At 28.4% G+C, this 123410-nt stretch overlaps 8 protein-coding genes across 12 annotated transcripts; 5 read left to right on the forward strand and 3 right to left on the reverse strand.

Annotated features, from left to right (window-relative positions):
* The first annotated feature begins 16025 nt into the window (after window positions 1-16025).
* Window positions 16026-23945, forward strand: LOC126900737 (estradiol 17-beta-dehydrogenase 11-like). 2 transcript variants are annotated; one of them, XM_050676668.1, is made up of 7 exons: window positions 16026-16191; window positions 20685-20897; window positions 20961-21296; window positions 22217-22346; window positions 22613-22733; window positions 22841-22954; window positions 23660-23945. In XM_050676668.1, exons 2-7 carry the CDS (start codon window positions 20700-20702, stop codon window positions 23787-23789), a joined length of 1029 nt encoding a protein of 342 aa, XP_050532625.1. In that variant the 5' UTR covers window positions 16026-16191; window positions 20685-20699; the 3' UTR covers window positions 23790-23945. The 2 variants fall into 2 exon arrangements, with proteins under 2 accessions (XP_050532625.1, XP_050532618.1); XM_050676661.1 differs by lacking the exon at window positions 16026-16191 and adding an exon at window positions 17186-17315.
* Window positions 23946-27554: 3609 nt separating this feature from the next.
* LOC126900767 (short-chain dehydrogenase/reductase family 16C member 6-like) lies at window positions 27555-31337 on the forward strand. The gene is made up of 6 exons (XM_050676701.1): window positions 27555-27828; window positions 28973-29305; window positions 30365-30494; window positions 30591-30708; window positions 30777-30890; window positions 30956-31337. Exons 1-6 carry the CDS (start codon window positions 27679-27681, stop codon window positions 31062-31064), a joined length of 954 nt encoding a protein of 317 aa, XP_050532658.1. The 5' UTR covers window positions 27555-27678; the 3' UTR covers window positions 31065-31337.
* A 5659-nt stretch (window positions 31338-36996) lies between these two features.
* Window positions 36997-80531, forward strand: LOC126900591 (roundabout homolog 2-like). The gene is made up of 18 exons (XM_050676415.1): window positions 36997-37413; window positions 62177-62482; window positions 72495-72648; window positions 72718-72848; window positions 72929-73088; window positions 73529-73695; window positions 75530-75735; window positions 75797-76097; window positions 76197-76447; window positions 76523-76834; window positions 76898-77129; window positions 77210-77519; window positions 77595-77761; window positions 78002-78167; window positions 78233-78410; window positions 78484-78610; window positions 79641-79789; window positions 79864-80531. The coding sequence occupies exons 1-18, from the start codon at window positions 37347-37349 to the stop codon at window positions 80029-80031; spliced, it is 3552 nt and encodes a 1183-aa protein (XP_050532372.1). The 5' UTR covers window positions 36997-37346; the 3' UTR covers window positions 80032-80531.
* Window positions 80532-81362: 831 nt separating this feature from the next.
* Window positions 81363-91294, reverse strand: LOC126900751 (DNA-directed RNA polymerases I and III subunit RPAC1). Its single transcript, XM_050676676.1, has 9 exons — window positions 91154-91294; window positions 90357-90404; window positions 90192-90299; window positions 89142-89271; window positions 87804-87911; window positions 87549-87731; window positions 83575-83694; window positions 82888-83004; window positions 81363-81589 (listed from the first exon to the last, which is right to left on the reverse strand). The coding sequence occupies exons 1-9, from the start codon at window positions 91193-91195 to the stop codon at window positions 81471-81473; spliced, it is 975 nt and encodes a 324-aa protein (XP_050532633.1). The 5' UTR covers window positions 91196-91294; the 3' UTR covers window positions 81363-81470.
* A 474-nt stretch (window positions 91295-91768) lies between these two features.
* Window positions 91769-94144, reverse strand: LOC126900673 (probable splicing factor, arginine/serine-rich 7). The gene has a single exon (XM_050676565.1). It carries the CDS (start codon window positions 93928-93930, stop codon window positions 91948-91950), a length of 1983 nt encoding a protein of 660 aa, XP_050532522.1. The 5' UTR covers window positions 93931-94144; the 3' UTR covers window positions 91769-91947.
* Window positions 94145-94433: 289 nt separating this feature from the next.
* Window positions 94434-102421, forward strand: LOC126900714 (calnexin-like). The gene is made up of 10 exons (XM_050676629.1): window positions 94434-94595; window positions 94674-94751; window positions 94818-94977; window positions 95293-95756; window positions 95816-96081; window positions 99308-99539; window positions 99637-99777; window positions 101698-101820; window positions 101894-102022; window positions 102081-102421. The coding sequence occupies exons 2-10, from the start codon at window positions 94686-94688 to the stop codon at window positions 102156-102158; spliced, it is 1659 nt and encodes a 552-aa protein (XP_050532586.1). The 5' UTR covers window positions 94434-94595; window positions 94674-94685; the 3' UTR covers window positions 102159-102421.
* A 3297-nt stretch (window positions 102422-105718) lies between these two features.
* Window positions 105719-107780, reverse strand: LOC126900818 (macrophage migration inhibitory factor homolog). Its single transcript, XM_050676788.1, has 4 exons — window positions 107643-107780; window positions 107417-107575; window positions 106004-106176; window positions 105719-105921 (listed from the first exon to the last, which is right to left on the reverse strand). The coding sequence occupies exons 2-4, from the start codon at window positions 107522-107524 to the stop codon at window positions 105843-105845; spliced, it is 360 nt and encodes a 119-aa protein (XP_050532745.1). The 5' UTR covers window positions 107525-107575; window positions 107643-107780; the 3' UTR covers window positions 105719-105842.
* Window positions 107781-111087: 3307 nt separating this feature from the next.
* On the forward strand, window positions 111088-121664 carry LOC126900596 (centrosomal protein of 135 kDa-like). 4 transcript variants are annotated; one of them, XM_050676445.1, is made up of 17 exons: window positions 111088-111714; window positions 112144-112314; window positions 112588-112766; window positions 112837-112939; window positions 114028-114143; window positions 114961-115120; window positions 115595-115690; window positions 116659-116816; window positions 116883-117041; window positions 117105-117313; window positions 117401-117611; window positions 117715-117830; window positions 118037-118162; window positions 118223-118571; window positions 118633-119012; window positions 119529-119657; window positions 121453-121664. In XM_050676445.1, the coding sequence occupies exons 1-17, from the start codon at window positions 111429-111431 to the stop codon at window positions 121475-121477; spliced, it is 2973 nt and encodes a 990-aa protein (XP_050532402.1). In that variant the 5' UTR covers window positions 111088-111428; the 3' UTR covers window positions 121478-121664. The 4 variants fall into 4 exon arrangements, with proteins under 4 accessions (XP_050532402.1, XP_050532411.1, XP_050532393.1 ...); XM_050676454.1 differs by having other exon boundaries at window positions 112144-112278; window positions 118220-118571; XM_050676436.1 differs by having other exon boundaries at window positions 111089-111714; window positions 114031-114143; window positions 118220-118571.
* Window positions 121665-123410: the final 1746 nt, after the last annotated feature.

Below are 123410 nucleotides of genomic sequence, written 5' to 3' on the forward strand. Positions count from 1 at the left end.
TTTTTGTATTCATTTAAATATTTAACCATCTATATTGCAATAAGACAAATACTTCTAAAGTTTATGGCATAAAATGTATACTATAAAATAATCAACAGAAAATTATATTAACTACTTTAAAATTCAATAATTAGTAAAATTACAATTAATGTTGTTTGCCTACAGAAAATAGAAGAAAACTTCTGTAGTTGTACGTTTTTTAATTAAAAGTAATCTACAAACAAATATCACGATGCGATATGAAAATCCAATCAGATGTCCACTGGTGCAATGTCAAAGTGCCAGTTTCACGAATTGAACGTCAATGTTACAGATTACAATTAAATTGATAAAATTGCATACACAGTACTTCAACGTTATCGTTGCAATAGAATGCCGCTAGTTATTATTAAATTTAACGAACTCTACAGACTTATTGCACGTATATCGTTAGTTTTAACCATCGTGTATGTCGTTATATTATAGTCTCACATGTAATACGACAGAATCTCGTTAAACAAGGTCTCGTTGCCGTGTTAAAAGTATTAGATGGCCAACGATGGAGAGGTCGTAATAATGATTTTTACCTTAATGGTGTACAGACTCTCTGTCGAATACCAGATTAACATGTGCATCATTATAGAGTAATTGTTGTTATTTGTTTTAGTTTCAGAGGATAACTAATCCGGTTGCCCGGCATGACACGTACATTTTATCGTTTTGTTAATAACATCACTTAACTATTGAAACGAAAAACATTAATTATAGGAATTTTACAACAATAGACAAAAATACTTTGATAAATGGACTGTTTTCAACGCAATTGAATGTTGACAACGATTGAACATTAAGCGATAAGTGTCGGACCGTCCAATTCAAGTGTCCTTTAAACAAAACCTATAAAAGTTTGTAAAATATTTTCTACATTTTACCAAGTTCCATTTAACAGTAGAAAATTTTAATCTGATGAAAGACAGCACACCAAATCTACTGATGAAATGATTTTCAAATTATTGACTAACATATTTGAAAATATATGTGTTATTTTTACATACTAAAAAATGTATTTACAACAAATGTATTATTAAATTATATAAATAAAAATTAAAACCGGTTAATTTATATAAGATTGTGAAACAACGCAAATCCAACGCGCCTTGAGTTTGCATATCCTATGCGCCGTACCATCTCTGCGTTGTCGAAACACATCGTGTACACAGTTCATTTCCATATTATAAATTAAGACTATGTAGACAGGTGATTTAGCAATTCTCCGAAAGGTTTTTCTCTTTTATATGAACGCATATATTCATTTGTATAATAATTATTTATATGATTCAAGAACCAAAAGGATTAAATTACATTTTGTAAACTTAATTAAGTTTTAAAAAATGCTAACTTAACTTTTAATTTACCTAGTTAAATTTATAAATTGTTAAGTTATCGACATTGTTCCTACATAAGTTAACTTAACTTGAGTCAATTATTTCCATCAACTTCCCCATCTTTGTATGTGTATTAATAGAATAGAATATATCACACAGTTTTTGACAAGAGTTAACTACTACGTGACAGAATTATTTGTAAAATTTAACAATCAAAATACATAACATCAATTCAAATACATTTCAATTCGTATAACGATTTTTCCTGTGGACTTATGACTTCATTTAATAAAAACAGATAAATAAAAGTATTGAAAAATATTTACAGCTTGGATCATCCGGTTTATATTTTTTCGTTGAACTCTACTTCACCTACGTGAGTATGTCTACTGTGGCCGTTTTACTTTTCTACAATAAAGTTCTATGTATTATTTACTCAGTACACGTACAAATATAAATCATTCTTATGCAAGAAGAATAGTATTGTCCAAAATGAAATTGATCGGTGATTCGAAAAACAAATACAGCATTTTACATAAAAAAAAAAAAAAAAGTAAAAAAATACATTTAATTTTTTTTAGTGAATAAAAAATGTAAAAAGAAAGAAAAATGTTTTAGAGTTAGGTAAAATAGTTTATGCCACTTATGGAAAACCTTTTTTCTCGCAAAAGGGTGAAATTCATGGAACTGTAGGCGGATACAAATTTGCACAAATAGCTGCAAATGTTCATGACACGGCGCACCATAAATTATAACCGACCAAATAATAATTTATCATTTTTGGTTACAATTAGATTATATGTCGACTGTAATTTCTCCGACAAAGACACTTTTAGAGTTTACACTGACTCCCAAAAGAAAAAATAACCAAGTAAAACTAATATATCTTCACGTTTAATAAAAAATCGTACAAATAACTTACTAATTCTATTTTCACGCTAAAGTTATTGTGATGTTTTATGTTACCATAATGGTTAATTTAGAAATAAAAGTTTTGGATAAATTAGTATCATTTGTTTTTCAATAAGATAAAACTTACTTTTTGTGCAATGTTGAATTGTTTTAATCTTCAGTAGTTTATTAAGAGATAAAACTTATTTCAAATATTTTTATTTTATTTTATTGAAACGACCATTATCTAATTAAAATTAATGTCTTCATGTAGATAATTTATTACTTAAGAGTAAAAAAACAGCAGACGCACTTCACTAAGTATTCATAATTTCTTTTTGAAATGCGGTGAAATAGAAGTCAGGATATCTTTGAAACGTTTATAATATTATTTTATGCTGTACGTTTGGCACGCGGTCGTCTTCGGGTGACACCAAAATAGCCCTCGAAAAATTACCCACATTAGCCTTTACCCCTCTTGAACATTTTGAGTCGGGTAAAGTGTTATGTGCGAAATAAAATGCATTGAATTTATTAAACTGAGAACGGTTTTTTACTTTGATTTCTTTTTTTTTTTTTTGATACTTATACGTGTAAAAAATGTAACGCATACGTAATAAAAATCAAATATAAGATAAACACAGCTCACACAAGATGCTAATTTTTCCTAATAGGGTCTCTCTTCGTTCTTCTTTTAGTTCATTAGTGTCACTGTAAACACCTGCGAACATCGAATGGGAATTTTCTATTTGTATTAAGTGTTGCTACAGAACACATAAATTGTCTCTGATTCTGATTGAATTCAATTTCGTGGCCTCGGCGATTGTGCAGCACATCGAAGTTTGCTTTTCGATACGAGAATACACAAGTCAACCCCAAGATTCATGTGGTAACAAGGGTAGTAAGGGCGTAGGTTCCTTGGACCGTGACTACCGTCGGACCTGGCAACGATAAGACTGAAGAAAAGATGCCGACGGACAATACGCCAGAAAAATAAAAAAAATAATCTTCTTATCCGTTTGCTAGACGATTGATTTCTATTTCCCCTTTTATTATTCTTATTTACTTTTATAGATTGGAATACTATAAATAAAACTGATCTTCTAGTCTTTCGTGATGTAAACCCAAACGCACTAACTTATATAGCTTTCACTTCAAGTTATTGTTAAATAAATGTTGATAATAATAATTTATGAACTTAGTTTTACTGCAAAATTAATAAGCTTTTAGTACAATTTAAGAACATATTTATAATTGTAAAAAGTATTAATTGTAACTTTTCGATAATAAATACGATTTTTAACATCCAGATCAGCTGAATAATAAAACTAATAAAGTCAATGAAGATTGAAATATATTTTGTTTTTCTACATTAAACTATTTGAGTTTTAAGTTCAAAACTAAAAAAATTAGTGTTAAAGCTGCTCAATTTCGGTATCTCAAAATAATATTATAGACAGATACAAATAGGAACAATACAAAGTTTAAATGACAAATGGATTTAACTAAACGGAATGAAGTTACATCACGTCACGTTATATAAGTCTCCAGGGAAGTATTTTCGTAGTAACCAATGTTTTGAATGTGCAATGGGAATACACACGTATTTCCGCGAATGAGCCAACTTGGTTTGATTATGTCTTGTGATACGCGTTAACAACAAAGGCGCATAATAGTTACAATACTATGAGATTGCCAACTAGCATTATGTAGCTAAATCAACTATTAATCATAATAGTTACAGTACAACTAATCATAATATAGTTTTACAAATGAGTCTTCAGAGTTCAAATCGAAGAAGTCATTACTTTCCAGATTAATTTTTGAACGGAATATTAAATCTATTATATTTAACACAAGTCCCTTATCTGATATACTATTAAATCGATACTCTCTAAATGATTCACGCTCTACGAGTACAGATCCATTACTTTAGCGACGCTTAAATTTATAGTCCTTTAATTACTGTAAAACGGCAGTTAATTTAATAAAACAATAAATTACCAACCAAGTCGATAAAAGCGCAAAGACGGTTACGACTGAGTTGCTACAGAGTTCTCTTCACCAGCATCTTCGATAAACGAGTTTCAATACTTTCTTCTAGTTTGCGAAACCCCGAAAGAGCCAAACTTAATTAATTTAACCGGAGAGTAATCTAGACAGTAGAAGAACCGTTTTTTGCATCGTCCGGCTTAAAGTAGCAAATAAAACACGAGAAAGGTACACACGTAAAACGTTCACAAAATGTAGTTTTACAGAAAATCGACGGATAAAAACGTGATAGGGGAGGGTACGATATCGAAAGCAGAGGAGAAGGAGTTAACCGATGCGCAGGGGGCTAAATTTTCCAGAATCCTGCGGGGAAATCGTCGTTTTAAAATTCTGTGACCGTACCACCGCTGATCCGTCTAACACGCAATTGTTGTATCGGGACGTGACGACCGGCGGTGTGTGCACAGTGCAATGGCCAGTCAGGCGGTTCGTCCTTCCCCTCTTGCCTTTGATCATAGCACCCACTTCCCCTATAGTCGAAAATAACATACATATATAGCGGACGTATTCGGCGATTTATATTATACGCGTTCGGGGAGAGCTCCCGTCCCGCTAACATTGTACGGGCTGTTCGACGGGAAAAGGAGGGGGTGTACTCGTTTGTTATATTTTTATTCTCATCGTACACATACAAACACGTGATAGCCGTGGTGAGACCATACGGTATTCGTAAATATAATATACGGTGCATTTTTTATTCCTTATTGTTGTTTGTCCGTTGTTTTTTACCGAATGTATATTCAAAGTGCGATCACGGTTATGTCCGACCATATAGTTATATACCCCAATAACGGTGGTAAATGCGAAATGTTATAAAAATAAAAGCTCCTGGGTGAGACCACTGTCAAATTTGGCAAATACCGTGAGAAAGAAAATAGGGAACGCTCGCCTTGAGCGTACAATAAGTTTTTTAAATCGTGAATTATGAATATAGGTTAAGTTTTGCTGTCATCCGATGTAACAAAGCATAAAGTAGTCAAAATAAAAAAATGTAAATATTTTTAGATTTCTTTACAAGAATAAAATGTTCGTAGAAAGTATATTTACGTTCTTAAAATCATTTTTAACTCAGAAATTTGAATAATATAAATGCTATACTATTAAAAAAAATGGTTATACTCAAATGGCAATTGTGCAAACAATTGTAAACATAACAATTAAATATATTTTTGAATAGTGTAGGTTAAGAAATTATTACTTTAGCATTTCATTTTTCAAATAAGAGTTGTACATATGAATAATTTAGTCAAAAATTATAAGTGTTTCTGTAATAAGCGAAGTTACAAAAATTTAGCATAAATAGTCTTATCCATATCGTTAAAGATTTTAAAACAATGAATTGTATGTTTATTTTATGGACGTTGGGTTGAATAAATTGTTATGTTTACTTTAACTTAAAATAAAAGTCTAACGTTTAATAATACTTTTTTTTCAGATGCTCCCTCAGTAATTCCGTTGTTTTAATTTTTCTTTTTAATAGTAAGTAAATAAATGTGCACGCGTATACTCCTCTTGGTTCATTTCATTAAAACTGCTATTAGGGTGAGCTTATATTATATAACTTTTCCAATATAAAAATTCTGCCCAATAGAGCTTGAACAGCGAATAACGTGGTTCTAATACTAGTAAAACTCATAAGAAAGTTTCTTTATAGATATTCAATACGTTGCACATCGTAAAATGCTTTTGAGTTCATATACCATCTTTCCTTAATCCAAATTTAAATTAAAATTATCTTTTTTGTGATAGATAAAACCTAAAGAACTTACTAGATTTAAAGTATATTTAAAATTGTTTTCGAAAAAAAAGTTAACCAATAATAATATTCTTTTATGTACAAGGGTCATAAAAATTTTAAAATTATAAACAACAACTAAAGACAGAATAACTAAGAATACTTTAAACATTTTATACCTAAACGGGAGGAAAGATGCGGCCGAGAAATGTCTAATTATGATTATTGTTATATTCGCACCTCAACCGCAATCTATATTTAAAAATTCTAATAAATTACAAAATAACAGGGCAAAAGTTGTTATCGACCAGTCGTTTTCTTAATTAGATCATTTTTATTTTATAAGCTATTTAAATATGTATGCTGCTATTAAAAAAAAATTAAAGTTGACACCCTGATAAGGTATAAGGAATGAATGAAAAAAGTAATTAATAAATAATAAATCAAGAAATATATGACGCTAAAAATACCAAAAATAATTTTCTTAACATAATTATTATTTTAAAAGAGATTGAGAAGTGGCTAGCTTTTAAATAATCGCCTGTAGTTCTGCTAATTTTAATAAATTTTAATTCAAATTATTTTTAATGTCTACACTTTAAAAGGAAATTTGTCTATATAACTAATTGCCATATGATTAAGTTTAGAGAAATACTAATGATAGTTAAAATTACGACTAAAATAATTAAATGTGCTAATATATAACTACTTACAACAAAGTACATATGTTAATGACTCTTTTCCAAAATGTATACATAAATATATTATATGACATAAAAATCTTATTGCTTTGTTTTATAGTCTGATTGTATTTACAAAAAATGTCTATTCATATTTAAGCAGAAATATAAGCACATATTTTTCTACTTCACTTTGTTTGTACACTTAAATTATTATTCCTGATTGTCTCTCTTGTTCTTTCAAAAATAATGACCGTTGCTATAATCTATGGGGACACATACAAATTTGCACACATCCAATGTCACATGGGTAGACCCAAAAGAAAAAGTTATCCTATTAAGGTCGCATTGTTTTTGTGTCGTGTCATTGGGGCGTATTAAATATCCAACTGCTCTGTAAACTTATAGTGTTACAATGTGTCGAAACAACGCACGGACGAACAACACTATGTTATTGAGATTTTCCTTAGTGGCGTTTGAATATGAATCAAAAAATTTAATATTTACATGCATGTGTTTCGTTTGCTGATTGCAAAAACGTAAAACCACTGACTGGCTATAAACTTAAAACACAAAGAAAACCCAACCGCCCCTACAACACCAACGATTGAGTGTTTACAAAAAAACAAAGTCTCCCAAGTAAACAAAGTTCTTCATTTAACATTTACTCGATGTGTCATTCAAATCTGAGTCACATAAAATATTATAAAAACTTTCTAGTCGTATGCTAATTCTAAACTTTAACTTAATATCACAACTTGAGTATGTTGAAACGCGTCCACTGCCTAATACTCTACCAGCGTTTGTTTTTGCGCCCAAAAAATATTAACTTATTTCAGTTTAGGAACCGTCACGTGCTCTGACTGATGAACTTACAATGACCAGACATGTTTTGGTACATGGATTACAAAGGTGACAATGACAAATGACCGTTGTCGTATCCGCAATTATTTACTAGCCTTAATTGTTAGTTATTACTTAATACTTCTTTGATGGGCAATTTTAGTTATAGTAATTAATTCATTTAAAATGGTTAATTATTTTGTACTTTGTACAGCTGTAAAACGCTAACAATCTATTATATTTTGTCATGATTTATCGCAAATTATCGAATGTTAACTATTTTAACAATTTAATGAATTATACATTTAATTATTAGAAAAAAAATCAAATACATTGACTATAAAAAATATAATAATAAAAATATATTTATTTATATATATTGTACAAAAATTGGGACACCACTAAATACAATTTAAAAATTGGAAGCTATTATTTGTGAATTTATGTATACATAAATTTAAATGAAAGAATTTAACAGTGGAATGAGAAATATGTCATCCTATAAAACACTTTTTATATTACTCACTTAATTAAACCTATGGGGACATCTTCCATATACAAGTGTTCAACAAACCGTAGCCATGTGATATTCGCGTATGACTTAATAGAATTTCAAATATTCGGAGTAGTATAAATCATTAAGTTAAATTCGATAACAACCATCTTAGTTATTAAAGTGAATACTTAGCAGATAGTTACTTTCACGGGAATATACAGTAAATATACATTGTGACCCAAATTATATGATATACGTAAAAATTATATGATTATCACATGAGCCATTTTAGTAATTTTTTTTTTTGTGCATTATACAGTAGATTTATTTGTTGAGCTTTTAAATATAACTTAAAAGTTTATTTATAATAAAATTTTTGTTGTTGTAATGGATTACATATTTATCGAAAACTCACTTATATTGTTTCATTTAAAATTTCCTGATACTTTGCTACACCATGTATATGTTTATTGATGTGGCTAATATTAATTAGTGGGTCCAAAGAGTACTACCATTGAGTAGGTACTCTGTGATATAACTTATGGCTGACCACAGGTGAATACTATTTATTCGATTAATGGTGAGCAAGTGGGTTACGCGGGAATTAAATGCTTGAAGCCATTATTTCAATATTACATATATTATTTTGGGTGTATAATCACTAACTCGACAAAGCATGAAATATTATTCATTTTAAAGAGATAATTACATAAATGACTTCAGACATGATGAACTTTGTTTATTTGCCAAACTAATAGAATAGCTTGTAATACCATTTCAAATAATGGTACATTTCAAAATAATGAAAAAATGTAGGAAGTATAAAACAACAAATTAAATTACTACAATAAAAAAAAAAATACAGTAAACCTTTTGATGTTCATATGAAACTAGTTATCGAGATCGTATTATACATCGTTTGTTCTACAAACGATCTATAGTTATTCAACAGAAAGGAAATCATAAAAATCAAAACTAACCAAATAGGGTAGTTCCGGACTTTTTGAGGTTATACCCTTTGAGGGTTGTGGTTCAGAGTTGTTATAAAACACCCTATTACAAACGGATGGTTTTTATTGTCACTTAAATCATTTAATGTTAATTTTATGATTAATATATCACTAGTTTTACATCATTTTGTAATCATAAAAAAATACTGTTTAGATTTACCTAGTAGACACTAGTATAAAATAAAATCTTACAGCGATTAACATAACTTGTTAACAATTTTTTTTATTGTCTATAAAAAATGTAAAAGATAGAATTTTAATTACAATTATAATAAATTTTATATGCGTGTAATTGACAAGGATTTTAAACAATTTTAAATAACATATTTCTGAAATAAAATTAACCAAAAATTAACTCAAATCTAATTTTGCTATATATGTAATAAATAGTTACCATAAAATTAATTAAAATATACTTAAAAAAAATACTTAGTTTTACTTCGAAATGAGATCTTATATAATATGTAAATTGTTTAATAAATACAATATATATTAGGGTGACCCAAAAAAATTCTATCTCCGAAATGTTTATGAGATACCTCATAAATGTATTATATACATTAAAATAAACATTTTATGAAAATTGGAGATTAAAAAAAAAAATTTTTACAGTCGCTCAACGNTGAAAATTTGAGATTAAAAAAAAAATTTTTACAGGTCGCTCAACGCGTTTTAAGAAAATTGACCAAAAATACTCAAAAAAACATAAAATGTCATTATTTATTCAATTTTTGTTCAAATTTCTTACTTAGTACATCTAAATTGTTCGTTTTTTAATACCGAATAATAATAATTAGAAAAAAAAATTGTAAGTCCAAAATTGATTGCGTGAAGTCCATAAAAAGCTCAAAAATATGGTTAAGTTCAACGAACACTTAAGTAAACCAAAAAAAATTTTTTTTTTAATTTGATTAATATTTGTGTGTATTTTAAGAGGAAAAAATGTTTTCCACGAATGTTTAAAATTACTACCTTTTTTTTTAGATTAGAACGTATGCTAGAATATACGATGTACATAAAAATTAATGAAAATATCGTCAAATTTTACAGCTTCCTTTTTACATTTTTTTATTTTAAAATTCGGCATTAGCTATATATACATACATATATATTTATAATTATAAAAATAAAAATTATTTTTATTTTTTTGTCATCAATATTGATTTTTTACAACTGGGGCACTCTTTCTAGACAGAATAAACGTATCTAACCGAAAAGCCACATATATTTTGGCGTCTGCTTTAACTTAATGTGATAAAAATATTAATGATTATTCGATAAGTAAAGATTCAATTCAAAGAGCTAGTAATTTTAATAGAAAAATTATAAATAATGAAATAATAAAATATTTCAAACCAAACACTGCTTTAATGGTTCACTGGGACAGAAAACTCGACATCTGGTGAAAATGGTCATGATAAAAAAACAATGTAAAACATTGAATAAGGTGATTCTGACGTTGAAAATTATTCTGGAGCATCTATGATTATTAAACATAGTCAAGAAAATAAGACAAACGATTTATATGTTTGTTTGAGAAGAGACTTGAATGATTATGTAGATTACGATGGTTTCTATGGCAAAACAAAACATAATCTAGTATCAATCACAGAAACAGTAATAACTAAAAACTTGGCGACAGTTAAGAACATCTTGAAAATGTCGAACAAAATGTGAAAGAATATTTTTATGTTGGTATAAGGTCAAATTTTAATGGTTATTTAAGATACGATGGCTTCTCTAGAGAACAATAGTTTACTCTAATGGTGATTTTGGAAATAATTTTTTTTTACCTCAGTCAAGAACTTTTATAACAATAAATTACAAGTTTAACACAATCGCGTCTATAATAGTTTTAAAAAAATATAAATATAAATATATGATTTTTTTATTTTTATACAATTGTTATCATTTAATAAATCTAGTTGAGATGTTAAAGTAATGCCGCAAACCCTTTAAAACATATTATTACTAAACTTATTAACAGCTCATGATTCTATTTATAAACATTTTTCACTAATCATTTTTTTCTCAATTTATTTCATTAAGATACAAATTTTATGTAGTAAAAATTGCATTAATGATTTTCTAAAAATATACGAACACAAGAAAATTCTATTATGGTCCGAAATTATTTTTCAACTCTCATGTTTAGAATTATTACTTTTAGTATTTCTATTTATGGTCGTAATATTAACCATACGCAAGATAACTCGTTTAATTGGAAAGAATTACGAAAATAATTGACTATATTTATTATGATCAATTATTTTTGTTTTACATTTTTTTTACAATTATGTATATACGAATGTATTCATCTCGTAATTCATATTCTTCAAAATAGTTTATTACTATTAATAAACGAACTATTGCTACTTATGTGGAAAAAAAAATACAAAAGTAAACTGTCAAATACATGTAAATATCTATAAAGCTTCTTCGTTTCGAACTCGATACTCACTTTTAAGATTCCAAATCGGTTTTTGATTTTACATCTCAATTGGCACCCTATTTACAGGACTTGAATAAATTCTCCACTATATGCTAACAGAAATATTTTTCGACTCCGTGGAGATTAATCGAATATGGTTAAAAATATTCACAAAACTTAGTGAGTAACCTATTTTTTTACTTAAATTAGTTACACAAAATACATTGACTCTCTTAAAAAACTACTTTAGAAAAAAAAAAATTTTAATTACTTTCTATATTTTCATAGGATTTACAAAAGTCAAAAGTTATAGAAATAAAATACTCACGTTGGTAATGAAAAGTAAAATGCATAAAATTACTTAAAAATTAAACTAATTTTTTAAATATATTTGTGTATAATATTATTTGTTTCAATGAAGACAGATATTGAATTATAATAACATCAAAATATTATATAATAATTTCATATTGAACATATTAATAAGTTGTATAAATAGCTATCTTGTGTACGAGATACATTATTAGTTTGAGCATTCTTATTGAAAAAGAAATTTGCAATGGATACTGTAAAAAATATAAACTCATACTTTCATTTGCATAAATTTATTATGTCATTGTGTTTTTTACAAGTAATTTTTTCTGTCTTTAAATATCAGCGGAATAATTATATAGAATTGAACTTATTTATACTACTGTCGTTTTATCCGTTAAAATGATCAAATTTAAATAAAATAACGTGAGATGTAAAAATGACTGAAATATTAAATCATTATGATTGTCAAAAACAGTATGAAACTTATCTTACATGTGTATAATAGAAACACCTTCGATGCTAAAATTCAACGACAGTGTGTTGGGATTATTTAAGAGAGTGTACAAAATCATAAAATCTAAGTACAGTAAATAGGTATTAATTCTTAAAGGTAGCAGAATGGCCGTTATCGAATTGTTTGCTAGCCATTTCAGTCCTTCCTCAATCTTATTAATGACAATTTATGTACAATTTAATTCGCTTGTAAACAATCGCAGTTACACGCGATCTCATTTTAGATAACCTGGTCCCGTTCTAAGACATTTTGAGGGTCGCGACAATACAATTAATTTACAGCCCGCGGTTTATCTTCTTTGCGCTGAACCGCAGCCCTCCACTGCGTTGCGCATAGTTTAACTACCATACGCCATAACATAGAGATATAATTACAATAACTAAGTTAAAATTAAATTGGTAAATTCCGTTTACGAATAATGGGTGTAACGACTTTAAATAGGAGTTATTGATCGCACAGCGTACATGGACCACATGGACTCGCTATGTAAAATATGGCCGGTATTAATTCCATTAAAATACATACGAGTCCGTGTACTATAAGGTCCCTGCATGACAGCGACCATTGAATCCTTTTCTCTTTGATGTAAAATTATAAATGTTAAACAAAACTTACCGTCCAAACGTGGTTTGTATATTTTACGGTATGGAACAAGAAATTGAGAACGCTAACTTTTATACAAAATATAAATATCGTTTCTTTAGGTTTGTGTGTACAAACATGATAGCAGAGTAAACTTATTTAGGAATTATTATGGCTATTATATTACATATGTTATTATCGTCGGCTATACGGACCCGTTTTATTAACTACATACAGATTGAACCTATAGGTAAATTGATTATGATACTTGGACCGTACTTAATTCAGATGGTTTAAAAGATTTTCGTTTATGTGCAATAGATATCATTTTAATTTAAAATATTGTTAAACTGATAAATATAGTTAATACAGAAAGCGAGGCGAAGGTACAACGTTAATTGCTTCAGTTATCTCTTATAATTTATATTTTACATACAAAAAACTAAATAACGTTTGCAAATAAAAATTGTTAAACGATCTAAAATTCTTAACGACAGTAAAACCGCTAAATGTTTTTATTTAATATTTTCTTTAAAGCAATACACTATTTTTCTTACCAAGTTCATAGTGTTGTAAAAAACATTTCAAATATTTAATCCGTATACACTTTCTTAGATATATCATTTATAGTTTTATTCAGTCAATAAACTGCCACTTATGTATATTTTATTAAAAATTGGTACATTTTATTTACTCAATTATGAATAAATCTGCCCCTAAAAACATTTATTACTTATAAAATATGTTGAAAATCAAGTATTTAAAATTTAAAAGTTATATGAAGTTACATTATTTTCTAACCGGTGGTTGAACGTTTAATTTAAAATTGAAAAGGAAATTAAACACAAATAAAGACCCTTTGTGGTGATATAAAAATTATACGGCTCATTTAGCAAGTTAGGATAGTCGATTTACGAACAAAAGCATTTTGGAAATCAAACGCAAACAACGATGACAACAATTACCCTTCCGTTGTATATATAATAAGTCTCTGGAGTATGAGAATTATGGTAATAATAAAATTATTATACACTATCGAGAGGACGACCGTTGAACTTTCCATTTACTGATTTTTTTATTTAAATAGGCCGTATGCATTTGTTTAAATTACAAAAGAGGTAATTATTACTGCCAGATTAATTTTCCTTTAAACAGATTGAGTAGGCAAAACTACGAGCGAACACTGTACTCCTCTTGATCTGTCCAATTGTTTTGCCATTTCGTTCTCCTTCTCACCCACCTTACTCGCCCACTACGTTATCACTATACCACTCCACCGCCAAACCATTCCGCCGATATGAAATTAAGCCATATTAATAATAACCAGCTGGCGCAGTGGCTTTTGGACGGCTTTTGTCTTATTTACCGACGTCTGTCGGTCGGATTTAATGTCATTACGATGATACGGCTAACAATGCTAAAATAGGGGGGCACAATGTTGCCAGGGCAACACATAAGGCGTCTTCGCCTCTTTGTATTAACCCCGCACTACTGTGCTATACCCAATAGCCAAAATTTATGTCCTCAACTTCATAATCAAAATCAAAAAAAGCAAAAAATATGTGATGTTTGTGTGCATTTAATTGATTGCTATTCACATAGGTTTAACAGTATAGATTTATTTAAAAGTTGTACAGTAAATTTTAAACAAAACGATTATTTTAAATAAATTTGTTCCATCACTTATGAGTCACCAAAAAAATAAATAGTAATTTTACTGTACACATTATTATTAAATTGTAATAGATAATTTTAAATCAATGCACAAATATGAAAAAGTGCAAACTTTTTCATAGTGTATTCATAATAAAATAACGTATTGAATAATCTTTGCGCTTTTTGAGTAATTTATGTGAAAATTATAAGTTTAAAGAAACTTTTAAGATAACTAGATGATACAGTTTTATAATAAGGAACTCGGAAATAATCAATAGTACACACAATTACTTTACTTATTGTTTTGTATGATTGATTATCATAATAACATGATATGTAATTCGTGACCATATTTTTCTATAAAATTTTACAGCACCGTAAAACATGAGTAATGCCTCGCAGTTATCATAAAACCGTCTGGACATAGTCCTAATGGAAACATAAAATATAGACAAACGGGACTCATTTTGGACCATCCTCAAAAAACTGTACAACCATAAAAAACAAAAGAATTTATTATAAAATACTGTATTGTACAAACCATAAGAAAACTACTAATGGATAAGTTCACCAAACAAACATAGACCATGTTGCCCAATAAAAATACCAGAAAATACATCGTGATATCTTTGGTGGTATTTCTATAGATCTAAATATATATCACAGCACACGTAAATTAACAAAAATATAACTTGAAAGCATGTTATCTTAACTTAAAATTGACAATAAATACTTAATGGTAAAAAAACTGGTCTGCAAAATAATTTTTAAATAGCCTCAATTTTTCATTTAATCAGAAAAAGTATTAAAAACAATTACTTTTAATCATTCTTACCTAACTAAACGTGTTCGTGTTTTTTCTAGAAAATTAAAAAAAACGTATTAATTATCATTTTGTTATAATTCATATAAATGCGATGAAAAAAATATTTTTACAATAATAGCGAGGTTGTTAAAAAACTTGTCTTTTTTTTTAATAACTGTTTAAAATCGAAGTAAACTTTTTAAAACGTCCCATATAAATATTGAAAAATTTGGTGCTTTATGTTTGAATCAATGTTTTAAAAAATGAGTGTTAAAAATGCAACAACCCTAATTAAAAGTAATCTATTGAGTTTTAAAGGGTTTACAAGTGTATAAGGCGTATATCCTAAAATACATAAGTGTATACTATGTAAAAAAATCACTCCAATGTCTATAGCGTATATTTTATATATATATATCATGAAAAGATTACAATGTACAATGTGTACAACAAAAAACCAAGTTAATTTTGAAGTAAAATTCCGTTATTCATTTAGGCCAGATTCTTAAATATTATTTTCTTCAAACAGCTAATTTATATTTTAGTTGGTCGTCTAAAATTCAATTATACGTATTATCTATGTTGTCGCTTACCATGCACTCAATTAACAATTGGAAATCCAAACAATGAACTATATTTAATTTTGTGATAAGTACAATTCAATTCTCGTGCAATATTTGACTACATTTCATTGCTTGCATTATTGTTAGAAGAAAGTTCCTACAGTCAACAGCTATTAAAAACCGTCAAACGTTAATATTTCATAAAGCGTATTTTAAATTATTGAACAACTCACATTTTATTGAATTGAAATTATGTAAGTATTATATCACTAATTTAATTATTATGTTTATTTTAACAATGCTGGGTCGATTATTGAAGGTGATTTTTCGTTGTAGTATTACGTTAATAATTTTGTTAGATTATAATTATTCAATCTAATTATTGACTAGAAAAATATTAAGAATAATTTTCTAAAGGAAATATAGTTAGAGTATATATTCTTTCTATATATTGATAAAATTTGCCAATGAATAAAAAAAATATTATGCTGTTATAATATAATATGATATATTATATCATCTATTAACTAAATGATAAAAAAAATTCAATTTTAATTGAAGTAGATGGCTTTAGATAATGATATATGGTTTTATAATTATATAAATATGTATATTGTAAAAATTAATTTATATAAATTATTTATATTTCCAAAAATAACAATATAATAATGTGACCTTGGTTGGGTAAATTTAGATAATAAACTAATTAATATTTAATAAATGTGATCATACTATATATGAATTTATGAAAATTATTTCTTCACGACCCTATATTGACTTTAGCCTAATTATGAATTTTATGTGCTGTAAATAAATTCAAATATTGAACAAGAAATAATTAAATATTTGAATAATAATCTTAATTGGTTTTAAATTTTTACCAAATAAACAAAATTTTTTTAAACATTTTCATAAAATTCTGCATAATATAAAATTATAACCGTTTAATAAAGAAAAAAATTTAACAATTTTTTTGTTTAAAACATTCTATTTGAAACAAATTCTTAAATAAACTAGATTATTCATTTAATGACTCAGACGATAAAGTACTACTATTAATGAACTTTGATTAACATTCATTTTACAGAAAATCTGAATAATTATACTTGGTTGAATTGGTTTAATTAAAAAGATTAATAAATTATAAACACAAATTATATCTAAGGATGATAAAAAATATTACTGGTGTTCCATTCGTGTTAAATTTTAAGAGATCAGTGTGTTTAATATACTTCGCGTTGAGTATTTCGTTATTTTTTACAATATAATACCAGTTCATATGCCTGAAGAAAACGGGCAGAGAGATTCAAAACGATATGGGAATGGTGGTAGGAAGAGAACAAGCAAAAATAGACGGTTAAAAAATGAATCGCCCATAGTATGTTTATTTGTTGAATCTAATTACAAGTATGCCAGTAAATTAATATTTATACACAAATATTATTATGTTGGATTTTTTTTTTATAATATTTAATTTTTTTTTTCATTTAAAGTATTATTTATCACTAATAAGTAAAAAATAAAAATTTTATTCCTATTTTTGAAATAGTCACTTTTTGCCCTTCTTCCTATAAAAATTTTTGATTGTTCGATTATAGGAAAAGTATTTTAATATAATCAGTGAGTATGAAACGCGGGCGTAGTATAAGTACACCAGTGCAGGTTGAACCAGTCGCGTTACGTCCACATACTATGTATTAACATACTTGTAATTCAATGAATAGATCAAAAATTGTTACCATACAAATGGTGAGCAATACATAGGCTAAAAAATGTCAAAAGTTTAAAAAATAAATAAAATAAAAATGTTTTCTCATTAGTGATAAATAATAACAAATATGATTTAATCAAAGTGCAAGAAGACAATAATTATTAAAAACAAAAATTTCAACGAAATTTTCAAAAAATCGTGAAGGAAAATTCAAAACCTGTATACATATATATGTTTATATGTATATATTTTTAATTATTAAACACTCTTTTATTTACACATATTTTTATGAATATAATTAAGAGTTTTAACATTTTTTAACCGTATCTATATATTTATTTATTTATTGAGTAATAATATTATATGAATGTTTTAATGGAAATATTTTTAAATCATTTAAAAAAAAAATCAAATATTGCTTTTGAAAAATTGTAATACATCATTCTTTTTTTCGTAAATTCTTGATTTTTCCTGTGTTTTAAAAAATCCTAATTGCGTTAGATCAATTTTTTTGATATTATGGTGTAACTATAACATTACTATTCATTTGTACATTAGACTAAATTTAATTTAAATAACATAATATAATTTGCTTATGTTTATCTCTTTTCAAAAAATATTTTTATTAAAAAATTTTCGACGTAATGTTTAAAAATTAAGCTATGTAATAACTAACTCCCACAGGAAATTGTTACTATTGTCTGTATTTCTATGGCAGTTCAAAAGGCCTTAACCTTTCAAAAAATATGTGTTTGATATAAAAAATGTACTCAGCACTGTCACTTATGTCCGGTCACCAGCTGTAAAGCAGAGATGACGAAGAAAACTTGAATAAACAAAATATAGTCTTTTGAAAAAAAAAAATTAACCTCCCCGTTCATTTGACATATGCTACAACGATGTGTTATTGTTCTCTATTATTTCCAACATTGTACATACAAATTAGACTCCCTTGAAGTACCGCTTATCGTTTTTCAACAATAAGTATAATATCAGATTGCTGTTGCCCTTCAATGTGCTTAATAGTAGTGTACTTGAATTGGTTAGGATCGGCCAGACATATTTTATTGTTTGTATACAATATTTCACAATATGTTTTTTTTAAACTTTGACATTTCTTAATTAAATAGACTTAGAGATCTGTAAATAATTGAAATTAAATAAATTCTTTTATTTGTCAGATAATTTGAAAAAATTTATCTAAAACTAACTGGCAAGTTTTTTCATAGTTTTATTAAAACTCCCGCACTTTCATTTCTAATCGTAGCCGATTTTTTAAAATAATTACTCAGCTCAGATAGGAATTCATTGTGTATAAAATTTTTAATTTTTTTAAAGAAGTTAGTATTTTTGTTAAGTAACGTAATAAATGTATTACTAATAAAAAAAAAGTGAAATTAAGTTTCAAGTGTATGTAGCGAATAAATAAATAGTATAAATAACACTGACAAAAGCCAAAATAAATCTTGAAAATAAAGAAAACGTTTTTTAAACAGAAATATTTTGCGTCGTAAATCAAATTTTCTGGACATACAAACATTTTTAGGGTGCCAAAATATGAATGAAAGGAAACAGCATTGTTAAAAATGTAATTGTAAAATAGCTCTAAGTAATAATAAACTGAATAATCTATACAAACAAGTACATTATTTGACAAAATAATATCTTGTAACTATAGTGTCTTCACAATAATATTATTATTATTAATGTTCATATAACGTCATTCATGGTAAAAAAATGAATATCGTTTATGATCATGAAATAAGAATAACTATTCGTCCCTGAAAGGTGCACCTAACCGATAATCTTTTTTCACTTTTATTAATTCTAAAAAATACATGCCCATTGTTCACTTTTTAAATGCGTTCAAGTTTTTATTGTTATTCACATTGGTTATCTACATTTATTGTAGCCTTAATTCGATTCCTAACAAGATATAGTTTTCTACTATCTACTAGTTATCCGCAAATCGTTATAATTGATCGTAACTTTTACACTCTAGATTTTCCAATAAGACACCACCCGACTGCAGCAGGGGTATTAATGTAGAGAAATGAGTGCACTGGAAACTGTGGGTGGGAGCAGATGAAAAGCCGTAATTCTTTCTTTTCGCTTTTATTCCATTTTCTCCCTAATATACATTGCAACCTCTTTCGAATTTATCCTCCTCGATTCTAGTTGCCCGTAGTTTTTCATCCTTATTGTATCTGTATAGGTCTTTATTTATATATATATAAATAGACGTGAACATCTTTTCAATCTGCGTCCTATTGTGCTTGTGGACACGTGCTTTTCGGACCCGTACAGAGTCGTTAGCACTTCAGCAACGTTCGGTGCCGCCCAAGAAGTCAGCAGTTTTCTAGTTTAACGCGCAGCGGTAGCTGTGGCCGTTTTCAGGTTTAATTAAAAAACACCGCTACATACAGCAGGCAACGCTACAACCGCCAATATAATTTTCTCTAATACAGCGCTTGTGTTTTGTTTCTATAGTTATATTCCTATGATTTAAAAAAATAGATTTCTCAAAAAACAAATAAATATCAACTTGAATACACACGTAGAATTTACCACTGAGAATATGTTGAGTTTCAAATTTTGGTTGTGACTTATTTTTGTATAGAATTTGACGTATAATATTGTTGAAAATAAAAAATTGACGTAATTACATTAAAAAGTAATTTGGAAAAAAAACACACGACAAGACATTTGTCTTGAACATTCTCCTAAAATTGAATTAAATTGTAAAGTTTCTTATATTTTTAAATTACCATTGTACTTGTAGTCAGTTTTGATCTTGTAAATATCTGATTTATAACGTTGTCGCATTTTAACTGAATAATAATTCAGTTAACAATTTTTTCATATTAAATACAATAAACATCTTTACGGGTCGACATTTTAATACTTAAAAATAATTATATCAATATTTTTGTAAATATTAAATATTTATTCACATTTGAATCGTGTCATAATTTAAATAAATCAGTGATGTAGAATAAAGATTTGTTTTAATTAATTTTATTTTTGTATAAATAGAACTCTTCCCAAAATATGGCTCAATCACAGGACAAAAATGAACCACAACCTTTAGCTCCTCCATCAAAAATAAGTTGGAGTATCAAAAATCCAATATCTCTTATATTCGAAGTTGTTCTTATTTACTATATGTATTGGATTACATTGTACTTTAAAATGTTAAGAGTGTTTTTACCTAAATCAAAGAAATCAGTTAAAAATAATGTTGTGTTGGTAAGTTTTTTTCAAATTTCCCAAATCTATTCTTTTAGATTAAATATAGCTTTTCTTTTTTAGATTACAGGAACTGGTAGAGGTCTTGGCCGCGAGTTAGCACTTGAGTTTGCTAAATTGGGTGCCAAAGTAGCATGTGTTGATATCGATAGTGCAAGCAACGAAGAGACAGCTCATATTATCAACAAAGAAGTTCACGGAGCAGTAGTGAAGACTTACACGGTAAATGTAGGAATACGACACGAAGTTACAAATTTGGCCGTAAAAGTTGAACTCGACTTGGGACCAGTTGACATTTTGATTAACAATGCTGCTGTTATTATCGGGCACACGTTCCTAGGCGCTAAGGACGATACAATTGAAAATATCATCAACATTAACCTGCTTGGTCACTTTTGGGTCAGTACTATTATGAATTAATAGAACAACATTTTCTTAGTTTTTGTGTGAATAATATACAGCATTAATATGTAATAAAAAATATGTAAATATTCTGTCACGATTTTTTTTTACTGTTTTAAAAATACTTCATATTTATACTTTGATTTTAAACATTATATAATAATGAAAAAAAAAACAAATTTCAATTATAATTTTGGGACGGACTTGTGGTGGTGTAAAATAGTATAGGGCGTATTAATCCAATGATGTAGCCTACACAAATTCAAGTGCAAGTTTTATATGAATAATTACTAAGTCAATTAAACCGGTTTTCATTTATGATTTAGATTTTATTAAAGTAGACAGTTCATAATTGACAGTGTAAATTTAATAGTTTATGCAAAAATTCGATTATTGATAATGATCTAATTGTAGTCTTACGTGAAAAATAGTATTATCGTAGATCTATAAATTGCACAATAGTAAAAACCAGAGGACCTTAGCGTGTCACTCTCGGCGTCGGAAGGAGATTACTTGTCGTATAGCGATAGATAGTCGTCCATTCGCAATTAAATGGACTTAATATCAACGATTATACACAGTGATACTCAATCAAAACAACCGGTTGTCACATAGATATAATAACGTTTTTCATGAGATAACGCGGAAGGGTATTCCATGTATTACAATACACAGGATCATGTCAATTACTAAGTTAATTTAACCGGTTTTCATTTATGATTTAGATTTTATTAACCTTTTAAAGATTTATAGAAATAATCGTTTAAAAAACAAAGGAAATAATTTAAATTAAAAAAAAATTGATTGAATCCTTAATTACGAGTGTTAATTGATATTTGTAATATTTTAATATGAAATAATTATTATTTAAAAGTAACTTAAAATATAATTAAAACATTAATTATCTATTTTTAAAGATGATACGTACTTTCCTACCAAGCATGATTAAGAGGAACAGCGGACACATTGTTGCCATATCGTCTACTGCATCACTCTGTGGATTGGCTAAACTTTCAGCGTACTCAGCTACTAAATCTGGAGTTAATGGTAATGATTAGTATTTTACATTAAGCTAAATATTTAGTAGTATGTAATTTATATTTTCGGTATTTTTTTATTATTTTATTTATTTTATTGATTAAATAACGAGATAATTATCCAAGTAGAACTTTTTAATTCAAACAATTATTGTAAATTTAGAAAAATTATAGTTTTTTCATTTTTTACATTTGTTGAAATATATATTTGTATATCTATTTGGTTCTCTAGAAATAAAAATAATAAAAGTTTATATATTTGATATTAATTTATAGGTATGATGGATAGTCTTAGAGAAGAACTCCGAAATAATCCTAACAACAATGTTCAAACTACATTAGTTGAACCTGATTTGATGAATACTAGTGCTGATTACATGAAATACATCAATACAAGGTAAAGCATCTAGTTTTTAAATATTTCATTTAATACTTAATCAATAATTTACATTGTAAATAACCAAAATAAATATATTATAACTTTTTTTATTTTTAAATTTATAGATTACCAGTATTATCGGTCACAAAAGTAGCAAAAGCAACTGTTAAGGGAATTTTAACAAATGAGGTTGAATTTTCTGTTCCTTCAACTGCGTACTATACCAACACTTTCCGAAAGTAAGTTACAATATTTTTATATGGTATTACTTAAATGTATTACTAAAATAATAATTTTAATTATGGAACTATTATTTTAAGTACGGAGACATAGTATGTTGCAGTAGAAACTTTAGAGCCGTCAAGTTCTTAAGTTAAGCTTTACTTGCCATTGTTAATTGTCGAATGTGTTATCACACGCCAGCTTAAATGGTCGCAAATACTATGGCTCCCAATATAAAATACAAGCAGATACTATGCTTAATATTTTCCCAGGATTTATAAATTATGTTTTCAGAATTTCCTATTATTAACCAATCTAACGGTTAAAAAAAAAAAATTATTGCATTTATTAATTTTAAGTAATTATGATGATATATTTTTTAAACTATTGNAAAAAAAAAAAATTATTGCATTTATTAATATTGGTTACCACAGAACTTAAACACCAATAATTGTTATTTACGATACTATTAACTATTAATTATCAAATAATTAATTTTAATAGAAGCTTATTAAAAAAAATGTTTCGCCGAATCAAAAATATTTATGTGATCTTGGTAGTTTCTGGACCTACTATTTGCAATCACTAATGCAATATTATTTATTTATTTTAATGAGTGCTGGTCTTAGATCAGACTTTTTAGAATTTAATGATTTGCCGGATGTTTTCTGATGTATATACTCTTTGTCATTTGAAATTTAATTTAAAATCTTTTTTTTTAGAATATTGCCTGTCAATATATCGGATTCTTTAAAAAATATATTCTATGTGAGGGTCTTATTGCCAACACATGAAAATCAAGATAACCAATCAAATATGAGGATAATTCATCAAACACAAGCTGTTAAATAAAATTCTACTTGTTAATTTATTTTATAAATGTTTTATTCTTTATTATTATTTTTTAATATTTTATTGTTTGAATTATTTTAACTTGATTTTTACTATAAATGGAATATATTTGTTACTCTGTGAAACGATTTTTAAATAAATTAAATTAGAACAAACTTTAGTGTAAAATTATTTTTTTTTAATTTTCGCATAATTTAACGATTCAATTTTTGTATTTTTTCATTTCATAAATGGCTTAAAATATTTGTTCAGTGTAGCTGAACAAAAAATAGATTTTAAGAGTACATGTTTTTATATCCATGTTGAGTATACTAAATTTAAATACTCTATTATTTAAAAAAAACACTTGTATTACCCAGTGACGTACACAGAAATGAAATTGGGGGGGGGGGTTGAAGTTTAAAGAAAATTAAATGTCGCACTTCCCATATTATTCGCTCACAAAAATTCCTGTTTTCCTTGGTATTACTTAGTAATTAGTGTAATAAAGTATGCACTAAATATTTATGATTTTTTTTTTGATTAATAAATTTAATTAATTAAAAAATATATATATATTTACTATATTATGTAATAAAACAAGGACAATTTTGGCAACACTGGAAAAATTACTTAAGAAACTCAGAATTTCATTTATTTTTGTTTTGTGAAATAGCCGCATTACTCTAAGAAAATTATTCGTGAAGTATAGAAAAATTTTTTAGGACTTTGCAAGTATTTAAAAATATCAGTTTTTTTTTAGAAAAACGCATACTGTTGACATCTAATGTTGACTAAAATCTGCAATTTTCACCAAACTTACCCTAAAAATTTTGTTGAAATCTGTTAGTTTTATATCGAGTTAAAGCTTTTTTTCGTTCTACGGGCATAGTTTTCATATCTAAAAGTATGAGTTTGCATAGCTTATTTTATATTTGGAAATGTAAATAACGAAATTGAAAACATTGATTTTCGAAAATCACTATCGTTACTTTCGTGTTACAGATTCCTAATTAAAGCTCTTTTTTCAAAAAAAAAAAAATTTAACATACAGTTAGATACATATTTTCAACCAAGGTAGTATGGAGTATTTTGACAGTGCATTAAAAATAATCAGTTCATCTATAATAAACACAAAAATTACTTGATTTATATTGTAATTATAATTGATTCCTATCACACAAAATTCAATCGTTAAAAATAAAATAATTTTTCAAAAAAATTGTAAAACTATTATAACATTAAGTTATATTTGTAAATAAAATTAAAACAATTATAATACGTATAATTTCCTGTTAGATATCATTAAATAAGACATTTTTTTAAATTATAACGTGTTTATTCATCTTATAGGAATCAGTTAATTTTTTTAAATCCTTTTATTTTATTATTCTTATCGGGATGACGTTTGTTTTCGTTTTTTGACATTAAGAAATCCTTTGAAAATATAAAAAAGTTTATGAAATCAGCAGTGTCACCTTTTTTGCTTTACCACTAAGGCACAATGGACTTTCTTTATTAACACCTTTAACCAACTGCGGGCGGTCTATAAATTTAAATGTAATCTGATCTGGCTGATCTAACAAAAAAAGAGAGAACCCTTTAGGGTCCCAAAATGTAAAGAAAATCATTTTCTAAAGTTTCACAGCTGCAGCTGCAGAATAAACAATCCCTTAAATTATATATATATATATGCAAAGAGACCTATTTTTATTTTCTATCACCCTATTTCAGAAAGTCGAAGCATAAAGTATACATAACTAAAGATTACTATCAGTTTTCCGTTATTGAATGATTTCCCCCTATTTTTTATTGCCAACTAAATTATGTGTTCCTTGATAAGCTGTGTGTTTCTAGTAAGATTTATCATACTAGATATTCGTCTTTCATTTTTAATGAACCCCCTTAACCTGATTTATCATTTATTTAAGTACAAAATTAAAATTTAAAAATTAAATTATAAATCGTAATTTATGAAATATTTATTAAACATTTTAAAGTCAATAAAGAAATAGTTGAAATAAGGGATTTAAGATAAGTATCAAAATTTGTTACCAAAAGGATCCATGTACAGTTTCATTTTTGAAAACCCTTTTTTAACCTAAATATGCAACTGACAAGCCCAATTTTTTTAAAAAAATAATTTTTTATAAGATTTTAATAATTTTTTTTTCGTACTTTGGTATAAAAATAGTTTTTAAATTCTAAATATTTGCTAAGATATTTAATATAGAAAAAAATTTTACTATTTTTATTAAAACATTTTTAGTTAATTGCTTCTCTTAAATAATTTCTAAAATTGAATTTACCAAATTGTTGCACTGAATCCTTTAATTGAATGGATTAGGAAAATTATTTTTATGATATTAATGTATGTACATAAATTATTTTTGTTTTCAACAAAAATTTAAATTTTAGAAAATTTAAATAATATGAATCAACACATTTATTTGACAATGACAATGGGGTTAATAATAGTTTTAGCTAGTTGTAGAAGTCTTAATATTTGTTTAATCATATTTCTGTGTTATTATATATTTATTTGTATTTCTTAATATAACATTAATTAACTTTTTGACACTATCCCGCGACGCTTCGTGATACACAATGGCCCGCGACTTGTGCCAACTTCATCAGCTGTCGCCCTACTATGTGTATTTGACTGGCCAACACCGCGTGCCGTACGTCACGATACAAAGTCCAGCAAATACTACCTAATACGACAGTAAATACTTTTAAAATATTAGAAATTAATAATTTTAATTGTGTTGGACAACATGGGATAAGTAATCAATGGTAATTGATAAATTACCATACGATAATAATAATAATAAATGATAAATTAAAATATTTTTTCAATGTTTGAAATATCTTCAACTACATACGAATTGTAATCATTTGACGTATCGTTGAAAGGTAAAGAGCTGAGAAAATAAATGATAGTCACAAAAAAAACTACATAGTAAAATAATTTTAATATTAATAAGAAATTTTTCTCACGAGGGGAAACTACAGTGATGGGGTGCTTAATATTTAATGAAGTTATTGTATTTAAGTTAATCAAAAGTTAATGTTTTATGGAAAAGTTGCCATTTTTAAATCCCCCGTGTGGTCAGGTAAAGGGTCGTATTTTTAAAAAAATATACCAAATGATTGGTAAATACCTATCATTGTAAATACACGCCATAGTAAAATAATACCTTCTCAGCTTCGCATCCAAGCTAAAATAAAGTAACCCACATTTAAAATATTTTAAGCGGTTTTGTCTTGAATTTATGTTTATCCACAAATAAAAATAAAATTCCGTTTCCAACTCTTAAAATTAAAAAAATTTTGATAAATAGAACCGGTTATTTTAGGTTCTATACTTGCCTCTTATCGGGACATAAAATAGAACCTATTAAGTAATTTATTATCTTTTCATTGATTAATTGAGATTGAAACACTTATTTTTTTTTGGCACAAAATCACTATAAATATTATGGAACCATTTCAAAATAGTAATAATTATTCGACTCTTTTTGACACTTATGTTTTGATCTTTGAATACCGACGCTATTCAAATATTTTTTAACTGCATGTGTGTATCTTGGTATCTAGTTATTCAAGCATCAATTAAGTTATAATTCAAGTTCTTCAAACGGGTTTGACTATTCATTTAAGGTTTAAGTAGATATTTTTGAATTAGCAAAATATATTATCAAGGAAAACAAAGTAACAAGTAGTTTTCATTTTTTCAAAACATTCACATGAACTCTAGTTTCAAGGTAATAATAACTTACATTATAAACGTTATTATATAGCAAACAGACAGAATACGATTCCGTCTCGATAGTGTTGTGCTTTAGTAAAACATACATAGATTACTCCGTGTTTTAAATTCAATTAATTATAAACTTATAAAAACATTATGTCAAAATACCTAAGAACGTCACAACCAATAAGTCTTATTTTTGAACTATTATTGTTTTCTATTTTAATAGTTCCATCAATTATTTTTGCTGGCATTAAAAATCTTTTACCGGCAAAACGAAAAGATGTAAAAGGACAAGTAATTCTAGTAAGTAAATCATATTGTTTATTATTGTTTTACTTTGAACTGAACTCATCAACTTAAAAATTTAGTGTCTATTTTTTTGATAGGTTTTATTGTAACCACTTTTTTAAGAAACGACACAAGACCAAAATATTAACACTAATAATAATACTTAAAAAAACGGTTTTTAAACTGTGACCGCAGGAATAAAAACGGGAACAGAAAATAGTTTATTCACTATTCTGGTGAAACTCCAAACTTAATCTAAAAAAACTAAATTTTAGCTCAAGTACCAACTATTTATCTAACTCATGTAAGTTTCAATAATAGCAATTATAATAGTGATGCTAATGTCAATAGTTCTGATGACGATGTTAACAATAACAGAATTAATATTATTTATAATAGATATAATACTTGTTTTGATAATTTAGACACATGTCAGGTTTTTATAAAACATACGTGGTTTAAAGTCTAAGCTTTCATTTATTACTTTAAATATGCTCAGTTTACTTCATTATAATTGCTTTATTCTCACCCATAAAAAGGTTAACCGATGATATAATGATTCTGAACTCAAATTAATCGATTATAACATTTCTAGACTAGCAATTCTAGTAATAACTATCATGTCAGAGGAGGTGATATTGAAATTGAAATACATAAACGATTTTCTTCCAATTTACTTGCTTTTTACAATTATAAGTTGCCAATAGTTATCAGTAATGGTTATTTACGTAAACAAATAAATATTACTGTACTCTTGTTATAAGTAAACCTCCTCCTAATTGTAATAAAGACTTTTTAGAATACTATAATTCCATTATAACTATTATTAATTAACTTAATTTTAAGTTATATATAATCAATCCATTTGTTTTAGTGACACTAAAAACATATTTTACCTTGGTTTTTAATTATTTACTTGGATTATTTTATTAGTAATTTTAATGAAATTAAATTACACATGATGTGACAACACAAAATTTTCCCCCATTTAAAATTTATAAACATTTCAAATAGTTACAGAACGAGGCAATTATGAAAAAAAAATAGGTTTTTTTTTTATAGATAAATCCACAACCAACTGCAAAGAAAGCATATTTAAAAAGAAATTATTACTATAAAAAAACATCGCGTATTATATATAAACTTTTTTTACTTTTAGATAACAGGTGCAGCAAGAGGCCTTGGGCGTCAACTAGCTTTGGATTTTCATAAATTGGGCGCAAAAATAGTTTGTGTCGATGTAAACAAACTAGGAAACGACGAGACAGCACAAATAATAAACGAAGATGGTGGGATCGCTAAAAGTTACACGGTGGATGTTTCTAATAAAGAACAGATCAAACAATTACACGAACATGTTAAAAAAGACCTAGGTCCCGTAGACATATTAATAAACAACGCTGGTATTGTTTGGGGCCATTCTTATATAAATCCAGAAAAAGATGAATTTATAGAAAATATTATGAAAGTTAATCTTTTAAGCCATTTTTGGGTATGTATAATTTAATATTAAATAATAATTAAAATAACTGTTTTAATTTTTAACTCGTGTGTATTCATAAATGAATGATGACTACGAAAATATTAATTTAGTTACTCATTTGATAAAATTGACAAAAGCAGAAGAGCATTTAATAATTTAAATATATTGTAATGTATCTTGTTTTTATTATATTAAATTAATAATGATGCTATAAGTGATTAGTAAACAATTAAATTTAACAATATTTATATTTAAGTAAATACAATATTTTATTAACTTTCTTATTCAATTAAAAAAAAATAATGTTTAACTTGTATGTGCTTATACGATACACCGACAACACTTTTTACTATCAACAATATCAAATGTAGGCATTAGTTTGTATGGTAGGCCAGATGGTTAAAAATATTTTTTCAAAGATCAGTGTAGTCAATAAATTTCTGAAAATTAAAAATAATAATCATATAAATTTAATATTATTTAATCTCAATGTATAAAAAGATGTACTTTAATAAAATAAAAAGACACCGTTTGTTCTGGGCCAGCTTATTGAATTTCGGTACTCTCTGATATCCGATAAGTGAATTAAGTATCAATTACACTTGAACAATCATCAAGTTTCTCTAGATATATATTGGGTGTCACACCGTGATTTACTAATTTTAATATTAGTTTATACAGTCGAATTAGTGAATCACGGTGGGACACTCTGTAGAGACAATAATGAAAATAAAACTGTTTAAAATCTTTGGTGTTAAACATTATTGGTGGGCCAATTTTACCCTATGAGGGCCAGATTTGAACCGCGAACCAACTATTTCCGATTTCTGAACTATTTACACAAGGTCAACTAGCCGCGACGGCTGTCACGTCGCCTGTCTTAAAAAAGTCGACGTTGTCCAATGATCTAGAAGAAATAGAGGAATGGTGTGTAGGCAAATGAACGCGACATTTTTTTAATTTTGTACGATCATGCTAACAAAATTATTATTTCAAAATAATTTTATCGGAATTTTTTATTAATAAATTTTTAGTTGCAATTAAATTCAATAATATACATTATTTTAGATGAATAGAGAAATATTACCCTCAATGTTAACGAGAAACAAAGGTCATATAGTAGCAATATCATCTATGTCTTCTATGACTGGAGTAGCTGGGATTTCATCATACACAGCTTCCAAGTGGGCTGTCAACGGTATAGAGTATTTAATTTTAGAACATATAGTTTAACTATTATTTTATTATTCCTGTTAGAAATATTTTTTGATAATAATGTTAACTGCGTGATTAGGGAGTATGGAGTGTATGGATAATGAACTAAGATTAATAAATTCGTCAATTGTCACCACAACAGTACTTCCTTATTTTGTACAGACTAACAAAGAAGTTACAAAATGTTTAAATCTCAGGTTTGTAATAGATCATAAACACTTGTATGCTGTTCCAGTTTTTTTTATTAACACGATAAATTATTTAGACAACCAGAATTACCAACAACAGTAGCATGTAAATTAATTGTAAGAGGTATCCTCGAAAATCGTAGAATATTTTCTGTTCCGGGAAAGCAATATATGGCTATGAGTATAATTCGGTAAGAAAAACAATATAATTAGCTGTAACTGCACAATCAAGTTGTTAATTTTTTTAATGTTTTAGGTTACTTCCCGATAATTTACAAAGAATGTTTTCAAATATATTTTACGTGAAAATTATCCCAGATACAAAAGATAAGGAAATTATGGACAAATATTATCGAACTAGTTAAATATATGATTATATGATTCCATTCTTGTTATAATTATATAATTTTTTTATAGTAATTATTTAAAAATATATTTTTTGAAATAATCTTTACTGACATTAAAAATTATAAATGAATTCAATACCCCCATACAGTTAAGTTCCAATTACACTAAATATACTTATCAAATATTTACTATAAGTATAACATTATAATTATATTATTATTATCATTTGATAAATAATTATTTATCAAATGATTACTTTTGTTAAATATAATTTTATAAATTATAAATTATTTCAGTTGTATTCCTATTTTATTTAGCTTAGCAAAAAATTAAATAGTCTTGGCACTTTGGACAATTTTAAAGCTCACAATAAAATTTATGTATGCATTTTACTACAATTCGTTGGTTTTCTAGTGATAATATGATAAAAATATTATTTAAAGTATTCCTACATCAATTCAACAAACTTAAATATTATTAATTATACACATAAAGTAAAACATTTCAATGTATATATTACAATTAAAACAAATTTAAAAATTTTATTTTTACAAAAATTAGTATCTAGAATTTTAAAATATTAAAATTTGTGTGTATATTTCAAGTTTATACAATTTTGAAAGTATGTTAATTTATCAAAATTATACGTTTTTGTATACACAAGCGTAATTTTAAATAAAATTTAAAGGAGAGAGTCAAATTTATTTTTCTATTTATTAAAAAGTATTTGTATAGCGTTACATATAACTTTTGTGTTATTGAGTATTGGTGGAAATATATGAGGACTTGGTAGTGTAGCCCTCCAAAAATGTTGAAAATGTTGCTTGATACGATGTAAAAATATACTTCAGTGCGGTAAAATATAAAAATATTTCATTAACTCCTGACAAATCTTTAACATAATTTACACCGATGAAGAATAGGTCACCTCCATCACAGTCATTCTAGGTTACACTAATGTAAGGGCATTGTTTAAGTATTGTGATAATTTCTTATAGGCATTATGGTAATTTCTGTCACACGCCTATTTCGATTTTTTAAATTTCATAAGTCAATTTTAGTGATTTTAAAAAGAGTAACAACTAGGCACGGATTAAGGGGACCCAAAGAGGATTATGACCCTGGTCCCACGATAAATTGAGGCCTACAAAGAAATAATCTTAATCTTGTATTTCGTCTAATTGGTAAAATAACTTTAAAAATTAGAAGTTATATATTACAGATTTTTTTATCAGCTGTTGTTTTCATTAATGTTGTAATAAAAAAACATTGTTTTATAAAAATATCATTTTTATAAAAAACTTTTCTTGGAGCCCATTAAAAAATCTGGCCTTAGGGCCCCAATTAGGTATTATCCAGATCTGGTAAAAACAAATTTGAAATTAAATTGGTATCTTATGTGAAGCTACATTTTCTATGATAATAAAAAGATACCTTTCCATTAAAACCGACTTCATTTTCTTGTACTTAATGTAAAACATGATTATATAAATACCATTAAAAAATTTTCAAAAACTCATTTTAGTGACATATCAGATTGAAGAAAAGTCACAGATAATATTCTAAATCAGTTTTTATTCTAGTATTTTATTATTCTTAAATTAAACTTTCTATAAACTATATTTTTCAACGAAATCTCATTGAAATATGCAGAAACACTTTTTTAAATGCCGTATTCTCTGTATTCGGTACCTGGTTTACCACTTAAGCTCCATAAGTCTGCAATACTTTTAAAAAGCACTTAATATTTCACAAGTTCTTTCAAGTGTCATAATAACGCGTATGAACTTCGACGTACAGATCATTTTTATCTGTTTGGCATCGAAGATTGATATCATGTCAATATAAATTTATACATAAATAGAAAACATAAATAATATACTACACTACATTTTTAATCATGTTATATAAATAATTATACGAATTTTATTAAAGGATTTTTGTAATTTAATAGTTTAATTTATAATGTTGTCAAATATCTTCAGTAACTACTAAAAACTCTTTTTTATAGAGGCCAAATCGTAGACTAAATTGTATAATTTTTTTTTCATACAAGTGATTTCGTTTAATTAAGTTATTAAATTAAATATCTCAAATATCGATTTAATTCATCGTCCCTTTTTTAACATTTCAACATACGTAGTATGTCCACACATGTCGTATATCGACAACGTTAAAATCGAGTGTGTTAAAAAATATTGACTTATTTTGTTTACAAAATATAATGTTAATTTTATTGTACTCATCCTATTCAAACGCACATTGCTACTCGAGAAGAAATGAATAATATTTGAAGTGTATAACTTCAATATGTTCGAAAATGTTTTCTCTTTCTTTTTCAATCCGCTTGTCCATCGCAAATCTAGTTAGTTCCAGACACGTTTAGGTTTATAAGCATTTTTTATGGTGGGAACCGTGGCAGTACCTCAACAATCGCGTACATTTACTCTATTTGTGTACTTACAAGATATCAACGCGGAGCAAACACGGTTTTTGGTTGCTAATCTTTTGATNCGCGGAGCAAACACAGTTTTTGGTTGCTAATCTTTTGATTATACATAAGCGGCTATTGTGTACAGACAGTCACCCCCAAAATGGTGAAAACTTACTATATACTGGCAGTACGGTATAACATTTATAGAATACTGCAGAAATGGTGTTTTTGTACTCGTGTGATGGCTATTTTTTCAACCTTCTTTTTCAATCTTGTTCATAGAATGCTTCGCTATTACCATTGATCGCGGCCTGAAAATCCAAATTTATTCACACTCGGACGATCACTTACACGCGTNATCCAAATTTATTCACACTCGGACGATCACTTACACGCGTCCGCGTTTTTGTGAATAGATACAAAAAAAAAATTAACCTCTCCTCCACAGCACATCCCTTTTCCATCGTCTACGCGATGCCGTGTTACAATTGTTACCGCGACACAACAAAAAAATCTTCTGTCCCACAGCTAAGAGCATACAAGGGCCGAGTCGAATCCGCAGCTGCCACATCAGGACCGTTGAGCCGAATACCCGTTTCTTTTTTTCTCGGCATTTTTTTCACACAAACAAGTCCTTAACACTGTTTGTACACGATGGCACACAGTACGTAGATATTTTGTTGACGTTATACGTGATTAATTTTTGGAGAGATCCTTTAAACTAAACAAAGTACGAACATGTCTGGTACATTCTTTGTTATAAAGTTGACACGCGTCAATTATAAACGTGCAAATTTAAAATATAAAAAATATATTTCAAGTAATTCATATTCCAGGTCACCATGAGTAGTGTTTTGATGAAATAATTTTGATGTAAGTTAAATTTATAATTATTTTGGTTGTTCAAAATATTAAACAACGATCTATAAAACTTTAAAAACTGAAATTAATTGTTAAACTAACTACCATATACTTAAAAAAATACAACATCTAAACAAAAAGGTATAAAAATTAGATAAAGTGTTCTGGCCGTACATTTCATGGCTACTTTTATTTGTATTCAGTAAACTATGTTTAGTATATTATTTAAAAAAATTTAATTAGTTGTACAATTACATTTAATAATTTATAAAACAAAAATTAAGACACATTCTCTTAATAATAAAAGAGTACTTATTTAAAAAGAATAGATCTGCGGGTGTGTTTTTTTTTATGAAAAATTAATAGTATAATGTAATTAAATAATAATTGTGCCACAATTGATCAAACAAAAACAACAAATTTAATTTACGAATGCAGATTCATCAAATAATTAGTAGGAAAATTATTAATATTATTAACAATAATAAACAGGGCTGTAAATTATATGCATTTATAAATTTTGTTTTAGCCACATTGAAAATTGACAAGTTTGTGGTGCAACTCAATTGTAAGATTATATAGTAAGACAGGAAATTTTTCGTGTTTACCTCTCTAATCACTATCAAAACTAACATTGAAATAGGCTCATTACTAAATACTCAATTAATAAAAAATTGTACTGGCTAATTGTGTGTTTAGATTATCTTAACAGAGTTTATAAATACATATAATTAACAGCCCTGGTAATAAATAATCTACTTATACACACATTGTGTGGTGTTGAACTATTATTTGTAATAATGTGAAAAATTCCCATAGCTATGAAATGCATTTTACAAATAATAATGTATTCATATAATAATAAAATCATATGGTGGTTAAAACACACGTTTTTAAACGTCTTAATAGTAAGGCTTTGATGTAAGGGTCATCTAAAACAAAAGGTTAAACTAGTTTATAAAGGTCATCGAAGGACACCATTACTCTAGTTGTAAATAGGGTTAGTTTTTAAAATATATTCAACACTTTGTATCCTTTTTATAAGATCTCTCGGAGCTCATTATAGAGTGAAAATAACGTCAACAAAATCTTAGCTTTTATAAGGTAACCAAAATTACTAACCATTCGATTTACTTTTAAAATATTAACTTTTATCGCTTTACCTTCTTATACGTATTATGTACTTGTATTTTATTTTCCTTTTACTTTACTTTACTAAAAGACACTGAGATTAAAATTATAAAACAAGTTAAAACTAGAAAACTTTTTTCCAAAAATAAGTTTTCTCGTTTGGATTAAACAAAAATACATAACACCTCTGACATTTCGTGAAACTACATAATTAATGTAAAAATTAAAACCTCAAATTTTTTAATGTTATAAAACCGGTTTTTGAATGTAATGACATCCAATTGAATACTCCATTAACTTATGTTATTGTTATCACTTCCAAGTTAAATCTTCTGTAAACATTTTTGAATTATTGTTGAAACATTTGAATGAATAAGTTGATTTCAACCCTTGTTTAAATTTGATTAAGGGTGATAAATATAAAATTGGGGTGTCCTTGCCTAGTTTTTTACCTCTATAATTCAGTTTGATACAATAATCATCACCTATTGTTGGTTTATGTATTACAACAGTTATATTATATTATAAATTATATATTTTACTTATGAGTTTAAATTAATTTTGTATCTTGAGAGTTCTTTGACAAACAACTCGTATAGTGTATCCTATCGCACTATTCGATAAACATTGATTGTTCAACAAAATATATCTCAGGTACCTTTTGCTTGGTAGTTTTATCATTTAAAGTATACTTGACAGTTATTACGGATGTTCAATTATCCCTAACTAACAATTTAGCATACATTTTACGAATGTCTTACTAATGTGCTTAGATTTTATCGATCATCAAATTTTTTTTACTGTACTACAAATATAAAAAAAGTGAATAACCTATTTTATATAATTTTTTTAACACTCACGCAGTCACATGTAAATATCCAGAGATATTTCAGTTAAATTGTTTGTTAAAAAGATTTTATAATCAATAAATTTACGTTATATCTATCATGATATATAACAATTTTGGGTGCAAAATTTTGACAATAAAAAATAATTAAGATTTCATAATAATTTATGTGCTATCATGATGCATTTTAGAACGTTTCATCAATTAAGCTGTTGGCATTAAAAGTGCTCTTAAAACTGGTGATGTTTTACCAGCCTCTCCCTTCACCACTTCGTGAACACTACAGTATAAAAGCGTCCACTTTTTTTAACGTCGACGTTAACAATCCCTATTGTTTTTTACCGATCTCTACATGAATGGAAAAGACACGGGAAAACCGCGTCGGAGTACATTCTATATCAGACTTGTAACCGACGGCGTGGAGGAGACTGTGACGCTAGAGATGCGCACTTGAAATGAGTGCGCGGTGAGGAGTGGGGGTGAAGGATAGTTTTCCCCTATGCACGTCCGTATAAGACGCGTACATACAGCGACGGTGATAATAATAATGTGTGTGGGGGAGACGAGCGCGAAAACTCGTTCCGCTTGGGGCGCTCGATTTCGCCTTCACCTCCGACGACACGAGGGACGGTGTCCTCCGCTGCGCGAAAGGGATCGTTGATGTGCCGCCGCCATCGCCGTCAACTATCACAGCCGTACGCAGTCAATACAAGACCGGTCGTCGTGCCGCATAGACGTCGCACCACGCGCCACATTCGTTCGTTCGCGATCTGCGGTCGTTATCTCCAAACTATTATCACCGATAAAAGTAATTTTCGAGTAACGATTTTTTTATTATAACAATTCCATTGACAAGTTCAAAAAAAAAACAGTGTATTCGATTTACGTGTTAACATGTTAAAACATCATTACCGCAGGTGTCTGGCATGCCGGCAAATCGCCAGTCAGAAGATCCGCAGTGATATTTAATTGATCGAACTACTGCAAAAACTATAGAGGATTACATTTTAAACGAAAATTAAACAAATGGGAATCGTGATGTTCAACTCACTATTGACTTTTTCAGTCATCTGGAGTCTGATGACATTTACCGGTAAGGAGAAAATATTTTTTTTTATGTATACTATTAATAAGATAACAGCGATTATTCTATAGAATACAACACTTGCTGATTTACTTTTTATTAGCTGTTAGTCAGCGACGGCCAGATAAGTAAATAAGTAACAATAATTTTGTTAAAAAATGTAAAAGTTTGCCGCGACTTAATGAATACTTCAATAATATTTTCTCTTTGATTTTATTTTTTTTTTCTCCGACCTTAATTATCTTGTTTATTTTTTCAAATACTCAAAAAAGAAATGCTCTGTTTTTATTACTAAAAACACCACTACATTTTTATTCTTGTTGCTTTCATTATTATTTATTCAAAAGTTACAAATTAACACGGGTTAAGCTTTACAGTTTTTTTAATAATCTTTACTGCGAATATAAACAAAATATTATTCCATAGAACTTTTCGTTTTTAAGTCATTCGTCTGTGTTTTTATACTTATGCGGAAACACAAAATTTTAATTACAAAAACGGATATTAAATACATAACTCTCATCCCTCTCCTGTTGACGACTATCGGTGTCAGCGCGAGAGTAGTCGCTTCAATAATTAATTATGTTTGTTTCTGTATATCCACTGTTTTTAATAATACTGTAAGTGAGCATTTGCTAATGACTAGTGCAATTAGCAAAATTCATTCGGTTTCGATACCGGAAAAAAAGTGGGTAGAGGTAAATCGGACGGAAAATTTTGAGAAATTTGGCATTAGTGTAGAAAATCTTAATATATATTGTCAAATTACTGAAAATGTAAAGATATATTTTTAATTGCCAACTTTTGCATCCTTTTCTCCATTAATTTTTATCTCGGCCAATAATCTAAAAATATAAGCCAAAAATCACTGTACTTAATAATTTTAATTCATTGTATTTTCGAAATAAAAGCTCATTCTCTAAGCTCGTATATCTTTTCATATAACGAACAGGACCGCTGTACTTAGGTATACCACCCGAAGCTTAAGTCCCCTACTTCACTCTACTCCACAGGCTTATAAGTATCCTCTTCTTATTATTATTCGATCCGCCGCCCTCTGACTTTTCACCGTCGTAATATTCAGCAGGTTGTTCATCATCATACCGCTTTTTATTCCAATACTTTGTCTTCTCGCTTACAATCGAATTACCATATACAATATTAATAATAATGTAATATAATAAAGCTATATAAACACAGAGAAGCTTTGAATTTAATACACCGTGCCACTGGGATTCAAAATATACGTTTACTTTGTCGAAACGATGACAATTGTCATTGACGATGCTTACAAATTTCACACGAGAATCGATCTTTCATCGAATGTATTTAATTATGAATTTGATTTAATTAATTTTCGTATAAATATGAAAAACTCGAGGTATTAATTATCATAGTTATTTAGTGTAATTAAGGCGATAGGATACACGGGCACTCAAATATATTCTAAATCGTTTTTTAGTAGTAAAGTAATATACAAGAGACGACGTTTTTTAGGGATACACGGTATAAAAAACAATATATCTCAATTAGTCGGTGTTCATTTTGCACGTCTATACTACGTTCCTTAAAATCGCGTGTTTAGAGAGCATCAATAACTCAACAGCGTATGATACCTACTGGTTCGTGATGTTTTTATTAGACTGACCCATCCCCGCACCCTCCATTTCGTAAATAACAATATGATGTTCACGAGATATTATTCACCTTGCGACAAACAACGAGGGTCGTTCGACTTACACGGTTTACCGCGAAGAATATAACACTATTGAATTATTTTTGTTACCCATCAATGTTTACACTAAAAACTTTTATTAATACACAAAAACAAAATGGGAATTATAATACATTAAGCTTAAATACAAACACAAAATGCGCCAAAACATTTTAAAACAAATCCAACGAATGTGATAAAGTTGCTGCAAGTTCGGGTTAAGCGGCATATGTTTGTTGCGTTTTTAATGTTTATTGTCAAATCCCTGCGCCGCCCGTTAATCTTCCACACGGGCTGTGTTTGCGCTCATTAAAATCGACCGCGCGCTTACATACATGACTGAAGAGGGTGAGGACTGCCGTTGGCGGTGGTTATGTTTCCTTCCGAATCGTCAGGTGTACAAATATCGAAGATTTCGCACGGTTAAGCAAAACACAGAGCAGGGAACAAATTAAGAAGGTTTGTCAGGTAAAATAATAATAACACATACGATAATCTCGTTGTCAAACGTGTGTCTGATATTAATTACCGTAGACATTTAAACTCGTTGTTAATTACTGTATCAATCACATCAATTATTGTTGTCTTATTTGTCGTTGAAAACGGTGATCGCTGGTTTTTCTGTATGACACTAAGGGGTCCCATTAATCCGGACTCAAGTTTATAGCTACAATATTATTGCTTTTCAATCAGCTGTCGGATTTTCCTTTGAACCTGTGCCCGAGAAACCTTCAAAAAACGTCACGATTTATCTCCCTACGCCGGAAAATAATATGGATAACGATAAGCTTTTGCGATAGTTTACAAGTTTTCTTTTTGAACTGAATTCAGTTTAGGGGTACAAAGAATATATTACAGTTATCGGGCAAACAATTCTAAAATCAAAATATCTGATATGGAAGAAAAACTATTTTTTTACAAAAGGAAGAAGCACAAATGAAAAACGTTAGGATAAACCTATATATTTTTAAAGTTTATTTTCGGTTCGTTAATAGACTGTAAGACAAATTATTTAAAGTCGAACTGTTGGAAACGTCACAACGTGGCATAGACGGTTGCCACTAGTCTCCGGGGACTTTCCCATTAACTTGTTCGCTTTAAGTTTTGGGTACATTTCCATTTATATTCTATTACGTATATATATATACACATAATAACATATATATGTTTCTAAAGTGATCTGGATGTTTTTCCGGGTATATGTCTCCTCAAACCATAATGAACTATCCGTTAAACTCTTGTTTTAACTTTATCTCTACTGATGCAGTCAAAACAATTTGAAACTGGAAGCTTTCTATCGTCGATTTTTTTTTCAGTGAGCTTCATAATCGAAAACATTAAAATTCAAAAGCAACTAAATAAGTGTGTAAAAAATAAATGACATAAAAAAAAGTAAAAACACTCAGCTTTAAGGTTTTTTGCTTATTTCATTTTCTGACGTTACGCTTTATCGCGATTGTACTTGTCTTTTATACACAAAATAATAGCATACTATAACATATCGCCGTCAATGTAAAAACTCACAATGAGGTCATTATAATGCATTAAACAGAAAACGTATACAAAGTTGCCAAAGTTACCGTGAGGGTGTGAGAAGACTCATAGATATTGGACTATCGTTTATTAAAAGTCCCGCAACTTTCAAAAACTTCAGCAATAAACGCCCTCTCCCCGGCGTAACATTATGCAGACCTTAGCTTCAGAACGAGTAATTTATTTTATTTTATATCTTTTATTTCCCATCTTCGAGAGATTTTTCCATCTAAAACTTAAGGAAAATTAAATTTTGAAACCCGTTTAATGTGTCTCAGCAAATTGCAAAATATTCCAATGCAATCATTCATAACATAAGTTTCAAATAGCAACAGTTATATTTTTTAATATGCACATAACTTATCAAATAAAAATGTTTAAGATTTAACCAAAGTTTATAAAATTAAATAATAATTAATAATTATTAAAAAACGGCTTTATATAGATTTATTAATTTTGTTGGAATCTTTTTAAATGGGCCAAAGTTTTCGCAACAGTTGTATGTATATATAATATCACAGTAATATTTTTCATTATACGCGAAATAAACCCCTCTAATACCCCAAAATTTTAATCCAATTATAGTACAATATTATGTTTTTAAGCCAATTAATAAATTTTGTACTATTTAAAAATATGTTCGGAATAACAACAAAATTTATAAATTCGTATAAATCCCTTCTTTAATAATTCTAAATTTAAGGTTATAATCTTACGTTTACATTTACATTTACTAGTCAATGATGTATTAGATAAAAACTTTTTCGTTGAAGTTGCTTATTAATTTTGATTTTTAAAGATATTTAAATAATAAACAACTCTTATTTAATATCGCTACTATCAAATAAAAAAACACAATGACTAAATTATCAAGAAAAATATACACATGTAATATTCTGTACAGTATATTGTTTTTTTTAATTGTGAGTGCAATCGTTCATTTAGTAGTATTTGTTTTAACTAAATTAAATTTAAAGTTCTTGCCGATTCAAAGCCTTTTTTTTGATAGATCTTGTGTAAATTGACCTGTCAGTATCGTTTTTGAAGTGTTCGACAATCATGAATAATGAATTCGCCAGAGTAATACTTTTCTTTTAATTAATTAAAGCTTAAACGTTTAAAGAGGGGCTTCTATCATTACGGGAATTATATCCTATAACGTTAAAAACTAGTCCCTTTTTTAACACGAAGCCGCCGGGTTAAAAAAAAAGTATGGTCAAATTATATTTTCGTTTGTATTTACTATTGGACAGCACATAAACAAATACGAATATTGAAACATGAAAATAATAGTGTATACATGTATATAAGTAAACAAGTAAATAATTGCACAGGGGTACATATATATATTCAGTCCCGAGGCTTAAAATATTATAAACCGTAAAGCAAAACTTTTACCTCACTTTAATTATAAACCTTCATCGCCGCTCACTAGTATAATGCTCTATCATTTTTCTGAATAAATATTGCGGTTTCAATCTATGGTGAAACTATCTCTGATGATAAGATCGTATGCATGGCACAGACTGCCCCCGTGGGATAACCCTGAGCTTTCAAACACCCCTTCCAAGGCGTTTTGTTAGCTAATAGAACGTGGCTGCCATTAACGTGTCACCTAAAATCCAGTGACAGATAAGTAAATTGTATTTCTCTTAACCTACATGAGATCCCCGAGAGAGGATAAGATGTATAGAGCTATATACATATATAAAGCGAAGTATTAGAAGTCCTAACCTGTTAAGAAGCAGACCTTTAAAAGAGAAGGAAAGCTATGATAAATCTCCCTCGGACAGTTCAACCCTAAACATCCAAGTTTGTTTCTATGTATATATACAATATAGTATAGAATAGAATAAGGAAGAGCCTTGAGATTAATTCTTGATGTTACCGGGGTTAAGAAGGAATTACACAACTTTTGTAGTGCAGTACTGCTGTTGGTTCATTTTCTTGAATTCATCAAAACTATTTTAGAATAAACTAATTTTTAATATGTTTACAGAGAATCGGAGTCACAAAAAACAATATTTACATTTAAATTAGAGAAATTCCGACTAGTTATTTGATTTTATGTTTTGCGTTAAATCCATATGCTCAATAAGGCGATACTTTTTTTAAACAATGACTCATTTCGGTCATGCTGATCTTCAATGCACCTGGTTAGTCAACACTGTAACTACAAACCGGAATTTATCTGTAAAATGTGTCTAATTCGAAAGCGATTAATGTGCAGAGTTACCGTCGTGGTGAGTCATAATTTTGCCATAGTACAAATTTGGATGTTAAACGGTATACATAATAATAAAACGTCTGATTATCACACGTCACTTGTATAACCTGCCCACGACAACGCACGTTTGTGGGATATCAAATCGTCGATTTTGCAACATATTTATCATTGTTTTATTCGATGATCTAATACCTTATACATTTTGGTGGATCACTGAATTAAAAAAAAAAAAAATTTTAAGGTCATAAGTTGTATCTAAGCGACATTTATTCGGCAATATTGTGTTTTTCCACCTTCACGGATCCTCGAGACTTAATCGAAAAACTATAGAAAACCAAAGGTGTCGGACAGTAGGCGATAAATTACCATTGAACAAACCCGAAACGTACGACACTTGTCTGATACCCAAGTTCGCAAACCCTCAGTTGCAACATACGGGACCTATTAATAAATAAAGGTTTGCCACTTAAGTCTAACCGGACATCAATTTCCTGTGGACGTGGCGGGCGCGTGAGACAGTCGTACGCAGAAATCTCTATGCTCATCCCCGAATGGCCATTACTGAAATTGTAATGACGACCATACGACGAGGGATAACCTACTGAATAAGAAGGGAAGGGAACGAGTGAGGAGAAAAAACCACCATTGCGGTGGTGGGTAGAACTTTTGCGACGCGTATCGGCCACAAAACTGTCCAGCTAAACTTTTATACGGTTCACGGATTTCACCTTTTACATGTACAAGATACGTTTGTGTGTAATAATATAGATAAAAGTTTATTTTCGATCGGAGATGAAAGTGTCTGAAAAGAGAGATTTATTTAGGAGGGGGTATAAAGTTTGTGTGATGCAGGTGCTCTGTCACGTCGAATTGTATGAATTGTTTTCTTTTTCTTTTTCTTTTGTCTTGTTTTTTCTACTCCGTCATTTTGTTTGTCTTTTACCGATTGGGTTTCTCGGTCGTCCAAGAATACACACACCGCACAAAGCTCGGAAGATACGTACGGAGCGAACGGGTGCAAGCCATGTACATTCGGTATTATTAAATCGAAACGCACTCAGGCCACGGGATTGTTGTCACGGTTACATAAACAGTAACGGCAGTAGGTATAAAAATTCCTACTGTTCCTACGTTGTGAATTAATTTGAAAAAATAAAACATATGCCAGCAGCACTTGGTTCGCGAGTACATATCACACGGCATTTAATATCATATGTACTTAAGCGGAGCGCCGCTTATTCATGAATTTACCTGTAGTACATAATGCACAATGCGCTTTAAATGCGTCGATATTCAATTACAATTATATTTAACGAGTAAAATATTATAATTAACGTTTATTGTGACGATTTTTACAGAATTATTTTTTTATGATCTACATTACATGAAAATAAACTACGAACACTTTTAATTTATTGTTTTTTACGTATAATATTAGTTGTGTTTTTTATTTTATTTGAACTGTGATATAATAGGGAAAACAAAACAATTATTATTAACATAGATTTATAGATCTACAAATTAAATAATTGAAGACAATCCCATTATAAAATGTCCCTCGGTATTCTTTATTGTATTTGTTATTTAATTGACCCACCAACCGTTTGGGCATTAGAGTTCATAGATCTCACTTCTCCCTTTTTTGTTAGGTACCTACAGAAGACGTGCTGAAAACTTGACACGGCTTTTGGTGTTATTAGGACTGAGCGTCAGTACGTTGAATCGACGAGGGAGGAAAGATTTAAAACATCCTCTATACTAGGGTCGTGACGGATTATCTTTTGGAAAGGTACGAAAGGGGGATTTCTGAAAATTACATGGAAAAGCAAAAGAACCGTCCGGGGAATTTTCGGGTATTCCTGATGAAAGAACGATAGGTACACAAGTGAAGAGGGTGTCCTGAATTGCAGAGAACATTACCGAAATCCTCTTGTTTTTCGTCATCCCCTCATTTTTCTGACATTCTCCCCTGAATGGCTCATACCCTCTCACCAAAATCTTACCGTGTTATTATTGCCTATTTAATTTAATAAAGGCACGCGATTATGTTCAACTGCTTGTAATTCTTTTACCGTCATGTTTGCACGAATTAACAATTAAATTCATTAGTAAAAAAGAACAGCTACAATTTAACTATACTATGTTTCAATTACTTTAGTATATGAGAAAACGGATAAGTTTACAAGAGTTGATGAAGTAATACTGAAAACGTGCCGAGTAAATAATACTGAATATAATGTAGTCGCGTAGGCGAGTTTTTGTCAAGTAAAATGCCGAGCTTTTCAACTGTCACTGCACAGTTTTTTACCACTCAGTTATGTTTGGCGGATCCTGAGGGATTTGCTTTGTTTTCGACGTGTGCACCGCAATTGCCTATTCGCCCATATAAAATTTGCATTTATAAAAAATGACCCTGCAATATCAAACTTTCCGAATTGGTACAATAAATCGCATTTTCCGGAAAAGCTATTTCATTGAATCCTTAATGCAACGCAACAGTATGTAGAAATGTATTTCAGTTTACCAAGTCATAAATCAAACACTAGCAACAAACATAGTACAAATGTGACTGTCGATTAATTGAACATGATGTTAATTTAATAAATTTTTATTTTATTCTCAAGTACGATTATTTCATTAACTATGATATTTGACTTCACATTTTCATCATGCGTACAACAATCAGATATGAAATGTGTCCGAGAACATGTGAAACGATCACTCTTGTTTCCCAATGATAATCTATAATGGACAGGTCTTTTAATGTATACGCGTTCGCAGACACCGTCAATATAATATGAATTCTTTTTTGCTTTAATTAGCTGATTTATGACATCGTGTCGGCAAAGTATAACGATGAGAATGGCATAAACCGGTGCCAAAAAGGAAATACATACCGATGGAACAAAAAATAACCGAACCTGTATACAGAAAATATCTTACCAAACAATAGCATATGTTGTTATAATTTTTTCATATAAATTTTTCCGTTCTTGTATTAAAAAAAAAACAACTATTGCCATCGGAAGTTAAATTTTTTTGGTCAGATCATGTTTTATAACACAATGCACGACGGCAACGGCTAATGGCAAGACTCGTGTCTATAATGATGCGGTCATGACAACAAGTGTTGTGCGTTCTTTCGCTTATTTACACCGGCACATCTGCGAGCCCGGTCAGTATTCGAACCGTTGTACTGAAAAAGTATTAGTGTTTTTTTTTTAACTTTTTGCACGCTTTAAATATTCCAGACATCGTCGCGATAAGATCGACATAAAATACCAACCAATATAATGTTGACGATCGTTATAACATAATATGATCATTGATCGTTTTATTCCGGAATTCGAAGCGGCTTTGGGACCAAAGCTACAAAAATGATAACAAAAAGTACCGCGATATTAAACGAGAACATTGCGTACAACAAAACAGATTGAGTTATTTGTTTTTATACTTATTAGGATCAATTATGATTTTTTTAACGTCCACCTTTTTGCGCCCTCGATGTATTTAATGACGAAAATTGCTCGTTGAAAGTCTACTGGAAACGTTTATTTACTCTTACGTAACATTGCAGGCAAAATAGCACGAGGGGTTGCAAAAATCTCTAAGGTTATGTAATTATAATGTAATAGATTTGCAACGGAAAACGAAAAACTCTCCATGTGTGAACGAAACCCCGTGCGTAGGCCCAATAAACAAGACTGGGCGAAAAAAGTCGATAACGTTTTATATTTGAGTGTCAGATTTTATAAAGAACAATTCGTTCGCATATTCATTTGCATAAACGACACTTCTTTGGAAATAAATTTGTTTATTTTAACGTAATGCGTTATTGAAATATTAAGAGAAAACCCGTTTCTCGCTTGTATTCAATTAATTTCATTTAATTTAAACGCAATAAAGATAGTCGAAATTTCAACTATTAATCGTCTGATAAAACCTGAATATTGGATTGAGTTGATATTGCAAATAAAAAAAATGTAAATTCGTACTTTCCAGATTACATTAGGTAAAAGTTTCTCGATCGGTTAGATGTAACTTAATTTCAATAGAAAACGAATAAAAATAAAATAAATGGAAATTTACAACTTTCCTACGACTCGGCTATTTTAAAAAACTTGATTAAAGTTTCTGAAGAAAATTGTTCAGACACTACAGGTAATAAACCTTGTACACCTAGAAAATGATTCATCGAAGTGAACAATAACCATTATTAGTAAATATTTCATTAATTATTCACCACTGTCAGTTAACAAACGTACAAAATACAATAACAGTTATATAAGTTTGGCTTACAACCCACATGGCTTTCATGTACAATACATAAACTGAAATTGAACAATGAATTACCAGTCGTCCTTTATGTTATAATTTTAGATACCTTGCTGTCAAATGCTAAATTTTCCTCTTGTAATTGTTATGTACCACGTAATGAAATTCGATAAAAAAAATTATATTCATAAAAAAACTTTGGGGTAAAATGTTTTATTTTGTCTCAATTTACTATGCGAGCTAATTTAATCAACCTTATGAATTGCTTTATAACGCAATCGGTTCTTTTAAGTCGATTACTATAATTAATATACATCACGTTTCTGTAATCAACTTATGACAATTTTTATTGAATTTTAATGTTATTAATGGAACTAATAAAAAAGCTTTTTTATGTTATTTAGTTTACTGACAAAGTTCGTTATTTTTCCATTAAGTTTGTATTTGACGAAACACAGATTTTATAATTGCCATTTTGAAACACGAATACCTTATTTATGTTTCATTTAATGAAAAATTTATTCAATAAAAGATTTTAATTATTTTACGTTCGTTTTTAGATTAATTATTTTAAATTTAAAATATTACTTTTTACTAATTTTTTTTTATTAATTTTAAATCCGTATTATAATCTAATAACTGTACATAAAATTTACAGTCTAATAAATTAAATTGTAACCAATACCAGTAGTATAGTTGTATACAATAGCAATCATTATGTGGAATGAGCATTTTAAAAACCATTTTTATGGGACCCACATCCAATGTGTGCATCGTTGTTTTATAACAATTGAAAACTATAATTTTTTAGGGGATCGAATCATGACTATAACCGATTCGTCAAACGGAACACTTATTTGTTTCTTGTTTTTAAACGAATTTGTTTTTTTATGTTAAAATTGATCCAACGGTCTTTAATTAGGAAGAGTTCGGCTTTTAAATTACGAATACCTATTACACAAAATGCGTTTGAATAAATAGTACACGATTCGTCATTAAAATACTCCTGAAAAATGGTACTCGATAAAAAATCGTAATCGGTGTATTCTTCAGGTATTCGTGTATAAATTAAATTTTATTACATTAACTGGAACGGAGTCCGCGGTCTTACAAGTCGGCGTGCGGCGGGTGAAACCAACCAGGCAAGTAGTAAGAGGTGGCCTTTCGGTCCTCGTTGTTTTATTGATAAACACTCACACAAGCCGGAACACTCGAGTACGAAGTTCATTAAAATGTATATAAACCTGAACGAATAATGCATTCGTTATGAACTCTTCACACATGCAGCGTCACCGGTAGCTAAACAACACTGTGCATCTTCACAGCAGGTATCGGTTGGGGCAGCGGGGGTGCAGCTGACTGCATCTACTACGCCGTTGATCAGCACCTGAGAGTCGGTGTTCGTTTTGGTTTTTCAATAGAAACTCGTACAGCGTAAGAAACACGGCCTGTTAAATGAGCTCTTCATTCTTACCGTATTTTTTATTTTATGCATTGTCACACGGTTGAAACCGTTTGTGTGCGAGTGCCCCTTACCCATAGGTGCGTCTTGACACGGCCACGGAGAGTCAAAAGGTTGAACGAAGCGTAACTCGGGTAAAACATCTGCTGTCCGGTGGGCGCGTGATTTACTCGCTGGGACATTATTAAAACTGGTGATAAACAGCGGGCCTTTTTGTGTCCTCCGCTATCATATACACTCGGATGGCGAGAGGTGCACTGGAGGGCATTCCTAGCGGCTTTTGTCAACGACGACGACGACGAACACTCTCCTCCCGTCGAAAATATTAATCGTAACCCCGACGTCTCCCCGTGCCCAATAAATCATAAGCCAACATTATATTGGTTTTTTGAATGCACGCGACAATACAATAAAGTATACTATAGCACAACGTAATCGTATTTGAGGACCGACTCGTTGCGTTATACGGCAAAAAACAGCCAATGTTTCTTTTGTACGCTCTGCGTTCGACGTGAATAAACAGTATCGTCAATCACTTATCTTACGTTGATGATCTCCGATGCACTAAATGAAATGTATGAAGGTACAAAAGAGACGGACGCTATTATTATGGTAACTTTGAATTACATAAGCGCATATATTTTACCCGCTATAAGTGTAATGTCATACCGAATAATTTTCTGCAATGGTTTTAGTATAATAAGCACATACACTTGAAGAATATTGTTATTTCGCCTCTTAAAAGGATTTTATTCGTTACTCGACTCCATAAACAGGATTCCTTAACTCATTAGGGCCGGCATACGTGTATCGTGTGTACAACCCAAGATTTAATTCCAAAGTTTTTCACTTCTTAGACTAAATTATAAAAGCAGCAGTTTAGTGCCGCCGACGAGAAAAGGGTAGTCGGATTTCATAAGTATTTGTTTTATTTCGCGGAATGTTAATATTATGTTAATATGATACGTATGTTTTATGTTGAAACATTGTTTTAATAAGTTAAAACGTCCCATTAGAATACTTAACGAGTTAGCACATTATTCATGAGCTTTATAAGTTTGCTGCTAATTATTACTCTTACGTTTTAACGTAAAATATTATTACTTCGATTTAATCTCCTCGGCGTATACCTAAAATAATACTTTTATTTCTTTTAAGTTTCGACTATAATAACGAAAAATTTGCTAATTAGTAAATATTTTGTTTTTAAGAATAATAAATGTCTGCTGCATAAAATCGCCAACATCTAATTACATTAATTTCTTAAACATTTATTTATCTCTAAGATTTTTTTATCTGAACTTACTTTTATTATTACAAATTACCGAGTTATTTCTCTCCTTGAGGTGTAATGAAGCTCCAAGATATCGATTGAGTTTTATATTTGCTTTAATTATCAACGCACTAAATACTTATAATTTGAGTTATTTGTAATTACGATCAAAAATTAAAAATCTGTTGTTATTATTTATTTGATTTAAAATGAATAAAGTTGAATATATATATATATATACTTATACCTGCGTTTTGTTTTCAAGTAACATCGTTTTGTGTGACCTAAAATATAGCTGTTACTTTGATATAACGAATGGTTTTAGTTTTAAAACAGTAGTGATACTTCACCAGATAAGTATGTGATGTATTTCACTTAGGAAAAATAATTGCGACCGTAGAAATACGTTCGTTGTGTGAAATGACGGGTTTTCACGTTTGATCGGTCAAAGATAACGCAATGTAGGTACCATCAAGAAATACTTGAGGGAATTGCTAAATGCCTACCGATCAAAATCGCATGTAAAAAAAAGGATATGTGTAATATATCAGCGTTGGATTCATTCAAATTCCTGTGTGGCTAAATATTGTTTATTTGTTACTGATAAAAAATTGTAATTTTAACGGAAAATCGCGTTATTGTATCTCTTGTTGAAATATGTCCAACAACATCAAAATTAAATTTAATGTCGAATCAAATTATGATACATTTATTTTAGTTTTATTTATTGATTTTTATTCAATTCGTTAGTTATTAACATTAAAAACGTTTTCATGCAAATATTTCTCAAGTCTAATTGATAAAGTCACAGTATATTCGTTATTCTATGGAGTTCAAATATTACTTAAGTGACATATAATATTGATAACAATTATCAATTCTGGATCTAACTCCCTTTTAACCCGATCAAATAGACGTACCGCCATCTTAGAAGACATTGACAGTAGTATTGCTAAAGCTCCTAGGGTTCAACATCCGGTTTGCCTCTCGTCTGATTATACATTTAACACAATGTTACGAAGGCAGTAGTTAATATTCAAGTAGTTTGTTAAGATGGTCGTTAAAAGCATCTTGTACAAAACACATACACTTATTTACACAAAGAATATGAAAATTTGAACTTTTCATTGCGTCTTATACGTTTATAACGCAAATAACTCGATTAGATATCTCAGTATGATTGTTGTCACATCGCTCTGCTAAATGGTGCCGTTCGAGTCTTGGTATTATTTATCAGGTATAAACTTACCTGTAACACCACCAAAGTCATTTGCTCGTAGTAATCGATTTATGATAATTTTCAGACATTCAGAACCACCACTAAGGTCGCGTTATCGCGAAAATTTGCCCCGGAGCACTTTTAACTTTACCGGAAACGTTCCCAGTTTACTGTTTATAACGACAACATCACAAACATCTGGTCGCGTTTAACAAAGTTACTTATATAATGGCTTGATGTTTTCAAGCTACGCGCACTGCTCTCCAACGACTTGAACCGGTGTACGAGTAATTTGCGGGTCGAGAATGATACAAGCCGTAAATTATAATAACGGCTGAAAGCTGATGTTTATACCCCAAGAAAATAATATTATCTTCAATATAACAAATGCCATGCAGTAGCGTTTTGACGGAAATCGCCCATTGTGTTCCTTACAACATTCCGTTTAGAAAACAATATAGAACCTTTGCGAGAGACATCTTAATATTATTAATTTTTTCCCTGGTCTAATACATAAAAGAAAAACTGCGACGTTATAAATTGTCTGGACGGTCTCGTACAGATTAACTCTTTTATAATACTAACAATAATTGCAATTGGTGTGTAATGAAACGTCGACTATTCATTTTTTTATGTCATTCGTTAGCCGACGGTACGACCAAATCGTATGTAATTATCATCTGTTTTTTACGAGCCGACGTTGATGCGATTGACTGCGACCGCATAAACGATTATGTTTATTGGTTTGCGGTCCAGTAACGTTTGAATCAGTAGCATGTGATGCTGATCCACCTGACGAACGACGAAGAGAATAAACACGCGGTACTGATTTCGTTTTCGTTTAAACTTTAACACTGAGCATTTTTTGCGCTCTCTAATCATTCAATCTCTGGTGGTAAATTTTTAACGACCTGCGGCTGAAGTCCATTGCAATCTTCATTTTGCTATTCAACAGCGACAGAGGTTGACATCGAAGTTCTCCAACTGCGTGAACTGACTAACTACGTCATTATTCACCAGCATTAAATTTTGCACGCCGGATCGAACGACGACCGCTTCTAAATAGTGCTGACCGTTTTATTAAATTATTATTCAAAATGTTTTTAATAAACGCAAATACACCGTTGAAATGCAAATTAATTTCGAGGGTTAAATTTATCGCGATGGTCCATTTATAAAAACCAACTAAATACGCATATATCGAGTGCAAATACAGTGCAATAGCTAATAACTGCAAATTTTATGCTAGGAAAACTGTCCTCATTAAAAAAATGTTATGTTTTACATAAATTTACAACTTGTAGGTACACAGTAATCATACCTGTGTCGTTCTCTACGGTGGTCATTCATGTGTATAATTATGTAGTTATACCGGGTTTAATACTTAATCATTCCAATGTGCACCTTGTTTTTTTGTAAAAAAGTTTATAATTAAATCAATGTCACTAATAAGGTTTCATAATGTCAAACGATTTCTTAAAGCGAACAATTTTCAATATTAAAAGATACGACCAAAACTCTTTCTAGACGTTTTACGTTTGAAGAAAACTCTCGTTCACAGAAGCCTTACAAACTCTTAAGTTAATAATTTTCACAATAAAGGGATTTTCTTGCCGAATGTTTAGATTGTTCGAACACAATCACAATGCGTTTGTGTTTTCCCGACAATAACCTGTTCTGTAATGCATGTGTACGAAAGCAACTGAACAGAAAATCAACTCTACTTAAATAGTATTACATCAACCGGGTTTGGCTTAAACGCTTTTTAATTCGCTCGTCCAAAAAAGCGTAGACCGACCGAATATGATTTACGACCTCGCCAGCAACAATGTTTTTGTTATTACCGCGGTTGAAGAAACCTTAATTCTTCGGTACAACGTTATCCAATCACAATCTCGGAGCTCGCACCGAGGAAAACTCACAACATTATGTTCTATTAAAAACTCATCATATTTTCCGATAATGCCGGCGGCCTTGGTATGTTGTGTTCGAATGCCAAAATTTACTTTTCGTATTATTACTTTAGTTCACGTCAAAAAAAAAAAAAAAAATGACAATGTATCATAATTATGAACGCGTTGTAATATAGAAACGTCTCGTTTCCTACATAATAATTTTATGTATTCATTCTAACGACCTTCTGTATGACATAAAATTACAAAAAAAAAGGTAATCACGCGGCCTTCGCTATTCGATTAAAATTCATTAACAACATGAAAACAAATTATTTTTCTGTTAACAACAATTTTCATGTTATGGAAATGTGTTTTCCGACAAATGATTTTCCCTGAATATTTCGTCTTCCGACTCGTTGAGCTCAAATTTTTTAAACGGATTTATTAAAAAATACCGCTCTTTATTACAATAAAAAAAATTATTTAGATTATATTAAATAGAAGGCTATAATAACGAAGGGTGAAATTCCTGTGTAGACGTCGGTTTTACATCAACGTTGCGTTGTACCCTGCAGCGGTTGATACACTCTGTAAATACCACTGCGATGAGTTTATTAATATGAAATTCCATCACTCGTTGTCAAAACACAACATATTGAAGTTATTTGAAACCTTTTCGACACAAAACATAGGGATCAAAAAAGTCAAGCGCATAAAAAAACTCCAATAGGTTCCTGAAATGGGATCAGGTGGTAATATTTTATGCTACACTTGTGTTCTTTTTCTGTTATTATGGTTTTTTATCTTCATATTGCATCACTGACACAACAAGGTAATCTCGCAAAAATGTTAAAAAAAGAAACTAGTTTTAAATTTTAAATGTACATAGGTATTGCTTTGATCAAGTTTTCAGTTTAATAGTTATATTCTCAATTAAATCGACTTGTTTCATGGCAAGTAACCATGAAATATTTTACTGTGTGCAACTTAAGCTCTATAAATCAAAAACAATTATACATTAGATTTGTTTTACATCACAATCTTAAACTATGAGTATTTTGGTTTAGTATATATTTTTTTAAAGCTAAATTTAAAGACTCTAAAAGCGCATTAAGTTAAACAAAAACTTCGATTCAAAATTGTCAAAGTTTCAGTTTATTTAGTAAAAAGAAAAATTATCTTAATTTGTGAAAGTTTTATTTAAGAATTTAATTCAGAAAACCTGATTCCCTTTGAAGTTGGTTCTTTTAGGGATTCATTGAAAAAAATACACTGACTTATCTAGGGTACTTTTGTAATAATACAAAATTACAATATTATTAAGAAATCTTAAGTTTTATTTTAATATCAATCAGATGAATATTAGAATTTTATTAACACATTTAAAATGTTATTTCGTGATTGGCGTTGTTGCAATAGAGAGACCAGGAAGGTAATGAAATTAACAAATTTATATTACTTACAGTTCGCATTCAACAAGTTACGAGATTTGATTAGTTACCTATTGGTTAATTCAAACTTCAGGTTGAAAAAGAAAACATAAACATAGAGTTTTCAATGAGTTATCTTTAAGTTAAAAGTGATTTCCATTCAACTCCTTGTCGCTACCTTATAATTTAAATGACACACTCGAGTTTAAAATTATTAAAATCTTAAAAACCTATTTAACAACTAGTCCTGACAACGTTGCGAATTTCGCAATTGCCAACATTAATTAAAAACCATTTAAAAGTTCAACATCAATAGCGACACGGAAAAAAGTATTTTTTTATTTATCGACATGCAAATCGTGGTTATAAAGAAAAATAACCCTTCATTTAATAAAAAAAAAAATACACATTTTCTGAAACGAACTAAAAAATTGTTGAACTTATTACGTAATAAACATAATTCAGCTGATGACTTTATAAAATAAATACCAATATGTTTTTACAGGAAAAAACGTAGAGCACAGAAACGTTTTAAGACTCAGTTTAGTTCTTATCTAATATTTATTTCCGTAGTAAATTTCGCTTGGATTTTACTATAAACATAAAAAACAGCATACACGTTTAGAAGACGTAAAACGCTTCCCTTTATAAAGTGCCCGGAGCGTGGGCCAAACAAGAGGCTGATATTACACCCTTTCCCTTGTTTTTTCGAAACGCCCAAGCGTAATGAACGCATTTGCATAATTTTATATCGAAATAGTCCGAACTGTAGCCAGTGTTCGGCCAAGTACGCCGATAAACTATAGAAACCGTAATCAATATATGGAGCGCCCTATCGTTTCCTCACAACCAACCAATTTTGTCAAACTATTCGAGGCCATAATTTAAGCCCCTTAGTTTACTGCGTTTTCTCCGAGTGTCTGAGAAGTATTCAGAGGACCATAAATTTGTAATTTATGGAACTATATATTTTTTACTCTTTTACTTATCTTGAAACTTTAAGTCAATGCATTGCTGACTTTCGGATTACGGCAAATACGGTAAATGCTGATTCAATGCTAAACGTGTGTGCGACAATTTAATGTAGAAAAATGAACACTTATCAGCACACTTTATCCAGTCCTTGTTCTCCTGTAAACACACACTCTCCCGCGTAAGGATTTCGAGCTTATCTTTGCGTGTGCCGGTGTGCGACGACCGCATGCACGTATTCAGTGCACCAGATTACGATGGAGCTGTCCGTAATTTATGCGGCTGTTCACATTAGAAACAACGACAAACCCACCGCGACGACTATTAAAAACTCGTGTAAATGATAAAAAGGACCGGCAGCCAAAACTAAATCCTTTGGGCTCGATACCCGACTTTGCCCCGCACGCGAATGTACACCATATACGCGTTGCCGCATCTGTCGCGTCATAGAGACCGTGTTTTTTGCCGCCTCCCCCTAACTTCCTCCGTAAAACGGCTCCTTCATTTTGCTAACGTCACGTGCGCCGCAATTATTGATGATTAAATCGGGATATCCACCCCCTTCCTGCCATCATCCGTGTCATATACACCGCGACTCTTTGCCCCGCCATTATAATGTTTGATGATATGGGGTGACGGCCGGGACTGATCGACAGACTATTAATTTTTTTATCCTGCCACCGTGTGCTGGAGGGCTGAAAATGGCCGTGGTAAAAAATATATATAAGGCAGTCTTTAATCTTGCCGCGGTGTAAAACGAAGCGTTTTCGATTCGACGTCACGTTATTCGGGAAACCCATTTTTCCCGTCATGCACTTGCGAGACACCTTATTATTCTAAATTACATTATTTCCTTCTTTGTCGATCCTCCCTTCTTCCGATCCACTATTATAATGGTAGGACAGAGGAAGTCACCCGCCAACTGCAGGCGTGTACACACTCGTCGACGCTCGATCGGATGTCGCGTGTTTTGCGAAAGCAAACTGAAAGGGTTGGCGACGCTGTTTTTTTTTAATTGCCCTCTAGGCGTAAAGTGATTTTCAAGATGTGTCTTATCGCAACAAGCGACGTCGTCACCCGATCGTTAATCATAATTATTACTCTAATTGTTACTACGTTGATAACACGTGCGACGAGCTCTGTGTGTCGCAAATGACTGATCGGTATACACTTACGAAAATAAAATATTGTAACATTATATCGCACAGACGATAAAATAATGAGTTATGTCTTGTCGTGTGCATATCCGTATGCTAATCGCATTATGATAATTAACGTACAGGCAAAATTATCATAGAGCATATCAGTAAATTAATTTCCTAAGATTTAATCAGAGCTTTTCGCTTTTACATCTAAGCCATCCGTTTTTGATCTAATGGCATCGGATGGGAATTATGTTTAAGGTTAATACTTGCGATGTAGTTGCGCTAAAATATCCAATTTTGTTATATAACAACATGTAAACTCGAAATTTCGTGCAATAAGCTTCTTAGTATTACTTAGGCAATACTAAAACTTTAACGAACACGCGACTGTTTAAGACTGAAAAAAAACAAATCAACCAATTGAGTACTGGGACGTTCATTTTTTATTTAATACTGTTTTTGGTCTAAGAATTATCAACGAAACCAACGAGTACCAATCTGACATATTATTCTATTAAACACTAAAATCGGCTAATAATTCATCATAACTACAATAATAAACAGTAAAACGTCGAACTAATAAAAAATTTACTCCTATACAAAAATTCAATTCGAACGCACTTAAAAACCTTCAAAATGAAACAAAGTAGATTTTTTTCAACTTACCAAATGCATTATCGTAATGAAAGTCAGTATAATGTGAGATTAAAAAAAAATAAAAGTACAACTTTAATAATTTCAATGTAGTTTAGTCTACGTTATTTACTGCATTTCATTTTATTGGATATAATACACCAACAATGTAATAATTTTAGTGAAAAAAGTCTCCATCTCATATTATGTGACGTATTGTCACAACGCCCATCCAAAGCAAATATTTTTAAGCCTGTGAATTTAATTAATTGTTTAGACACCATATAAACGCATAAATGTAGACTGTATTGTTCAAAGTAAACGATCCTAAAAAAACAATGATAATGTACAGAAAAAACATTCCGTCATAAGCCTATATAATTATTTTAAAAATAACTAATAAAGGTGCTCAATTAAATGACAAAATAAAAATGAGTGATTTTCCAGCAATTATAAATGTTACACTTTGTTTAGTGTTTTAAAACTCTGTAATCATCGTATATTTGAAATGGAACTTTCTGTCTTTTTACACAAATATAATGAATATAATAATGTAGTCGAATACATAACAGTTGAGTCTGTTACATTATAAATGATTATTTTTCGTGTTGTTATTATTTAAAATACTGCTCATTGATTTGAACTCGTGCAAATGCATTTACTTTTTGGCATTGATCGATCTCGATTTCGAAGGTGTTTGGTCACATTTTTATCTCATCGATCATTTCAAATCCATCACGTCTACATACACGGAAACACAAAATCCCACTGATCACCTAGATAACGATACACAAGTATACGTTAAACCTTGTCCCCTTGTCGTACTTTTTTGCAATCAATTACTATTCATCAGCCACCGTAAAAAATATATTCGTTTTGTTTCTTTGCTCGTATGTACCGAGTTCAACCAATGGACAATCATAACGATTCGATTATTGTAGCTTAATAGTAGTTCGACTAGCCCGAGATAAAATCGTTTAAATTCACTAGAGAAACCTTTACGGCACACGAATCACCCCAGGAGGCAAAAATTATTATTTCCAGTTGCCTCCCCATGGGATTGACATATACACATACTCGAAAAGGAGTATAGAGTTGCACGTTCAGCGAATAGGCCATTATTATTGATCTCAGCGTGACGGGCGCAACTATACGCCACAGCCGGACTTAGTATACACTCGATGACAACAACAACCGCAAAGACCCGATGCGGATTATCACCACCGATACAATAACATTATTTTCACACACACTCAATATAACGATGAAGAGTACATGATCGCGGCATCCGCAGCCCATTCAACAGGATATGTGCGCATTTTCGCCATAAATACACCGCCCCATCTTCTATTGTTCGACGACTGTAAAATTTTGGGGGATGAAAAAATAAGAGAATTCCTCGATTTTGGTCGGCGCCCTGACAAAGGACCCCCGAGTTTTGCGGTATATTCGCAATTAAGTAAAGTAGTTTGGTTCTGCTACAACTTGGGGGAGAATCCCTTATGATACTATCCCACACAGACACACACATGGCATAATTAGTATGTAAAAGGCGATCTCTGTCGAACAACCTCCGGACAACGGAAAAACAAAGACCCAAACTTTTCCGACGTTTACGTCCTGCACTGTCGGTCCGAAATTTTACCTTAACGTTGTTATCTCTAACGGCAGACCGCGTTCAGGATGGTGATTAATAGCGCACTATTGATGGACCCGAACTATAATACAAACAAGTATAGTCGTTTTGAACAAGCCTCGAGGAAAAAACAACTGCAGGGTATAAACTTTAGCGTTTCGGGACGAGCAATAAGTAAAAAAAAACCAACTATAATAATACAAACGCCAGGCACGTATTGTGATTACGTTTTTTCCTTCATAGGAATTTCGTTCGAAAACTTCATAATGGAATTATAAAACAAAATATAGGTATACGATTCACATGTGCACAAACCCGTTTTAACTAGTTATTTATTGCAGTTTTTTTTTTGTGTTACAACAATTTGAGATTATTTTTATTTTTTCTAACTTTCATCGCAATAATTCTTCAAAAGCAATTTTTATACACAATTCGATGTGAGTCCCTCGCCCGTTATATTTTATAGATTTTATTTCGTGAAATACGCCAATGGGTAATAAAACTTCCACTTTTTACAAATTAATTCTTATCGAAAAAATAATCTTGACTTAAGAACGCATAAATAAATTAAACCTTGTCGTTCGCCCACATGGATTGATTGACAAGTATAGCCACACTGCAATATTACCGCAAGAAGTTCAATTTCAATGAATGAAATCCACCGTCTACTTGTTCATAATGGTTTATTGGCGTGTTGAACTTCCAACTTTAAGATAACGAAACGATTCTTTTGCCCTTCCGTGGCAAAGAGCCAAGTAAATTGTTCGGCAAGGGTTTATTTTATTTTTTCACTATTACCTAGCTCAAAACGCGGAAGAAGCTTAATCATTTCAACACAATCAACCGTGCAAATTTGGGTATGGACGACGAGCTTTATACTATCAAAAATAAATAAAATAGCCAATTTGCTACACAAGTAATATTAGCATAGCGTGTCCACCGAAAATAAGGAATATATTAGCAAAAGAAAATAGTCAATCATTTGTACAGCTAATACAACCACGTTTGTGTTACATTACACGAAGGTCTTTCAAGTATACAGTCAAGTAGTGTAATCAATTTTCATGGTAGACAACATGTAATAACAATAATAATTAGAATAGCTCCTTTGGACTTTTCCTCGTAGTATACTTCCATTCCACTGTTTATTACCGTCAAGCATCACTTCAGAGCGTATTAAATTTATTAATCTAAAAAGAACACTAGGGGTAAATAAGACAAGCCTCGGGGAGGTGGTTCGTTCTTTTCCAGAAGACGACTACCAATTTTGACGCTAAAAAGGCATTTTTTAAAAACTATGAGACTGTGAAATATTTAATCGGTTAAAAGCCACCGATGGCTGTCAACCACTTGGAATATACGACGACAAGTACATAATTAATATACATATTTCTTCTTTCTTTTGCCTTGTCGTTTTTTGTGAACAGGAAAGGGTCAACCGTGATCCGAGAACAAAGTGCACTCTCGACATTACTCACTTCCCATCACTACTAAAAACTGAGCTTTTTACATGGGTTTTTGTTAAAACAGACAAGCTGTGCGTTCAATAAAAATAAAAAAGCTTTGTTTCACTTTTCTTCTTCTGTTTTTTTTTAAGAATACGTTGTACATACAAAACATACTTTATACACAGCAATTTTTTAACATCAGTTTAAAGCGCACCACTCTCTTCTAAGTACAATTCCTCGCCCTTTTTATTGTAAGTTTTTATTTAATATGAATTTTTCAACGTTAAAATTCCAAAATTATGGCGACGTGTTTACTTGACATGGAAAAATTAATAAAGAGAAATAATCAGTAAAATATATTTCACTAATATTTTTTTTATTTTTAATGAATTGTGGTTTTAGATGATAATTTTATTTGTGTTTTGTGAACTTCAAACGAATATTCCTATATATATTTTGACTCTTCACTGTTCATCTGCGTAAATTCCTTAAGAATGCTTATGATTTTTTCTGTAAAACTTCTAAACTTAACTGACTACGATTGACAGCAATAATTTTTCAAAAATGTAAGATAATCGCTTAGTTTAACTAGATGACTATCATCAAAGTTATATTGGACTTAAATGATAAGTTTTAAGTTTCTCATATCACCCTTTTTCTTTCATAATATATTTTTATTCATTTATTAAAAACTCTTAATAAACATTTAATTAGTTAAATGACATTAATATAATATTGTATATTGTACTCAAAATGGTAAAGTTTAATCAATTTGAAAAACTACACAAATAAATTACAATTTGTTGTACCTAATAAAATGTATATTATTTTATTAGGTACAACAAACTTCCTTGGCTGCTTTCATTAAATAGATTGTTTGTGAGTGTTCTTTTCGTTTAACACTCCAGCAAATGACTTGAAAATTGCGCCATCGTCGACGGTGTTGTTTTATAATTTTATATCTACGTATTGTACTTGCAATTGAGAATTCATGCGTCTCAAACATGGAACTTTTCGAGTCACAATTTCCTACCCTACAAATGTTTTCATAAAAACAGCTCTTTCTCCATCGCTCTCTCCCAAATTACCTTTTACGGCAAAAGACATGCCTCAGACTAGTGTGTTGTATTCACTACAATATACACCGGAACTTTGTATTGAATATAATAACATCAACAATGAATTCGCCATTGGATAAACATAAGGAGAATGAAATGTTAATTTGAAACTCAGCTAGTCAACTCAAGCTAGTAGAACTTTTTATATTACCGACACACTCATTTCGTACATCCAACATGACAGCACTTGACCGGCAAAGCAAAGTATCTCCCTTGTGTACACATTCATTTGCTACATTTGTTTTTGGATAAAAAAAAAAATTAAAAACGGAGTTTTTCTAAATTTTTTGTCATCATTAAATTTGAGTAGATACATTGCTTTTGCAAACACTTGTCATAGTGTGAATTCATTAAGTTTGTTGTAGTCACATTACACTCACGTTTATTCTTTGAATTTAATCACATCATTATTTTAAATATATTTAACCATTAAAAATATATCTATTAAATTAAATATCTAGGATATATCGCTCACAACAGCCATCCGAGAATGTATAAACTGTTTGAGAATACAAAGTCGGTTAAAGGCTTCATCATGTATTAGCATTCACGACATTAAACCCGCGCCTAGAGTTTCCCTCATTGACTATATAGCTTTCCACTACTGTTTTCCATAGACCTCTCTTGAATAATATCCGGTAGCTACACAATATTTAAAGTGAAGTTAAACTTAACCAATATATAATATTGTAAGCACAAATTGACACTTACTAAAGCACATGAGTGTCCTAATACAATATTAAAGCTATTACTGTACTAAGGAAACTAAAATCTATATTTAATTATTTTTAGACGTAAATTGTGGTCGCCCACCTCGGATTATTGAGCATCCAGCCGACATGACTGTAGCATTACATGAACCCGCTACGTTAAACTGCAAATCAGACGGACAGCCGAAACCTGAGACTAAGTGGTACAAGGATGGTCGACCAGTAGATACTGCCAGAGACAGTCGTAAAGCTTTGCTGCCGGATGGATCTCTTTTGTTCTTAGAAGCAGCACACGGAAAACGAGATTCGGACTCCGGTACATACTGGTGTATTGCTTTCAACTCCTTAGGTGAAGCCGTTAGTAAAAAAGCCAATCTAGTAGTTACATGTAAGTTAATAATAATTTTTTTACAAAATTATTTTTAATGAAATAAAAAAATCCAATTAATATTGATGTGTTAAAATTAATTAGTCAACATTTTTTTACTAAAGGTTATAAAATATTTATTCTATTAAATTCATTATTAATAATCTAAATCTACGTGACTGACTATTGTAATATATAGAATGTTTTTTTGGCAGACCTTTACTGTTATAAAAGAAAATGCATTTTTTGCTAAAAATAGTATTAATAGAAATATTACGAAAAGCAAATAAAACATGTTTGAAACGTTTGTATACTAAGATTTTATGTCAAAAGCAGCTGATAATAGTCAAGTGATTGGTCATCCAAAAGCTTCTGTATCGGCGCATGTAACATCATTTTAGAGTTCACCCCGCATTCAATGTCTCGCAAAGATCATTAATCAAGAAGAAATGTCTCGAGCAAAAAAAAAAACACTTGCAGTTGGAAACTTTAACGATTTAATCGATTCAACGTCGTTTCGAAATTTACTTGAGTACTCTGAAAACTTTCCAAGTTTTTCCCTCTCCGACAAATTTATTTACGGGATTGTTGAAGTTTCTCATTTCGCTAACCGTGAAAGACCTTTAGAGTATTTGAGAAATTAAACAAGGCATTTCAAAGTATTTCTTACAAATGCCGGATGTTAATCATATCTAATTAAACATTTTATTGTTTCCTGCAGTATATGCCATCGTATCATTTGTGGTTTACAATGGATACACATGCCTTTTTTCTTAGGACCATAAATATAAATTTTGGTGGCATTGTAATTCCTTTTAACGACATTATACGTCAATACAAGCATTAAAACGCATTACAAGAGTGCTGTCATTATATACGGCACTCTTCCGGACAACTTAATTCGACTATGTACGTATCATAATTCTTTTGCACGGCTGTCTCATGGTTGTGAAATTTCATCGGCATACGCCGTTGCACTGCAGTGATTGACCTTTATTTTTCATTAATTACATTTGTTCCGGCACATAAAACGGTATATGCAGCGTGACAACAACTGCGCCGATCAGTGTTTCCGATGCCCCTTCAGCCGAATAAAATATATAATACTTCAAAGAAGGACGTAGACTTCCCTGTATGGCCAACAACAAATGTATGATATAATACACATAGTGCTTCTAATCCGACTTAGATATCACGATACCATCTCGACCAAACAAAAAATAAATGATTTTCTAAAAATACATTAAACTATAATAAAATACATGGCATTATATAAAGTAGTTCACTAAGTACATAGTATATATAGTACTATGTAGTTAGTATAACTACTAATACCATTGAACAAACACTCAATGCCTCCCTCGTTTCGGGAGACGGCCGTCATCGATAATTTAATCTGGCATAGGTTCTTTAATTCGCATGCGTGTTTGACTTGTCGAAAACGGTGCTGAGAGAGTTCGGTCAACACACGCGTAGGAGGGTGCAGATGGTTATTGAAGCGCAAAACAAACGACCGGAAGCCGTTTTCTTTGGACACGGGAATTGAGTGAAAACAACGAATGTGCGTACAGCAGACCAAAGGTCGAAACAAACGATAGGGTGAGAGGAAGAGATGGCGAAGACAAACATTGCCGGAAAAATGGTCTTGTTTGATGTTCCCTAGGGAGACGTTTGAAGAGAGCAAAGGAACCACCGCGCGGCTGGTTTTCTCGACATTTTTAATACATACGTTCAAAGCAGTCAGTCATACACTAATTAATGGATATAAAAGATTGCAATAAGAATTGGAAAAAAACTAAGATCAAATAAAAGTAATTGAATTGACTATCCCGATAATGTATTATCAACAAGCAGATGATGAACTCATTTCATGCACAAAGTCTTTTTAAATGACAAACACTCTTGAATTATTTAAAAAAGTGCTGTTCCAAAAATGCATACCATACATTATTTCGTAAGTTTTTCAGTTAATTTATAATTTTTGAAGTGACATTAAGTGGCGCAATAACAGAAAATTAAATTAGAGAAAGAAAAAATCGCATGACGTGGAAAGAATATTGTGACGGGAATACCAATGGCAATACAAAACAAAGCGTTCACATCGTGATTATGTACTACAGTGTCGGGACTGCAAACAAATTCAATCCATTATCGTGCGGATTGCATTCCGTTGTCATTTCCCATTTGACAGCCGATTTTTCCCGTCTCAATAGTGAATTTTCTATATTTTTTCTGTCTCTCTTAGATTTGTCGTTGATCTTTAGATTTGTCGTCGAAAGAATTGATTATAAATGTTTTTTTTCCAATACGTACCTATTACGATATATTTATTTAGTTTTTAACGATGACTTGTGTCGTAAAATTCCAATCAAGAGAATTACACAATGCTGTGTTTAAAAACAAAATGCATCGAATCTCATTACTCTTTATGTGGCGGTCTGCACAAGTAAGTCATTAAAGGGGGGCTGATGTTTTTGGCACCGGTCAAATTGTTTGGCTGACATTTAACGGAATCGATTGTCGACATATTTTTAGTCCTGTCTAGAGTAGGGCTAAATAAATATTACTCAGCACTCTACAAGAATTCAATCTTGACACTAGGCCGCCATTTTTACACTCGTTGTAGCAAAAATAAATAGCTTATTTTATATGTTTCTAATGAACGGTCTGACCGTCAATTAATTTATCGACCCCATAAAAGAAATATAAAATGTTATTCTACCGTAAAATCGATATTTTAATTTATAGTTGCTAGTAAAAATGCAATAAAATCATATTGGTACGACGTTTAAAAATATATACATATAAAACGGCAAATTATACACATAATAATATTATGCCAGAGATGCATCAATAAATTATTTTTCACGTTTTTCTGTGAAATCAATTCCGTTGATTGATACCTGAGATTTAATATGAAATTTATAGAATCATTCTGCTGTCATAATCAATGTATTTTTTTCTAACTTTAAATGCGAAACATAAATTACATTTTGTATCGATGTGATGTAATCGAAATAAATTACAATTTTAACAAAAAATAAACTCAATACATTTGGATACGCTTGAATGACTCGACCTACCATATCCCGCGAAAAACAGTTTATAGAAATGAGTAATTACTTCAAGTTCAATTAAGATATCAACTAGAAGTTTAAAACATTAACTAGCCTTTTTTTGGGTTCGGTATCACGCGAGTCGTAAACGCTTTTTCGGTTGTTTTGTCGATATACTAAAAAATATTTTAGTGCACAACTTATACACGTAGTAATAACTTAATAAATCAAATAGTTTGTTGATTGGCTACTGTATGAACAAGCGGAAGCTCACGTTTACTTTTTAAACCCTTATCGTAGTTCAAATACAATATAACACACAAGGTACAAAACAATTGTAAATAACAAGTTAAAAAACATAAAGCTATAAATTTTAAATATGGATTGCCGTTATTTTGTCATTTATTTGTCAAAATATTAAAAAGGGAACATTGCTTTGTAATCACATAGCAAACAAAGGTTGAAAATAATAGACGTGATTTAATTGAATTTTTATAGCTGAGTTTAAATACATAATTACAGCAAAACAGTAATAAATCGTTTTAAATTATATCGACTAAAATGTTTAAGCAGGTAGTAGTTACTTTAACCACGAGATTCGTTTAAAAAAGCTTAGGCCATTAAACATTTTTGCAACAAATAATATCGCTACGCGGCAAACGACGTGAAAAATCGATAACTTATTATAAGTACAGTTACTAATAACGTTGGCTCGCTGTTTTGAGTGGTCGAAATTGCCAATGTCTGTGATTATTATTGTTATTGTTACATAGGCGACTATAATAATAATAGTTATAACAATAAAATATTATATACAGCGTTATAATGAATACTATATGCTAAACAACATTGACACCACGATGGTTTGTTCGTTTTGGCCGAGAACAGAGGCGTGCAACAATGAGAATACCAAAATAACCGCAACAACGCATTGTTGTTGTCTATGCGAAAAATCGGGAAACCTCCCCAAAGACGAGCAGATGGTCTCGCAATCAGGATGTAAATTACATGGCCTATATTGTGCCATAATTTTGACAAGTATGCAAAATTTTGGCCGATTTTATAACTAATTTTTATTATCGTTCCCGTTAAAACGATCACTTCCTACCCTCATTTGACCGCCTTTTAACATAAACACAAATTTTACTTCGCTTGAATCTATTTTCTGCGTAAAAAAAATGGTATTCTAACATAGTCGCAGATATTTGGCAGATGGAACACGTTTAGAAAACACGCCGATGAAGAGAAACCGTCGAAGCGATAAATTACATTTTTAAGTGATGTGCGATGCAAAAGCTTAAAGAGATTCGAGATTTAATCGATTCTTTCTTTCAGCCATTACAACATCTAATATAAGAATAGCGTAGCTTTTAATTATTCACACACGAATTACTCATTCAAAAACAAATTATGATTGTGCATTTCAGAGTTGGTTTTCTTTTCAAAACTCGAAACTTTTGTTTGAAACCCAATACAATTGGAGTGGATTACACAACTGGCGAAAATTTGAGAAGCCATGTCGAATTACCAAACTTATTCGTCTGACTGAAAGTACATAATAGGTCTTATTAACTCGAATGGTTACATCGATATGAATTCATCATCTTCTCATTATGGCTATCATAACCGTAGTTGATTATTCAAAATGATTTGTACAAGCGATGTAGTATTTAAGTACCAAATGCCCAAAATAATATTTCAAAACGTGTATATAGGAATCGATTCTCTTGGGTAGTAAACGCCGCCGGGTAGGTATTATTTAAAGTTCATTTATCAAACAGACAAACGTAAAGTGAATTCTATAGACCTATTTCATACTTGATCAAACACAATTCATGTACTTTAAAAAGCAAACGCACTAGAACACTTGATAATAAAAACTTTTGCGGTCGACTGTCCTTTTCACTTTGTCCATCATTGGACTTTCGATAATTAAAATCGTACAATATTCGTATCAAGCAAATACATTTTAATCAGCAAATAGACAAATATATATATATATATATATTGATTGTCTAGAAAATAAATAAGTTGTCAGGATTGTAAAACGAGGCGAATGAATTGCGTTACTGGTACGGGTAACTTGTCATAATAATACCGCATTATTTCAAACAATTATTGATAGCGTTTTGAACGATGAGTTTAATCAAATATAAAAAATATATTTTTAAATGCATTACCTATCGATAAACCTCCGCAATCGCTGTCAGTCAAAACGTAGTCACAAAGGAAACTCGGTGGTTATTGTCGCTTTGACGTGCTAAATGTCAGTATATCATTTTTGTTTAAAAATACAAAAATTCAAATAATCATTTTATACTGTCAAAAATGAATTGATGTTTTTAAAAATGTGCCAAATATTCGAGTGAGCACTCGTCTCTCGACGACTGAATAATAAATGAAAGTCGAACTCGATTAGTCAAAATGTTTACACGAAAACCGTTTTAGTTTACCTAATTGAATTTCGCCGAGGCATAGTCCCACTTGTTGACACTATTATCATACGTTTCCCGAAAATTAAAGACCATGTTAGATTACTCGATAAATAAATAATTAAAAACACGGTATGGCAATGGCTCTGTGCAGTTAAATTAAATCCAACATAGGTACGCTCGACTTTGATAATTAAAACACGTGCTACATCTCTCGGGCCTTGTATTTAATAGTTTCCGCCGTAAAAGGAAATTTACAAGTCCCTGTTACTAGGCGACTCGCGTTTATTAGCCACTGGAGTTTATATTATTATAGTATAGCTTGGCAAAGTACAGAAAATGGGTACATCGCATTATAACGAAATTTCTAGTAGTAGCTAACGGAATTTTGGCCATATAAACGCTTATTAGCTAGCAATTTAAATGTATACGTGTGCCAACCTTTCTCTTTCCAACCTTTCCGAATCCTCCCCCATATCTCTTTGAACGTTCGCATCCTATGTCGTTACCTATTTTGTTTTTGTCTTCTGAACGGTCGCAAAGCTGTGTTACGTGAATATCGGTGGTATAATTACTTTTATCTGTGTACCTACTACACTCCGGTATACCGAGGGCGCCTCACGAGCCTTTGACAAAGCTTCAACGTCCTCAATGCAATTACTCGTAATTTAATTTTACACTGCGGGTTTATTTACAGTACCGACGAGAAAAAACACTGGAAAGTTTGTCATGTAGCTGATGATAAATAAGCTTAGGTATATACAGTGTATTTTATAGGTATCGTTGACCTTTTCTTGAAACGGAATCGTTTTTGCTAAAAGTACGACAGAAAGTAATTTCCAAACGACAGTAGCTGTCGTTAAATTTATTACTAAACCAAACATGATTATTATTATTTCTATTTCGAGGCAACGTTTACCGACTACTAAAAGTGACATTATTGACTATCAATTTAGGCGGAGGGATACTTGACACTACTATTTTATCAGATCTAACCAAATGCGTGGAAGATAAATTGTGTTAACGCCTTCAAGGGTAAACAAAGCACGAAATATAATGTATCGATTTTATTTCTCGGGAGATCATAAACCCTTCACATTTGTCAAACGGTATAAAAACATGAAGTCTGTCGAGGATCAAACAAACAAACGATGTCACATTGAATTATTTTTATACACAAAACATAAATATTTGAATGGTTTTTCTATGAAAAAAATATTTTATGAATCAAAAAGAAGAAAAATCTTGCATCTTACTTTTGGCTTTATCAGAAAACTAATACCAATTTATGAACTGTTATAGTAAATGCAATGCTTAATTGGATATTTACAATACAAAAGTTTTTTTTTTATTCTCCTTACAAGTTTTGATTTGTGGAAGTAATTCACAAGCCTTTAGAAATAAATGTTTCAGTAAAAAATAGTAACTTTAATTATTAGACCGTTAATTTCTTTAAAGTTAAAATTATATTTTTTACTCTCACAGTACATGACAGAAAAACGTGACAAAACTTTCAGAACAAAATCGAGCCAAAAATACATGACATGGCGTTTACTCGAAAACAGGCCAATGTTTTTGAACATGTTTTCATTCAACAAATATCTAATGTTGAGTGTCTTGAATATAATGTATCAATAGTTTTTGTGAAAATACTCCTGTCATATGCACTCTATGTATTATATAAATAATAAAGTAATTTATTTACTGGTGTTATAAACTACTAAAACTTCTAATATACGTGCTTATATTTAATAAAGCTTTCGAAAAATCAATGCATAAACGCATAACACTAGACTATAAACCATAGCAAATAACAAATGCGATAAAGTAAGTGACAAAGAGTCTTCTTTGACAAACAACAGTTAATATTAACTAAAATCTGGTAAGACTTCCGGTTAGTTCTATAACTTTCATAGCGTCGATAAATACAAGAGTTGTCACTCAAGGGATGCATTGAATAATAATTATAACTTGTGTGCGAGTAATGACTAAAATTGAATGAGCCCTAAGCTGCGCAATCGAGTTGTCCCGTTCGTTATATTATAATTACCGTGTATGCCTTGTGAGACTGCTCCCGCGGTATTGTATTTGTTTAGCCGCACTTGTGGTAATAACAATAATTTGAAATTGTTTTGTAATTACTCAAAGACGAGTGCACGGAAAAAGAATAGAGCCGTACGGCGTTTCATACTCGACGAACGGGTAATGTGAAAACTTTTCAAATTAACCCGCAGGGGAACCAGATACGTTTATTAAGCGCAGTGCATATCATCGCACGTCATTTGTCACGAACATAAACTAACACGTGATATAATACACACTTAGGTGGCGCGTCATCTGTCGACCGACGGTTGTTTGTTTTTAAGCAAAAATCGATTAGCCATCCATCTCTTTTTGCGCGCGGACGTACGACAGTCGGTTGCAAATGTAACATGATACGGACTGAATCGTAGCAGAGAACAAGCGGTAAAGCCTAACATCCATCAATTAGTCGTGTCCGGACTCCAGTAAAATCCCGTGTATTATCATCATGCTTACACATCACGAGGGATACGCCGGCAGTTTTAACGAATCAACTACAGCCTCTACAGATCGGTCTTACTTTGTCAAAATTGAAAAACTGCTAACGCAGAGCATCCCACGACGGTATTTGTACGGCAAATCTTACTAAAGTACAAGTATATAATACTATCGTGATACCAGTCTAATTAAATTCAACCAGATCAAAACGATTTATAGTCACGATCCAATTAGACTATATAAGAGCTTAAGCATTACACATTTAGTTTACTCTATAACCCTTAATCTATGAACGTATAAAATGAAAAGTAATTCAGTCACGCTGATACTTTAAACCGATTTTACAGGTAAAATATTGGAAAGTCGATGAAATCTTGATATATATAAAATATGATCAGTAGATGTTCAGTAGAAATGTGGTAAAACATTCACAACTATAGTCATTTAAAGTCGAGCATATATTTTTACAATTTCGCAATTACGTGTATGACGATGAGCAAGTTATGTTTCTTGTTTTTAAAAATATATTAACATTAACGTTTTAAAATTTACAGCATATCATTAAACACTTAGTAACGATAAAAAATGAGGTATAGTACATTTTATGTTGTAGCTTAAGTACTGCATGAGGATTAAAATATAAAGCATCTATTTACATTTACAATTTATGACCTAAAAAATCATAAAATTTTATGTTTATTAATTTGCAACGACACTTTTAAAGTGACAAAAAAATAATCAAACAACATGTTTCATACATGATCATCCATTTTATGCTAAAAATGAATCATTAAAAGCTATTATTACTGACATGTTTTTAGTTATTTCGAATAATTTTACATTAACTTGTGAGGAATTCACTTTCCAACTTGTTACTAATACCCATAAACTAAAATGTACTCGGCATTGTTAAATCATTATTTTGCGTCAACAGCGTTTAGATCTAAACTTAATTTTTGATATATTTATTTTAAAGCTCAATTAAACTAAATTAGTTAGCAATAAAGTATCCTAATCAATTTTATATGAATTCTAATGCAATGTAACAGTATCATTCTAAAAATAAGTAAATAAAGTAAATGAACACATTAATCCTTCTAATAAAATATGTTGCGTATTCTATGGACACTGAAGAATTGGCAAAGTACCTTTTTTATGAGACTATCATAAAACGAGCAAGCCTATTTTACTATAATATTATATACACCATAGTGAAGTCTCAACCGCAGTCGGAAGTGAGCACGATCGCACGTAGATCGCCACAGTACACCATTGATAATTTGACATTTGCATGCATTGAGGTTGTAAACGCTGAGTGGCGATAACCATAACTTATAGATATTCAAAGTGGGCTGTATTCGAGGGTTGATATTGTTGTGCGCGTTATCCGTACACTTCATTATCGTTAAGGCAAAGCCCTCTGCATAACGTGTTGTGTCTTAGTCTTTTGCTTCTACCAATTGGTCGTCCCGTCTTGGCGTCGTGTACCGACAAATACCGAGTTACGGTAACATGTATTAAAGCGGGGAAGATATCATAGGGAAATGGCAACCACGCCTTACTGAGACAAGGCAAAAAAGCATCATCCTGTATCGGTGAGGATAGAATAAGGGATGCACGAAAAAAAAATGATCATTTTGGATTTCAACGATATTTCAACAGACCTGCGGAGGCTAAGAGGAAGACGTTGTTTTATTAGGCACTTGGCGAAACCCCCTCATCTCATTTGCATCAGAAACTCCCTCTCGCCTGCAGAAACAAAGCGGCACTAAACTTTTATGGCTCCTAAGACAACGGCGACGGCGGAGGGGTCGCAAGTTACCCACTTGAGTATTAACGTTTGCACCTGTTTTTTGTGCATTAAGCAAGCACGTACAGAGACGTTGTTTTTCTTATTACTATTATTTTTTTTTTATGCATGCATATACAGTTTATTCTCCTGACATAATCTCTTTAGCCAAGCAAAGTTTTTGACTAGTAAAGATCATTCAGCATTCTTAAAGTGTATACCTTCGGCTATTTCAGATTTGAGACAAGACTTTCGCGTACAACCTAAAGACGCAAATCCGGCATCCGGGGACACAGTCGTTTTGGAATGCGAATCTCCCAAAGGTCATCCCGAACCGTCCGTTACTTGGCATAAGAACGGAGAGCCTATGCCAGAAGACGATAAAAACAGGTATGTTCTAGTCTTGGGAATTTTTTTTATAAACATAATAAATGTAATTAATAATTATGTTTTATTTAGATGGATAGTCGAAGGAAATGGTAATTTGATTATACGAGACGTCAGATCAGAAGACGACGGATCTTATACTTGCGTTGCCAGTAATGCGGCCGGAATTCGAAAGTCTAAACCAGTCTTATTAGCTGCTCAAAGTTAGTAAACAAATTCTGTTGAAATCTAAGTTGAAATTTACTATATAAAATATAAATGTAACTTCTTATTTGGTATCTAGTGCGACCGTATGTGATTCAAGCACCCAAAGATACAATTGCCATGGCTGGTTCTAGTGTACAACTACAATGCAAAATAGGAGGACAGCCTCAGCCTGAAATCTTGTGGAAGAAAATTTCTGCCAATGGAGTAACACAGCACATACGCCCAAATCATTTTAGGTAATATTACAATGATTAAATTTGTAAGAAACTTTATTATAAAAATGTTACATTAGTATTTAATAATAATTGAACATTTCATTATCAAGTAATCTAATATAATATAAATTAATAATTATTCCTACAATTAGAAGGCAGATGAGATAAGAGCGTTATTTTGATATAATAATCTTCATATTCATATCTTCTCAAGTCTTCATAATAATTGCAGGCATTTTTACTTTTCTCTTAATATTTGTACAATAAGAAAATGAAACGACATCGATAAATAAAATATTTTTGTTACATGCAATATTCTTAAAAAAACGATTTATATCCATTGTGTTTTGATTGCATTCAGTTATACTTTAATATTAACATTTCCAAAATACCATACCGGTCTATGATGTTTGTTTAATATATTGCATAACCGATAAAAATGATGGATGTTTCGGTTTTAGGAACGAAAAGCTTTCTGGAGACAGGGATACATTCGAGCACGTTTACATAACGCAAGACGGCAGTTTGAGATTAGACAACGTGAGTCCGGAAGATGAAGGCAAGTACGTGTGCCATGCAGAAAACCATCAGGGAAAAGTAAATGCCGCATCCACGCTGACTGTTCATTGTAAGTAGAAAGATGTATTTTGATATTATATTAAAAATCGTTTAAAGCTAAAATTAAAAACAGTGATTTCATTTTAAAAAAATGTTATTTTAAATTTTAAAAAAGCGGCAATATTTGTTTATTTTTCAATTTGTGTAATAAAATGAACGGTTGACGCAACATATTATGTCTAGTTGTATACTTATTCACATTTAGCACTTAACTTTGAAAAATCTGTATACTACCTAAATAACAAAACTAAATTTGTAATTAACTATATAAAATATGTAAACGACTTTTTCTTTTGTAACCCACGTGACGACTGAAAGTTTCAAAGAAATAGTTGAGTTAAATTCGATGGTTAATGTTCTGTACAACCGAGACACTAAATGTCACGCGTTAAACTACTCTTTCCGTCACGGACGTTTTAGATGACATTTGGTATTAACAAAAAATTTGTAATAAAAGTTCTTTCGATTGCAAAGACAAAATACAATACTGTGCGTGTCAATCAATGTGATTAAAGTCTAATTATTTTACATTTAAAGAGTTATATCGAGGTATAACAAAAATTAAACACTCATAGTTTTAACATTTTTTTGAACTAAAAAAGATAACAATTTTAAAATAACTACACGTATAAGTCAATCTAACAGTATCAGACTAACCTAAATCTGGTTATTGTAGTGAAAAACTCATGCTAACTAATTGAACTGTTGAAAAGCCCTGATAATATATTTAAGTTTAAATATAAACATTTTTTATGATAAATAAAAACTTTTAGGAGCCTTAGATTATATTTTACATATGCAACACATGTATGTGTTAGTTATTTAAACACTTTCCTATTTCTTCGCCTCAATAGTACGTGCTATTTTTATGAAGATTTAAGCCCTTAATTATTTTACTTGGCCGAAATTTCAATGTTTTTTATACAGAAGCATATTCTGTACCACCTTAGTTTCAACTGTTCTCGACAAGACAACAATGTGTACAATATACATACATAAAATAGGACTCGAGGATGCTTTTTAAACCACACCTTCCTCGTGTATTGATGATGAAAACTTGTGCGCAAAGCGATATAAACAATTCGGCAACTTCTATTCTTAGCTTCCCTTGCTAACCACCCAACTTTACATATTCTCCCCTTTATCTCTGTGGCTTTTGTTTTGTCCCGTGTCTCTTACATTAATCAAATGACTTTACTATTACTAATCTTAGATGGCCTATTGTTGCTAAACATGTATACTGTGTTGGTCGATGTCATCATGAAATCTTCACTGACATTTCTTGATCTTCCCATTGGTGCATTAATAAACTTCATATCCACTGACAGACTATTGTTGAGCTGTTAACGCGGATTTAATCCGTTGACGTCATAAATTAATTTCATGATTTTAAGTGAAGATAAAACAGAAAACAAACAAACTATTTGATTTGTTTTCTTCTATAACTATTACATCACAATAATTTATTCGCTCTGATTCATTTTCATTGGAAAAATTTAAATAAAGACTGCATTAGTAAATGGCTTTTTAATTTATTAATAGAAATTATAAATATTTGAATACTAATTAATTCCTTCAAGTTTTTTTAGCTTCAAAGTCTAGGTATTTTAGTTTTAAATTTATTTTTCTTGAACTATTTTAATTATTTTTAAATATGTTCATTATATGTGAATTTCACATAAATTGAAAGCACTCGTCGGACAATAATGTTGTATTAAAAAGTTGTTTAAGTGTCGAGACGTATAATAAAATTAAAAATAAATAAAAACTTGAAAAAACTTAAATAATAATTAATTTAAATGTGAAAATAACTGAATTTTAATAACTTAATATTTCTATTACAGCTGTACCATTCATTGCACAACGACCAGCAGATACGCATGTATCGGCAGGTAGCAACGCTATATTTGAATGTGGTATTAGAGGTAATCCCAAGCCAACATTGTTTTGGTCTCTACAAGATAATGATTCAGTTATATTCCCTAATGAAAGCTGGAACGAATTCCACGCAGAAGTCACAAAGGACTCTGTGTCAACCCTTATTATTCATGTAAGTGGAAGAAGTTAGTGATTGACATATGCTAAGCAGTAAATAACTTTTCGTTTTCTAGAATGTAAACAAAGAACATCATAATCATTTGGTTGTTATGTGTTCGGCTATAAATGAAGCTGGATCAGACGAATGGCGAGCTACTTTAACAGTGACCACAGCTTCTCATGAAGATACTTTACCTCCTATTATAGAATATGGTCCAGCTAATCAAACATTACCATACAATTCAATCGGAAACTTAGTATGCAAATCAATTGGCAATCCACAGCCAGTAATAACGTGGTACAAAGATGACTCACCTCTATCTCCAGAAACGCCTAGAATTAATATTACAGAAACTGGTACTTTACAAATTATGAGTAAGTTCAAAATTGATTATTATCTATAGTTTTGTAATCATCAATTAAATATAATTAAGTAAATTGATACATAAAAGTTAATAATACTTGTTAATTTAGATTTACAGAAGAGTGATAACGGAATTTACACATGTGTTGCTTCTTCTATGAATGGTAAAGCTTCTTGGAGTGCTGAATTAAAAATGGAATCGCCAAAAAATCCGAACGTCGGTTTCTTCAGATCTCCAGATCCATCGACATTTCCTGGAGCTCCTAGTTCACTAACTGTCATCAACCACACTGATACAACAGTAACATTATCATGGAGTCGTAACGGAAAAGTTGGATCGTCTCCATTGCTTGGATATCAGGTATACACTCACTATGATACAATAGTTAGATTTATGAATTTTGGAACAATTTTAAACATAATTTATTGATAACAGGTGGAAATGTTTACATATGGTGAAAACGTCGGCTGGGTCACATTAACTCGCAGGCTATTATCAACACATTTTACTCAACATTTTTTAAAACCTGGCCAATCATATTTATTTTTAATTCGCGCTGAAAATTCCCACGGTCTTTCTCCTCCTAGTCATCTTTCAAATCGCGTTACACTGCCAACTGAATATCGCCATAATGAATACTACACACATGATATGTCTATTGCGAAATCAACGTTATATGGTGGTCACATAGTAGATCTCATAGATATCAAAACCGTAAATTCGACATCTATCAAACTTTTTTGGGAGGTATATTACCTTTTAAGATATTCAATTTTATTAAAATATATTACCTATATATTTCAATTTTAGGTACTTAATGGAGAATTTTTAGAAGGTTTCTATTTATACTATCGCGGTAAAAATTCGATCGGACACGAATCTACTCTGATGAAAATATTATCAAATACAACTGAACTCTCTGGTGCTTATGTAATAAATCAATTACACCCTTCGGTAACTTACATATTTTTTTTGGTACCATTCTACAAACATATCAAAGGACGACCATCAAACTCCAGAATTGCTAAAACACTAGAAGACTGTAAGCATTATTTATTAACAAAAATAAAATTAAGTCAAAACTCAAATATATATATTTATATACATTAATGTATTTTTCAGACCCTTCACTACCACCTCAACGAGTCGTATCAACAGTATACAATTCTAGCTCAGTATACCTGAAATGGGATCCTCCCCCAGATGACTCACATAATGGAATCATCACTAATTACCAAATAATCATTCAAGGAGGTATTAATTGGGACGTGTTAAGTAACGTAACAGTCAGTGCTAATACACCTACACTTTTGTTGACAAATCTTACATCTGGGGTAAGATACAAAGTAATGATTTCTGCTGCTACTAAAATTGGATTTGGTCCTTACACTGACCCTATACCATTACCAACAGATATAATAAATAAAATAAGGTTAGTAAAACTTTATTGATTAAATATAAACAAAAATTTTAATTATAACCTTGTTTTTTGTTTTTCTAAATATAGTAATTTCAACGATGTTATTAATGATCATGAAGAAATTAAAGAGTTCGTAGCCGAGCCTTGGTTTATTGTGTTAATGGCAGGTGTTATTACTCTAATGATTTTATTATTTGCGGCTATACTATATGTAAGATATCGTCAATTAGATGCAAAAAAGGCACATTTAGGAGGTAAATGTTACAATTTTACTTTAAAATGCTAATGAGCCAGTGGCGTATTTAGAAATTTTGTATAAGGGATCTCAAATGGCTTTTATAACAAAGAATAGTGAGGAGATTCATCCCTCCACTACGCCGCTACTGTGATTTTAAGTCCGTGGGGAGGTTCGGACCCCCACCGTGGGGGGTAAAAAAATACGCTACTATAATTAGCTATTTCTACAAGTATTACATCATGTTTATAATTATTAGATTCATTAAATCCAGTCAATAAGTTATCATATTCATCCAGTTTCAAAACAACATTAGATGCAGCACATCGTGGACAAGTGTCAGCATTTTTACAATCCGAACATAGCGTATCAAACAGCCAGAGATGTCTTTTTATAGACTCTAATTCATACCATAAGCATAACTGGTAAATGACCAAAATATTTTAAAAAAATTTGAAGATAGATTTTAATTAAATGTATTTTATATAAGGACTCATCATGATATTGAAAACAACGAAAAAGATTCAATTCAGAAATTATTACCGGAAATCGCAGACTATGCAGAAGTTAATCCAAATACAATGAGTACATTTGTAAAAGATAGAGATTTATCATCTCCAGCACCCTATGCCACTACAACATTAGTATCAAATTCAAATTCTAGAAATGTAAAAATCTACTTTGTTTTCTATATGAATGATAATAATTTTTTAATAAATAATTGATAATTTGAATTGTTAGCTCCAAATCAGGAGGAATTCTGATGACGCCGCTTATGCATCCGCAAATATTTATCGAGGTCAACACGTTTACTCAGAAAGCGCATATAGTTGTTGTTCTAGTAATAATGATTGCCAAAATTGCTCAGGTAATTTAAGTAACACATAAAAATTGATTGTAAAAAAATGTTGAGTAGTACCATAATTTTCTAATAGTTAAAAATAAATTCTAAAAAAATTAAACACTGAAAGGGAATTACCCTAATATATGAACGTAGGTAATTTTATTACTCTAATATAGTAATGGAAAAACAATTTATATTGTTCATATTATGATCAATATAATAATATCACTAGAATTTACAATTTTTAAAAACTGTGAACTTTACATAAATTAAAAATAAAAATCTAGAGTATATACATTTTAATAATAAAATTAAAGTCATAATATAGTACAAATTTACTAACCTTATAAAAAATATTCATTCACAAAAACTGAAATTTTGTAACAACTAGAAAAACTGTTTTTGAAGTAGTTGTTCAACTGTTACCGACTATTACTGTAGGTAATTTCTTAAAAATATATTTTTATTTCCAATGCACATATTAAGGTACTTTTTTCTATAATATTATTAAAAAATCTATAAAATCTAGTTCCTAACAGTTGAAAATTCAGTTACCAAGACATTACTGAGATATAAAGATTCATTTCTTATTTAACTCATCTATTGCTGTTATACACTAATTGTATATTATGTGTATGTTTTAGCACTGATAATGATAACATTGTTCCCGAAATACATATATATGTATATTTTAAATTATATATTTTAGATATTTTGTAGTTTTAAATAAATATTTTAAATGCATTTTTAATTTTAAATAATATTAACCACGAGTGATAAATTATCAATTATATATACCACATAAACTCAATTTAAATAACATGAGTTGCTTTCATATTTACATTCTATTCACTAAGCTTTAAGTCTCGTGTAAACTAAAATGAGAGTTAAAATCCATATTGAAAATAACGTTTGTAAAAAATTTGTATTTCACAAATATTATTAAGCTCTTTTATGAAATTTCAACTGATCATTCTATTAAAATAATTTTCACATTTTAAAAACTTGGCAATTAGGTTATTGCAATATTACTTATTGAACGATAAATTTATAGACGATTGTGGAAACATGCACGGTGTTCCCGTATCAGTCATACTAAGTGGTTGTGGTCGAAAAACGTTTAATGAAGTCGCCCACCAAAAAATGAGTGGTTCGCAAAGATTCAACAACTACCCTCAGTACTCTTCACGACAGCGAGCAATGGTTAGTATATTAATTACATTTGTGTTACTCAGGTACGCTTAAAGAAGCAATTTTAATTTATATATTGCTCTTAGGTACGCACGACATGCTCATCAAACGGTTACCATTACGTCGAGCCATCCACTATGCCTAATTTTACAACTAACTACAACAGCGATTGCAATATGCCGCCAGATTTAGTCACTCAAAACAGTTTGCAACGGTCGCAAAATGACATTGCAGATTCTAATATGATATTGTAAAATTTTAAATAGTGTCTATATCTTTTATTGTTAAATTTAATAGACTGAACCTCTACGAATTAGAAGACTGGACAATATAACAGCGTTTCACTACAATGGAAAACGTTGGTACGAACAAACCGTTTTTTGTTAGGTCAATTGATGACCATTTTAAAGACTTCCAGTCCTTAGATGTAGTTAAAAAAAGTCTCTATTAAGGGTTCATTATCCGACCTCTACTAGTTGCAACAGTAATGAGCGTCGAGTATGAATAAGAATGCTTTAGTCGTTTTTGTACAAGATGAAAATGTTTATTGAAACCAAAATTGTTCTAAAACATCTTTCCAGCACCTATTTTAATACGTAAAATACTCGAAAATATGTGTTCAAGTTATTGGCCGTTTTTTACTTATAAAATCTATGTATATAACCATATACTAAATTGTAATTTACAATGTAAAGTGCCAATGTAAATTTTTGTATTCTATAAATTTTTATTAAACTCATCATTTATTGTTTAATATATTGTTTTCATTTATCATTCATTTACACTCCCAACATGATTTCATTTGGTTCCATAGCACCAATACATTCAATTGTAACTAAAAAAATGTATAAAACAAAACTAGGATTTAAAGCTATTTTTGCTCATAAACTAAATTGCTCAAGTTAGATTTAGTAACACACAATTTATTACCCGGGGCGATTCTATATAGGGTGTTCAGTAAGAAAACGGATTTTAATTGTTCTCATTGTTTGTAACAACTGACCTATTTCTTTACATACTAAATACTCTATATATGATTTTTATGAGGATGTGGAGTAAATTTTGTTAACTAAATTACCATAAAGAGTAAAAATTCCATAATATGTAACATAAATCTAAATAACAAGTAAATGCTGATCAGTACTCAATCAACCCAAGATCCCATAACAGTAGCATAACCAGGATACCCCTACCACCCCCTTATTGATAACACTATTCATTTTTAAAATAAAATGATAAACAAAAAAAATTCAAAATTTGAAACTTTGTAGATTTTTTAATATGCCCATCCTATTATGAAATTATAGCTATGCCACTGGAAAAAAAATAAATTAAAATATGAAAAAAAAAACTACTATAAAATGGTTAATCATTACTGTAATTTTTTTTATATATTTAAAAATACTTCAGTAATAAGAATGTACTCAAAAATCATACAAATTTCAGTACACAGTCAGAAATATGTATAATATTTCTTACTCTAGTTTAAAGTAAGAACTGGAGCTGTATTTTTATGGAACTAATATCCTAAAATATTCTTGATCTTAAAAATATGAAATTATCATAATAATATAACTAGAATAAATAAACAAAAAAATTACATTATATAATTCAATTGAAATATTTATATATTAAACATTTATCTTTAAGTTTGTTTCATACATAGTCAAAACAGAATAAGTAAAAAATAACATTATATTTCACTTTGATTTAATGCAGATTCAAGGGCATTGTTTAGTTTCTGAATAATAATATTAATTGCTTCCAACATGATTTCATTTGGTTCCATAGCACCAATTGATTCAATTGTAACTAAAAAAATGTATAAAACATAAGTAGGATTTAAATCTATTTTTTTATGCCACTTAAAAAATTCATTAACTATATAATAGAGACTACTAAGTTGTCTTTAATTATCTTTACAAACTGATAAATAAATACATATAAAACCTTTAATTAATTTTTAACCATAATATTGAAATCCACCATAAATATTCTATTATATAGAAAATTTCAACTCAAGTTTGTAACCAAAAATTAAAATTTTTTTTAAATACAATTAATTTTAACTATCAAATAATACCACGTGACATGAAAATTAGTTTTTTTTTTAATAATGTAAATTTGGAAAACCCAATAACTGAATGTAGTATACACAAAAAATAGATACACAAAAAAGCCAAATATTTTTCAATATATTATATTAAAAATTGTCTAGCACTGATTCATCAAAAGCAATAAACTTCTCATAAATAGATGAAAACCAAGAGCTAAATAAGTTAACAAGTTCTAAAGGGTTATTTGAAATTTTACCTAAATGGTGAACAGAAGCCAGGATATCAGTATTATTATAACATTATTAATAATAAATTCTAAAAATATTTTGGATTACTGATTAGTGATTTTTGGGTAAATATTAGGTGTTCAAAATAACATTTTTTTATTAATAATTAACATTATTTTCGAGTATTAGAAAAAATTATATGGGAATAAGTTTTAGAAGCTTTGTATATTTTACGAGTGGCATGTTTTTCTTTAAAGATTTTTCAAGTTCAACTGAAAACCAGTTAGGATTCTTTTGCATATTACTAAAATTGATTAAATGAAGAAAAAGTAATAATAAACACATCATGGTAAAATTAATATATTTTCACCTTTGCATTGAAGCTAAGATAAAGTTAACACCCTTATAAGTTATAAGAGTTAATGCTAAAATGATATTACTAGCAAAACTCAAGAAAGATATATAACTATAATTAAAGATTTTTTGACAATATGTATTAATTAAAATAATTTATTAATATGGTTATTTTGAGTAGGTTATGATAACTATAAGTTTTCTAAAAAAATTTACCTCTAATTTAATTTAAATTTTATTACTTTTTTAAATATTTTATAATAACCGAATATAGAATAATTTCCGAATATTCTACCCATCATTATTTTTTCTATCAATATCTTCTATAGGCAAATATGCTTAAAATATGTTTAATAATTATTTACTAAATATTCATTGAACTATTGTAAAAATAAAAATGAATAGAGAACCTTTTAGTTAGTAATTCTAAACAATTATAGCAAACATTATATTTAAATATTGTTAAACTTACAAATATAATGATTTTGATCTTTGGACAATAATACTTTATCTTCAAAAATTTTATACCTAAAAACATTTCTGGAACTATTGTCTTTTCTATTATCTGCTACATATGCAATGGGTACACCTAAAAATAAAACAATTTAATTTTTTCAAAATAAGCACATAGCTTCATTAATTTAATATGCAAAACTATTCTGCTTAACATTTTTTAAATTCAGTTAAAAATTTTTAAACAAATATTTATATATATATACATATATATATTAATGTATTCTGTAATACATATCATAGTGTCTAAAAATAATGATCAATTTTACATTCTTTTATGTCCTTAACTGAACATTGTACAGAGGGTGGTGACATGTTAGAGGGAATCAAAGATGGTTCTTAGCTAGGCCAATTATGAACAGAATAGATATTATGGCCAGCTTGCACTAGACAAGACACCACCAATGAGAGAATCACAAGAAAAATCTTGTTTGCACCCTGGGGTATAACCCGAAACACTTGTGCCAGAACATACATTTTAACCTACTAGGTTAGGCTACTCCTATTAGTTCTTAGTATCTAAAATTTATTAATTATAAAGTAAAAAATATTAACTAAGCATTATTATTTATCTAGGATGTAATATATAAAATCTAAGGGAAATAATATCAATGATTTATATAATTATCAATATTTAATTACATACCTTTAACATTTTTTAAGCCAATAACACCTTTTGAAAAACATGATTGAAATAATATTGCATCATCACCTTTGATTTCATGCAATAACTTAATCTGTGGCATTAATCTATACCAAGCAGTACCTAAAAACACATGTTATAATAAAAATTGATATTTTTAACACACTTGGTTACAAATAAAGATCAGACTTTTTTTTTAAATAGTCAAAGAATAATGCTGTTATTTGATTAAAAATTAGAAAATAATGTTTTTATATTCTTTAAAAAATAATATATCGAAATAATATGATTTTTTTTCTAATTATAAGCTCTCATTATATAATTGTTATAAATATGACTTGGAAATCTATAAAATTATAAAATTTGATTAGATCCCTTTAAAATACGCAGTTTTGTTAAAATTTATCATAGAATGATTCTTTTGTTATAAACAACTTTTAGCTTCGCTGCGAAGCTGAGAAAGTATTAATTTTACTATAATGTGCTTTTTTTTTTTTTTTGTGTCTGTTACCACTTTTTCTCAGATCTCACCGAACCAATTTCTTTCAATGAATTACAAATTTAAAAATCGTTAATTTTTTCAATTTTTTTACTTAAAACTGCCATAAATTTTTCAAAAATGAACAAATCAATATAATTTTTTTTTTTTAGATGCTTAATGTCTTTCCTATATTTTTTATAAATTTAACCCTTTACCTGCCCACAAGGGGGGATTTAAAATGACAACTTTTTCACAAAAAATTAACATTTTCAATTTAACTTTTGAAAGTGTTCCGGAAATTAAAGCTAATGTAATATACTTTATTATGGAAAAAAAAATTTCGGACTTTATTTTGTTTTCACGGTGAAAATGGCTACCAAATGCTATTTTTGTGTGAAAATTCTCGATTTTATTTTTAAAATTTTTAACTTTATAATGCTATAACTTATTGAAAAGTGTATGGATCAACAATTTTTTTATGAGAAATAATATTAATATCCCTCTTTCAGTCGACATACTTTATCTTAATCAGGATATTAATAAAGAACTAGCAGATCATGTAACTTTTAGAATAATACACCAATTTTTTGAAATTTTACACTATCTAAAGATTTGCATCGAAGCGTTTTTTTTTTTATAGTGATTTTAATCACTGTTAGATATCATCATACTTGATCCAACTATGCCACATCACCACTGTGCCGCAACCCTCCTGTACTGTGTTTTTTTTAATTGAAAAATAAAAATTATACTGATAATTTTTTATATCCACATACTTTTCTCAATTTAAAATTCAAGAAGTATTTCTTATATTCATCATATATAATTTATAAAGGTGTTAACTAATTTTTTAGCTTCGATGCGAAGCTGAGAAGGTATTGGTTTTACTAAGATGTGTTTTTTTTGTGTCTGTTACCACTTTTTCTCAGCTCTCACCGAACCGATTTCTTTCAATGATACGTCAAACGATCACAAATCGTATCTAGTCGAAGACATTACCCTTAAAAATTGAAAAAAATTCCCTCGTTCCCCGTAAAAGGGGGAAACCTCCAAAAAAATTACAAATTTAAAAATCGCTAATTTTCGAAATTTTTTCAATTTTTTTTACTTAAAAGTGCCATAACTTTTTCAAAAATAAACATATCAATATAATTCTTTTTTATATAGATGCATAATATCATTACCTTTCATTTGGTATATTTTTTTCATAAATTTAACCCTTAACCTGCCCACAAGGGGGGATTTAAAATGACAACTTTTTCACAAAAAATTAATTTTTTTAACTTAAATTTTGAAAATGTTCCGGAAGGTCTGACACTTTTATATATATCTTAAATTAAAGCTAATGTAATATGCTTTATCATGAAAAAAAAAAATTTCGGACTTTATCTTATCTTCATGGTGAAAATGGCTACCGAATGCTATTTTTGTGTGAAAATTTTCGATTTTGTATTTTCCATTTTTAACTTTATTATGCTATAACTTTTTGAAAAATGTATGAATCATTACAATTTTTTTATGAGAAGTAGTATTTATATAGATCTTTCATTCGACATACTGTTTTTTTAAATCGGACCATTTCCCTAAATACAGGGGGGATTCAAAACATAAAAATGCATATAGAAAGTAGAACTTTTTCAACGTAACTTTTGAAAGTGTTCCGGAAGGTCTGACACTTTTATATATATCTTAAATTAAAGCTAATGTAATATACTTTATAATGGTAAAAAAAAATTTCGGACTTTATTTTATCTTCATGGTGAAAACAGACATTAAACTTAATAAAAAAAATACGATTTTTGTAAAAAAATTCTTTTTTATATTTTTAACTTTATAATGCTATAACTTCTCGAAAGATGTATGGATCAATATAATTCTTTTTTTTATAGATGCATGATGTCATTACCTATCATTTGGTATATTTTTTTTATAAATCTGACTTTTTACCTGCACTCAGGGGGGGATTTAAAATGACAACTTTTTCACAAAAAATTAATTTTTTTAACTTAAATTTTGAAAATGTTCCGGAAGGTCTGACACTTTTATATATATCTTAAATTAAAGCTAATGTAATATGCTTTATCATGAAAAAAAAAAATTTCGGACTTTATCTTATCTTCATGGTGAAAATGGCTACCGAATGCTATTTTTGTGTGAAAATTTTCGATTTTGTATTTTCCATTTTTAACTTTATTATGCTATAACTTTTTGAAAAATGTATGAATCATTACAATTTTTTTATGAGAAGTAGTATTTATATAGATCTTTCATTCGACATACTGTTTTTTTAAATCGGACCATTTCCCTAAATACAGGGGGGATTCAAAACATAAAAATGCATATAGAAAGTAGAACTTTTTCAACGTAACTTTTGAAAGTGTTCCGGAAGGTCTGACACTTTTATATATATCTTAAATTAAAGCTAATGTAATATACTTTATAATGGTAAAAAAAAATTTCGGACTTTATTTTATCTTCATGGTGAAAACAGACATTAAACTTAATAAAAAAAATACAATTTTTGTAAAAAAATTCTTTTTTATATTTTTAACTTTATAATGCTATAACTTATTGAAAAGTGTATTGATCAATATAATTTTTTTATGGGAAATTCTATTTTTTAATAATCCTTTTTTCATTCGACATACTTTATTTTAATCAGGATATTAATAAGGAACTAGCAGTTTATGAAGCTTTTGGAATAATCCACCAATTTTTTAAAATTAAACACTATCTAAAGATTTGCATCGAAGCGTTTTTTTTTTTATAGTGATTTTAATCACTATCAGATATCATTATACTTGATCCAACTATGCCACGTCACCACTGTGTCGCGACCCCACTGTGCTGGGTTTTTTTTAATGACAACATACTTAATTAATCAATAATTTATAAGATAATGATCTAATTAAGAAAATAACTGTTCACTAATATCTTTTGGAGTAATATTTCAGAAGTTATTAATATTTTTATAACTAGGCAGGATGAGGAGTGTGGAGGAATAAAATATAGTGATAAAAATAGTAGTCACCTAACCTAATAAAATCTATTAATCTCCAAACTCATTTGAAAGATTCATTTTATTAACCACTTTGTACAAATAACTATTCATTTAATAAACCTATATTAAGAATCATGCAAACTATTAATAAACTAAACATTGATTAATTTATTTTTTCTATGGCAATTAGATTTATGTTATACTTAATAAATATGTTATGTGCAAGTTCTATCCCTATTTTTATTATATTATTTTAAGGTTATAGTATTTGATTAACTACAAACAGCTTATTAATTTTTATAAAATAGGCTCAACTTGTCGGAGTATGAGAACTTAGTCCCCTAACAATTTAGATAACTATATTTATAATTATTTAAAAATATTTTTAAGGTGAAGGGATAAATAATATATCACCTCCAAAAATTCATTCTAGATGTGCCTATAACAAAGCATTTTATTTTTTATGTTATAGATTTCTTTTAATGAAAAACATACAAACACTTTGAAACTTTGCATGATCTTTAGGTATTCCTTTAACTGCAAACATTTTAAGTTCAATTTCTTGTCCAGGTCTTAATTTAGCAATGAGAATATCATCATGTATCATACCAACATTTTCTTCTGTATACATATCTTTTTGATTACCTAATGGTAGCCATTTTATATTTTTTGAGTAGACTAAAAATAAAAAAATTATAATAAAAATAAATAACATAGTCATAATAATATTAAATTACTTATATGTTTTACCAGGAAAACTTATAAACTGTTTATGAATTAAAGCATCCAAATCTTTTTTTGTACATTTAATTTTTAACTCATACACTAGGCTATCTTGTTCATTCGGTTCAGCATTATCTATATAATTTTAGTAAATATTAATTATGTATTATCAAGAATAATTATTTCCTCATACAATAATAGGAAATATTATAAATTATGCGCATGTTTTTATTTTAATAGATTATAATAATGTATGTGAATACACAAGACAAAAATATATTATACATAATATAATATTATATAAAACATAAACATTATCTGTTCCATCATTTTGTTTTGAAAATTTTATATAGAATTAAAATAACCACTTTCCCTTCTTTTAAATTTCTCATGGTAATTGATTACATTCTGAACCACTTTTAAATATTCAAAAAAAAAAAAAAAATGTACATTTTAATTTAAAATAAACATTAAACATAACAATTTTATTATATTTAAATGTTCTTGATGTATTTAACAATTGGACGCAACTTAATTGAGATCTTTTCTTTAGGTATTCATGTTTAAATTATGGAGTGAAAGACAAAATATTTCATGTAGTTGAAATTCTGTAAAATATTTTTTACTAACAATTTAAATCTAGTGTTCATTAAAAATATTAGTAAATAAACAAGTGTCTAAGTGTCTTATATAGTTTTCAATATTTAAAATATATTCAATTAATCTTTTTAGATTATTAATCATAGGTTTTTCTAACATGGCTTATTAAAATTTCCAAAAGAAATAAAAAAATTACTAATTCCCATTTTTCCTCACTAATTGTTTTTGTTATATGATAGCAATTATGTTACTCACAGTTCTAGGATTAAAATAAACTTTTAATTAATTTTTATTCATTATAACTTAATATATTAATAATATGATTTTAGAATCATTAATATATTGTTCCAATAAAAATAAAAAGTAATAAATACATTTTTCATCTAGATAATATTTTTATTCATACAATGACACACATAAATATTCATGTCTTCTTGCCAAAATTAATCAAATGTTTTTTTGCAGTTATGAGAAAAACAGTTTGTGTTTTATGAAAATTTAAGTAATTCAAAATATATTAACTTTATTCTTTTAAGATCACTCAAATTGATTGTTGCAATTTAGTTTAATTTTATATTAAAATTTTAACCAAAGTATATTTTAATCATTATTTAGTAATTTAATATTTTAACCACACGTGTACAAGATTATTATGAGGTAGTTATCCATGTTATCTCACTCAATCATTTTTAATACTCGAGTATTTTTGGCAAGAGGGCAAAGATATAGAACATAATTATAAAGAAATTGTTAAAATAAATTTACCAGCTTTCATCTTAAATTGTCTAGGATCTGCCTTTAATGGAATTAAACCTAATCTATGAGCTAAAATTTCATCAAGTACATATGACGTATTTTGATATATATGTACTTTTTCAATGGCCATGCTGGGAACCTAATTTAATGATTAAAATTATATTTAAATAACATTATTTATTAATGTACAGTACAAGATACATTAAAATAATACTACACTTTATTGATTTAACTATTTTATAGAATATTATTGCTAATTGAAAATCATAAATAATAAGATTTAATCTCTTAATAATATTCTCAAATTAATATTTTTGTAATAATGTAATGGGATAACATCTATTTTAAGTTATTCAGTGGTATTTTGAATGGTATAAACGAGTATTTGATGTATACCAACTAACAATTTGTGTATTAATGTATAATCAACAAATTAATACTTGTGTATTATTTATATTGAAGGGTAAAATAAATCAGGTTGTTCACAAAACAAGGCATACATTGATATAAAAAAAGTTTTCTTTAAGGCTAATTTTAACATATATTATATCACTTTTACTTTATGACAGTTCTTTTATTTAAATATAACCCTTAATTTTTAGTTACTCAAATATATTTATGGTTTAATTATGTTATGCATATTTTCTTTTTTAGTTTATTTTTGTATCTAACTGTTAGAATTTAAAATTACTGAATTGGGGTTGAATTAAAAAATAATAAATTACCACATAAAATATGCAAAATATAGAAACCATTGAAATTTAGAATTTAAAAATATACAAGCATTTAATTATTAATTAGTGATAAATAAACTATGCAAAAACTTAAGTTTTAAGTTGATCAACTGACATTTAAGGTAATTATTTATTTTTACAAAAATTTAAGATCCAAAAACATTTAATAAGTATTTATTTTTAATCTTAAAAAATATTTGGTTTAAATTGGGTTTGAATGAAATTGATATATTAATTTGCTTCAATTTTAAAAGTTAAGATTTCTTCTAGAAGTACTAATTATTTTTTGAAAATCCAAGATTAATAATGAATAAACAATATTTACCTCTGATATAATCACTCGCCTTAAACTATTAGCTAATGCTACATCTATTCCTATTAAATCAAATTCCATATCACGATTATTTTTGCTCACTATATTTATCTTAAAATTCTATAAAAGTTAATAATTACATTAATCAAGAGCTAATTATGATATTAATAAACTCACCTTAACAAAATTTTCATAATTATAAGGTTCAATTTCATGTCCTAAGGTCTAAAATATTATTAATTATTATTATATTAATAATTAAAATTACAATAATTGAAGAATTTTAATTAAACAAAACCTATACCTTTTGATTTTAAAATGACCCAATTAAAGTTTTGATTTATATTTGTTAAATAATTACTAATATTGTTGCTTTATGAACACATAGAAAAAAAATTACAATATAATAAATTTTAAAAAAACTCAGTTTCCGAGTTCCATTTCAAAACAATTGTCTCTAATAAGAAATAAATTTAAACATTTTTCTTGAAATTTGAAGAGCAACTTTTTAATTATTTTCTTACCAAAAAAATGAATGAATTGATAACAATTTTAGAATAAGTACTAATTGAGTTATAGACAAGTAAATACATAGAATAAATATGTAGTAAGAGTGAGTACAACTTCATCATTAGAGATAAATAATAAAAAAATTTTTTTAATATAGTTAAAATCTTTAAAAATTATTTAAAAAAATAGGTAACACAAAATATTTGCTAAATCAAAATTATTAAAGATGTCAAAACCAGGTATATATATTTATATATGAATAAATTTTGTACATTAAACTTTTTATATTTCACTTTAGTACTATGAAAAAATGTAAAAATGATACATTAAGTTGAAGAAAATTTATTTAATACAAAAGATATTTTTTTTATAAAACTAGGCCTAACAATTATTGTTTCTCTTAGCAATTTCATTAAATAGAATTAAGAAAACGTATTATAAAATTTATATGTGTTAAAACTTACTCTTTCAATAGAATATTTATTCATTATAATAGGATTTTCCATTGTTTTTTTAATTTTTATTTAAAATGATCAAAATAATTATAATAATAATTTGAATGTTTTTCAATTTTGGATGTTTTATACATCAGTAACCATGTGCAAATAATTTTATGATAAGTTATCAAATATAAAAGTACTACCAACTTAATACAATGTTAAAAAAATTAGTATTTAATAAATATCTTATGGAGTTAAAAAGCCTCACCAATAATTATTCTTGATATTTTTCTAATAATGATGACAACTTACAATTTCGTTTAAGAAAAATATTGCACTTTAACGTAACCAATAATTATTTAGTAAGGGATGGTGCTTAGAGAATAATTTTAATGTGAAGGTGTTTAGAACTACCTTTATAGAAAATTTTTGAAAAGAAATTTAATTTACTCAGAATTAATAATATTAAATAAATAAAATTAATAGTAAACTATTAATATTGAACCACTACACTATTTGTTAAAGTAAAATTATTACTTTTAAATTGAATTTAACAAAATTGTATTAATTTAGTTTTAAGATAAAACTAAGAAACACCTACAAATATATAACTAAAACTGTTTAGCCAACACACAGAAATTAAAAATTTTTAAGTATATTTTTCAGAATATCAACATACAATTTTAGAGTAAGCAATACAATAAAAAACAAATTATTTTTAATTTCAGCTACAGTTAACATAAATAATTTCAGTTAATACATTAAGCTTCATTACTAAATTAAATTGTAATTACATGCTGCAGTAATAAAAAAGTTATTTATGGAGTGTAAGAAGTACTTCTTCGTTTAGCAGGAGATCTAGATTCACTTTTTCTCCAACCAGGAGATCTACTTCTGGTAGATATTGGGGAGCCACTCCTGCTTTTACTATCAGATCGAGATTTACGATCTATAGACATGCTTCTCCTACTTCTATCAACAGATAAACTTCTTTTTCTATCAACTGAAGTACTCCTTTTGGTTCTAACTGGAGATCTAGACAAAGATCTTACAGGGGATTGTGGACTTCTAGATGGAGGTGTTCTAATAACCCTTCTTGGGGGAGGTGATCTAGAAGATTGTGATCGCCTTTTAGGTGAACGAGTATGTTTACGTCTCTTGTCTGGAGAACGAGATTTGTGGCTTCTACTTCGTTTTCTAGTTCTCCTTTGTGATGAACTAGACTTTCTACTGCGTTTTTTAGGTGAACGGCTTCTACGAGGTGATCTACTAACACGTTTACGAGGAGGTGTTCTTGTTCTAGACCTTTTAGGAGAAAGAGTATGCCTAATATGACTTGAAGAACGACTCTTAGTAGGTTCAGCAGTTTTTCCTCTACCAGAAGAACTACTACGTCTAGGCGATTTACTAGATGAATGGGGACTACGAGAACTGCTTTTTGGAGGAGTAGCAGACCTTGATTTTTCTTTTTCAGGAGTTTTAGATTTATCTCTTTTTTCTATCTCAGATATAATAGTAGGAGTATTATCTTTTTTCTTATCTTTCTCTTTACGTTTTTCTGATTTTTCTTCTTTTCTTTTTGAAGAATACTTTTTATCTTTCCTACGACTTCTTGATCGTGATCGACGTCTGGATTTAGACCTTGATCTGCGTTTATCTCTAGAAGACTTTCGTTTTCTATCTCTAGATCTAGATTTTTTTCTTGATCTTGATCTTTTCCTTTCTCTAGATGGCCTTTCCCTACTTCTATCTCTACTTCTATACCTTTTTCTTGATCTAGAACGGCGTCTTGAACGTGATCTTGATCGTCTCCTTCTTGATCTAGAATGCCCTCTACGTGATCTAGATGATGATCTTCGACGGCTTCTACCATGAGACCTAGATCGAGATCGCCTATGAGAATGACTATGTTTCTTATCTTTAGATAAAATACCAATTACTGGATCAATAGCTGCAGATATTAGACTTTGAGCTTCTTTCACTCTTGTCATGGCTTCTTCTATTTCTCTTTGAGCAGCTTCATTACTCTTAGCCATAGGTTTAGCAATTGCTTGAGTAGCATGTGTAACTTGAACAGGCCGAGAACCAATAGTCATTCCATTTAGTTTTAACCCAGCAATTATACTAGCTTGTTCAGAAAATTCTATAAGAGCATAACGAGTAATATCATTTTCTCTACTGCACCATCTTACATACTTAACATCACCTGCTGATTTTTGAAAAAAATTTATTAATTCATCATCAGTTACATTTTCATCAACATTAATGGCTACCAAAGTTCTTCTTATTTCTTCAATACGTCTAGCATCATATGTAATAGGCAGAGGGGGATATGGTGGCAAACCATTCGATGCCAACACAGGATCATGAGTAACTATAACTTGATTTGGAGGAATGCCTTCTATCTGGTTAACAACATGTGGTGGAAGCTTAGGATCTGATGGATACAAGCCAGGTACAACATTTGCTTGGTTAGCTATATCTAATGCTCTGTACTCATCAGGTATCTCGCCAACAGAAGACTGATAAGGTGTAACAATCAGAGCACGATCAATAAAAACTGTATTAGTTAAATGTTGTGCCACAGCAACACAGAGAGAATCAAAATATTTTACATAACAAATACGAGACTGTACTGGAACTGACACATCTCGAATCTGAGGATACAACCGAATATCTTCAATCTTACCTATTGATCCAAACAGTGTTTGCATTTGATCTTTAGTTGCTTGAGGAGCAATATTAGTTACTTGAATTACTTTTGTAGTTGGTACAGCAATTGTATCTGAACTAGCCGTCATTGTTAATGAATCTATTAGAACTTTAAATATATAATTCTAGAACTCACATAATTTCATAAAAGTATCGACAACTGCCGCACACTCTCACAGTCAAATACAATTATTTTACAATGAACTTATTGTAACGTAAAATCAATCAAACAACGGCTAATAGAAAGATAATACAACAAACCTCAAGGTTTAGAAGTGAAACGCCGCGGCAGCCGCCAACCAAGACCGACCTGATGATGAACGAACAGTGTTAACAAATTCGTAAACATTGATTACCTTGATTCATGTTAAAAAATTTAATTTTAGTGTAAATATATTATAAATAGCAAAGATTTAAGATTATAATATATCGACAAAAAACCACTTATATTTATCTTATAATCAATAATAAACTGATTTCAAAATCATCTAAGAGTTCTATTAAATACTTTATTAATGTAGACTTACTGAAATTCATCCGAAATTTTATTAAATTATGTTGGTCACACTGTCGAATTATGCCGGTGTAGTTATAATATTTCTGTCTGCCTAGTCATTTTATGCAGCCAAACTTTGAAGACCCCGGAATTTTATTTTTTATCTTAGCATCCAATTAGTCAAATAAAACTATTTTTTCTGTAATACATTATTTGAACATTATTAATTTTCTATTTAATTGTGCATGTTTTCTTTTGGTAAGTTTAATTATGTTTTTATTAGTTTAAGTTATTAATCTATTTAAGTGATAAACTCACAATGATATTTTCAAATAGGAGGTAGTATCAATGGCAAAAATTAAGCTACTAGTATACACGGCTGTATTATTATTACATTTAGCTTTAGGAGACGATGTAAGCTAAATTAGTACTTATCTTCATTAATTAACTATCTTACAACTTTTTTTTTGATAATCATAGGATGATGTAACTGTAGAATCAGTGCCTTATGAAAGTCCTACGGCAAGTAAAGATATTTATTTTTCTGAACATTTTGATGATGCTTCAGTTCTTAGCAAGAAGTGGGTGAAATCAAACTCAAAGAAGCCTGATGTTGATGAAGAATTAGCTCAATATGACGGTATAATTAATAATTTTAATTTAATATTAATATTTATATATGTATATAAATATTATATAATATTATTAATAAAAAAATTAGGTATTTTTTTTAGTTTTTTTAAGAGTTTCTTAGAAATGCTTAAATTTTCTTTTTTTTAACATTTATAGATAAACAAACTTGCATTATTAAAGATAAAGTATTTTATATGTCTAATGTTAAATGTATTATGTTTATTTATTAAATATTTATTAATATTGTTTAGTTGTCTATAATTTTTAATAGGCTTATAATTACATTTTTTAACTGTATGTATGTAAATAATTTTGTTTTAAGGTAAATGGAGCATAGAGCAATTAGAAAAATTTCCTTTGAAAGGTGACAAAGGATTAGTTCTATCTTCTGAAAGTCGTCACGCTGCTATATCTTCTAAACTTAATAGACCATTTAAATTTGATCAAACAAAACCTTTTGTTATACAGTATGAAGTTGCTTTTCAAAAACCTCATACTTGTGGTGGAGCATATCTTAAATTATTGACTGAAGGTCCAGCCACAAAAGACTTATCACAATTTAATGACAAAACACCATATTCTATCATGTTTGGACCTGATAAGTGTGGGCCAACTTCCAAAGTACATTTTATAATTAGACACAAAAATCCTAAAAACAATACTATAACTGAAAAGCACTGCCTTAAACTCAAAACTGAAGAAACTATATTTACTGATCATCAACCACATTTATTTACTCTCGTGATTAAACCTGATAATTCATATTCATTTTACCTAAATCAAGAGGTTTATATTGACTATTGATATTTGATAATTTTAAATTTCATTATGAATATTATTTTTAGTTACAATATGAAGGTGACTTATTATCTGATGAAGATTTTGATCCATCAATTAACCCACCTAAAGAAATAGTTGATGTAAATGATGTCAAACCCAAAGATTGGGATGAGAGGGCTAAGATTCCTGATGAAAGTGCTGTTAAACCAGATGACTGGGATGAAAGTGAGCCAGAAAATATTCCTGATGAATCTGCCGTAATACCAAATGATTGGTTAGAAAGTGAACCTACTCATATACCAGATACAGCAGCAGTTAAGCCAACAGATTGGTAATTCATAAACTTTAATATTTCTCCTAAAAGTAAAAAATGCCTTTAAATGTTATTTATCATACCTTAATAAGTATGACACGGATTTTTATGCAACAAATATTGGAAAATATGTGTATAAATATACATGTAAAATATCAAAATTATGAAAAAAAAAAAAAAACAAATTTACTGTATTATAAAAATTAAATATCTTAATTCAAAATTAAAAAATTTAATTAGTTTTAAATAAATATTTTTAATTTTAAATAATATTAGCCCAAAATAATCAATTCTTAGTATAAAAATATCTTAAAATAATCACAAAAGTATAAATTAATTATTTAAAATAATAGTTCACTTTTACTTTCATGTTAGGTAAACTTATTTTATTTTAAGTTTAATATAAAAACAACAACAAAATTAATTTTGAAATTAATACCAACATGAAGTAATAAAAATTTTTTAGATTTTCAAATTGAAATTTTCTGCAGCTATCATAGTACATAAATTTATATTTAGAAATACTTATTTTGTTACAAGATACTATCAGTACATATTTAAAACATTAGATATTTTCAAGTGTAAACTTTCTATATCATTATTATTATTGATAATTTTTTAACTTAAGCATATCCAGAATTTATGATGATTAAAGAAAAATCTGTGTCAATTTCTTCTTCATTTAATTTATTTACAACATTCTGAACTAAATAGACTTTCTCTGTGATTGGTACCAAAATTGTTCAATTATGTAATAGTTTCTACAACTCGCTGAAAATCAGATAAAATGATTGCCTATTCATTTTTAATTAAGTTATCTTAAAATAATTTTTCAGTATTTTAAATTGCATTTGCATCATTTCGATCAAATTCATTGATAACTTCATTGACTTTTTCGACATTTTTACTTTTGTAGAATGCTGTATCAAGTGAAATTTCTCTATGTCAGTATTGAGAAAGCTACATTTTAAAAGTTAATACATTACCAGTTACAAAATGATAATGTAATGAAATTACTTTTATCTTGCTTACACAGATAAGTAACAAATTAAGTTACTTTAAATTATATAAAGTAATGCATCAATCATTTTTTACTTAATATCATTAATCATTTTGAAAAAATATAAGATAAGTGTTGTAAAATATGTTGGCAAAATAAGAGGGTGTAAGGGGTTGTAAATCGACATTTGATTTACAAATGTCTACACATTTAAATTAGAAACAACTTTTTAAGTTGATACATAAAATCGAATTAAACCATTTTTTTAGCTTCAAAAATTATTTAGAATTGAGTCACATAATTTATTTATAGAATTAAAGATAATTTTTACAAAAATATTGTGATTTTAATGAAATTTTGAGGTTTTTATATATATTTTTTTTTATTACTAATTGTAATTATATCAATTTCTAGTGATCCTAAAAACATAAAAATAATATTTTCAAAATCCTTATAAAATTTCCTATAAAAAATGTTTTCATAAAAAAAATATTAATGTACTTTAAAGCAAAAAAAATTTATAGGAAAAATTTATTTGTATTAAAAAATAATTTTTAAACTTTTGGCAATTTATCTCTAAAGGCTTCTAATACTCTGAAGGCCACATCCATATATGTTATGTAAATAATTTTCAACACTTTAAATTAAAAATATGCTAGAGTTTATTTAAGAATATGTGTTTGTATAAAATGCCTTATTTGTAAGTCTTAATAAAAGCAATTATAACAACACTAATTCAATATTCATTCAACATTAATATGGGGTAATTTCAGCCATTAAGCATTTTATAAATACTAATACAGTAGAACCTCATTAATCCGGACTAATAAGGGCTCTAGGTTGTCCGATTTAATGAAAGTCCGGATTAAACAAAATAACCAAAAAACATGTCCGTATTATAGATTTAAGAATATTATATTATACTAAATACTATATATAATATATATATATATATATTGTCGTAACACAGTAAAGAAAAGCAAAAGATAAAAGGTAAACGAGTGAAAGTGTAAATGTGTAACTGTGTGTACGAAGATGAATATGAGGAGGTGGTGCCTGCTGTCTAGGTATTCACGTGCGTGTTGTCGTACAGCAGTCACCGTGCTCGGCTGACACTCCGGGTTAGCTGTGGGTGTCGAAAGGCTGTTGTTATAGGAAGGGAGAATAAGAGTAACACCTAGGTATGAGGTGCAGACGAAGTGCAAGACACAAATACCAGGTGTACGCAAAAGGAGCCCAAAGTATGAGGTGCAGACGAAGTGCAAGACACAAATACTTGGGGTATAGGAGAGGACAATGAAGTACGAGGTGCAGACGAAGTGCAAGACACAAGTACTCCAAAGAGAGAACGGGGTAGCCGAGTATAAGGTGCAGACGAAGTGCAAGACACAAATACTGGGCGTACCAGATAAGGAGTATAACAAAGTACGAGGTGCAGACGAAGTGCAAGACACAAGTACTTTAGTTATTAGGAGAGGATAATGAAGTACGAGGTGCAGACGAAGTGCAAGACACAAGTACTTCAGAGAGAGAACGGGGTAGCCGAGCATAAGTTGCAGACGAAGTGCAAGACACAAATACTAGGCGTACCAGGTGAGGAAAGATAACAGAGTACGAGGTGCAGACGAAGTGCAAGACACAAGTACTCTGNAACATGATATTAGATCCAGCAAAAACATTACATATTTAATGTGGATAGAATTATGTATATATATAATAATGACCAAAATATAAATTACTAATACATAGTTTATGATAACTTTAATGATGGTAGATAAGAATATATGTACTTATGGGAAATTCGAAGAACTTGCCTTTATGTTTATTTTAGTCTACGGCATAAACTGTGTATTTTTCGTAATATTAGACAGCTGTCCGGATTAAGCGAAGTCCGGATTAATGAGGTTCTACTGTATTGAAATTTTATTTAGGTATAATAATATTGTTAAATATTACATGGAATGATTATTTTTTCTTCAATACATGAATAAATGTATATATCATGCCACAGTGCATATACATTTATAATTGGTAAACATACTTGTTAGTGCTAGTCCTTAGATAACGACTTAAAAGTTTATTTTACTTCTCCAAATATAGTAGAATTAAATAAATCTTACTGAAGCAACCTAACTAAGCTATTAAAAAGTCCTTTTTGGAATAATACCATATAATAATAATATAATAAATTGAAGTATTAAAACATTGAATTAACTTTGTAATTTAATTGATTATTTATAATAGGGATAATGATATGGATGGAGAATGGGAACCACCTCTAATAAATAACCCAAAATGTGAAGATCGTTCAGGATGTGGACCTTGGTCTAGACCCCTTATGAAAAATCCGAAATTCAAAGGAAAATGGAAGCAACCTCTTGTTGATAATCCTAATTACCGTGGAAAATGGTCTCCTAGACTTATTTCCAATCCAGATTACTTTAATGATTTAACACCTTTGAAATCTTCGCCGATTGTAACTAAATTTCTCACTAATTTTTATATATATTATATATTATATAATATCTATTATCTATATTATGCTCATTTTAAATTTTAATTTGACATTCCAGAGTGCAGTTGGTTTTGAATTATGGTCCATCTCAAATCAAATATATTTTGATAATATTATTATAACAGATAATGAACTACAAGCTGAAGAATGGGCAAAAAAAACATGGTCACTTAAAAAAAAAAATGTATCACAAGAATCGGTATGATATAAATATATATTAGGGTATAATTATAACTATACATTAGGGTGGATCATTTTAACTTTATTACATACATTAAAATAAGTATTTTGTAAAGATTGTCATTTTTAAAAAAAAGTTTACTGGTCATTCAACATCTTTTTAGTATTTTGATTAAAAATGTTTAGAAAATTTAATACCAAAATCTAAAATAAATAATTAACTTTCTTTGTTTAAAAAATTGATCTCTAAAGAATTAGCGATTGAAATATCAAAGACAGTAATTAATGACTTCAGAAATTTAATTTCTTTTTTATTTTGAACAGCAGTATTTCTTTTTTAACTTATTCAACTTTTTATAGATATGTTTCATTTGTGAAACGATATTACGATTATTAAAGTGTTATGAGGCTGTCCGTTTTTTATCACACCTGATTAATGGTTTGAATACAGTTGTTGACAAAAAGATATTAGTTTTTTGTGCACACTTTGAAAATATTAAAAGAAGGATAAAACATAACTGTTTGATGTGAACAAAGGGCCACTAATGTTTTTTTTTTTTTTTTTTTGTCATAATTGTCTATGAGATTTGGTCTTTGAGTTTTTCATTATACACTAAAATTTATTAAAGTATAAGCTAAAATGTATAATATTCTTGAAAATATTTTTAAATGGTAGTTGATTATTCAATACTGAAAAACCAAATATTGAATAACTTGTGGTCAAAATACTAAAAACATTGAGCGACCAGTAAAAAATTTTAAATCTTTTCAAAATGCCAATTCTAATGTATATAATAAAATTAAATTGGTTCTCATTAAAATTTCGATGATCGACTTTTTTTGATCCACTCTAATATATATGTATAATATACATAATATATAATATATACATTGTCTATATTTCATATTTGTATAAATCTAATTTTAATACATGTTTTCAAAATAAAATAATTTCAATTATTATACAACAGAATTCAAGTTAGGACAGAATTCTTAGAAATTCAAATTACAGGCACAATTTATACGTATTTTACAATCATAATAAAACATTCTTTTGTAATTTTAAATCTTACTCAATTCTTATAATGAAAATCTTATTTAGCAAAACATTTGGATAGACTTAGGTTAGGTCATAATCTTCTGCCTTACCATGCATTTCATCTTTCCTTAAATTCCGTTCCCTTCTGTCCCTACATGATAGTGAAGCTCTATGCGATTTTTCTCATCTTCTCTTTGATTGTCCTGCCCTAGTTAACAGCAGAAATAAATTATTCAGCCTCTTAGCTTCCCACAATATTAATCCCCCTTCCGTAGCTAATACTCTTAATTCCCGTTCTTCCTTTATTAATATTTCAATCATATCTTTCTTGAGGAGTTCCGGCTTTGTCATTTAATCCAGAGTTTCTCAAAGTGTGGTCCGCGGACCCTCAGGGGTCCGCGAACACATATCAGGGTTAGGTCTTTAAAACTGTAGGTCTTTAGATGGGGGTCCGTGATTCATTTGACTTTGAGAACCTCTGATTTAATCTCTCATTATTTTATTTTATATTCTTCTATTTATTTATTTATTTACTTTCTCTCATCCTCCTTTATTTCAAATAAAAATTTTAATTTAGTAATTCTTTTAGTTGTACTTTTAAATTTCTATTAACAATAATTTTAATAATATTTAATTTTCTCTTTATTTTTGAGTATACTAACAATCATTGTCATATTTGTTATACCATAAATTGCACTGTTACTGTTATACTTCTAATTCACTTTTTTTTTTCTCTCTCTTTGTTTATAATTGTTGAGCTAAATATTATTTTAATAAAGGCTATTAAAAAAAAAAAAAAAAACATTTGGGTACTATTTATTTATAAATATAATTTATTACCTGCAGTATACATATTGCAATTTAACCATTTGAAAACTTAAGTATAAGTAATTTTGTTAGGAAAGCGTATTTGGAGCTGTTCTTAGGTATACTAATGAAAATCCATGGTTATGGGCTGTTTATGTCGTAGTAGTTGCTATAACTGTTGTTCTCTTAGTAATTACCTGTTGCTCCTCAACTAAGGTAATTTTTAGATTTTACCTATTATTCTTTAATATCTTATAACTTTAAAAAAAAAAATTATTTTCTTAAAAAGGACAAATCTACATCAGATGAGTCAAGAAAAAAAACTGATGAACCTGTTCCAGATGTTGAAGATCAAATTGATAATTCTGAAGTAGTTGATACAAAAGATAACAAAAGTACTGATGAAGATGAAAATATTGTAAGAAAAAACATATATCTTATTTACTTCAATAATTTAACTATATTATTATTATTAGGATTATGAAGAAACTGAACAAGATAACAAAGATCAAGTACCATCTTCACCTAGAAAACGCAGAACTAGAAAAGACTGAAACTACTTCTTGCTTCTGTTGCCTCTTTGTAGCTTCCTTATTTTTTTTATTTCTTTTAATCGTTAGTCGTTATTATTATACTACCTAAAATAGAGTGAAAAATTACAAGTTTATTTAAATATTGTATACTAGTATGCATAAATCACAATACTTTAAGTTATCATATCTTGAACACATATTTTAGATTTATGAATTAAAAAATTGCTTTAAATTAGGTTTTAACTAATTTTATACAAACCACTTGAACATAAAATATTACAGTATTTCATGAAATATATCTAAATTGATGTGCCTATTTGACATATTTATAGTTTATATATTATTAAATAATATTTCACAAAATATTAAAAATTATATTTGTACGTGTAAAAATATTCTATTATAAAAAAATCTGTATCTTTATAACTTTGTTTTGAATTCTTAGAATTTATAAGAAAATTATAGAAAAAATTGCTAATTAGTATTATTTGTTTGATTTGAGATATTAAATGTATTTCTTGTGGTATATTTTTATTTAAAAATAAATTTTATGAGTATAAATGCATTAAGACTGAATTTTTGTGTTATTACTAAATGTAAGCAATATTGATGGATAAGAGAATATTTTGAAATATCATCATCTACAAAATAAAAAGAGATAATTTTATTTTAAGTTTTATGTTAACATAATTAAAAATTGTATTATTTTTTGCACTCATTTGATAAAAATAACAAAACTATAGTAATATAGTGAGAAAACCACTAGATCCCCTGTAATTTAAGAACCCATTTTTGAGTAATCCAGAATTTTGATTATTTTTTTCATTTTGAACGTAGTATGATTGCTTCTTAAGGGTATAAAAACCTAATTCGCCAAAAAAAAATTCCAACTTGCGAGCACAAAGTTTAGGAGAAAACTAATTTTTATATCCTGTGTCACAGATTTCTTATTGAAAATAATAATATAAACTTTATTGTATAATCTATGAATAAATAACTAAGCTAAGTATGATTTGATTAAAAAGTATTAATCTAATTATAAGAAAAAAATATTTTTAAGTGACTAATCAATTTTATAAATCCACTCTACTTATAAATATATTATTTTATACCAGGATTTGAAGTAATGTAAAAAATTCACATAAGAAAACGTTTTTAATTTTAATTTAAAAATAGAACACTAAAATTATCACATCAAAATTTAGAAAAACTTTACATTTTATATTATATAAAAAACAAATATCAAACAGTATGGTGTGTTATTTTTATAAACAAAAGTATTTAATTATTAAACAACAAATTAAATTGATAAACTATTTAGTATGTTAAATAAAAATAGGGATAATTAGTATCATTTTCTGTTTTACACAAACTAATTCTCTTTTTACAAACGTATCAAGGCCTCATTCGCGTAACCTTTTACCAAAAATTTCAGAATTACAAATTATTTAAATTGATTTCATTTACTTTTCATTGACAAAATCATAAATAGTCCAAATGCCTGAGTCGAGTAAAATAGACTTAAGTAATTATTCGTGAACAAACAAAGCAGAAAAACAAATAACTAAATCTTAATTTTCTTCGCCTTTATTCCAACTATTTATGGTTGGTCGCCCTTATCTTAAACTCCCACATCATCTACGCTCACATCAGTCGTCTTCAGATAGCATTTAATAACATCTTTCCATCTTTTTTTTTGGTCTTTTTCCTTCAACATTCATTTGTATAACTGTTCTTACAGCTTTCAATTCCTCTCACTTTATAACATGATCAAACCATTTAAGTCTATTTTCTCTCATCTTATACACAATTGACGCTACACCTATACTCCCTCTTATATGTTTATTGCTTATCCTATCTTCTCTAGTCACTCCACTCATCCATCTAAGCATTCTCATCTCTGCTCTATTCTCTTATAAACCGCTCAACAATTTGAGTCATGCATCATAGCTAGTCTCACTACAATGTCATAGAACTTACCTTTATTGAAATTTTCTTATGGCATTACACACCAGACGCTTCTCTCCACTACACTTACACCCACTTAATCCTGTGTTTTATATCTTCATCAATAATTCAGTTTTTTTGCACAACTGATCCTAAACACTTAAAACTATCCACTTCTCCAGATCTCATTTTATCTACCTCTTGTTCTCCTTTGTCAAAACTCGTACTCTATATACTTTTTCTTACTCTTACTTATACTTAATCCCTTTCCTTCAATAGCTGATCTCCACACCAATGACTTTTGATTTATATTCCTCCCTTTTTCGCTTCTATGCGAAGCTGAGAAGATATTATTTTAATATGATGTTTTTTCTTTTTTGTATCTGTTACCACTTTTTCTCAACTCTCACCGAACTGATTTCTTTCAATGATACGTCAAAAGATCACAAATCGTATCTAGTCGAGGCATTACCCTCAAGAATTGAAAAAATTTCGTCGTCTCCCGTAAAGGTAGGAAACCTCCAAAAAAATGACAAATTTAAAAATCGCTAATTTTCTAAGTTTTTTCAATTTTTAGCTTCGATACGAAGCTGAGAAGATATTAATTTTACTAAGATGTTTTTTTTTTTTTTGTGTGTGTGTGTCTGTTACCACTTTTTCTCAGCTCTCACCGAACCGATTTCTTTCAATGATACGTCAAAAGATCACAAATCGTATCTAGTCGAAGACATTACACTCAAAAATTGAAAAAAAATCCCTCGTTCCCCGTAAATGGGGAAAACCTCCAAAAAAATGACAAATTTAAAAATCGCTAATTTTCTAAGTTTTTTCAATTTATGTTACTTAAAACTACCATACTTTTTTCAAAAATGACCAAATCAATATAATTTATTTTTTATAGATGCATGATGTCCTTACTTATCATTTGGTATATTTTTTTTGTAAATCTGACCTTTTATCTGCCCACAGGGGCGGATTGAAAATGACAACTTTTTCACAATTTAACTTCAACTTAACTTTTGAATGTATTCCGGAAAGTCTGACACTTATATATATATCTTAAATTAAAGCTTATGTAATATACTTTATTATGAAAAAAAAAAATTAATAAAAAAAATACGATTTTTGTAAAAAAATTCTTTTTTACATTTTAAACTTTATAATACTATAAGTTATTGAAAAGTGTATGGATCAACACATTCATTCGACATACTGTATCTTAATCAGGATATTAATAAGGGAATAGCAAATCATGTAGCTTTTGGAATAATCCACCAATTTTTTTAAATTAAACAATATCTAAAGATTTGCATCGAAGCGTTTTTTTGTTATAGTAATTTTAATCACTGTCAGATATCATTATACTTGATCCAACTATAACACGTCACTGTGCCGCGACCCCCCTGTGTTGGGCTTTTTCTAATTTACACTATAACATCAACAAAAAATAGGCACCTTGGCATATATCTCCTTGTATTTCTTTAGTAATTTAATCCATAACTATAGAAAACAAGGACTTAGAGCAGAACCTTGTTGCACTCCTACTTTTACCCTAAATTCCTGATTGGCAGAAAAAATAAAAGACAAGGATTTAATTTATTATTCTATTAATGAAAGTTCATTAAAACACACTATTTAATTTGTATGATATTTATAAATATATTTCAAATTTTAGGCTAGAAAATGTTAAAACAGAATATTATTTTATACAAATCATTGTAATAATTTTGTTGCATACAGTTATTTATTTTAAAACTATTAACCAAAGAGTGAATGAAATGTAGTTCCAGTATAACCAACTGATGATGTACTTTGATCTAAAAATGTTATATATAATCTAAAAAAATAAATATTTGTTATTTTAATAATATTTAATAAAATACTTTTTTTATAAACAATGATTTAATTATAAAACATACCTATTTCCCAGTATGCCTAATTCTTTTTCCAATAATGGATAAAGTACAGCAGCATGTTTTTTATTTTCTGCAACTCCTAAACAACCGATACTCATAAGAGTGGCTGTTCCACACGGCTCATCAGTTCCACCCCAAGTCATAAGTTGATCTGGTACTACAGTAATAGCTACATACTAAAAATAGACAATATATTAGTTAAAAATACAGACATAAAACAAAAGAGGACCACTTAAGTAAAATACTATTAGAAACTTATTTTAAATGTTATTAACACTTTTATACATAGGTGAGAAGAGAATTGTACTCAAAAAGTTTTTAGTGATAAACAGAACTTAGGACTTAATGCTTTTATAAAATTTGTTTGAACTAATGCTAAGCATGAACTCTGGATCAATCCATCATCTAGATTAACTAGAATCAGGCAATACTTGTAATCTGGATTAAATTATTTAATCCGAATTGAGGTACTAATCTAGATTACATATTCAATCCAGGACAAAATTAATTGTATTATTTTATTAATTTCATATATAACCAATTAAGTTCACGTTATTTTATTGGTATATTTTTAATTAACTTTATCTAATATTAAATAATATTTTCATTGACATTTTTGTAAGTTTCCCTGTGAAAGAAGATAAAAATACTTTCACGGTTCCCCTTCCAGTCATATGAGGTGACTAATAGGGTTACGTCAGGTCAACAGATGGTGAAAATTTTGTCAAAAAGTTTGAGGAGTCCAGAAAAGAACTTAGGCAGATTGTCTCTTCTCGGATATATGTAGAGATAACAGGTGAGTAGTATCCAAAAGTCATTAGAGGATATCTCATGGAATGAGAGACTGGTACATTTAATTAGTGAGAAAGAGATTCTAGAAAGCTGTGACATTAATAAAAAAGAATAAGACAGTAGGACTAAATGAAGTATCAGTAGAAGTATGGAAAATATTAGGCGGTGTTGGCATAAGGTGGTTGATTTTTTTAATAAAATCCTATTAGAAGGGTAAATGCCAAAAGTATGAAAGAATAGTATTGTGGTGCCGATATTTAAAGCAAAGGAGATATACAATAGTAAGTAAATTATAGAGGCATAAAGCTTATGAGTCATAGTATGGAGATTTGGGAAAAAGTAATAGACAAAAAACTAAAAGGAGAAACATCAGTTACAAAATAGCAATATAGTTTTATGCCTGGATAGTGAACGTTGAAGCCAGTTTTTTCTGTATGACAACTAATAGAAAAATATAGAGAAAAGAAGAAAAAGCTGTGTATGGTATTTATAGATTTGGAGAAAGCGTATAATAGAGTATCGAGAGATAAAAATATGTTATTCCCAAATTCCACACCTTTATTTCATTAAAAAAATGAAATATATAAAAATATATTATAAATAAATATATGAAATTATTATTACTGATTCTGGTTTCCCAAGTGTTTGTGCAACAGCTTTAGATATTTTTTTCAACAACTCAGGTGTCACTTTAGATTTTGATACATTAGTTTCCAAACGGAAATGAGGCATGTTTTCAGTAGATTAAAAAAAATTAAATTTTCAAAAAAAAATTGATAGCACCTAGAAAATTGATAGTATGTATCATATTACAACATTTATAAAAACTTAATTAATATCAATAACTCACTTAACATTAAATAACTTAATGATTATTACTACTAGTATTGCTAAATTTGAACTGGATATTTTAACAAAAATAAAAATTGTTTTGTGTTAAAATGAGGTACTATTTTAATCCTTGAACCTAACTTATCATTATCGTATTTATTTTGACCTGACCTCTAGTGGCACAATAAGAATATATGTTTAATGTCAAAATTATAACGTTTTATCAAAATGTTTATGTGGTAAGACAGAAAATGTCACTTTTAAATTCTAAAATTAATAAGAATTACGAAAATTATACTTTTGAAGTTTGAAAATTGTATTTTAAAAATACTGAATACAGGCGCGGACTGGAAAGATGGGCATATGGCGATAGCCCCTGGGCCTTCTAATATCGCTATGCTCGGGCCTAAAGTAACCAAATGATTAATAAAGTAATATCTAAAAAATGTTCTAAATGTTCTATAGTAATTCAAAATGAAATATAAATTATTTAATTTACGTGGTTTTGTATGTCGTAACACAGAACAAAAAGTAGAACAAACTATACATGGAAAAAGCAGCAGAGAAATGTGTACGACGATGATGAGTCTGCTACCTGGATATTTACGTGCGTATGGTCATACAGCAGTTACCGTGCTCGGCTGACACTCCGTATTAGTTGTGGGTGTCAAAAGGCCGTTGTTATAGAAAGGGAATAAGGGTAACACCTAGGTATGAGATACAGACGAAGTGCAAGACACAAATACTGGGCGTACCGGTAATGAATATAACAAAATACGAGGTGCAGACGAAGTAAAAGACACTATGAAAAGTTAAGGACGGGAGTAGGTAGGTGAAAAAGGAAAAACAAAGACTTGATATTTTGCAGTAAGCCCGACAGCGACAACCGAGTAATGAGACTGATGAATCACACAAAGCACTGGAATCGACTGACCACGATGGCCAGGTCCTTTGAGTTTAAATAGCAATTCGGACGATTGCCAATTTTGCAATAAATATTGATCGTCAATTCATCAGTTTCAGAAGCAGATGCACTTTATCTGTGTTTTATTATAATAAATTCTTACATGAACATGAGAATGATTGATTTACTGTGTTTCTTGAATAAAATTATATAATATAATTTTCTTTCGGATTGAAATACGAAGGTTTTACGAAAAGATAAAAATATAGAAAAGCGAAGTGATGTTTGAAAATTTATTAATATAATTATAATTTGAAATAGAAATTATTATGATTAATCATCACACTTTAAGTATCAATAACGTCACTCGCGCGAATAGTTATCTAAGCTTGTACTGACTGTGAGTCGTGTCAATAAATACTTCGAGTAGTATAGGAGCCACAAATGGGTTCTCTATCTTCGCAAAAGAGTATTTGTATTGACCACACAAGTAGCTATTTATTTTAATAATATTTTATTCTAGTAATCACTTAATTTTTCTGATTACCTGCTTAATTTATATACTTAGTATACTTAACTTTACACTTTATGCATCTTCTGTGAAATATAAGTTTACTTTTGTGATGTTGGAAGCAAGGATGAAAATAAATATGCTTCGATTTTTTGTGAATTTATAATGTATGCCTTGCCATTTCTTGCACTTGTTGAAAGATCATAAAGTGAAGGAGTAAGTCAAAATGACAGTTTTTGTGCTCTTTTATATTAAATGTAATTCATCTATGTGTGTAAGAAGTGTTACGACCTTTTACTATTATCTGTTTGTTATTCGATTGTGTTAGTATTATTTTATTTAAAATAGATGATTTGCCACAATTAAAGAATTCCTTATGGTATTACATTAAAATAATATATTTTTAATTTGATGACTAACAAACAATAATTTATAGATTCCTGAATAATGAGTGGTGTATGTATTATAACAGTTCCCTTAAAATGTTTAAATTATACATTTTTTTTTAACTATGAATAAAGACGAAGATATTTATTTCTATTCTTATTTCTTCCTTCTTTTTTGGTTATTAGTAACGAGTAGAATGACGCAAACAAAAGAAATAGTTAAGATATAAGAATAGTAATTTGACATCTTTTCACAGATTTTTTTATTTTATTTTACAATTACTTAGTGAGTTCCGATTTGCAATGTTTTTTAACGTAAACACTCGATCATGTGACTTGAAGAAAATTACACAACTTATCAACATTTTAGTTACATATTGTTTATGAATTTTTCTGTTTCTAATAGGTTTTTTGTCACTATCTCCGAAAATCCCTTTAATTTTTCTTTACCGTAAATATTTTAGTCAAGATTTGAATATTTGTGAAATTATGGATTTTTTACTTCAAATTTTAATTAAAAAAAAAATTTATAGTAAGGGTTTGATCTGGCCTAGTAAGGAGTAGAAAAGTATGTATTCGCGCACGGGGTCCAGGGTTCGATCCTCAGGGTGCAAACTAGATATTGCTTGTGATTTTCTCATTGATGGTGTAAGTCGGCTATAATACCCGTCCCGTACATAATTGGCCTAGCCAAAAACCATTTTATAATTCCCTTACATGTGAAACCGCCTTTTGTAGTATGATAAGTTCGGGATATAGAAGGATGTAAAACTGATCATTTATCTTAGTATCATGATGATAATTTGTGCACGATTTTATTTTTACCATCACATTGTTTTTTGGAAATTTTTTAGTAAACAATTTTTTCTACCATGCCTGTAAGAGTAAAAAAATTGATCATCCCCTAAAATGAGTTCTAAATACGCTCTTAATTCTAATATAAGATTTTATGTTACTGGTCCGTAAAAAAAAAATTGACCTCATTCAAGACTATTATATGAAAAAATTCTGGCACAGCCAATGTCTTATTTATTCAATTAAGTGTACGTATAAAGTGAGCAAAAAATCACTTTTTCTCCACAGTAACATAGAATAACTCTAAATTTTTACCCTAACTACGCTAATGCCAATAGTTATGTTATAATAAATCATCATCATTATTTATGTTGTAATAAATCGATAAAATAAAAATTGCAATGTTATAACATTTAGAAAATACTTGATATTTAAACATAAAAATCACGTTTTTTTTTATTATCCTTATTATAATAATTTCTTAATTTTTGAAAAATGATTGACCCTAACGTATAATAAGTGTAGATTGTTGTAATAACTAAAATAAAATTGATTTACTAACTAATTGATCTATGAGGTCTTAATGAAAACACCAACGTAGTATTACTAGGATACTAAAATCACAGAATTAACAAATCTTCGAAATTGATAAAATCAATAATAAACACAAATTAACTGTATAAAGGTAACCATTATGATATCATAGAATAAATTCTTCTGTCTATGTTTTCCTCGCGATCAAGAGCAACAGTTGTTATCAGAGACGCTATATTATTTCTTATCAATTTCAATCACATAACTGCCGTTATTAATGTTGATAAAAATTACAAAATTAAAAAAAAAATAAGCTGAACTATGTAATTTTTAAATATTAATGTATTTTTATTTTATTACTTTGATGTTAAAAATATTTTTTATTCCTATTTTTAACTAAATTCATGAATATAAGTGGCAAATCATAATATTTAATTGCTTTATAAGTTAAAATTTCACTAAATGATTTCATCATTGAACGGACGTTAAAAAATTTAATTAGTAAAAATATTACAAATTAAACTTTTATGTTAAAAATATTGTTGGTGATTTTCAATGTATTGTAAAATTATTTTTAATTTTTTTATTAAAATCTATTAAATTTTAACTACATTTTAAGAGGCTTATTTTAAACCATCTTTACGTAAACAACAATTTATTATTAATCATAACATCATGACCCAATCCGAAGATTATGAAAATATTAGATACAAACTTGATAAACTTGGATATCGTCAATATATGTCTATTGAATCTTTTGATTTGGTAAATCAATTAGTTGCAGATTTACTGCAAACTACAGAAAGTTTAAAACATTACAAAAATATAGCACAAAATTCATTAGAAGTAGCGCGTAATTTGGAAGCAAAATCTTCACCATATATAAGAGATACTTGTTCATTAATTCAAGAATATAACAAATTGCAAGCAACACTAAAAGAACTTAGTGAAAATAAAAAAAGTAAATTTTTCTTTAGTAAATAAAATTTAAATTAATAATTTTATTTGGAATTATTAAAACTTAAGACTAAGCTTTAGCTTAAAACTTGTTTTAAAAATGAATTTTAGTATTCTACTGTAGATGCTTTTAAATTTTATTTAAATATTGAGTATTTTAGTTGTATATTTTATTAATTGCAGATACATTATAAATGCTTTTTTAATGTTGTTTTACTTAAAAATATATTTGAGTGTCATAAATGTAAGAATTAATATTCCTACTATGATTTAATAATGAATATACATGATAATAAGAGAATATTTAAATATTATTGTATTAATATTTAATTTCCTTTTGTTAAAGAAATTGCTTGTGATAAAGATAACTTACATAATTTTACTATAAGAGTATAATATATACTTCTATATAGCAAAATCATTTTACTTTTAGTGCTTGAACATGATATATCAGTTTTAAAATCCAAAAACCACAAAGATAATCAAGAAAATGAAAAACTTAAACAATGTATTATTGATTTAGAAGAAGAAGCTGTATCTAGAAATGCTAAATTATTGGAATTGGGAAGTATGTTTCTGATTCCTCAAGTAGAAGTGAAAAAAAGTAAAATTACAATTTTTAAGAATTTTTATTATGTGGCACTAATAGTGATGCAATAAATTATAATAACCAACACATATTAAACTAAAATTATTTATTATTATTAATAGGTGTTTACTTTTAGTTAATAATTTTAGTTTTATCTCATTTCTGAAAATTTGGGAAAAAGTGGATACAAGCTATTATTATTATTGCAAATATATGTCATATAAATAAAAAATAATAATAACTTTTAATTAATTAGCCCCATTATATATATTTCTTGTTAATTTAAAGATATTGATTATCAATCTTTAAGACCAAAAATACAAGTTAATAAATCTAGAGTAAAAGAACATGAGAGTAAAGATAAAGATGCTACAAATTTAGAAAATTCTACATTGAAAAAACAGGTTCAAGAATTAACCAAAGATATTAAATTCTTGCAAAAAAATGTTATTAAAACAAAAAATCAAGTAATGATCACATAATTATTTACATTATTTAAAAAAAAAAATAATTTTATTACTTGGAATTTTATTTTAGGCTAAAAAACAGTTACCTAATAATCATTACCTTTTATTTGAAGATTGTAAAAATTTAACTAACATACAAGCTGATAATCAAGTTTTAAAAAGAAACCTTGATGGTAAATAGATAAACTTTTATAATAATAATAAAATAAAATGATTATTTCTTAAGATTAATTTTTTTTTTTAACCCAAGTTCAGAAAACGATGATGTATTTATGGGAGGTCCATAGTGTCTGAGCCCCTTGATAGAAAAATAACTATAGTATCGGCATAATGGAGTGATAAATCTCCCTACTACTCTTCATTTGAAAAACTATTTGATCCTTCTCTATACAAAATTTTTAAATATATCACTGAAAAAAAAGATTTTAATTTTTAATTTAAGATCTTAATGCTTTTGAAATGAACTATAGTATAAAAAAAATATTTCCTTACAACTCTTCTTCCATGACTAATGTTTTGACTTTAACGTTTTGTCAAAATTTCACAATGTTTTTGTTTAATTGACCAATCATTGAAATCCTAATTTGATTATTTTTTTATAATAATCTGATATATTTTGTGTGTAACTATTTAAAGAAATTAAGTTGATACCTTTTTAAAGTATAAGGAACAAACATAATTATTTTTAAATTAAAAATTATATATGTAGTTTATATTCAGAAGGTGATATTTTATAGTAATAAATTTTTGAGATTTTTATAATGTGATGGTGTCACGTTAGCATTACTGCTAATTCAGTGTGTCCGCCGAACATGGTAACTGCTGTACTATCTTTGGTATGTGAATACACAGGCAGCAGACTAATCATTTTCGTACTCACGTTATTCTACGCCTATTCTTTAAGTTAGCTGTTTTGTATTATGACAATAAAGAGAGATTTTTTCTGCCATGTGCCTAAAAATTATTGTGGACATTTGTTTTTTGAATATAAAATATGGCGATTAAGTACATAAATACAATTTGTTTTTATTCTCTTAAAAATTTTCTAAAATGAATATATCCTATTTTAAAATTAGATACTCAACTTACAGTAGCTAAAAAAAGTTTCTAAACAATATTTTTTTTTTTTTTTTGCTAATTATTGAGTGGTTTCAGATAAACAAGTAACTATTTTTATTTTTTTAATTATTTTTACTCATTTTTGTAAAATATTATTTTTAGCATAAAGTAAAATTACACTTAATTAAAAAATTTTTTATAGAAGCAGATGCCAATTATAATGAAGTTTTATTTCGTTTAACTAAAATATCTGAAGAAAAAAAATCTCTTCAACAAACACTTACTGATCATCTTAACAAACATTGTAACTGTGAAAAGGTAATCAACATAAATATATTAATACTTTTCAATCTTTTAACATTTTGCTTTTAACAAGTTAACAGTTAATAATATACAAATAAGCTTAGCAAAATTAAAATTAATTTTAAGTTACAATTAGGTACGTATTCCAGATTTCATGAAACCCATTCTACCAAAATATTTAATATAATATTGTAGTTATGATGATAAACTTGGTAGTATTATGTAAAGATGAAAAAAAATTTTGTTTGTAGTTGAAATAAAATTCTGTCTATAATATAGCACTTTTGTGATTTTTCCATGAGTTCTTAGTACAAATATTAAAAACTATCACTCTTTTTTGCATACAATTTATGTTTTTCTGAATTATATTATCTAAGATATTTAATCAAATATTTTAAATTATATTATTAAAATAAGTGAAATATGTATTTGTTAAAATAACTTTTAAAATGATAAAAAAATTTAAATGAATAATAATAAAGGTTTGAACAATGCTGTTCTAGAACTGATGTAAATATAGAGAGATCAGTTCTACCCAGCATATTTTTCTTAGAAAATTTTATTTATTTTTAGTAAAAATATTATTAAAATAATAGAAAAGTAATTTAGCACTCCAAAAATTTTTTTGTAGTTGCGCGTATGTCATCTAGTTTCTATAAAATTTTAAAAAAAGTTATTAAATTTACAGCATGAATCATCAAGTTAAAATTTATGGTTTGTAAGTATCAGTGTTTGATTCAATTGTAGTTTATAGGTTTTCCTTTAACATAAACAATAATATTTTATTGAAAATGATAAACATAAATTTAATGTTTAAATACAATTTTTTCAGGATATGAGTTTTATGTTTGATATTAATTTGTCTCTAGAAGAACTAAAAAAAAAAAATTGCACTTTAGAAAATGAAAAAATTGAGTATGAGAATAAACTTATGAAAGTTTCTGATGACCAAAAAAAAATGATTGACAAAATAAATTACTTTAAAGATATTGGTAATTTTTTTTATATTTATTTCCAATAAAAAAAAAAATAATGTATGCAAAATTTTATATCATTTTAACCATTGATATGAAGAACATTTTTTTAAATACTATTTACTAGCTATAAAAACACTAAAATATTTGTCTGTGTATTAAAAATTATAATCATCAAATAAATTAAGTTATTATTGAGTTCTACCAATAATGTAAAAGCTTCATACTATTAATACTTTTAATGAAAAATTTTATTCATTAAAAAAATTTATCCATATGACTTTAAATTTGGCTTTCTGTTAATGCAATTGCAAATTATACTTTTATTACACTTTATAAAATAAATATAATATAATAGGTGTACTTTAATGCTCTTTTAAAATCTTATATTTTAAGATGTATTGTTTTATTTAGCAAAAACTAAAAAATCTTATTATGTTAAAAAAATATATTTAAGGATTAATGTAGATCAAATAAACATATTTTTTTTAGAAAATGATTTGATGGCCAAAATTGATAAGTTGTCTGAAGAAAATAAATTACTTCTAAAAAAGTTGATAAGATATGAAAATAATCACCAGAAAACAGGTAAAATTATTTTTTAATTAAAAAATTGTAATATAACTTAATATTAATAAATTTAATATATGGGACGATTGATGTAACATTGACCATGAAATTTCTCCTAAAATAGTAATGATATTAAACTTTTTTTTTTTGGCTTTTTTCTTGATTTATTAGTGTTTCAATATTTTTAAGGTCTCAACGATATTTTAACCATTTATAAATTGAGAAATAAATACTATACAAATAAACAGGAAAAAATGATTATTTTAAAAGAAATTTAGTGATTAATTCTGTATACAATTTCATTATCAAAAAAATCTATGATAAAATACCAATTTTTTTTTTTTTTTACAAATATAAAAATATTGTACTGTGATTATTGTTTAAAGGGTAATAAAATCAAATGGTTTCAAATTAATCATTCAAATAGGATTTTAATAAAAACACAATTTTCATTTAAATTTTAATTAATTATTCTTTCGATTCAGTAAATATTAAGGTAAGCTTTATGAATAATTATTTAAAAAGTAAAATTTGGTTATTTTTACTAACAATATCATTTTTAATATTCAACAGGATACTATTACCTTTTTGTAAGCTTTGAACTCTTATTTCTAATTTGTAAATAATTAGTTTATGAAAATAGTGTAAAATTAAACTAAATCTAGAATATAATGTAAATAAATTATAACTACTAGTTTTGATAGTTCACCATCATCAAGTTACTGATTAAAAAATTAAATAAATAACCAAAATTATTTAATAAATGTAATGAAATAAATAAAACACAATGTAAAATTAGTAAAATATTTGTTTAAGTAAAATTTGATAAAATAAGCTAGTAATGAAAGTATAAAAATATAAAAAAATTCTTATTTTTAAGAGTTTTTTTACTATTATTTTTTTTTATTTATTTTTTTTTTTTCAAGTAATTGTTTTTTATATATATATATGTACAATCATTTAAATAATATTATTGCTATTTCAAGTTTGTGTGAGATGTGATAAATCATATAATAGTGAAATAGACTGTACCCATCACTCCATTAAATCTAATGATATAGATATTACTATAAGTAAATTAAGAGCTGAACGAGATGAATACCTGTATGAAATAAACTGTTTAAAGAGACAGCATCATCATGAAGTATACATTTTTATAATTATTACTTAAATATCAGATATATACTACAAAGTTAGGTTATTTTATTAGATAATTGATTTGAGGAAAAAAATTGAAACATTAACAAATGAAACTCTTAAAACATCAGATAAAAAGTTAACTTTACAGTTAGAGAGAGAGAAGAATGAACTCAGGGAAAAAGTCAGTTGTTTAAAAAGAGAAATTGACTTTTTAAATAATCAATTAAAAGTAAAAGTTAATTTTTTTTTTATTTAAATACTTTTTTATAATACTAATTTTTAATAATTTAAGAAAACCAGAGAATCTATTGACAGTAATGAGTATAATGAACATGAGTATGTTAAACAATTGGAGAAAGAAAAACATCTGCTATTGGAAAAACAACAAACTCTTACTTGGGAAAGTGCTAACAAGCAATATGAAATTGAAAAGTATCAAGATAGTTCATCTCGTTTAAAAGCTGAAATTAAAAAATTAACAAATATTATTAACGATCAAAAGTAAGTTGGTTAGTTTTTAAAAAATGTAATTATTTTATAAAAAAAAGTAAAAATAAAAACTAGATTAAAATAATGATCTTCTATTAGATGTACCTACGATAGACTTGAACGAACATTACAATCTACACAATTTGCTCAGAATACTGTTGAAGAACAGTTAGAAAGAGCACAAGTTAAAATAGAAGAATTAAAACAGATTAATAATAAACTTAATGATCAATTAGATTGTGAACACCAAGAAAAACAAAGATATCATAATAACATAACTATTAATGATGATCATCGTGAATCATTAATGGTAAGAATCAAGTATTTCAAATACCTAAATTTATTCAAAATTTGTAGTAATTAAATAATCTTCATAATTTATTTATTTAAAAAAAAAAACGTATTTTATAAAGAATGAGTTGGAAAAAAAAACAAAACGTATTGTACATCTTGATGGATTGATAATGGATAAAGAACAAGAAATTTCATCTTTACATTCTAAATTGAATGATGCATCAAAAAAAATTGGGTAAATATTGTATCTAAGTAATATATTAACCATAATGGCTTATAAATATTGTTATAAGTCTTTATGGGTTTGATCACTTTAATGTAATTTTACGTTTTTTATAAATTTATTCATAAGCACTCCATAACGAGCATTGATTTTTCAGCAAATTTTTTTATTTAAAAATTTTATTCTCATTTAGATTTTTAATATTAATTTTTTTTTAGTAATGCTCTATATTCTCAAACTGAAACTGAGAAAGTTTGTGATGATTTGAAAACTGAACTGTCTAGCACTAATACTAAGTATAAAATCATTGAAAAAAACCTAAAGAGTCTCGAAAAAGAGAAAAAGTATAAATTAGATTGTTAAAATCTCCCGAATCTATTAACATTCAATTTTTTTCTTAGAAGGTTACAAAATGATCTAGACACTGTGTTGAAAGATAATAAAATTCTACGTAATGATTTAGAGGCATCAAAAAAACAAACAGAAGATTTAAAAATGCAATTGCAGGTTTATGTATTAGAAATTAGACGTATAGAAGAAACACTTGAATGTAAAGAGTCTGAACGAGATGAAATACTGCAGCAATTTAAAATGCTTAACTGTGAAGCAACTCAGTTAGAGAGTAATAACTATAGTTTAGAAAGTGAAGCTAGATCATCAAAAACACTTCTCAAAGAAAAAGAGCATTTACTTGCAGATCTAGAGCGCAAACTCTTAGACAAAGAAGAGCTTATTTCTAACTATGAGACACAGGTTAACTGAAAAATCTAATAGTTTTTACAAAAATATTAACAATTATTTAATGATGTTTTAGATTTTACAATTAACTCAACAAGTTGCATCACTAGAATCACAATTATGTACTAAAAATGATCAGATTGAAAAATTAGAATATGACTTAGATGCGTGTAGAAACATATGTTCTACTATCGATTCAACAAAAATTAATTTAACTGAACGGCTCTGCCGTGCAGAACAGCTACAAAAAAATACAGAAGAAGAACGAGAAAGACTTGATAATGAAGTGTCATCATTAAATACACAAATGGAAAGAGAATGTTCTAAGATATCTACTTTAGAAAAAGTGCTAAGTGAGTCAAGACAAGAATGCATGGAACTAACTATACAAAAAAGCGATTTAAAAGAAAGATTAGAGGAATGCCAACAAAAAATAGAATTTCTTAAAGAAGTATTGTAAGTATCGTTCAATTTTTATTTTATAGTATTGGTTGCAGTTGATATTGTTACAACTATCAATTCAGTAGCACAGACCATGGTTGGACTTCATTACTGAATATATGTTTCATTCTTTCAATTTAATTGAAAAAAATATTCAATAAGTACAACATTAATTTATTACTGTGTAATTGTAAAAGTAGCAATTAAATTCAATTATTTATAATAATTATATTGCTGTAAAATTATATATGCCTATATGGCAAAAATCAATGTATGTACTTAGTTTAAATTATATTAAATCAAATTATTTCCCTTTTAAGTACACTTATTAATATTTTATTATGGAAATATGGATTAATAGAAAAAAAATTTTTTTTTTTATTTAAATATATGTAAAACATTTGCATTGCTTTATTTTTAGACTTAAACAATTAATAATAGTATAGTTCTTGTTTGTAATTAAATAAATCAAAATATGAAATTAATTTTGTTGGGAAGATTAAATTTAATTAATTATTTAATTTTTTTCAGAGATAAAACCAAACATGAATTAACAAATTCTCGTTCAAATGTAGTAGCTAATGAACATGAAATTAATTTATTAAAACGACAACTAAATGATGTGAAATTTGAGAAAGCTAAATTAGAACAATCCCAAAGGTAAGCAAAATGTAGAATTAAAGAAAAACCCAGCACAGTAGAGATGTGGCATAGTTGGGTAAGTATAATGATATCTGACAATGATTAAAATCACTATCATAAAAAACGCTTCAATGCAAATCTGTAGATAGTGTTAAATTTTAATAAATTGATGGATTATTCCAAAAGCTACATGATCTATTTCCTTATTTATATCCTGACTATAAATTTTATGATTAATAAGTGTAATATATGAATAAATAAATATATATAATATAAAAACATATAAAGGGAAATGATGTTATTTAAAAAAAAAATATGTTGAATGATAAAAGGATATAAATATTATTTCTCATGAAAAAATTGTATTGATCCATACACTTTTCAATAAGTTATAGCATTATAAAGTTAAAATTGTAAAATATAAAATCGAGAATTTTAACACAAAAATAGCATACATTAGCCATTTTCACCATGAAGACAAAATAAAGTCCAAATTTTTTTTTATATATAATAAAGTATATTACATAAGCATTAATTTAAAGTATTTTTAAAAGTAAATTTTTTGTGAAAAAGTAGTCATTTTGAATCCCCCCCGTGGGCAGGTAAAGGGTCAGATAAAAAAAAATATATATATCAAATCACAGGTAAGGACATCATGCATCTATAAAAGAGAAATCTATAAAGTGTTTCTTATGATAGTGATTTTAATCTCTGTCAGATATCATCTATACTTGTCCCAACTATGCCACGTAAATACTGTGTCTTAACCCACTGTGCTATCGTCTTTTTTTTTTTTTTTTGAGCTTCGATGTGAAGCTGAGAAGGTATTGGTTTTACTATGATGTGTTTTTTTTTTTTTTTTTGTCTGTTACCACTATTTCTCAGCTCTCATCGAACGGATTTCTTTCAACGATACGTCAAAAGATCACAAGTCGTATCTAGTCGAAGACATTACCCTTAAAAATTGAAAAAATTTCCCTTGTTCCCCGTAAATGGGGGAAACCTCCAAAAAAATTACAAATTTAAAAATCGTTAATTTTCGAAATTTTTTCAATTTTTGTTACTTAAAACTACCATACTTTTTTCAAAAATGACCAAATCAATATAATTTATTTTTTATAGATGCATGATGTCCTTACTTATCATTTGGTATATTTTTTTTGTAAATCTGACCTTTTATCTGCCCATAGGGGCGGATTGAAAATGACAACTTTTTCACAAAAAAATACACTTTTTCAACTTAACTTTTGAAAATGTTCCGGAAGGCCTGACACTTTTATATATATCTTAAATTAAAGCTTATATAATATACTTTAATTTGAAAAATAAAAAATTTGACCTCTGGACTTGTCTTCGTGGTGAAAATGGCTACCGAATGCTATTTTTGTGTGAAAATTCTCGATTTTATTTTTTATATTTTTAACTTTATAATGCTATAACTTATTGAAAAGTGTATGGATCAACACAATTTTTTTATAAGAAATAATATTTTTTAATAATCCCATTTTCATTCGACATACTTTATCTTAATCAGAATATTAATAAGGGAATAGCAAATCATGTAGCTTTTGGAATAATCCACCAATTTTTTTAAATTAAACACTTTCTAAAGATTTGTATCGAAGCGTTTTTTTTTTATAATGATTATAATCACTGTCAGATATCATTTTACTTGATCTAACTATATACGTCACCACTGTACCACGACCCCCCCTGTGCTGGGTTTTTTTTTATTATGAAAATCAGATGATAATTATAACTGTTTATTATAATTTGTCTTTCGAAATATGATACGACCCTGTATTATTTTTAGGGATCATCATAGCACTACAGTATAATTGACAGAAAAATTAAAACTCGTTGATATCTTAAAACGTCCACATTCAAGAGTTTATATTTAAAAAAATTGTATTTTAATTATTTATTATTGTATATTAGTTAATTAATTTATTGTATTTAAATAAAAGTATTTATTATGTTATATAAGGCACGTATTATATTAAAATATAAAGCATATTGAATTTACTCATGTTTTTAAATTAGTTTTAATTATTATTTCGTTTTTCATTCCATTTTTGGTTCCATGAAGGTGCGAAAAAAAAATTAGAATTGAGTTTTCTGTAATTTCTTACATATATATGATTGTATGTGATCTAATTATTATACTAGCGTTTTAATTGTTATTTCGTTTTTTATTAATTTATTTGGTACCATAAAAGCGTGAAGAAAAGCATTACAAAAGTTTCTTATTTTTTTATTAATGTTCTAGAGATAAATATTACACATATCTAATTTCTATTTAATAAAAATTTTCAACTATAGCTAACATTTTTATTTAAAATCGAAAAATTAAATTTCGTATCCGTATATTCGCTCCTTTTTTAAAATTATAACAGCCAGTAGTATTAATTATGTTTTATTCAGTTTTTAGTTCTTGGGGTAACAAGAATGTAAATGACGTATATTTATGAGTGCAAGTAAGCAAATGTAACTTACTTTAAGCTTAGAAGAATTTATGCATTCTTAATAATATTATGTCTTTTAACAAAGACAAATCTATTTTTTTTATTTTAATTTTAAACGGACAGAGTTTATAACAATATATTAAGTCAATGAATAAAGATAAAAATAACTTTATTTACTAATTTTAAAATATTTTCAAATACATTAGTATCTAACATTCCAGAATATATACATTTAATAATACATGGGTATTGTTATTTAGAGATACATTTATTATTATTGTAGGGCGTTGATAATTATTATGTTTTTATATTTGTTTCTAGTGGATATTCCATAGAAATGGTTGCATACTGTAAAATAAATAATATTATAAATCTTATAAGACATAAAAAAAAAATTATTATTAGAAATTTTAACTAAAAATCTTTGCTCCCTATTGTAAATCTGTTTAACCCACCAGAGCGTATGGTAATGTAGATACTTTTTAACACGCTTCTATTAGTTTCACGTGTATGTTGTTTGTTGTTTGTTTGTTTGTAAGTTTGTAACTCTCCAAACGCCACGCGTTATCGCATATTCCGTCGTCTAGACTAGACTGTCATAACGCATTCACCCCTCCCCATGCCACGCTCACCACACGACGGCACACTATTCCTATAAAAATTTATTTTTAGTTATCGTACCCGTATACGCGTGCTTGTCATCAATATTATATATATATAAACAATTTTTATTTTGACTGACCAATACCGCCCGCGTCTAATGCGCCTTACGTATATATATATTTATATATTCCTACCACCGTTTATACCTCAGGTATAACGTTAGTCCTACCCGCCCGCCCACAAAATACTGTTATACCTAGTGCATGATACGTTTACGTACTTAAGTTGCATTATTTGTATATATATTCTAATTACTATTAAAATTTATATATTAACACGATTTATTCTAATTAAGAGATATAAAGTATTCATTCCGATTACGAGGGATGATTCCCGTATCGTCATTTTTCGTCACTACCTCCATGTTCCGGGAGTGGGTAATTTACGCGCCTGCTGCTTTCCTTGGATGTGGTAGCCGTTTCTCAGACTCCCTCTCCGGAATCGAACCCTCATTTCTCGTTACCCGTTACAACCATAACTACTATCATAACTTGAAACTAAAAAGTAAAAAATAAATATAGTTTAAAAAAACTAAAAAAACACGCTTTTAAAGCACATCGAACTAAAAAGTTAAAAATAATTTTTAAAATAAGCTTAAAACAATAATGAACGAAAAATACTAGTATTATTGTAATAAAAGCGT

This window comes from Daktulosphaira vitifoliae, unplaced genomic scaffold (assembly GCF_025091365.1).
Source record: "Daktulosphaira vitifoliae isolate Bord-2020 unplaced genomic scaffold, ASM2509136v1 Scaffold_1, whole genome shotgun sequence".
In the NCBI taxonomy this organism is placed as follows: Eukaryota; Metazoa; Arthropoda; class Insecta; order Hemiptera; family Phylloxeridae; genus Daktulosphaira; species Daktulosphaira vitifoliae.

Excerpts from the sequence above, each read along its gene's own strand:
- LOC126900737 (XM_050676661.1), top strand. The coding sequence starts at position 17,217 with ATGCCTGAAGAAAACGGGCAGAGAGATTCAAAACGATATGGGAATGGT. Across the intron at positions 22,347-22,612 it reads TACTAAATCTGGAGTTAATG|GTATGATGGATAGTCTTAGA; the intron begins GTAATGATTAGT and ends ATTAATTTATAG. Across the intron at positions 22,734-22,840 it reads ATGAAATACATCAATACAAG|ATTACCAGTATTATCGGTCA; the intron begins GTAAAGCATCTA and ends TTAAATTTATAG.
- LOC126900767 (XM_050676701.1), top strand. The coding sequence starts at position 27,679 with ATGTCAAAATACCTAAGAACGTCACAACCAATAAGTCTTATTTTTGAA. Across the intron at positions 29,306-30,364 it reads ATCTTTTAAGCCATTTTTGG|ATGAATAGAGAAATATTACC; the intron begins GTATGTATAATT and ends ACATTATTTTAG. Across the intron at positions 30,709-30,776 it reads ACAAAATGTTTAAATCTCAG|ACAACCAGAATTACCAACAA; the intron begins GTTTGTAATAGA and ends TAAATTATTTAG.
- LOC126900591 (XM_050676415.1), top strand. The coding sequence starts at position 37,347 with ATGGGAATCGTGATGTTCAACTCACTATTGACTTTTTCAGTCATCTGG. Across the intron at positions 62,483-72,494 it reads AGCCAATCTAGTAGTTACAT|ATTTGAGACAAGACTTTCGC; the intron begins GTAAGTTAATAA and ends CGGCTATTTCAG. Across the intron at positions 77,520-77,594 it reads GATATAATAAATAAAATAAG|TAATTTCAACGATGTTATTA; the intron begins GTTAGTAAAACT and ends TTCTAAATATAG.
- LOC126900751 (XM_050676676.1), bottom strand. The coding sequence starts at position 91,195 with ATGGAAAATCCTATTATAATGAATAAATATTCTATTGAAAGA. Across the intron at positions 90,405-91,153 it reads ATAAATATTCTATTGAAAGA|ACCTTAGGACATGAAATTGA; the intron begins GTAAGTTTTAAC and ends ATAATATTTTAG. Across the intron at positions 87,912-89,141 it reads ACAATTTAAGATGAAAGCTG|ATAATGCTGAACCGAATGAA; the intron begins GTAAATTTATTT and ends AAAATTATATAG.
- LOC126900673 (XM_050676565.1), bottom strand. The coding sequence starts at position 93,930 with ATGACGGCTAGTTCAGATACAATTGCTGTACCAACTACAAAAGTAATT.
- LOC126900714 (XM_050676629.1), top strand. The coding sequence starts at position 94,686 with ATGGCAAAAATTAAGCTACTAGTATACACGGCTGTATTATTATTACAT. Across the intron at positions 95,757-95,815 it reads CATTTTACCTAAATCAAGAG|TTACAATATGAAGGTGACTT; the intron begins GTTTATATTGAC and ends TATTATTTTTAG. Across the intron at positions 96,082-99,307 it reads GCAGTTAAGCCAACAGATTG|GGATAATGATATGGATGGAG; the intron begins GTAATTCATAAA and ends TATTTATAATAG.
- LOC126900818 (XM_050676788.1), bottom strand. The coding sequence starts at position 107,524 with ATGCCTCATTTCCGTTTGGAAACTAATGTATCAAAATCTAAAGTGACA. Across the intron at positions 106,177-107,416 it reads CACTTGGGAAACCAGAATCA|TATGTAGCTATTACTGTAGT; the intron begins GTAATAATAATT and ends GTCTATTTTTAG. Across the intron at positions 105,922-106,003 it reads TTAGGCATACTGGGAAATAG|ATTATATATAACATTTTTAG; the intron begins GTATGTTTTATA and ends TTATTTTTTTAG.
- LOC126900596 (XM_050676427.1), top strand. The coding sequence starts at position 111,429 with ATGACCCAATCCGAAGATTATGAAAATATTAGATACAAACTTGATAAA. Across the intron at positions 111,715-112,143 it reads ACTTAGTGAAAATAAAAAAA|TGCTTGAACATGATATATCA; the intron begins GTAAATTTTTCT and ends TTTTACTTTTAG. Across the intron at positions 114,144-114,960 it reads AACATTGTAACTGTGAAAAG|GATATGAGTTTTATGTTTGA; the intron begins GTAATCAACATA and ends CAATTTTTTCAG.